Source organism: Myripristis murdjan, chromosome 12 (genome assembly GCF_902150065.1).
Source record: "Myripristis murdjan chromosome 12, fMyrMur1.1, whole genome shotgun sequence".
NCBI lineage: Eukaryota > Metazoa > Chordata > Actinopteri > Holocentriformes > Holocentridae > Myripristis > Myripristis murdjan.
In genome coordinates, this window is record NC_043991.1 from 13,266,997 (window position 1) to 13,392,077 (window position 125,081).

A 125,081-nucleotide genomic window follows, 5' to 3' on the forward strand; every position below is an offset into this window, starting at 1 on the left:
TCAGCACTAACTGGAGAGTGACAACAAAAAGATCACAGCTGCGGTTTTGTGGTTAAGTTGTGTTATAAGTTAGTGCAGCATCCTCTTCATATGGCTGTCATCTCTCCACAGGTTTGCTGCTGTAACTCCACAACTTCCCCCACAGACGCTCTTTATCCCAAATATCAAACTGATCTTCATTAAAAAAAAGAAAAGAAAAAGAATAAAAGAAAAAACTGTGGCCGTATTTTCAAAAACCATGCCAGCACTAAGATTATCCTCATGAGATTATATCTCCGTCAGACAATAGTCATATTAATACTAACATTCTTTGAGGAAATCATGTTCAGCGCCTCACCACTGAAGGCCAGATGACTGTAGCAACAGATTTAGCAGCAACATGAAGTGGAACAGGAACTTGGCGTTGGTGTTGGTGCAGTTCGTTACCAACTTAACCACATATTGCGCTCTGTTTCATAAGAAATTCTGTTTTTTTTGTATCTTACAGATCTTGAGCAACAGTATGAGTGAGGGATGTAAACATGGGTGTGACTCTGAACAAGATCTTGTAAGTGGAGTTGAAGGGCAGTCGTACAAATCCATATCAAATTAGCTGAATGCCTAATAATTAGCACACACACTTAACACACACACAAAAATCAGCCTAATCATGTTCATCAGCTTTAACTACCAACAGGTGTGCCTGTTATCAACTCATGTAAACAGGAGAGCCTCAACACATTGTCAAAGGAATGTATGATGCTGTCACCTTCTAATACTTAAAAATCATCATCATCATTATTTGATTTATTTAAAACCTCAGAAAACACAAGTCATTTTCAGTGGTGTGAGGTACATACAATAAATGCAGACACATATAAAAACAAAAAGCAATAAAAAAAAAAAAATGTGGCTATATTACTTAAAAACAAGGTCAAATAAAGGATGCCAAAAGTAAAAGTGCAGGAACTAACAATGAGATAAATAAATAAATAAAACAACTTAAGGTGAAGCTGACAGATTTTTGTTCCTCCTGTTACAATACTGAGCACATCTGCTAACTAGTACTAACTTTTTAGGTTGACTACAGCACCCAGTATTAGTTCAGCTTCACATATCAGGGAATGTTCATAGCTGAGGGAGCATCTGCCAGTTTATTATAACAGGTATATGACAGTCATCTTGTCCATGTTTTCTATAGTCTTGCACCATTTTCACTTCTCACATAGTGAACATATGAATCTGGAGTATTTCATACACTCTGCCATACACTGTGTGTCTTACACTGACCCTCAGGACTGTATCCCATTGTCTTTGACAGCATGGACAGCTTAATTTGCGAATAAAGTCGCTGATTTTGACTGAATTCCACTCTCTAGCTCTCTGGACTTCGTACATTTCGATCATCAACAGACCATCTCTGTTCTCACTGTCTTTACAAAAAATCCTTCCCAAGCACCTTGTGCTGTCTGAGTGACTAGATAGGCGATTCTCTGCACAGGCCAGACCAAGACAAGCAAGGCAGGCTAAGGCACATGAAGAACCTATTAGGGGGCCTAGCGGCCAGCAGCAACCCTGGGAGGCCAGCCAACTGAGTCTGGGAACAATGGGAACCCAGCTCAACAAAAACATCCTGCAGAAGTGAGAGACTGGGAGGGAGGGAGGGAGTAGGAAGGAAAGGACAAGCGAGCAGCAAGCCAGATAGCTCTTTGGGCTGCCACGGTATCAAAACACAGAGGGGTTGGTGTTTAGAGGAATTAGCTTTCCCAATGTTGAGTTTGTATTTGAGAAATACAACAGAGAAATGCATCAGTGCATTTGATTGTGGTCAGCACAGAAAGTCTGCACTTTGCAAGGTCATTGATGGTTCAGTTTCACCTGAGAAAGCAAGTTTAGCGGCCTCTCTAACATTAGAATGAACTCTTATTTCAATAAGCAGAGATATACGATGCTATACCAATACGCTCTCCAATCTTTTTCTTAAATGAAATTCCAGATTGTAATGAAATGAAAACACCAACCCAGATATGTTATCTCTCTTTTTGCTGTTTTCACCTCCTTTGCAACCCATTTGACCCGGACATTAGCAGTCAACTGTAGATCAGTTATGAAAGAGTAAACACCCAGCGAATGTTGCAACATGAACAGGTCTAACATGCAGCAAGACATTATCATGTCTCTTTTCCCACGGCCCTCCCACAGCTTTGCAATATCACTTACAACTCAGCATTTCCACATGTTGAGGAACACATGATTCAATCAAAGGTTTCACTTTAAATCAACACAATCTGAAACTCAGAGGCAATCTGTGAATGGCCACAATGTAGCACACAGTGGCTTACTTTTCAAATAAACATGAACAAGCAACAGAAACTTGGATTGAACTGTCAATCTAGATTTCACTGTAATTAATCTCTTGAAATGCATTACCATACAAAAACTTTCAGATTTGTGAGATTTTGAAGAGGAGCAATGTAGTTTAGATGCTCAGTAAAATGGAAATAGGTAAAATGGAAAGAGAAAGAGATTATAATCAGTGAAAAAATAAAGGTATGTGCAAAAAGGAAAGAGTGGGAGAGAGAAATATTTGGCAGGCAAAGATGAATTGTAGCGCAAGGCCTTCACCATGAGAAAGAAAACACAAAAAAGTGTGTGTTAGAGTTTAGAGTGTGTGAGGGTAACATAAAACCAGCTCTCCCACAACACACATAGGGGAGGGGACCCTTCTTTAAACTGAGCCTACCCACAATGCACTGGGCTCTTTTATCCCGGCAGTGAAAGGATGAGGCCAGATGAATGACAAAAGAGGAGAATGGGGATCTGGGTTGGGCCCGGCTTGGAAGACAGAGAGAGGGAGAGAGAGAGAGAGAGAGGGAGAGGGAGGGAGGGAAAAGAGAGAGGGGGGGGGGGGGTTCCCTAACCATCCTTTTCTATGGAAAATAAGAGAGGGAGGGGGGTTGACTGACTTGCTTGGGAGATGAGGAAGAAATGTATGCATACACAGAGAATTTGAGTTTAATGATTTCTTTACTGGCTTGTACACAAACGTACAAAAATAATACAGCACTCATCTCCACATCGCACGTCATCATCACAGTGTTACAAACGTTCAAAAACAAAACAAAAGAATATAAAACAAAAAAATAAAAATAAAAAAAATAAAAGGAAACCCAAAAAATCAAACATGATGGAACATCTGCATCACTCATGAAAATCAACTGTTTCCTCTTGCTTGAAATGAAGCAAGACCAGAAACACAACTTGGTCCAAAGAAGTCAGCACTTAAAAAAAAAAAAAAAAAAAAAATCATCTCACTCATGTACACCAATCCGGCGGCCAGCTCCTTACGTCATAAATGTTATGACCCTGGTGAGCCGAACAACCACACAACCGTGCAATTTTTAATCATGTTACAATGATCTTACCATCAAATGTATTATTCCCCTTTCAAAAAACAGGAAGACAGCACTTCAGAAAAGAAAGTGCCCCAAGATATCATCATCACCATCATCATCAGCGTCGATATATATATCCATATGTATATATACATACACCCAATCACAGAGATACACGCATCTTTGTTAAAAAACAGCACGTTTTTCCACAAAGTAACACACACATTAGGACATTATCACCTGGAGCATATCTTTATACAATAGTATTTTGTTGTGTTTGTTTTTTTTTCTATTCAGAAAAAAATTAAAATGTTGACATATAAAAGCCAACTTTTCAACAACAGTCATCAGTGCAATATTCAAACAAAAAAAAAAGAAAATAAAAAAACATCAAGTTTAAGACAAGCGATGCATATTTCATTTGTTGCTTGATACCAATCTATACCTTGATGTATGTGGATCTATCGCTTTAGTTACTCGTGGTTGTTCCAGGTTTAAAGTGGGAAGATCTCAGTCGTTGGTGTCTATGACTGATAAACACAGCAACATGGGACATCATAAGAAGACAACAAATACATGCACGCACACATACACACCAATATAAAAACAACAACAACAACAACAAAAAAACACACCCACACACACATCCCAACAGCTTCCCATGAAATGACCCAGTGATGCTGTGAAGCTTCTATCTCTAACTGTTGGCCATTGAGCAGTAGGCTTTAAAAAAATAACATCAACAAAAACAAAAGAAACATACAAGCAGCATTGATACAAATGTTAGGGTGCCATGACTTTCAAAATGCAGCAGGCAAGTTTTTGAAACCAAATTCTTTTTTTTTTTCCTTTCCTTTCCTTTCCTTTTTCTCTGTGATATCCTGCAATAGTCATGTGTTGTTATTAAGTCTTCATCATCCAACAGTAATAGGGTCCTGCTCAGTAGTAGTAACTATTCCAAAGCCTTGGCTCCTGCAGTTACCCCGTAGAAACACTGGGGGCGCACAAGGCTCCGCATTTTGTGCAATAAAACTCCCTGCGTTTATAAGTCATGCGATAAAAAGTCCATTTTGTATGAATGAAAATAGAAACTTTAAAACAAAAACGACCATAGGCATACGGCTGATGTAGAGAGAGAAAGAGCAAAGTAGATTTATAGGGAAAACATGCAACAATTGCAGTGTGTGTGTGTGTGTGTGTGTGTGTGTGTGTGTGTGTGTGTGTGTGTGTGTGTGTGTGTGTGTGTGTGTGTGTGAAAATCATAGGCTACCTTATAGAAAGGCAAATTGATGCTTTGCTTGTCAGAATTGGTTTGGTTGTAGTGTAAAATAAACTGTCCCGACTGAGGATTCAGGAATGGGTGTGATGAGTACATTGCATGGATGAAGCCATCTTCTGCAGGCTGTGAAGTCCATCTGTTAGAATACATAGCAAAAACATACTGGCATGCTGATGATCACAGGCAGAGTGGGAATCTCTTCAGACTCCAAACAACTTGGCAGAGTGGTGAGAGACTTGAATAACTTGAGAATACTTTATAGTCGAGGTAGTTGGCAAAAGGCAACCAAACAAAGTCCTTGGGAGGGGGAGAAAAGTTCTCTTGTGGGTCAACAGGCTAACTGAGGGGTTTTTGGGATGACTGGGGGGGAGTGTCAGGTCTACCTCCACGCGGGACAGTTTATACTACGAGTCTGAAGCAGCTTGAGTCACCCAAGATATTCTTAAACTTATAGATTTTTTTTTTTTTTAAGAAGAACCACAATATATTCAAAAATGCATCTTCTCAATGTACCTTCATAAATAAAAAACCCAGCCTGCTTTCACAGTGATGACTAGGATGTTAATAAAATACTGAAAGGAGATTATAAAGTGAATTCCAAATGCGACTTTTTTTTTGATACAAAGCGAAAGCAGCGGTTTTAGTAACACAATGACCATTGGCAAAGTGGTCGCACTGGCCTGAAAAAGTTGGACGCCAGCATGGCAAAATCTGCTTGCAGGAGGCAGAGCGTATTCAGCTACTGTCTTTTCTTTTCTTTTTCTTTTCTTTCTTTTTTTTTTTTTTAAACAGAAACAAAGTAAAGCTATTGTGTACAGTACTTCACAACATCGTTGAAGTCAATTGTTGTTACATAATGATTACACATCTGAAAAGCGAGTTGGATATAATGCCGCTCTTTGAGGAAAAAAAAAAAATCAAATCAATTAATTTATAAAAAGAAAATAGACCTCTAGTAGCCAACAGAGGGCAACCCTTCTTCTCTTGTTCATGTGTCTTCCCTTTCAGATATTCCAGCATGCAGCCATAGCATCAAGTGCCGTATTTTACATAAAATAACTTAAAAAGGGTCTTACAGGTGAACAATGAGGAGCAACTGGTCAAATCTGAGCTCCTGTAGGGAAACTACTCAACTGCACTGAGGATGGGAGGCCATCCGCGCTCAGGAGTCCAAACACACACACACACATAATACACAGCGATTGGCTTCTATTATACTGGACGAAACAATCTAGTATACACATTCAAGAGGAAAGCTTTAGTACCAACAAACTCACCAAAGTGGTGTTTCTTTTGTTAAAGATTCGTGTTGAAGCCGATGCGCGCTGTGTATCAACCGTGCTGTGTTGCACTCATGAGGCAAAGACAGGGCCCCATTAGTCTTTGAATGACTGTTTATTGTGTAAGCCTGGTTTAATTTTATTTATTATATAATTTGGCACAACTATGTACTTAAATGGCAGTTTTTTTTTCTTTTACAAGAGCCTGGCTTTCCCGTGTGTTGTATTTTTTTTATGGAGTTTCTCTTTTTGTTGTAGTTGTTGAATTGTTTTTTGTTGTTGTTTTCTTTTCTTTTCTTTTCTTTTTACCTGACAGCAGAGACAGATCACCGGGCGCCAGAGGAGTACTTGGCCTTGGTGATGAGGTATAGCACAATGTCTTGGTGGCCCCCGAAGGCGGCGATGTGTAAAGCACTCCACCCTTCCCTGTTGGCCAGCCGGATATCTGCACCAAACTTCACCAGCAGTTTTACCAGCTCCAGGTTCCCGTCAATGACCGACTGGTGGAGCGCAGTCTGGCCCTCTGGCCCGAAGGAGTTGACGTTGAACTCGCAGTTTGTCATGTTTTGCAGCAAAGAGTGCAGCTCCTTGGTGTTGCCTTTCTTGACCGCCTCCTGGAAAACCCTCTGCGGCGCGGAGCAAGTCGACACATCCGCCTGGCTCATGGTTGCAGCTCGCTGGAGGGTGTGGGGAAACAGTAATCCTGCCTGGGCTCTAAAGCTGATAATAATCGTCTTCTCCCTGTTGAGTGTCTCTGGTCTGGTAACAATGCCACAGTTACACTGGATTATAACCAGTTATTAAGGCACTTTAAATGCTAAACAGGTAAGATCACTGTGTATGTATATCCCAAAAAGGACAAGAGACGAAATAACACACTTGGTGTGCAAAATGTCAATAGTTGAGAGATCCTAAAATCCCTAAATCATATGGGGTGTTTTCAAGCGATCCAGGGGGTCTCTAGGTGTTACGCTTCCCCCGGACTCTCTCTCCTTAGCAGCAGCAGGTAGCCTGTAGCAGAGGATGGAGAAAAGAGACAACTCCGACTTCACTTGGGGAAACTGGAACTATGACCACTATCTCCACGGGATAGTCTTGCTGTTGGATCCCCACAGGTTTTCCTTGAACGTTCCGACCTGTTTCCTGGCTACACGTCCATGGAAATTCCGCTGCTCGCGTGGCCAGGGTGTCTGAGAAAGACAAAAAGACATGAGCCCCGATTCCTCACAAACAGATCGCGAAAGCGAGACCCAACATTCCGCCACATCCGAGGAGTCACACAAGAGAACCTCCAAGCACCCATTTACGCACGGCTATCCCGTTTCATTTCATCACTAAAATGTAGGGAATGTAATCCGCTCAGATTTTTGTGACTTACCTGTGATAGATGGACGGGTCGCTAGCGACGAAAACGATAGAAATCCACCGTGTGGCCTGGTCTGTGTCCTCCGAGCGGTCCGTGTGAGTCTCTGCCCTGCACTGCGCTCCGGGGGAATATTTTACGCGTTCTTTATTTGCATGACAATGCCTCTCCAAAGAATCAACTGTGGAGGAATGGGCGGAAACCCGGAGAGGTTATAGGCTGCCGGCTTGGTTAGGGGGAGGGATCAAGACCCAGTGAAACTGCAGGGAGAAGGCGTGGTCTTCCAAGGGGGAGCCAAATGTTACTGCAGAAATATTAAACAAGCCGCCCGCAGCAATATTATACCGAGCGCCACATCCGATCTCCTGTAGCCCAGGAAGCACGGACTGGAAGCCAGGAGCAAAGTGTTGCCAGAGCCATAAACTGCTGAGAAAGCGGGTATAGAGTTGTAGAGGATCATCCACTGGATTATCAGCAGGAACAGATGAAATCGAAAAAATCAATCAGTCTCAGCTTTCTTTTCCTTAAGTCTCATTGGCAAGGATGAGGCGAGCCTACTTACCGCAGAGCTGAGGAGTGTCAGCGGGATTTCACGAATGCAAACTGCACACTGTAGAGCCATATGGAAAAACTCTCAGAGTAGGCCTAGTGTTTCTTACCAAAAATGATTTTCTTTGAATGAAAAATTTGAAATATAGAATTGTTTCATAGGTGCACCATATTGCAATGGAAATCAACTTTCTTTCAGACGTGTTTTTAATCAAAACATTCTTTTTTGCAGTGACACCTCTTATTCTAAAATATTGTGAAGTGTTGTGATGTGTGTTGATTCTCACAACATAAATAAGTGCATTCCAAACAAGTTAGAAAACAACAACAATAATAATGATGATAATAATGATGACAATAATAATAACAATAATAATAATAATAATCGCTTATAAAATCTCAGTAGTAGCCTACACTTGATTTTAGAAAAAATGTCATGTTGAAATGAATATGTCTTTGAGTGAAACAGCACAGGGCTCATCGCTCTTTCATGTTAATTCGGGGCTGAAAGGGTGCTGAAAATGACATACTTGCCAGGAGAGGGTGTGGTTCACAACTATGTGCTGTTGAAATTATATGGCACAACTTTCTCTCTGTGGCACTGGAGTGAATGACAGCGAAGCAGCAGCACATGACTGCCAGTGAACATCTCAATTAATGCAGGCACACTGCTGGGATGTAGTTTAAAACAGCACTGTATAGCCAAGTATAATGACACCTCTGTTGGACTGGATGAAATACAAATCGAACCCATGACATGTCGGGTTTTTATAGATTTTTTGTTTATTTTTTCTTATAAAACACAAGACCTTTAAGGCTACATAGCCTACTACATCCATTTCGGAGGAAAAAAATAATACCTGAAGTTCATCATTCAGTGTCTCCTCAATACATGGATCTATCATTTTTGTCAAGCAACTTGTCCTTAAAAACAGCTCTGAGACCTTTTTTCAAATGGTGGATAGGTCAAGCTGGACTGCAACTTCTCTTTCACTACACTTTCATCCAATAAAAAATTGAGTCAAAGACACAGAGATCCGAGTGTGCAAGGTGATCTAGTTAGACAGCGATGGCCTGTAAACCAAAAGGCAGATTTAACGACAGCAAAATAAAATCCCACATGGGGCGGGGGGGTCTTCACCTCTGCCGCTCAGTAAAAACACCTCTCTGGTTGATAGGTGGCTGTTTAAATCATAAACTGCGGATATATTCCAGTTGTTTTAAATGACTAGACTATGGGACTTTGAAATAACAAAAGCCCTGCGCTACTTCCTTTTTGCAAGTGAAAAGAGGTGACGCTGTGCGCAGATTGACACGCCGCTCAGCTGCCCCCACCACCGTGGGAACTGGGCGTCTGTGCGTGTGTGTGTGTGTGTGTGTGTGTGTGTGTGTGTGCATGCGCGTGCTTACTTGTATTGTGAGAGTGAGAAAGAGATTGCATGAGCGAGCGAGCGCGTACATGGACGTGCGTGTGCGCGCGCGTTGGGGAAAGAGGGAGACAGTGAGAAAACGAGACTAAGTGTGGGAGTTTTATACATGTGAAAGAAAGGGAGACAGGGGATATCGGTTGATGTGTGTGTGTGTGTGTGTGTGTGTGTGTGTGTGTGTGCGTGAGAGAGAGAGAGAGAGAGAGAGAGAGAGAGAGGAGAGAGAGAGAGAGAGAGAGAGAGAGAGAGAGAGAGAGAGAGAGAGAGAGAGAATATCCTGAGTGCTTTTCCGCATCGCTGACGTGCTCCTCGGCGTGGAAACCACACCAGGTAGCTCAGCCTCCGCCGAGCCGTTTGTTCCGTTTGGCGGCCCGTTGCTCGTCTCATCTGGAGGCCGAGAACCGCTCTCCTCTTTCATGGTTAGGCGGCTTTCACACTGTCCTCTCTTTCCCACACTCTGATCGCTACATTTGGCGCACGTATGTGGCTGCATCTGCCTGCGTGTGAGCCAGACAGCAAAAGGGACCACACGGTGACAACCTACTTTATGTAACTGCGGGGAAAAAAAATAAACTCGTTTCACAATATAGATCACAGCCTATATTAATTTGATCCAAATCACCATATTACTCCTATATTGACGTAAGATAATAGTGAGATTATAGCAGGTGTCATTCTTTAATGATTAGGTATTTTATCTATTGCGGCATCAGTGATATCCCCTTTAATAACCTATTCCTTATGATTATTATAGTTTTGCTGCGATGTTTCATTTTTAGCTGTAAGATTAATTAAAGTGCGAAATGATCATCTTTCATTTAGGCCAAATACCTACTGTCTGGTTAACTTTGTCAGACACGTGTTTTGTGTGAGTGCGTGTGCAGGTGAGTGTTTTTTTTTGTTGTTGTTGTTTGTTCCTCTGCTTCAAGCACAGCTGCAAGATATCTCGCATCTGAATGCTCCAAAACAAGGACTGCGGTTCTGACTCATTCATGAATCTCTAACGGGGGCTTTATTGCATAGGCTACAGTAACAATGTCTCGGATGTGAATAGGTCTCGTTGCGTTATGACGTGGCAACCAAAAGCACCGGGCCATTGTACAGTAAAAAACCCTTACTGTATAGTCATAATCTCACTTAACGTCTGGGTATTTGGTTAGATCTCTCCCTCCCTCCCTCCCTCCCTCCCTCCCTCCCTCACACACACACACACACACACACACACACACACACACACACACACACACACACACACACACACACACACACACACACACACACACACACATTCTGGCCAAAGTCCCAGTATCATACTTTAGTGCTCATACTGATGATATTGTTACCTTGTCGTACTTTGTTGTTGTTTCTAATCTATAATGGAATCACTATAACACTGCTGTCACGGTCATGGTTTGTTGTCATTTTTGCACAGTATCCTCACTCCAAATTCACTATAGTTATTGTTCGCAAATGGGGTTCCCAGAACGGCGCTGAACATCTTCTAGAAAAGCAGGAACATCTGTCCGCTATCAGAGCTTTGGCTTCAGTGCGCCTGGACACTTGGAAAACATTTTCACAGACCGCAGGAGCCAAACCTTCTCCGATTGGACGGGTTTCTCCCCCAAACTCTGTGGCATTTGCTCCCCTCTCACTGCCCCCTTCGCTCCTGACTCTTTCTTGGTAATGTGTGTCTGGGAAGCAGCCGAAATCAGATAGCTGCAACTACTGAGACTGGTGTGAAGGTAACGTTACACCATAGGTGGAAACAGTTGAGATATTTTGTCTTTATGTATTTATCTATTGTTTTATCAATAGTCTCTGCGGTGCTCTCGGAAAGGCATATATTAGTCATCAACTCCTACGATTGTCACATTTCCCATATAAAGACAGAAACTGTTGATCCCAATATACTGCTTTTATTGACAGTCAAAAATATAACATATTCTGCATGTGTGATGGCCATTTTAGGCATTCCAGTGTAGCCCAGCGCTGTGCGTAAAAGCGCACATTAGTAATATCTTTCTTTATTCTGGACAACCGGTCGTTTAATCACCGTTAGGACAGAATAGATAGGTTCCGTAAAATTGGCCTGTGGTTTTCCTGTGCAGAGGCTGTGCCCAGGCCACTGATTTCCCTCCAAACTACTGAATGGAAACTAGTCACACGCACAAAGATAATAGAAGTCTATATTGGCTCTATTTATGCAGTCGTATCTGTTTTACTGCTGTGTGTTGATAAACAGTACTTTTTTTTCTGCAGCGACAGAGAAAGAGCCCAGAGCCATGCGTGCCGTGTTGTGTGGCTGCTCTGTAAACGGAGGGCCAGTCTGCTCGTTGCCCGTGGGCCGAGTTTTGGCGCCGAAGCCCGGGGCTTCTGGGGCCAGACAAGACGGGAGGAGCCTCCCGGGATGCGCGCGCGTGTGTGCGTCGCGGACCGAGAGAGAGAGAGAGAGAGAGAGAGAGAGAGAGAGAGAGAGAGAGAGAGAGAGAGTAAGTGTGAGGTGGTGGAGCCCAGATCCTCAGCTGTTCAGGTACTAAATGTATTGGGTCTTGTACGAACTTCTGATCTTCTGTCTTTACGCTTTGCCAAAGTTCTTTATATGTCCGTGCCAAAAGAGCACGTTAAACCGCACTGCACTGCGTATGTGTGTGTGTGCGTGTGTGTGTGTGAGCAGGAGGAGGAGGAGGAGGAGGGAGGGGGGGTGACGTTTCAATATAAGGGAGGGCCTTCTGAATCCAATTCATTACGGGCACCACGTGTCCTCAGAGCGTGGGAAAGAGGCGAGCTTTTCTTCCCAGCAAAGAAAGAGCAAGGATCAAATAACATGGTGCAGCAGAAAGCTCGGCGCTCTGCAGAGGCAGGGGCTGCGACCACCCGGACAAGGACGGGACAAGGCAGACAAGCAGAGGGACTTATTTAGAGGCTAGAGTGTCGACTTCATTCATAGCAAGAAAAATACTCCAGAGAAACTTCATGTTTTAACAGTTAAATGGTCTACCTTAAAAAAAAAAAAAAAAAAAGCGCTCGGCAGTGTGCCAGTATTTTCTAGTCCATGATGTATTTGGAGTGCATTAAAGACGAAATGGGTCATTACAGATTAGAAGCGACTATAATTATTAAAAGTATGTTTAAAAAAAATAATAATAAAAATAAAAAAAAAAAAAACATGCCCATAGTTTAATCCCGGCTTGAGAACTGGTATGACCTACATTGTGCGGATGAAGGGATCTTATTTTTCCCAGGGTCAAGTCAGATGCCAAAGTCAAGAGGAAGCCTCTCTTTCGCTCTATGACTTTAATGGGCCTTAAGTGAAAATATAGCAGGCACGCTCCGTTTTGCAGTGCTTGTAATTCAGCTGTTTTATGATTACATTTTCCGACTGTCCAAGGAGAGACGATTCATAAAGTATTTTTATTTCCCTGACTAAAAAAAGAATGATCAGTGTATTTCCTCTGCTTTATCACTATTATTGGCCTGTGATATTTCCAATTTTGTTGTGAAATTTGTAGTGTCGTACAACTTAGCAGTTTACATAATTTAACTGAAGTTTTAACCTACATTAAAATTTACAATTATTTCCTGAAAAAACAAAAGTGAACTGAAATTAAAACACAGAGTTATATTGAATTTAGAGTAGGAATTTCTCCTTGTCAGACTTTAAAAGTCCAACTGTTTTAGAATCAGCAAAAGCCAGAAAATAAATAACAACAACAGTAATAGTTGTAGTAATAATAATATTAATAACAATAATCACCATCATAATCATAATCAGAATAATAATATCACACACAAGTTGCAGAAAATTGCTGATATTTTTTTAAGTCATGTCTGTTGCAGACAGTAATCCTCATTTGTCTCCTTCATCCAAAAAAAACTTCATTTTGGATAGCGGACCTTAGATTTCCCACACTGGAGAAATGGATAATGAAGTTCGTAGTCACAGCCATCAACTTTAACTTTTGTAACATTATTCTACACAAATAACAATGCCTCCAAAATCTTGGCAAATAGCTGTATTATGGGTGGTGTAACATTACTCACCACAACAAAAGCTTTAAGCCTACATATTTCCATGCCTTATGGTTACACAATCGTTGAGCTGAGTGTGTTGTGTGATTTCAGCTGGTGATTTACATGAACGGATCCCAAACCTGTCATTTACACACGCGATGCTTTGAAACTTACACTGACATAAGTTGCAGTTGCCTTTCCCTCTTTTTAAGATCTCAAGTGCTGACAGTGAGGGAGGACTGAGATGGACCCATACAAGGGAAACAGTAAACACGATGTCATCGCATAGTAAAGATGCAGAGTACTGGGCCAGTGGGTAGAAAATATAGGCTATAACTTCAGTTTTCTCAACTGTATGTAGAACGGAAAGAGGAAGGGTCGGCGCCATTCACTGGCTTCGAAGATTCAGTGCTTGACTTATGACAATTAAAGGATGTGATGCAGCGTGAGTACCTTGAAATGGCAATGAGATGCATCATTCTCTTAAAGGACACCCGATTACACAGTTATCACACTGTTGGATGAACATTATCAGTCATAATCATTCCTACCTTTGAGTGGGTCAGAAGGCAGTTATCACCTTTTTCTAACATCAGTCTGTCTTAATCAGTCAAATGGGACCCTGGAGCCAGACGTACTGTGATGTAGTATAAAGACCAACCAGGCCAGTCATGGAAGGAGGAGGTTGGGGTGGATGAGACTCAATCACATTGACCTTCACTCCAGATAACCAAGACTCAGTCCTGATTCAAGCAAGTTAAGTGTTCACTTCTAGTTTGCTCTAGATGGCTACCTAACCTTTACCATCGATGTTAGTGAACTTTATATGAAGATTCCTAAAGTTAACCATGACCATGATCCCATTCATAACCTTAACCATGACCTTTTCCTAACCTTAACCAAGAAAAGGGACATTATCATTATCAGTATTTGACGACATTAGAAGAAAAATGATAAATCATCAATAAATCTCATAAATGAACCAAACACCGCACAGGGCGCAATATAGCTATAGCTACAGGAATGAAGCAAGGGCCCAGGAATAAAACGTATGTAATTAAACATGAAAATACAAATCGGTCTTAATGCTAAAAAAAGAGGGACATTTTCAGGCAGGATTCTCCAGTTATTACTTGCCTTCATGACCCCGATTACATATTCTGCTACAAAACTGCAATTTTTTCCCATGTCCATAGAAAACACAGTACCATTTAGTCACATATGTGTTTTAACGACCTGAAATTGGGGGAGTGAAACAGTCCCTCTGCTGCAAAATAGTCCCAGGGAAACTTTTGCTTTACACCACCAATAATGAGCTGTGTGGTTTACAAATGGTGACGCCTTTTTTAGCCACAGAAGAAGAACATTATAGAGTGAGTGTTTAAAAAAAAAATGTAAATCTGGAAATCGAGGGAGTTTAAGTGTATGTTATGAAGTCTTGAGTATCTTTGCATGATTTGGAAAATGATTTGTTGCAATGTAAAATGTGGTTAAATTGTAGTAAATGGGCCAAACGTTCAAAATCACTGGTGTGGTTCTTTAAGTTTCATCAACATCCAATCAGCCAACACTCTGCGATTTTGAATAATTAAGGAAAAGACCAATTGCTGCAGAATTTTCCTTGTTGTATCTCTTTGAAAAATGTAATTTTCTCCTAAAGAGACAAACCATTGTGGGATTTGTGAGGAGGAAAAAAATTTTAGAAAGGCAGGACGGAGAAAACAAAGGATGGAGATTCTGACAGTATATGTTGGGTTAGTTGGGGAACCTGCCTGCTCCTGAACCTGCGGGCTGGAAACCCCACACTGTTAGTGTTACACCCGATAGACAGACTCTGTAAAGCTTAGGTCATCTCATGAACCTGTCCAGCATTAGTCCTGCACCCGCTGCTTTGGGAATGAGAATCCTGAAACTGTGCTGTTGCTGTTTTATTTAAAGGGCTATTTAGGTAGTCAAGAAGACACATAAAATACCTGATGCATAAACTTGGTTAACACTTTTTATTAAAATCATGTTTTGGAGGTTTACATTTTTGGGATTAAACTGACCACAACTGATTAAAAAATGTTAGACAATTGGAAATTAACCGGAGGGTTAATTTTTTTTTTAACACCTAGGAGTTTTCGCTGACTTATATCTTACCAAAAAGGTGAGAAGAGGAAAATTTCCCCCAAAATGTACATGTTTAAGTCTGCAATACATTTCAACATGTTAACTGAAAACAAGGTGAATTCATTTACATTCTACTCATTCAGGTAGACAAACACACACTCAATGTATGCATGTTATACCATAATGTGTGTATATTTCTGTGTGGGTATAGCTTTCAGCACAATTAAGGCAATGCTGTCGCCATGGCAACAGAAATCGCTAGGCATAGCCTAAACACAACCCCTGTCCATATCAAATACTGAAAGATTCAGTCAGTGATTGTGGTCTCAGGAGCGTTCAGGAGAAAATCTCCATGGATGCAGCAGAGAACCTCTGATGGTGGTAAATCCACAGTGTCCATCAGATCAGTCTGGGCGATACAAAAATGACATGGTAACCCATTAACTGTTGTCACGAAGGACATCAGGACTCAAACTTAAACCCCACATTTATAGTCTTTATGCGTCCCTCATTGTTTCATCACATAAATGACCCTGAAACAAGCAAATTGTAATTAGTGTGCAACATAAGGCAATGTGAAAACAATCACTGACAGGCTTTTTGAGGGTTTGATGAAACGTGGCAGCTCTCGTTCAGCACTGCTGAGCTCCTTTGATGGCCGCCGTGTCTGAAGAAGAGTCCTCATCATTTATATGCAACACTTCTTGAAACTGTGTGAGGACACGGTCAAAATGGGTGCCTTCCCAGAACACCTTGCCACAGCTGGTGCAGATGTAGAAGACGGATATCCTTGGCAGGAGGCCGGGTGGCACAGTGTGGAGCTGTATGGACGCCCCGCCAGGAAAGGTGAGAGTGTCAAGGTCCAGCACTGACAGGGGAGCCCAGCGACATTTAGGGGCGTACCTGGGGGCTTCAGAGGCCACACTAGAGGTCAGAAAGTCACCAGGATCCTCCTCTTCCTCCTGATGAGACGTAAACTCTGTGTTTTCAGTGTCTTGGTCCTTAATAAAGCCTAGAGACACAACAGGACACTGATAAGACTGAGCAGTGAGAATAAACTGTTACTACCGATACAGTATTTTGTGTGTGTGTGTGTGTATGTCTGTGTGTCCGTGTGTATTTATATTTATCTGACCTCTCTGCCTAAGCATCCTGGTCATGTCCTCTCTGGGCAGCGCCATGTACTGATCATTGTTACAAGCCTGGAAAAACAAAAACAATAAACAAGAGATTAACATCAGAGTTAGAAAGGAATAATTGCTTTGGGGAGGGGGTGTTATACCACATCATTACATCATCATAATTACATTACAGCGGCTATAAATTTAGTATACGCTGCACCTTTTGTATTTGGGTGAAATATGCATCTCTGCCAGAAAGCGAATGACATAACTACTTATCAAAGGCAGTGAGGAGAGGGAAATGCAAAAACGAAGCAAAAGCTGTAGCCACATCATAAAGGGCATTTCGTGTGTTTTTGTGCAGACACTTTGGTTGTTCCTTATCACTACCCTGACATAGGTAGTTTCCAAAACCCCCCACACACACCCACACACCACCACCACCACCACCACCTCCCCTTCACCCCCACTTGTGCAGACCAGAGTGTGTTTGTGTGTGAGTGTGTGAGTGTGTGTGTAAAGATAGTGTTTAAGCAACGTTCACATGTCCATGCTGCTTGCCATGGTAAAGGCTTCCCTGTTAGGACATTAGGAACCTCTTATTTGCCAGCCCCCAACATGCATGGAGACACACACACACACACACACACACACACACACACACACACACACAGAGTCGTCTGTAAGCCATCCTGACAGCACGTCGGTGCTAAAAGCCTTGTCAACACACCTGAGCTCCACCCAGCAAACAGCATTCCACTTAGAGGTGGGCAGTAAATCAACCCACACTCACAGACCTCACTAAGAGTAAGACAGTCATCCCTGATTATTTAATGTTTACCCAGAAATAAAAAAATGCAATAAAGACTGCAGATCAGGATCATGCACCTCATGCAAACGTTGGTGTGCATGATCTCTGAGTGCATATGCAGAGCTGTGCTTGCCTCTGCGGTAACTGAGGCCAAGAAAGGAGAGCAGCTAGACAGTGGAGGTGTGGGAATAGCAGAGGTGTCATCTCCTGTCTTGTCTGTGGGAATGCAGAATCTCTCCCTCAGCACACTCTGTTTTCTGTGCTTTGTATTCAGCCTTACACACAAACGGACAAGGTGCGAACACACAGAGAACAACTTACCACGCAGACAAAACACCTCACCACGTGCACAGGTTACACGGCAGTGTGCATAAACCGCACAGATGTAAATGATCACAACACATACACATGGCTCACACATACCGCGAGTGTGGCTTCAGCCAGAAAAACAGACCCAGCTATTTGCTCAGCTCAAAGTTTCCCAGAGTCGATCAAGTCAGAACCTGTTCTGAACTCTCAAGACTAAGCCATGGACAGGCAAGCGCACGCACACACACACACACACACACACACACACACACACACACACACACACACACACACACACACGCCATTGTCACTGAAATACTTTTAACTGAAAAAAATTCTGAAAATCTGAACTAAATTCACATGTCCTACAAACTTAGACAGACGTCTAAGACGTAATTTTCTTAGACAGAAAATTACGTAACAGACTGGGCAGACGTGGAAAAGAGGCAGATAAATGGACAAATCAAAGAATTGATTAACTAATTTGAGAAACAATGTTAATAAGGCAATAAATAAAATAAGAAAGATTCTAGGAACTGAAGATCTTGCTGGGCCTCTTGTTTTTTTTTTTGTTTTTTTGCCCCTAGCATACCACAGACTCACTAATTCGCCCCTTCTGTCGTTATCTTTGGTCTTTGTCTTATTTTGTATAACCCCCACTATCTGTTTATGTGTCCCTGTGCTTGTCTTCACTTGGTTTTGTAATCTTGTTAATGCACAGTAAAACGGAGCTTAAGATACTGACACGCGATGACAGATTTGCAGATAAATGGATTTGTGGACAGAACTGAACCAAGCTGGGTCATGATTCACATGGAATTGGAAGCATGTGGTCAAATTATGTATTTGAGTTTGAGACGAGTGTCTGTATTTGAAACTCTGTGCAAAGTCATGCAGCACCTGAACTTTGAGGACTGCTTGAACAAAGAAAATCTTCCAGAACAGGTCGACTCTGGCGGGTATTTTCCTTTCTCTTCCTAAATTTTCCTGCAACGGCACTGAAGTCCTGCAGTTTTCAGGTGAGCACACCTCATGAGAAGCCTGAGAACCACGAGTGCCAAGGTACACAGATGGCTCGTCTGTGGCTCCTGCGTGTCTAGCCACACAGGAAGAACGGACAGAGCAAGAGCCTCCTCTTTGCTGAGGAGACTGAGGACGGCCCCTAAGGTCATAATGCCTCCAGAAATGACAACGGATGACATTAATACAGCATTCTTGATTTTCACTGAGCTCAAAAAGTGTGGGACGCTTGCTACTTCTCCAAATTTTTCTCACTCTCTTTGTCTTTTGTTCCTTCACTCTTTCTCAGAGCACCTCCTGCATTCTCACACTCCGTGTGGCCATGCCAGAGAAAGAATGCTCCTTGCCGTGACAACAAAGGCTATCTAATTGTGATACTGTGTTTCAAAGGATGGGAGGTGGTGGAAAAAAAAAAAGAAAGGGGGATAGTGGAGAGGAGGTAGGAAAGGGTGGTGGGGGGGTTGTGAGGGAGAGAGGGGAGTGGGAGACTTTTCCCCAACGTGCTCACACGCACACACACACACACACACACACACACACACGGTGCCTCAGCAACAGCTCCGTAGGCCGCTCCCATGGGAAAATCCTAGACCAATCCAAAAAGTCGGGGCTTTCAGGCCTGCTTTAGGTCACATGGTCAGAGCAACCAGCCAATTGTGCACCAGTGATTTGATTCAAAATGTGGTGCAGTCAGGTAAGGAGCAGCGTGGGAACTGGGGAACTGCAGGGAGGAAGAGCGAGGAGCAAGAGGAACAAGAACTGCACTATGCCATAATTTTCTATACATGGGCTGCCTGTGAAAATGCAATCGTTTTCAATGTTAAAATTTCATGTAATTTCATGCAAAAATATATTATGTTGCTATTGAAGCCTTAAAATGAACAGTATCTATACACATCCAAAAAGTATAGTATATGCTCAAGTATCCCCTAAGAAAAAAAACTCTACCAATCAGTAAATACGACATATAGAGATATATAGAGATACATATACACCACAGATACCTTGTTAACCTGTTTCTGAAATATTCCACCATCTCTGGTTCATGTTCATTCTGTTTTTATAGGGCATATATACGTTTGTATTGTCACGGTGAAATGATACGGGTCAAATTAAAATAGTTTGTAAAAGTCGGCTTCTAATGATACCATAGAAGAGAGCTAGGAGGTTCACCCTTTGTCTCTGCTTTTGCACACAGTCCTGAGGTGAAGTAAGGTGATGTGAATGCTTGCCAACTGCGGCAGTCACACCACGTTTTCACTAACAGAACGCAACCTGCAGAAAAATTACCACATTCCACTCTCTGTCAATTCCTGTTTCAGCAGAAACAGGAATTTGAAAATGACAAATACAAATAGGTGGTGGTCTGTAAGAAAAGTCATGACCACTACGGCGGGTTCAAGCTTTAAGTGGAAATACACACGGCCAGTTGTGTGCCATCAAAATGCTGCAAATGTGGCCAAAGCAATGCAACTGTGGCAAAAATGACCGGGCACACTGGAGTTGTGTGCGATGTCATGAATCACCTTACATTTGAAATAACAGGGATGGTACTGCAGCAAATCCATTCAGGACTGGAAGGAACACAGAGGAACTGGAACTACTGGCCAAATCCAGGGGGGTTCCTGTTCTTGTTGTGGGATGCAGAGACCTGAATTTTCCTACAGCGACACTTAACTACTGGATTTTTCAGATATTTTGGTCATCATGAGAAACACAACGTTACACAGACTGCACATCTGTGGCGCCGCACATTTAACCACACATGAAGCATGAGCCCAAGTTAAACAAAGTGATAGTGAGACGGGTTCACTGGGAGTAACATAGTGATGTAATCATTTTGTAGTTTTTAAGTAAAAAAAGTCATTATCTAATGCTGATCATTCAAAATAGTGGATTCAGTCTGTAAACGCATTTGCATTTTCAGGTTATTATAAAACGTAATGGTAATGTAATTTGTTTCAATTATGTGCTATCAATCATTTTGACACCTCTTTTAATTTTTGATTGTTGATGCCTCCTTTTGGAGCGTACATATGCTATATGAATATACCTGTGGGGCAACTTTTGTGCTGCAGTGAGAACACGAGTCAAACACTGGTTGAGACTGCATACTCTCTCTTCTTTCCCACAGTATCCTGAGGGTATCTGGCCAGTGTCTCAGCCCCATTCAGTCTGAGGTAATTACCAGCTCTGTTAACTAACCATTACCACCTGACAGCAACCTGAACTTGGACCACAGCAAAGCCTGTCTGGGCTTGACATCACACACACCTTCTTCTGACTCACTTTATACACACATGCACACACACACCGGCATGCACAGATGCACATACTCACATGCAATCATACACGCGCACACACACACACACACACACCCTTGACTGAGTCACCGCACACCCACTCATTTCACCTGAATGACACACAAAGCATGGAAGTCATATTATTTCCTTCCTAATTTTCCCATGGATGTCAACCATATAGCTGTGTTTTTTTAGACTGTGGAATAGAACAAAGCTCAGTGTTAAGGTTTTGACTGCGTATGTGGGTGTACAGGCGCACTAATATGTATGCAAGCTACATGAATAATGTTACTGTTCCTTGCCAATTCTCAGTAGACCGGGAATGCATGTCCTTGTCAATCCATCATATTAAGTTGGCTTTAATGTCTGAAAAGAAAGCGCTTAACATTTACAGTACAGTCCCTGCTGAAGTAAACTTTTTAGTAAGAACAAAACAAGAAAACACACACTTCTAGCTGGCGATGGTTTAAAAAACTAAAGGTCAGCTTGTTAACTACGCACACTGTCAACCAATCACAGCAGTTATTAACACAGCATTCAATAACATCTTCTCTGGCCAGTAGATAGAATATCCTTATGGGACAACAAGTGGGAGAGTTTCACAAGGGCATCAGTCAAATTTTGACAACATGAACAGTTAAAATATTTGTCTGATGATACACTGAGAAATGCTGAACAGCATGGGATTTGCAATGTAGAGTACCTCTTCCAAAATGTATCAAGTGTCCTAGGATACTACAAAAGCTAAAACACTTCAGTATAAAAAATTAAGCCTGTCAGAGTACTTCTCTAAACTTATTTCAAAGATTTATGACTCATGAATTATCATAGGCCTTCACTTGTTTTTTTTTTTTTTCACCAGAATGTTGTTATACAACCACAGTGTAGTGTATGTAACCAAAGAAACTGCCTTTGTTGGCCTATATTGCTACAAGGGTTTTAAGGAAATGGAGAAGTTTTGACATGTTAAAAAATTAGTAATGTTTTCCTCTTTTTTTTTTTTTATTACCACTGCCAACAGAGTTGAACAGCGGTTATGTTGTCGCCCCATTTAGTCTGTTAGTTTGTCTGTTGGCAGGATCTGTCAAAGAGGAATGAATGGATTTGCACAAAACTTTGTGGAAAGGTTAGTCATGGGCCAAGAATCGGCTGATAAATCTTTCATGCTGATTGGTCAAAATGGGGCGTGGCCAATGAGCATTGGCCTATGATCAAAAGGTGCATAGCTTCCAAATGGATTCAGATAACATGGCATAACTTTGTTCTTGGTCATGGGGCAAGCAAGAGCTGATCAAGCTTTCACACCAACTGGCCAAAAGGGAGTGGTATCACAAAAAGGTGCATAACTCCAGTAACAGAAATACTTCCTACATGACGCCCCTAAATCAATCGGTTTTGAAAGTTTTCTACAATCTGTTGGCTTATAAATCTTAGCCTAAAACAAGATGGCCAAATCTGAAGTAAAGTAAAGTTGTGCTAAAACATCACGGGTCCTTCAGCAAGGTCTTTCTCATGCACATCAAGCAAGAGTCACTTGAAAGACACAGGTTATCTCTTTGGCTTCCCATCACTCCCTCTCTCTGGTGAGATCTAGCAGCTCCCATCTGGTTCAGCTTTCCCAAGAGCGAGATCAGAGGGTACAGGAAATCTTTTGTCCAGGCAGCAAATGAATTTTTCAACGAATGTCGATAAGACGCTATACTTATCCATCTTGGCCAGTGGGATCAAGGCTTGCTACGGGTTTGTCCTCTTTAGCTGATGCTGTGGCTATGTGCATTTTTTCTGTTGAAGTACCGGCTGCAAAGAAAACTACCCCACGGGGACATTTAAGATTTATGTTTATTTGATACAAGTCTTGAACAGTTTCACCTTTAATTAGGTACTTTGTCTGCCAATGAAAAGCGTGTAGCAAGATAAATCAATTCTTGAGAAAAAAAGTTTCTATGTAAGTAAGTAAATCCATTAAGTGGAAAGTGGAGTTAACAGGAATTTATTACATTAACATACCAACAGGAGCTAAACGAGATAGGGAACAACCAAGAACTCATATCTATTTGTTGCTCCTCAGAGTACGTATTGAAGCTTTCTGTCTCTATGTCGCCTCCTCGACCTCTCTTTCTCCTGCATTCTCTCCAGCCTCTGCTCACCCTCCTTCTTTCAACCTCTTTTCCTTGTTAACCATTTGCTTTCTACGTTCAACCATTTCTCTTACCCTTCAAATGGCCTCATCGTTTCTCAATTTTCTTCCCTCCCTCCCTCGCTCCCTTAGTTCCTCCTTAGTGGAGCTCAGTAAAAGGGGTAAGAAAGAAGATAATAGTCTGGAGTCTAGCAGATAACGGTCTAGCAGTTGCACAAATAGTACTAAGGCTTTCCCTCAGCTTGGCACAGTCACCTCATTCTGCATTTTAGCCACTCAACCTTCAACCCCAACCTCTATCTCTCCCTCTTTCCAACTGAACCTATGCCTTGCTTCTAACTCTCTTTACCCTTTCCAATGTTGTTCCCTCCCCCTTCAATCTCTCTCTCTTTCTCTCTCATAGTCCCTCACCTCTAACCTCGTTCTTTCTCTCCTTCTCGAAGTCCTCTCTTTTTTCTCTCTTCAGATGCCAGATAGCTGGGGCCTGCCTAAGCCAAACAGCTCGGGAAAACAACGTGCTGAAAAGGTCCGTTGACAATGCTGCTCACTGGGTAATGGGTTTTGAAGAGGGATAAAAACAGCTCATCTCAAAAACATAAAGAGCTGGATTAAACCTCAAGCCAGACTCCATTGATGGGTTGCTTTATATTCTGAGTTAAAATGAAAATAACTAAACTAAACCTCATAAAATGCAAGATTAACGCCATGGGCAGCACATGAAAGCAACATGCAGCACTTACCTCCTCGCCCTCCGTATTTTTTAACTGTATTCACTTTATTCATTCCAGTTTCAGCGCTGTGTTAATCGCCACTGCAAGTTGCGGTGTTGATCTCCTCCAGCGACTGGTCCACTAGCAGCTGACAAACGCTACTATCACTTGCAAAGTTGCAAACTTGTACTGTTTTTACTCCGACTTATCATCCCACAAACATCCGGGATGTGAGTGAAGTGTGAATGTGCTAATCTGGGATTTTAGTCCATTCACACCGCGCGCCTTAGTCCTAGATGTAAAAATGGTACTGAAAGAACCATATTGGTGATTTTGCATGTTTAGCCTAATATTTACAAAAATTCAATTTTGAAAATATGTTGTGAAATCTTTAGTACTCCCAAATGACTTGCAAAATGGTTTATTGCAATGTAAAGTGTGGGTAAATTGTGGTTAATGGGCCAAACATTTAAAATCATTGGTGTGGTGCCTTAAGGATCCTATACATACAGATACAGATACAGGATTCTCTCATTGGTACATTAATATGAAATTATAACAGCAATTTGACCGCTATCACTACAAGAGGGCTGTAGCTCAAATATGTTTCACTCTTTCTGTTGGAAAGGCAAACTCATCAAGTGGATCAAAAGTTAAGTGAGGGACTGGGGGTTGGCAGGGGTATACTGACATGCAGTTTGCAGCAGCGAGAGAACATAGTCTTCTGGATGGCTGACAAATGTGACAAGAGAAAACTCCTTTTCGTGTAACTTGAAGGTTGCGGAAAACCCAGGGAGCCCCACCAATTGTTGGAGGGGCAAATGGCTGGATCATGCAACTGTCAGATGTCCAGCGGAGACACCTGGGTCTCTCAAATGTAGAGGATCTTCTAGGCAAGTGGCATTTAACATTTGTCTTGTTTTGGAAGCAGACCTGATGCTCCAAATGTCACTTCGGCACTCTGCAACTTTCTCTGACATGCACAGACAGACTCAAACTGTCACTACACCCACACACCAAATTGACATTCCATCCAGTCTACCTGAGTGCAACTCACACAACTATACACAAGCACATACACACACACTGACAGCCCCGTCATGGGAGAGGCACTAACAGATTCTTTTACCTAACGTTTATTGCTGCTGGCGCATATTTCACCCTTCAACCCCCCCACCCCCCACCTCCCTCCCCCATCCCTACCCATTCTCTCACTTCTCATTTCCCCTTTTCTCATCTCTCCCAGATTCGCACAGTCAGGCAGGCACGCAGGGAATGTTATTGTAATGCAGAGTGATTCATCCAGGACTGTAAATATTGACAGTGGTGGTGGCTGTTGCTGCTGCTGCTGCTGCTGCTACTGCTGCTGTTCTGGTCTAGTCTGAAGAACTGGTAAAGAGGGGAGAGGAAGCGACTCTCCCACAAAAAACCTGCGGGTTGAGCTATGCACTACAAGGCAAGGCAAGGCAAATTTATTTGTAGAGCACAATTCAACACAAGATTCAAAAGTGCTTTACAGAGACATTAAAAGCAGCAAAACACAATTTAAAACAATAAAAACAGTCAATAAAAAGGGAAATAGAATTGGGAATGATAGCGAAAATAAAATATAGTAACATAAAATAAAAAGGGAAATAGAATTGGGAATGATAGCGAAAATAAAATACAGTAACATAAAATATCAACAGGCTCAGTACATTGCCTGAGCTATACGGACTTCCGATCACCCCCTGCAGGGATGCCGACAGCCCAACCTCTTGATTCCTTAGACTCTGAAACCTCTCCTATTGGAGATTTCAGTCCGGACTCAGTCCTCAGCCCTGGAATCTCTGACATTTGACATCAGAACCTTTTCCCGACGTCAGACTTTTCCTGACATCAGAACTTTTCCCGACATCAGAACCTTTTCCCGACATCAGAACCTTTTCCTGACATCAGAATTTTTCATCAGAACTTTTCCTGACATCAGAACCTTTTCCCGACATCAGAACCTTTTCCTGACATCAGAACCTTTTCCCGACATCAGAACCTTTTCCTGACATCAGAACCTTTTCCTGACATCAGAACTTTTCCGGCATCAGAACTTTTTCTGACACTAGACCCATTCTGACATCGCCCGCAGCGACATCAGGTCCTCTCCCAGCATCGGACTATTTGGCAATAATCCAGGCATGACTTACATGGGCAGGGGCTGCATGCTTGTTCATATATTTATACGAGTATTAATTTTTATTTGTAACTAATGGGTTTTATTAATTCAGCACAGCCCATGCAAGCAGTTCTTAAACAAAAGTAGTGTTTTCTCTGGGTCTCCAGCTCATTAAAATTTTTCTACTACTCCTATGTGACCAAAACTTAACCACACAATTGCACAAACCAGTTTATGTTCCAACCTACAGTTTGAGAGAGGATGATCATACATTATTGGTCATCTGTACTGGTTCACTTGGCACTTATTTAGCTTGTTTTTTCGTGCAAGGCACCGAGTTCAAATCCTAAATCACCACAGGAACACTACTGTCAAATGTCCAACACTCTCACTACTCGCTCTCACCCAGACCCATGACAATTACACCACATTCGAGCAAGCGGGTTTCACGTTTTACATTATTTACATTAGCAGAAGTCCAAGAACGGATATTTCATCTCCATCTTTTCCTTTGGGCTAACTGGTATCGTAATCTTCCAACCCAACCGAAACCGTGTTTTCTCTGACGCTCCACCCCGGCCAACTCTCATTACAGCTACACCATGAGCATAAATCAGTCCGGCCCAAAAGAAGATGAATTGCTGGTAATTTATCATATTACACAGATTGAAGTTACTCGGAGTGCCTAGCTGAAAAAAAACAAAACAAAACAAAACAAAAAAACTAATAGGTCAAAATTATCGGCAGACCCATTTACACCTCTGCTGATCAGAGCCAAAGCTAACGACTACCCGGGATTGTTGCAGGGTTTGAAGCCTGTGACTAAAATGTTGGGATAATCTGCTGACACTGTGATGAAAGTGGGATTTTAGGCCAGTGTAAAAGTGGTATTATTTTTGATCAGTGAGTACGTTTACATGCACACCATATTCCGGTTCGGCTCAATATTCCGGCTAAGGTAACTGCGCCGCGGCAACTGGAATATTCCGTTTACATGTTACTTGGCATGCCCCCGTGTTTCGGCGTATTCCACTCTCTTACGTAATGCGACACTCAGCCGCGGGGGGCAGCAGTACGCGTATAGGCATCTGGTCTGCCAGAAAAACAGACGAAGAAGTCTTCTTGCTCGTCTTCTTCTTCTTTTTCTTCTTCTTCTGTCGCTAGTTCTATGTTTTCTCCCATCGATATCCTCCATGATATTTAAGTCTTTCATTAGCTGAAGGTGGACTGCAGTCTCCTGGCTCTTGCAGCTGTTCGCCATACTGTTCGCCATGCCGTTTTCCCCGCTTGCAGGTAACCATAGCAACAAAGACGCCACAGAATTCCTTGCGAGTCGAGCATGCACAGTCGTGACTGAATATTCCGGTTCGATGAGTTTTCCGACTAAGGTGTTTACATGCCCCAATATTCCGGTTGGAACAGGAATATTCCAGGGGGCTTATTCGGAATTCTCTCCAACCGGAATATGACCTTAATCGGGTTCGGTGCGTGTTTACATGACACGTGCGCAACCGGAATATTGTGAATATTCCGGTTAATACAGGAATAAGGTGTGCATGTAAACGTGCTCACTGCCTCAGCTGACCGGTGAATTTGGTCAAAAACACAACGCATGTGCACTCCAAGCTGTCTTATCTTGAAACAAAGGATAGTAAAGGGTGCTAAGATGCCTGCTGGTTGTGTTTTCATCGGGACAACAAGTGGCCAACTAGTCCCGGATACAATGGAGCACAAGATTCACTGAGCTAGACAGCAGCCTCATGATGACCACTGACTGTTATCAGACATAGACTACTGCTGCACTGGAGTACTGATAATATGTGCGGTTACCCTGAGAGAAACACACAAATGTGAATGAGCATGCATGTTTCTCTCAGGGTAATCACATACATTATCAGTTCACACACACATACACACACACACATGCACACACAGAGCCCACAGCGGACAGGCAGAGGAGGGCGAGATAAAGGCAAATAAAAGAGGGCGAGGGCTCAGGGTTAAGTGGCAATAATGATGCAGGATAAGAAATCAGTGCGTGTCTGTGTGTGTGTGTGCTGATGCACTTGCAAGTGTCTCTGGGAGCGTCCATGTCAACAAGAGACACAGGAGTGGAAGACAACAACAGAAAAGCAGAGAGGTAGAGGTGAGAGAGAGAGAGACAAAAAAAATGGGTGGAGGGGTGTAAAAAGGAAGCAGTACAAGATGGTGAACAAAGGCTCAAGGGAAAGAGAAGATGGAGGTGGAGGAGGGTAAGGGAGGGTTAAGGAGATGTGGGTCGGAGGTGAGAGGTGGGGGTGTTCGGGCAGAGGAGGGAGGGGACTTGCGGTGAAGGGGTTCACCTCTGGTGTGAATGCAATGAGGTAAAACCAAAAGAAAGAACGATGGAGAGTTCCTGTGTCATAGACCCTCTTTAATTCCACCCCTCCTTCCCTTCCCTTCCCTCCTGCTCTCCTCTGCGGCCCCCACCCCCCCCCTTGCTCCCTCGCTCTTTCTCTGCGACTGGCCCCGGCAAATTCCCTAGGGCCAGGGGCAGTCCCCTTTCAGTCTCCAGTGACACAGTAATTAGAAGTGTGGGAACTGAATCCGTCCCTCTTTCTGAGCCCCCCCACTCCGACCCGCACCCCTCCCTCATTCCCTCCTTTCGTCGGCCCTCACCCCCTAACCAGCTCCCGGCTCTACCCTTCCCTCCATCTCTGCACCCCACCTCAGGTCTCTATCTCAGGAAGCAGTATCTACCCCCAGCAGAGGTTTCATATTGGCTTAGACACACATATGTCAGTATATCAGGGTGATATATTAGCCTTTTAAAAATCAAATATCAGCCAGCCAGCACCATTCACCTTCAAAATGATGGATGTGATGTTATGTCTCTCTCTTTCTTTCTCTATTATACACACACACACATACACACATATATATGTATATGTAAATATAGATAGATAGATAGATAGATAGATAGATATGTAAATAAATATTTACACACACACAAACACACACACACACACAAACACACATTACAGGGACCCCACAGGGCCGCATTTTGAATTAAACACAAGTATGCATGAAAATGGTTATCAGTTAATGGAGAGTTTGTGTTTGGTGATATCACCGCTGTTCCAGGGGACTGTCACTTAATAAAACTGTCAAATTTAATAAACGACAATATCTTTGAATCGTGACAGCATCTTTGAGTCACGACATTCACACACACTGAGGCGGTAACATCACAGAAGGTGCTGTCAGTTTCAATCTAAAACGCGATCTCTATCAAACTTCAAAACTCCACCGTGACTCGACTCTGGCCTCACAGGTCACCAGTGATGTTCATGGGAGCAACGCAACTCACGCGCACACACACTCAGCCCTACAGTCTTCGCCCCCCTCCCCTTCTCTACAGCCACAGAGTCCCCTATCTCCTAGAACAGAGCAACGCTGTCTCTCCCGCTCTCCGTCAAGCCCCCCAGCCCCCCACCCCCTCTCGCTATCTCTGTGGCGATAACCATGGGAACAGCAGCACTGTGGGAACGGGCCACCAGTTGACCAAAATAGACAACAGGAAAATGGAGGGAAAGAAAGAAAGAATGAAAGAAAGAAAGGGCTCCCTGCATCCAAGGAGGCCAATGTGTGTGTGTGTGTGTGTGTGTGTGTGAGAGGTTGATGGGGGCATCCAGACAGACAGGTACCCAGGCACCTCTGGTTGCCAGCAGCAACAAAGCGGCAGATGTTTTATTTGTAAAATCAAGGTATGGATACGCTGCTTTGGTTTGAGTAGGTGGGACAGGCCAAAGCTGGTGTTCTCTCGCTTTCTCACACACACACACACACACACACACACACACACACACACACACACACACGCTTCAACGGTCCCATGGTTACTGGATAGAAGTGGCCCAGTAAAAAAAGCTACACCCATAACCACAAACACACACACCCAAACAGCACACTAATACTACGCTATCACACCCAGACACACCCACAGCCATCCGCCTTCACAAACACACGTGCAAACACAAACATGCAGTCCAGAAGTTCACAGAGTTGCCTGAGCTCAGAGCCCAGAAGACTGAAGTGGTCAGCGCTCAGAAATTCAACAAAGCAGCGCACAGATAATGAGACCAGCCGATACCAGGCTCAAGAACTTGTGTCGATGCAGAGGATTAAGCCCCTCAGTGCTGTGCAAGGGTAATACAACAAATGGAATTATATGACCCTATCATTAATTTACAAAAACAATCTTAAAGTTATACTCCATAGACCAAAATCCATATAAAACAGAGAAGGAAAAACAGGTTATATGTGGGAATACAATTATCTTTATAAAATATTATATATTATATTATATTATAAAAAAAAAAAAAAACACAACACTATCTGGCCAATATACCTGAAGGCCAACCTGCTGCCACAACAGCTAATATCAAAATTATTCATATTTGGCACCAGCTTGTGATTGTATTTGCTGTTGGTGTCCTGACAGCTCACAGAAGAACATAAAAGGCACATATGAAGGTATGAAACTTCATGACACAAGTTAAAATCCTATCATACAGTTCCTGTGAGAAAAAGTGGTTTTGCTTGGACTACAAGAGGAGGAGGAGGAGGAGAGGAAGAGGAGGAGGGATGCAACCGGTGCATCATCATCATCATCGTCTTTTATTTTTTTTACCTACTGTGGGTCTAATTTTCCATTCCATTTATATCCTGCGTGTCTCTCAGTAGCCATTAAGTCTAAGAAATCCATGGCCCTGGTTTCCACTCTTGTTTTATCTCTCTCTCTCTTCCCTATTTGTTTCTCTCTATAATTCTGTCTCTAACCCCATGTTCTTTCACTTCATCAAAATTTCTCTCATTACTGCTTTCACATTATGTGCTTTCTTTCTATCCATCCCTTACACCCTCTGTTGCACCCCCTCTTGCTTTCTCTATGTCTCTCCCTCTGTATGTATCTCCCTCTCTCTGGTCTTTTCTCTCTTCCTACTGCTATCTCTCTCTCTATCTCTCTCTCAATCTCTCTCTCTCAATCTCTCTCATTCTCTCTCTCTATCTATGCACCCTGCCCTCCCTTTGCTCTCTCAGGCCTTTCCCAGGCCAAGCAGCCTGACCTCTTCAGCCTTCTACCTCTCTGGTCCCTGGAGGGGGGCAGGCGGGTGGGTGGGGGTGGTCTGCCTGTGACTATTCTCTGACTTTCACTTTAATCTGAGTATGTGAGTGAGAGAGGAGAGAGAGGGACACAGAGAGAAAAACTGAGAGAATGTGTGTGTGTGTGTGTGTGTGTGTGTGTGTGTGTGTGTGTGTGTGTGTGTGTGTGTGTGTGTGCCCGCCAAGCCTAGGGCTCCCAAAGCAAACAGACTCCTAACCTCCTGATAGCATCACATCACGCAAACTGCAGGCTTTGGGAAGAACCACGACAAGACTTAGTTTTCAGGCTGGGCTGGCCTCCCATTCCCAGCAACGCACACACACACACACACACATACACACACACACATACACACACACACACACACACACACACACACACAAATGCAGATCAGACACTTAAAGAATGTTCTCGGGAACGCATAGGCCTACATTCAAAACACAAACTACGAAAACACACACTGTCTCACGGTGATGGATGACATACACCAAGTTACACACATGAGCGAGTGAAGTCAAATACTCTGCAAAAACAGCAATACATCACAGGCACATTGACTCTGACACACTCACACACACAGTACAGTGGTTGAGTTCACAAACCTCAGACCATGTGGGGGGTTACCAGCTATTCTCTGTGTCTCCATGAGGTTTGAGTTTGCATGTTGACACAACTCATTCTAAGGAACTTCACACGCACCCTTGCACAAATGCATGCACAGCATGCACACACACAGGTATGCAGAAAAATATCGCGCGTCACAGAGGATGAGTAGAGGGTTAGGGAAATTCAAATCAGTACTTCTCAATTTCTGTTTTCAAGACTGACTCAGAGTACTGCTGGTTTTCTATCCTGCCTGTTGCACCTCACATGTTAATCAATCTGTGATTAGATGGCTAGAATGAAAACCGACCAGGACTGAACACCACTGCTGTACGTGTCTCTTTACACTGCAAACAAATCTCCACCTGAAGAAGTCATTTAGTCTCATATTCAGTCTTAAACTCTGTTTTTCTTCAAACAAGTGACAAATCTGCCAGAGGTATGAGATAATCCCACTTGTTTCCAGTGCTATTTAACTTTTTACATTTTTTTTTTCAGGGAATGAATATAAATATTTTGAAATAAGGCAAAAGAAGGCAGACCAGCCCATTGGTGTCAAGAAAATGACAACTGATTCAAGGAAACAATTGGAATTATTTCAACCCACTGGCAGCTTTTTAAAATATTGCATAAGATTTTTAGACTGGATACGAGACCAAATTTCTTGTTAAGATGGAGCTCTCTGCAGCGTTCATGCTATGTGCACAAGTACATATCTTGTGTCAAGCATGGATAATATATGACCACGGTATGGCAGGAGCCCAGAACGCTCACCCTCACTTTAAATCATGGGAACCTCGCATGACCCCAAACATAACTGAAACACCCAACACGGGATATCGTGAGATTAAAAATGAGGGTTTTTTTGTATTTAATCTTTGTGTTGTGTTTAGTGGAGACTGAGGGGCACTATATTTTGATGGGCAAATAGCCAGGTCACTGAATCAGCGATATAATTGTTTAAGATTTAAAGTAGTTACTGACCACATGCAACAGCATACGGGTCCAAATTTTACAGCCTCTGAACCTAGAGCTTTGGATTATTCTGCACTCACGTTAAGGAAAATAACCAAAACAAAACTATATTCTCTGAAGGGCGGATCAGCTGGTCAAGATACAGTACGGGGGGTAAGGTTTGACTGACCCTTCAATTAACTAAAATATTTTCATGTGTGCACTGGTTGTTTGGGTTACAATTTATTTGAACAAGTAACGTCTTTTGATTTAGTTTCACTAGGATGCACTGATCAGCAAGAGAAAGGGGAGAAGCATTTCACATATGCTCATCTAAACAGCGCCATCTCATAGTTTAAATATGTAAGGAATTGATGCTCTCAATAAACCATTTTAATTTAAGGCAGATGGCCAAAGTTTGGGAGGCTCTGCTTGTGTTTCCTGCGGCTGTTACTGTTACTCGCTGCCAACGGGATAAGAAATCCGATGGACAGTCAGCCTTGGCAGCTGGGTCTTTAACTCAGTGATGCTCCCAAAAGCCACCACAACGAGGCTGCATAATTAAAGGTAACATGTGCATGTAAGACCCAGCATGTTCTCTAATCATTCACTTAAGTGGAAGCATGACTATTTGCTTCACTACAGTGATGTCATTCAGCACTTTGGGCCACTGACTTGTTTGCGGACCCTAAGCTTGATATTTCAAAACCTTCCACACAGATGCAAAACACTGACAGAAAGGCACCAGTTGCTGCCGTCTTGCATTTGCCATGGCCATTTGTTTGCCTTCACTGTTCAGTTTCAGTTTGGTGAGGCCAGTGAATATGATGAGCAGTTATACAATGGTCTTATTCAGGAGCCAATAAGGGCAGTTGGATTTACAAAAGAAACTGTGTCAGAGGTATCAGCAGTGGTTTGAAAAGGGAACAAAGTACAGCAAACTGCTATGTCTTTGGAAAACTCCCAATGATTCTCACACACAAGTGCACTTTGTTGTAGACGTACATTAGTCAGAGCTTTTGAATTCTGAGAAAAGCTGTGTGTGTCAGTGCCAACAGTTTGTGTGATGACTATCCACTGCCGATACATGGAGTGTCAGGCCTCCACACTGTTTCCCTGCATCACTCACTATGCTCTTGTTAAATCGTTAGAGATATGGACATTGACAGCTTGAAACATGAAATAACTAAGGCATTACACGAATGGAAAGAGATGCCTTTCTGGGCACGTAAAAGATGTCATCGGTGGTGGTTCTGAGTCAGCAGAATCATATCAGATCGCAATCAAGTTGCTACAAATGCAGAGTTGAGTGCAGTTGTGCAAGAAGCATGGGATAATATAGATGTCCAGTACAAGGATGAGTTCATGATGAGACTTTCTGTCGCCTGTGCGAATGCTGAAGGGTGGCACACGGGCTACTAAGCTCAGGGGAAGTCTTTAGATTAAGAAACCAAACCTTTAGGATGATATCAAGCTAATCCAGGCATAAGCTGCTTCTTGATTTGCTAGAGCATCTCAAAATTATAGATGCTGCAACAGTCAGTGTGTAAAAAATGTAACCGCTGTAAACTGGTACACCATATCAAACAAGCTGAACTGGAAACTAACTCAGCCCTGACACGTGTCTCTTCTTATGAGCAAGCCTGGGACTTTTTGGCTTTTCAGAACTTCTCTCTCAACTTCTCCTCTCTGACTACACCATTGCTTGTGAACATGATCAAAATATACCTCAAACACATGAGCTGTACTGGTCTTACATCATGTAACCGAATCAGATCTGCCACTGACCCCCAAGTTCTGTTGTCCCTCCATGGCTCCCACTTTGGTAACCACTGCATTAAGTGACATATGCATTAGCTACAGGTTGTCCATGAAAAACCGTCACCTGTGCAATGGCTTGAACTTCAGTGGGTGTATTAAAAAGTGATATGTGCTGAAGTTGAAGCGAATCATCGTCCTTGAATCATCTTTCTTTTACCATTTTTAGGGCATTTGAATCTGTAGCAGATCTTTGCCTGGTTATTTTGAATATTTAAATTGATAACTATACACTGAAATGACCTGGGGAAGTCCTCATGCCTTACACATAGCTTCTAGATTCACAGTCAGTGAATACATGTTTTTTCCCTTATACCTGCTTAAGACCAAGCCCTTTCACTCTCTCAGTGAGGCTGCTGCTTACTAGGTATTTCGTCTTTATCATAGCAATCTTTGTAATCTCTAACAATAGTGCTCAAAAAATGGCTGTTTCTGACATGCTGGAACTGGCACATCTGGCATCGGACTATTACAGTGCAAGCTTAAATGTACTGACATTCTGACATTCATTCAAACTTAACCAATTCCCTTGATGCTGTGTGTAAGTTTTAGATAGCTCTCTGCCCTTTTTATGCTCTAAAAATGACTGACACCTTTACATTTTCCTTTTCCAAATGTTCATAAATGTGCATTGTCCCGCTTCACATAACCAAATAAATGAATTAATGGGTAGCTTTGTGTCGCTTTGGTACATGCACTAGTTCATAAAAGTGTTTTTCGATTTAAACATAAAATAGGCTAGCCACTGACCTTGAAAATGGAAAGCTTGTGGATTTAAGGAAAATAAAAGATGGCCTTTTCTGACGTTTACGATAAAAAGGCTAAAAAATACAACCTTACCAATGGCTCTAATTATCAAATCATCAAATCATGGTCCTCTAAAGTGTGTGCTGGGTGCCTCAATATGTGAAAGAGGTGCAGCCACATGTCTAACCACTGAACCATTAATTAATAATCCAGTCCTCTGGAGCATAGCACTGTGATGTACAACATCCTATACTTTGCGGTAATGTGGTGGTATCATGACAACCACAGGGAATTAAGCTTGAGTCAGTGGATCGACATAGAGGCCCGGGAGGAGGGATCTACAGGGGAAAATACAGAAAGCATGACACCAAGTGAAGTAGTGTCCTGGCTCCACGTCAGCCTGTTAAGTTGTTTGCTTCCACAGAAATTGCTGTAACCCTCCAATTCTTGGCTTAAACCTACAATCAAGTTGTTCTTGGAGGTTCCGTCTCCTGAAGTCACAGGAATGAGCTCCAAGTGCAAAAACACATAAAAAAAAAAAGGAGCTAGAAAAAGTTGCGTCTCATTTGAAATATTAGCCACATGTGAGCTACTGTACCACAAGAAAGCTGTAAGGATGGGGTTATTAAAGTTACTGGTAGCATCCAGTGACCAACAGTAATTATTAGCATTGTTGACCCAATTCTTGATCATTCTGGCTCTGTGCAGTATAGGCAGGACAAGCTAGGATATCTTGCTACTTTGGACTGAGCTGAGTGTGGGAGAATGATCTATGAGCTGCACAGACTGCAGATCACATTTCACTATCGCAAGGGAAACCATTATACCATGACCACAGACAAAAAGACAGTCATACCAGCAGTACCAGGGAGATGTAAATACAATTATTAGGGCTGGTTCACACACACACACACACACACACACACACACACACACACACACACACACACACACACACACACACACACACACACCAGTTTCCCAAGTTGCACATTTGTTTTTCCTATTTATCAGCTCATTGGCTGCGTATTTATTTTTCTTTTTTATTAATTCATTGGAGAGAAATTTAACAAATCACCACATGTTGAGGGCACAACTACACCATAATAGTGATAATGAATAGGAAATATATGTTATAAATGCTACTACAATTTTGGCTCATAAGCAAACAAACTTTTGACCTACTTTTGTATGGTTTGTGTATGGTGAGGGTCAGTCTACTCTGTATCCTTTCATTTTCTTAGTCTGATTTGAGATTGTTAAAAAATACATTTGATACAGATCTTCATTTCCCAACTTGGCATAGCTTATTATCCGTTTTCCATGTCATAGTGCTGTCACTAGCTGTTTGTAAGCTTTATTTTTACACTGCAAAGAATGCCAGCTCCCATAGGAGACTATTTAGAAGCAAGGGGCAATCACTCACAGCAGCCTCGTCTGGCTGTGCCGCTACTGTGCTCTGCAAAACATGAGAAACTTCCTCTCTCTGTGTGTATGTTTGAGAGGAAGGCATCAGTAAGTGGTTCCCTCTCCCTGAGCGGCAGGGGAAAGTAGACCCCCTCGAGTGCCTCTCGGCTTCCCCACCTCCCCCATGAGCCAATAACATAGGCAGACAGACAAAAAGACACACACACACACACACACACACACACAGTGTGGTTTCTCCTCTGGAGGGGAACATAAACAGGGCTGTCTGTCTGCGAGTGGAGAGCTAGTTCTCATGACATCACCACCCAGCAGGAATGCTGGGCTCTGCCCCGTCAAAACCCCTCCAGCAGTCAGCAACATGCACACATACAGACACACATGCACACACACACATACACACAAAACACATGTTGAATGATTTATACACGTCCATATTTTCACAAGGAAATGTAACGCGCGCACACACACACAAACTTTTCTCTTTTCATTAAGCTATTTTCACTTCTCTGGCATTTTCTTCATCTGCAATTGTTTTTCATTTCTCACTCCTCACCAACATTCTCTCCGTGTCTGCTCCGCCCCTTATTTTTGCTCTCTGCTTCTCCTCTTTCTTCCCCATAATTTCTCATTCTTGCATTTATCTGTCTTGTCTGTGCTGTCTTAAACGTCAGACCACACACACAGATTACAGGCACAGAGAGAGAGAGAGAGAGAGAGAGACTTGATTTCTTAAAGGTGGAGAACAAAGTATAACCAGCTGAATACAGTGGATATAGCTTGCTCTATCACCTTTTGTATGAGAAACATTATGTGTGTATGTGTGTATGTGGACGGGTTGGGGTGGAATACAGGGGAAATTACGCACTACTTCATTGTATTGGTGTTTGGAGGAAAAGCCCTATTGAAGGCTCTCCCTCCTTCCCTCTCACCTCTCTTCCTTTCTCCCTAACTCTCTCCTCCCCTCTCCATCCCTCTATCTCTCCCTGCCCATTCCTGCTTGTCTAGCCATCACATGCTTTCTCCCTCACCTTGTCGTCCCTCTTACTACCTGTTTTTGCCCTGCTCACTCCATCTCAACCTGCCAGTGACATGTGGTTTCTAACTTTTCCTCCTTCTCTCTCTCTCTCCCTCGCTCTCTCTCTCTCTCTCTCTCTCTCTCTCTCTCTCTCTCTCTCTCTCTCTCTCTCTCTCTCTCAGGCTGTTGGGGAGAGCAGGGGCAGGAAGCAGCTTGGCTCTCAGACAATGGAACACATCAAACAGCAGCACCAGCCTCACCAACTTCACACACACATACACACAAAAACAGAGCAAGACAAACAGGACATTCCAGCTGCCGGCTGCACCGGATTCCTCGCCATGGCTAATCTGAAACGGAGAGCAAGACTGGGAGTGGTGCGGAGCAGGGAGGCAGGGTGAGAGAGGAGGGTGAGGGAGAGTAAGAAAGATGGGCAGAGCAACGGGCGAGAAGGAGAAACAGATAGGAGAAACAGAGAAGGAGGTTGAGAGGCTGACAGTGGAGGGGCAAAAGATAGGAATGGAGAAAGAGGGACTGAGAAAGTGAGGGAAAGTGAGAGGGTATTTGTAAAGGTGATAAAATTAGTCTTTCAGCGTTGCATGTGTTTGCATACAATTGTTTAAGTCCTTATGTAGACTTAGGAATGGACCCTACAGTATATTTATGCATGCATGAGGAATAAAACAAGTATATTTCACTGGCCTATATGGCTGCACAGTTCATGTCATTTTTAATTTGTCATTTCAGAATATCAAAACATTCAACTGTCTCTGCTGTTAGAAAAAAAAACATTTTTCAGTTTAATTTATTAATTTGTTAAAATTCAGGAAAGGACTGAATGGAAACCTGCAAGCAGGGAATGATTCCCATATTCTGATAGTGTATTATTTTCTGTTTTTTGCTCCTTCTTGACCATACTTCTTCATGCACATGCATGGATGAGTAAATGTGAGTAAGCATGCATGATTATATGTATTGTATGTAGATAAAGAAAAAGGAAAGGGAGGGGAAAAAGAGACAATAGCAAGATGAGGGGGACTGAGGGTGAGAAGTAATGGAAAGACAAGCAGAAATAAAGGGGATGAAGAGAGAGAGAGAGAGAGAGAGAGAGAGAGAGAGATGGGAGGAAAGAGGGAGCAGGGTAATGGGCAAGCATCCAACACGGGGCTGGGATGTAGAGAGGAAGTAGCACAGATTATTAACTCTAGAATGATTCCTGGATCCCTAATTAAATGTCCTTGAACACACACAAACTACACACACAGATCAATCTTTCCCCTTGCAGTGTAAGACAAACCTCAGAGGCTCCTGAGTGAGTATTAAATTCCCTCTCTCACACATGCACGCACATACATGCAGACACACACACACACACACACACACACGCACACGCACACGCACGCACAGACACATGCACACAGGTGTCATTGGGTTGCTATGTTATCCTGGGGCCAATTCGACTGTGGGAAAAGAAAGCAGACATGATTTCTTAAGGACCAGATGCGTGGTGACTGATGGCTCATCTTCTTGCTTATCTTTCTGTGTGTGTGTGTGTGTGTGTGTGTGTATCTGCTATTGTGTCTGCCAACAGAGCCATGAGAACCATCTTCAGCACGAGGCAGGGACGCTGAAGACAATTTTCACAGGTGAACAGCGAACAGTTTTTCCTGTGGGATTTTCACACGGCTCTAAAGCTGAGCCTAGCGCTTGCCAGTGCAGTGTTTTGACTCAAATCCCACTAGACTAAGTACTTTTTCAAAAAAAAAAAAACAACATTCAAGACTATGAACCACTGAAAAAAAAAGGGTAATATAGGTGACCCTGTGGCTCAACCATCCCTGACAGGATCGAACTGTTCCTGTCCAGTCGGGATGAGTTTGGACAAGACAGAAATTTAAGGTATACAGACCAGGCCAGGTGGGGTTGGATTTTTACTCTTCAGTGTTAGATTTTATTTTGGGTACTGGGTATATGCCGCTTTAAGCATAGATTAATGAACAAATTTCTCAAAGTGGCATTTAAACGTAATTTTGGATAGAGTTTTGGATGGATTTGACAGACACTGTTTAATGTTGAATATTGAATTTAGATGCTGAATTTAGATTTTAATTCAGTTTAACTTAATTTATTTAATCAAGCAGTTCCTAACCCTCATCTTAACCACAGACTGGGAGGCAGTGCTGCCAGTCAGTCAACAAAATGATTCTTTCATCCCCCTTGTCCTCTTCCACCACTCAGAACTTAAGTCCAATGTTATTTCTGGAAACATGTCAATCTTTGCGCCCTCATGGTGTGATTTTTGTTACAGTGTAGATCACAACCATTAATGCAATTAACAGTAGGCAATGAGCACTAGCAAAGCTGAGTGATATATATGAGTAACATGTCAGTGCTGTTATACTGTTATACTGTCCAATCAAATCGTGCAAAGCAAAACTGCTGTATAATGTTAAATTTTAATTTTTCACCTATCCATCCGTTTCAATCTGAAAGCAGCAGACGCTAAGCTATTGTTTAGGAGCACCCTAATGATATAGTCCAACAATATAAATGTCAGGTATTAATTTTACCGAGATTCGGTTATCTTGCGTTCAGCATTTTGTTTCTGTTTGACCGGTTGAGTTCAGGTTTGGACACGATTTCCACATCCAGAGTCGCGACAAGTTCAGTCCACCCCTGTCTCTCTGCCCTGTCTTATCTGCCTCTCTCTTAAGAAAATATATCAAAACACAATCTTATCAGATAAAGTATAATTCATTCATATGTCTAGCATTTCACATTCTTAAATGCATCTTCTCAAATATCTGACATGACAGAAAGTTTCACATCTTAGAACCAGTATTTATTTTTCTTTCTAGGTGATTAAGCAGCATAAATGCATTTGTGCTCTACCTATCGCATTAAATGTACTATTTTCCCTAGCAGAAAGCGTGTGAATGACTTTGACCTACTTCAGTTTCTTCAGCTTGCTCATCCTCATGAAAAAACCTTCCTCACAGCCAGTGTTACTACTTTTTTATTCACTGTCTCGTGGTCATGTTTTACTCATTTGCTCACAGACCCATTGATAAATTCACACACAGCAGTCACACACAGCCATCATGACGGGTTTTCCTGATTTGGCACGCAAACAGAGCGCCCTGGAGACACAAAGACAACAGACACGGACGTACAGCCGTCAGTCACTCATAACTCGGAGTCAGCCCATCTGCTCTGTGCACTCAGTGACTCTCCGCGCGTGTGTATACAAGAGAAAGTGATCGTGAGAGTGAACTGTGTGTCTCGTATGTTCTCTAAGAGTGTGTGTGCGTGCGTGCCTGTGTGTGTGTGTGTGCGTGCGTGCACTTGTAGCACTTTCTCAAAGTATGTGCATGTGTGTAACAGGAGACGCAGAGCCTTCGCCACACACAGTGGGAAATATTTGGGATGGTTTCCCTCGGAATGTCTTGGAGTGTCTATGGAATGCCCCCCTCCCTCCTCCTCCTCCTCCTCCTCTCCTTTCTCGTCCTCTCTCCCTCTCTCGTCTCCTCAGAACGGAGAGAGCAGGGGAGTGAGTGGGACACACAAATTGTACCCCAATTTTTCCAGGCTCACACTACATGCAGAATGACACACACCCACACACACTCACAGACACTAAACCTCATCTTAGTGGCGAGAAAATGAAATGTGTTTTGGCGTAAGGTGTGCATGTGGATTTGAAAATATGTTGCAAATATGAATTAAAACACGTGAATATTCAAGTTTCTAAGATCACGCTTAGTGTCTGCCGGGTGTAAAAACAACAGCTGTCAGCGAATCTAATATTTTAACACCGATAAACATATTCTGACATGGATTTAATCTGGGTGGATTCCTGCACAGGGTTGGGTAAGAGGGCAGAGCTGGTGACAGTCCATCACAGTTTCTCTGTTCAGCCATAACCTATCTCTACCCCTCTGGCAAGCTACGTCTATACTTTGAAAGCACGCACGCACGCACGCACACACACACACACACACACACACACACACACACTTCCGTTGGGTTCCACACTTCCATCTGATGTCCAGTACTGGCCTTTTATAGACATGTTTAGATAGCACAGATTGCATGACAGATAGACATCAAACCAGTCACACACATGTGCACGCGCGCACACACACACACATCCAACGACAAAAACAGTAGAAGAACGCAGACGTGCACATGCATAAATACCCACAAACACTTTTATGCAAAGACACACACGTGCACACGCACGGCAGCTGAGAAGACAGTCTCGGTCACAGATGCGTGCACACACAGACACAGTGGTAGACGGTGCTGCAGCGGTAATGCTGGTTCCCACGCACCAGACGACTGGGGAAGTGAAAACAAGAGCAACAGGAACCGCCACACCGTGAGAGGGAGGGAGCGATGGGGAGAGGGGGGGAGGAAGGAAGGGAGAGCAAGGAGAAGAAAAGGGGAGGGAGTGAGAGAGAGAGAGAGAGAGAGAGAAGTGAGAACAAGGGTGATGGGAGGGGGGGAGAGAGAGAGAGAGAGAGAGAGGCGAGGAGGAGAGGGGAGGTGGCAGTGAAAGTGAACAAGGGGGCGAGTCCGTCCGAGATGGGGAGAAGGACACGAGGAAAAACACACAGCGAGCTTGAGAAGGTATTATGGAAGGCTCCAGCGGGAAATTCAAAGGAAGAATTAGCTTGTATGAAAGTGAGACGGTTCATTGGGGATGTGAAGGGAGGGAGAGGAAGAGAGAGTGTCTGAGAAAGGTGGCATTGAAGGAAGAGGAGGGGGAAGGGGAGGGGGGGGGGTTAGGCGATAGAAAGACTTGTTGTCTGTCCTTTGATCTACAAAGAGAGCCGCGGGCTGAGAAACAGGAGGAATGTGAGAGGTTGAGACACGTTTAAAGTTACCCCTCACTGGCTGTGCACGTATGTGTGTGTGTGCGTGTGTGTGTAAGTGAAAGAGGTTAAATAGAAACACTGAGGTGGATATGTAAAGTGGTATATGTGGCAACTCGGCCAGCAGAGTCTACATCCTGCTCTTACCGCATTATCACGCAGTGAAACTTCAAATTACAGCCCTATCCATGCTCGCTGAGTCTTTAGCGCTACTGTGTAACTTTCCAATCGCCGGTTAGGTTTGACACTATTTCCCAAGATCCCCTTTGGCTCTTGGTCGGCTGGTTTTGGAGTCAGACACATTTTAGGGACTTTGGCATAGTGACTCAGACACGGGCAAGGCTCCTGCGCAAAGATGAGGAGTGGGAAAGACATGTATTCCACCTGCGAGACACTGGTCCAGCCCGACCGGTTCAGTTTCTACAGCTTTTAAAATCGTAAACCTGGGTCAATCGAAACGGGCAAAGATGAATTTTACACTCAACTTCATTTTTTATTGGTGAGATGAAGCTTTTTTTAATCTTTCAAAAGTACTCAGGTTTCTTTTAAAGTGAATGTGAATGTGATTCCGCCAGTGTTGCCTCCTTTTTACCGCCTAATAGATGTTTATGTACATGCATGGAGACTTGTCGCACACACACACACAAACACACACACACAGACACACACGGCCCTTCCACAGCTCCCTGTTCCCTGTTAGGGTCTCCAAAACTCCAGGGTGGACACTCTGACACATTCCTACCCCTCTAAAACCTCCTAAAACCTCTGTGTGGCCCATTGATACGCAGACACAAACATTAACCCTTTCCCTGCCCACACAGGCATCCGCGTGTACACACACACACACACACACAAGGCAGTTGTTAATCCCCTCTCCTCTGTGCTCTTTACTTCTCTTTCCTCATGCTATTCATCACCGGTGTATGTGCATGAGGGGAAAACAGCGAGAGAGAGAGACAAAGAGGGAGAAACTAACCCATCCATTGCTAATCAGAGAGCTTTTACAATCAGATAACAAAAGGGGTTAACTTCGCCTGGGTGGGCCATGCAGATTCTCCCCAGGGTGAAACTCACTCTCCCTCTCACACACATGCACGCGCAAAGCATGGCCATGTTAATTCATTTTTAATATGCATTTCTGGAAACTACGTAGCAACTATATAGCAGCAAACTAAATTTAAATAGGCTGTGTATATTTTTATGACCAGAGATAATCTGTTCTTGCACCTGCCCTGCATTTCTTAGAAAATTTGAAATTTGCCTCTGTGGTAAAAGAAAAGCTTTTACATGAAGGGAGTCTTGCCTTGGTGTACCTTTTTTTCCCATTCGCTGCCTGCATTTTTTTTTTTTTTTTAATACAGAGGTAAGATTTTGCAAGATTTTTTTTCTAAACTTCATCTACCTGTCCTACCAAAGGACACCTGCTGGCAGTAGCGGAACCAATCTGTGCTTCTTTCATTTATTGATTTCTGCATTTGAAAATGCTGTTGGGCTGTACTTGAGTTCACTTCAGCAGTTTCTTGGTGGTCTAATTTCATATCTGAACAAAGCAATGCACATGCATTTTATTATTTACAATGCATTTTCAACTGGAATATTCCTTAATGTGCTTTGTACCCCGGACACATGAAATGTACACATCCTGCATAATTCATACGCCATTTGTTGTTGAAAGCAATTAGCTTGGCCTTCTTAGCTGGCAGTCATCTGAATATATTCTCCCTGAAAAACAGGCAATGGACAGAAAATTATGCCCTAGCTGAGTCTGCAAAATATTAGCCACACACAAGAGCATTAGCTTTATGAGGTGTACTGTCAGAGGAGCGTGGGCTGATGGGAAAGATTTGAGGAAGTGTTCCAATCTATGGCTACGACTAACAGCTGAGTGACATGGAACAGTAAATGCACCGAAGGGCCCATTTGGCTCTCTGATGGCCGTAAGTGACTTCCACTAAACGCTGACCAACAAACAGAGCGGCTGGCTGGATGACCATTTGACCACTTGTCCTTCAGGCAGATTGTGTGTGTGTGTGTGTGTGTGTGTGCGTGTGTGTGTGCGTGTGTGTATCTAACCAGCACAGCAAGAGATCATCATGACTCAAGCCTCAAGGTGGTCCAGCTTTTTCACATTTTGGATCATGTGCAAACACACCCAGTGGTGTATCTTGACACTTTTGGGACCCCCTACCGGGAGCAGGCTAGAACACCCAAGTTAAGAAGCAGGTCTGCAGCGATACCCCTCCCCATCACCACTGCCACCACACACACACACACAAACACAGCGGTCCAAGCTCACCCAGGTTTCCATAAACAACCACCCATGGAGAGACCTACAGGTCAGGTACCTGAAATCTGACAGAAGCATCTGCCCGACAACCATCTTTTCCAGACTTTGCAAACATTGACAAAGAAGACTTAGAACAATGCAGCTAATGGCAATTTACAAGGTTTGCTGAGTTTATTTCACACGAGAAAAGGGGAGTATAATAATGACATATATTTTAGGTGAGCTACAATTTTAAAACCAAAGTAAAATAAAATATTTATATGGCTCTAAACAAGCTCCAATCTTCTTCCTCCAAACTTTTCATTGGTGAAATGACTACTCTTCCCAGAACAACATGTCAGGTATTACATGGTAGGGCTGAAAAATGTGTTCAAGAAATACCTTACGTATCCCTCTTCCCACTAAATGAGTATTCAGTGGGAAAAAGGGATTCATTTTATTTTTGTCCTCAACCCTCGGTCTGAATCAATCTTGCTATGGTTACTGGAACATTCTATGGAAATGCCCTGAGTTTACATTTTTTTAGATTGCGCTCTCTGAAAGATACTCTGGACAAGAGCTTTAGCTAAATATCTAAACGTAAACGTAGTTTTGTTAATAAAAGAAAGACAAAGAAAAAACCTTAACCACTTCACTTTTGATTCACATTTTCTCCAGCCATCACTACCCCTTTCACTCCCTTTTCTCTGTATGCTGTTGTCCTCTCTGTTTAGGAGCAATGGAAAGAAAAATGAGACACGCGAACCAGTTCTGAAAGTTAAAATGCATTCCTGTCTCAGTGAAGTTTCACCGACATCCCAGTGACATGCAGTTTCATCAATAACACAAGGTGGCATTTGCTGATTGGTCAACTGTATGGAGAAAGTTTTCTTGTGCCCTTATAAGTTTGAGGACTAAACTGACTGAGCATGTGGGTGGATGAGAACATGCGGGCGATGACCCTGGGATCATGGGATTGAACCCGCATGGCACTCGCCCTTCCACAATTTTGTCCTTTTGGCCATATGTCACTCATAACGATGGAATCATCTGTAAGATAGTAGTGGAAACATGCTCTCGGATGTGGTCACAGAATTTCCCATAAATGTGCTTTACTAGTGGGGATCTCAATTTATTATGGTCTGCACTATATATATACACATGCATTATAATCTTCAAACCTTCAGCTAATTGTGGTTTCCTTAGTGGTAGGGACATTGATAACACTGAGCTTCCATCAAGAATGCAATGCACCGGTGGATGCATTGTGGGGGTATCTATGATTGGATAAACTTTGGCCCCTTTTCCACTGACAGTTCCAGGGCTCAACTTCCTGGGTCTTGCTCTTGGAAGAGGGACCAACAGCAAAATGAGCACTCTGAGGTCACGTGCATTTGCGTTACCACTGCATCCCGAGAACAACAAATTTAATGCAATTAAGTAGGAGGTGTCTATTCATTCTGCTCGCGACTCACAACAGTAAACATGCGACTGCAAAAAAAATATGCCTGGAAGATGCCAAAGCTGTTGTTATGTTCATTATTATTTATTACTGTGCTGCTGTGATGCTGCATTTGGTTTTGGAAAAAAGATGTACTGAGGTCGAAAATGAGATTAAGGACACTGGGAAAGCAAGGGCTGAACAGAGGATACCGCTTTTATGCAGAATTATGGAGATCACTGTGGCACGGTGTGTAGTGTGATCGCTTGGTCCTGTTTTTAAAAAGTGGCTGGTGTGATGCTTTTGCACTGCTCGTATCATACTTTTAACCAATCAAGGATGATCAGTGCTTAAGAGTTTAGATCGTGTTGAAACAGGGGCATTTCTGCAAAGGACAGTTCCTAGTCACTGGGGAAAGTTCCTGCAGTCAATATTTAAATTATGCATTCACTCTGCCACGACAGTAAGAAAATCACTAAGCTACTTCCTTAATTCACGGCTCATGAGGCTCTGTGCTCACTAAACAGTGTGTGCCCTAATTCCCCTAAGCAGCGTGTACTGCAACAAGTGTGGTAAACAAACAAACGAATGAAGCAACGCTCCTACAGCGGTGCTCCACCTGAATACGTCATAAATCAAATACCAGGAAACACACCCTAGACGAAGAACCATTCGATGAATCATTTCATCATTTTTTGCCCTTTAAGGATAGCTTACCTACTCTCATGCAACCAAGATGCTATCCTATGGCCCTAATGTACTGAAACTTTATGCACCATTGTCACAGAGAGACTCAGATTCACATGAGAAAAAAGGAAGTGAGAGTGACTGTTTTAAAATAAACACAATGACATCATGTTGTAAACATCAGCATTTCCCCAGTGAAACACGCCACCCTATATTAATTTGTTTGTTAAACAAATAAATACAGGGGAAGCTTTAAGTGTCCAGAGCAAACGAAATCAAACAGCCATATGCGACATTGTGGTGACAAAATAAAAACGATGTGAACAATATCTACGTGTAAGACACCGTTTAATGTGACACAATACGACAAACATAACTTCAGTTTTTCACACTCCTCTCTCTCACGGAGTTTAGAGGTCATATGGTTTCCCTGGTGCCGAGAGATTTATCACCATTCATTTGCAGAACACCGCAGTAACCACAGGCTGAGTTCTGCATAATTTCAGGCACTTAACCAGTCCAAGCAATGCAAACGGTAAAATGGTGTGCAACTGTAACCAGGAACTGAAAATGGTAAAACAGTGCAGACATTTGTTTTACCATTTTTGCAAGTTTCACATTGTAATTACCCTCTATTGCACCAGTTGCGTGGCCTGAAAATTACAACTGAAACAACTTGGTGACAAAAACAATGACGTCAACCACAAAATATCACTGACACACACTTTTGTTGTCAACCTGCACAAACAAAAAACAGCACACACACACTCTGCAATGTATAATATGAAAAAAAAATCCATTCCTTGATCCCTTCAGCCATGTCTGTAACCCTGTAGCCAAACACTACGTTTGTTAGCAATTACAAGAATATGATATTCTAAACCAATCAGATGTAATCTTCGAGGCTCAGCCCTGTGTCTTGCAAGATTATGAACAAGGAAGATGAAAAGTGTTGAACCTGATGAGAAACAACAAAGAAAGAAAGACCCTCAAAGGTCTGGGAATACTTTAACAGAAAATCAAACCAATCTGCAAAACCAGTCTTTCACACCAGCACTACTGGGATGCACAAACATCTAAAACATAAGCATTCTGCAGGAGCCACCAGGCGGGTTTGAGCTAAGTCACGTAGTTAACATATGCCCACTTGCAGCAGAGAAATGAAACAAGTTGATAAGTCGTGTGGTTTTAGACCTTGAAAGCTAATTTCATGATTACCAAAATAACACCACACGTTTACCAAAACAATCATTAGTAGCGGCCCGACTGATATATGCTAATAGCGATTTAATATGTGTATTCACTGGAAACCCACCATACACATGCATACACACAAAACACACGTGGTGATACCTGACAGCGGCTGAATATGTCGTGGAGGGTCGGCTGGACGTTGAAATATCTGAGGACACGGGTTGCTTGGTCCCTCGCCTTTTCGGAACAGTCTAGGGACAGACAGCGACCCTCACCCACCTGGGACCGCAACTACAGGAGCAGACACACAGGCACAGCACGTAAAACACTGCAAAACATGGACACACACAAGGCATGCCCACACACTCACACACAACAGGTTTGTAGAATTAAAACTGACTCATGAGATCGAACTAACATTTATCCTGAGTAATTGCTTACACTCTGGTATGGCTGTCCACATGTGAGAATGATGCGTCCTTCGATTTGGGCTAACTGGGGAGGAGAAAACAAAAACAAAAACATATTCACATCAATATCAAAGCCCACACTTATGGCTAGCACCTTATATATACGGTGTGCAAAAGTGATGTGATCAGAGCCATATGCATGTGTGTTATACTTCAAAAGATCACTCATTAATTCTACCATGACATTCCCATGCACTGGCTTTTAATGCGGTGTTTAGCTACATATCCAGCCTATACCCACTTTTTTCTAGTATAATTAATAACAAGCTGCAACAACAGCACACAAACTTTCTAAGAAAAAAAATGTATTATCAACCTATAGCTAATATTTAAATGTTTATTTAGGGCATGTGACACAAAGTAATTGAGACATATGAATGACAGAAGTGTTGTCACCTGTTGCACTGTGTATAATGTAGCCCGATAAATTTGTGGAGAAACCAATTTACATGCTTCCAAGTGGGCAAACTTATGAGTGATTCCTACTCATATTGGCACTTTGGAAGGTACGCACTGCTTTGCATGGAGTGAACAGAGTGGCTCTATACTCACTTATCAATGTTTATGATGCTGAGGAATTAAGAGTTGTGAGATGTCCTGGCACTAGTAGGTAATGTTAGTAGTGGACACAAATTTTCTGTCAAAGTATTACCTTTTCTGCCTTAGTGGATAACTGCATGTGAATATTATCTTAATTATAACATGGCCCTATTTTTCAGCCCTATTTGAGAGTGAATCTTTATGAAGAATATCTCAAGAAAGTATGGAAGCAGACACAAAGACCTCACAGACCACCCCACCCCATTCTCCTCAGGATGCACTTAGAAATGGTTAAGTTTAAGCGTTAGACTGGAGAGGGTTAAGGTTAGCCAATGGATTGGTGTGATTGAGGTTACGCTAAGGATGAGGAGGGTGTTCCTTAAGGTTTTTGAGGTAATCAGGCTGCCAGTGGACCCCTCTCGCATAATCAATCAATCAGACTTTATTTATATGGCACTTTTCATACAAACTGATGTAAAACACAATAAAACAACTACCTTTATACTGCAGATCCCACATAAATGACCTTTTTGAGTAATTGTGTGTCAATTATTATAACTACCGTGTTTTCTATTAATAAACTGATTGACAAAGTGAATGTGCAAAACTGCAAACTGTTCCACGGACTCATTTTTAATGTTTTACATGTTTTTAGCTACATTTTTTTCTTAAATGGCCCTGGATGGCCCAGATTTACAATGCATGCATTTTATCTCTTAGGACTACACCACTGGTGTGTAGTACATTTGGCTGTTTGCTTCTTGAGTGTTCACTGTGTGTGTGTGTATTAAAATGTACACGTTCATGTACACAGACCCCTTTTCTCACCTTTGCTGCCTCTCTGTGATCGTCGGTATTCTTCAGCATGACCACATCCACTCCCAAACAGCGCAGGTACCTCCCCAGGCCCTGTAGCATATTGTCACACACAACCCGGAATTGCTGGGGGGTTAGAGCGGGTCCCACTGAGGCCTTCTCGCCACATAGGAGGTCTTTCTCCACACCACAGGGAGAGGGACTAATTGCCTGAGCCCCCTGACATTCCTAAATGGACAGAGAAAACAATTTGATACTTAATTCCCACGGGGAGGTTTTCTGTGCTCTGACCTCCCCTGCACAGGAAGCCGGAGCACAGGAACAGCACCCCTGGAGTTCGCAGCGATTCAGGGTCTTGCTAGAGGAAATTCTGGCGAGGCAGACAGACTTTCCAGATGGAGGGTTTCCTCACACTGGACCCTTAAAGTAGTGAGATGGTTTATGCCTTCATTCTTTCATCTCATTACTGGAATCCCCCTTTCCTACATTTCTGTCTCAAAGGAAAACATGAGAGAAAAAGAGCCGATTTTCCTGATTTTGTTATATTTTTGTGAGTTTATTTAAAAGAAAATTGGTAACTTTCATTCCTTCATCTCTGCATTCTTGATTTCAAAGTATTTATTGCTCATGACAGCTGTGTTCATATAAACAAAAACCCCATCAAAAACAGATTTTGTGATGGATACACTGAAGACTGACCGCTTTGCCATGGGTCTGTTTGGTCGGTTTTTCCTTCTGCTTCCTTTCTCTGCTGTTTTCTGATTGGCTAGCAGAGATGGAGAGCAGGTCAGCTGGCAGACCAAAGTGAGCTGGGTCTCTGGAGAGGGCCAAGTATACATCTAGCAAACAATAGGCATCTGCCGCTAAAGGGAAGTAAGGAGAGAAGCCGCACAGAGAGGAGGGGGGTTTGAAATTATTTAATGGCTTGGAGTTTCTCTGGGAACAAACAAGTGATCTAAAGTTTTCCTCAGAGAAAGAATATAAAACCTACATCTCTCTCCCTGTCCAGCACATTTAATATCATACCTGCATATCTAATTTGGCTGGTGCGTAGAGGTCGCCTCTCCCAGTTGGACAGCTGTTCAGTCTTATTCAGGGGCTTTCCCAGGACCTGTTGCACTAACAGGCTGAGGCCTTTCTCTGCAGAGCCCTCTCCTACCAACACCTCTTTGGGACCAGTAGCAGTGCCTCTGACACCACTTCGTTGCATCTGTATAAGAAAATGATATAATGACACAATTCTGATTTCCTTGTATTTTTATATTCAAAATCCTGTTACTGTATGTTCTTGCATGGCTGCCTGCGTGATCAGTGTGTCAGTGTGGGTGAATGTGAGCCATATTTTGTGAGGTGTCTTGAGTAGTTAGAAGACTAGAGCTACATAAAGGCTGTCCATTTCCATTACTTACTGCTTCCCAGAAATTGGTACATGGTTACTTCTAGGTACTCTTTAGAATTTCAACCAATGCTCCTATTGTATTTTTTTTTTTAAAGCTTCTGTGAGTAACTCTATAGAGTGGGCAGTGCTGCTTCCTTGAGATGACTGGTTGTTTCGTTTTGCACTAAAATGGATTTTATCCTTTTATTTTTGATTTTGAATGAGATGGCAGCCCAAGGAGCAGCCCAGAAGCGTACATTTAGTTAAGCTTGGAGCCTCTATGCGTAATGATTTGTCAAAATTGTGCAGAAAAAAAGTTACCTACAGAGGCTTTAACAATCATCGTCTTTTAAAATACACTATTTTGGGTAAACTACCATTAGCAACAAGCAGATTTCAAGATATGACAGTAAGAAATCCTTACCACAGAGTTCCAGGAAGACATTTAGTTATCTGTCTGTCCTGACTTGCTGATTTTGATTGAGGCAAAAACGATGTCTTTAAAACAGTTTTTACATTACTTGAGCTGAACTTGAGTTGTTTTATTTACATCTCTTCTATTTCATGTGATTATCTTATTGTTCCAACTGGTTCATCAAATATTAACTGACCTGACTGGTTTCAGACTTTCCTTGCTTTCAGTTATGTGGGAAGGGGGATGCTGTTACCTTTTGGTGTATATTGAGGAGATCTACCACCCCCTTCATGATCAGTGGGTCGTCTGCAAACTCAGGCCATGTGGCCATGAGGCATTTACAGTCATTTGTCATACCATAACCTGGATGAGTAGGTGTGATGGGGGGTGGGGGGGTCGGGGTAGAGAGGCACAGAAAGATTGAGAAATGTAAAGAAAAATATATCACATATATTCACTTCAGACTGTTTTGCCAAATCTGCTGCTCACCCAGTTTGAGAACATTTTGGTCACCAAAAAGCTTCCTGATAAAGCAAGAGGTGCCTGGGTGCTTCCAGAGGTTCAGGTCACACAGATCCAATAAAAAAACTTGGTCCAAAACTGCCAGCTGTATCACTGCAATGTTCTGGCTGGATATGCAGCCGAACTTGGGCTGCCACTCCATATCCACACCCACAATGCTGCCTTTCTAGGGGGAAAAAGACAAAGAAATACATTTGTTTTTATTTTATTGCAAAAAGAATTCTGTATTATTTTCTCCAATATTAACTCCAAGTGCCCCAGCAGGCACTTAGAGTTAATCTTTCTTTTTTTCTTTTCTGCACCTTGAACACAGCATCTTGGCATCTCCAAAGATCTTCTGGTTTATCAATGAAGAGCACGCTCTCCCTGGTGAGAGGGAACTGGTAAAACTTGTGAGGCTTGGGTGGCACCCACTCTTCCGTATTGTTCCCATCATTTTGCCTTAAAAGAGGGAAAACAGTGTATGTATGTGCATTTGGAAAAATGGGCAGACACAGACAGGCAGAGAGAGAAATCAAGAGAGAGACTTTTGCATTTGTGTGAAGCAACATCCAGGCTACAGAACTAAACTGGAGCTGAGCCCTTATATCATTGCTTAATACTCTGACAGTAATTTTTGAGGTTAAATTCAACAGCAGCCACAGCAAAATAGCTATCCCCCACTACAGATTTGAAATAAACATTCACAAATGGATAGTCACTTGGATTTTTTCCCTCGAAAATATCCTATTAGAAACAATCTTCTCTCCTACTACCCAGGTTACTTCAAAGGCAATATCGATTTAATTTAATATATAATGAAATACACATTAGAGATTGTATCCCACAAGCACCTGGATGGGATAAGTTCAGAAGATCACAACCAACTCACCTGCCATCGGCCTGTAGTGCTTGCTGTGTTTCCCATACCCCAAAGGGAAGTTTGTCTCTTGGTATACAATATCTCAGTGACCACCGGGAGGCTTCAACGAAATTGCCATGTTTGGTGAGCATGAACACCAGCTGGACGTGCAGTTCTGGGTCATCTGCAACTATGAGCTACACATACAACATACACATGTAAATTTGAGTGTATACACACATATTCAACCTTAATGAAAGGACTAATACACTGGGGGTATAAACCAAAATATTTTTCACCTCCACATGTTCCTCCCAGATTTCCTCAGATATGCTTTTCTGAAAGAGAGCATGGTGGGTTATATAAGATATCGAAAAAGGGTACCCTAATGAGGATCTTCTTTTAGTACTGTATATGCGTGCTTTCCCTTCACAATGTATTAACACCCACTGATGTTTTCCAAATGTTGTGGTGTTGCAGCTTTAATTCAAAACGGAAAACTCTGCCATCAGTCTGTGCAAAATAACCCACAATGAGAAAGTACACTATTTTGTCATTTCTTGGTCAATTTGTGTATTGAAACTGAAAACCAGAAACATCTAATTAAACTCGGAATCAGCAGTGTGGGGGGAAAAAAACAACAAAACAAACAGCACTTTCACAGTAACTAAATCCCTTTGGATATGTCTGTATTAGCCCAGAAAAACAGGATTCTACAATTTTCTCCTTTCCTTCTTGTACACTAGCTCAAGAGTGATCGAGCTGACATCAACAGCTGCCTTCCCATCATCCCACAGATTTTCAATAAGATTAAAGTCTAGGATTTAAAATTTAACAATCTTGATCTGAAACCATTCAAGGTAGCATGGTGGCTCAGTGGTGGCACTGTAATCTAACAGCAACAAGGTCCTGAGTTTGAACCCAAGCCGGTCAGTTGTGTGGACTTTGCATGTTCTCCCTGTATTTGGATGTGTTTCCGCCCTGGTGCTCTGGTTTCTTCACACAGTGAGATGGACTGAATTAGATCCTCTAAATGTGTGTGTGGGTGTGTTTGTCTGTCTGAGTGTTGGCCCTGTGACGGACTGGCAACCTGTCATTTTGACTGGTACTGTACATACATAAGTAATATCCATGTTTATTGCACTGAAGGCCTGCCGAGCTGCTCACCTCTTCAAACCTCTTGAACATGAGGAAACTCAGAGTCTGTCGTCTCCTCTTGTTCAGCGTATTGGGGCACAAAGCTGGAACCAAAAGCGGAGAGAATATATTCCCTACTGTCTGAGACATGTACACATACACCTTAACATCCACACAATGTACAGAAAACACACCTTCATCAATGTTGAATTTCTCCTTAAGTCTGGTGACATGCTTTGCAATGATCTTCGGATGGATCTTGTCTAGCTGCTGTTTCGATGTGCAAAGGTGAGGATACTGCCTGCGGACACACACACACGCACGCACACAAACACACGCATGCACGCACACCTATGAGCAGAGAGAGGAGATTTTCCACATCTTGATATACAGAAACACGTTTGTGCAAACGTCCATACATGCTAAAGTCTTCTGCTGAGAACAGGGGATGGCACCAGGAGTCCAGCAGCTTCACCAGTTGTTCTTGCAGTTGTGGGTGGCCGGTGACAAACGACTCAACCAGTCCCAGGTTATCTTGTAGTATGAGTGGTGTACATATCTGCAGAGAAAAAAAAATGTAATGGCAATTTAGTGATTTAATTGAGGTTGGACATGGGCTTAAAAAGGGCATTTGGAATTTGAAACTCATCTGGTATTAGTGAGATAATATGCTTGATTTCAGACACTGCACACAAAAATGGGAAAAAAAGCAAAAACTTAAGAAAATATAAAGATGAAGCCCAGTGCAATCTGCAAACATTTATTGTTGCCTTAAAATACACTATCAGGACAAAAGTACTGGGCCACCTACACGTTACACCTACAGGAGCTTTTATGACACCCCATTCTAAATCCATTAAAAATTAATATGGAGTTGGTCCCCGCTTTGCAGCTATATATTCCACTCCTCCAGGAAGGCTTTCTACAAGATTTTGGAGTGTGTCTGTGGGAATTTTTCATCCAGAAGAGCATTTGTGAGGTCAGACACTGATGTTGAACTAGAGGAATCTCCAAATCTGCAATCTCCATTCTAGTTCATGCCAAAGGTGTTGGATGGGGTTGAGGTCAGGGCTCTGTGCGGGCCGGTCAAGTTCTTCCAAGTCTATGGAGCTTGCTTTGTGCACTGGGGCACAGTCATGCTGGAACAGAAAAGGGCCTTCCCCAAACTGTTCCCACAAAGTTGGAAGCATAGAATTGCCCAAAATGTCTTGGTAAGCTGAAGTATTAAGATTTCCCTTCAGTGGAACTAAGGGGCCGAGGCCAACCCCAGAAAAACAAGGCCAAACTGTACACCAAACTTTACAGTTGGCACAATAAAGTCAGGCAGGGCACATTTTCCTGGCATTCACCAAACCCAGACTCGTCCATCAGACCGCCAGATAGAGAAGCGTGTTTGGTCACTCCACAGAACAGGTTTCCACCAAGTCCAGTGGCGGCATGCTTTACACCACTCCATCTGATGCTCGGCATTGTGCTTGGTGATGTAAGGCTTGCATGCAGCTGCCTCAGCACTATTTTTTGCAGACTGCGCCTTCCCTCCCAATCAGTTTGATGATTTCAGACACACGGTAGACAGAGATAGACAGACAGATATGGACATATAGATGGATAGATCTCTCACCTCCTCTACATTCAGCTCATTCTGTAGTTTTAGTTTTGTGGCAAGCACTGCGGCCTGTTAAAGACAGAGAGAAAGACATTAAGTGTTCTTCATCAGTTCAAAACAAAGAAGAAATTCTATGTGCCAGAATTGCTGGCGAGTCACTTTACCAATTTTTATATTCAGCAAATGAACTGTTTTAGTCCCACAAAAAAGGTGCTAAGAAAGGACAGACACTCACTTCTTTATAATATTTAAGGGCCTGTAATCTGTTTATGTGAGAAAGCACTACGGTTGCATCCACAGATCCAAGCTGGTAAATGTTCACTAGATTTTCCATGACGTTGGGCGGGATGTCAGAAATCATGTTCAGTGCCTGATCTTGCAGTGCCAGTGCATGTTCTGCAGGGAGCGAAGCAAGGGTCACCTGGTGGAGAGGCACAAGAGATAGGAAACTGAAATACACAAACAAAAACTTTTCAGGAAAGAATAAACAAACAAACAAAAAGACAACTAGAAGCATGCTGTCAGATCTCCACCAGCCGTGTCTTCCCTCCTGTGCTCGGACTTAGAGGGAAAACCAGCTGAGGAGTTAACACTCATTGCTTTATAAAACAGGCTTTCAAAGGTTTGAATCACTGCAACCACGAGAGGTCCTTGATCATAACTATGCACAAAAAAATATAGGCTGAGAGGCAGAGTATTTTGCAAGATTAGCTATGGACAGATACACGCATCCATTAACAGACGCACTTGACAAAATGCATAATCCCCTCCTGGCTACCTCCTGACAGAGAAAACAATTAATTAAATTAAAACAAAAACAGGAGAAATGAGAGCATCACCATTTAATGAGATAATTGAAACATTATGGATACTGAAAAAGAAGAGCCAGCACCGTGAAGCAATCATAGCAGATATAGCATCTCAAAACAGATGTTCAGATAACAATGTTCCAGCTGTGGGAGTGTGAGTGTGAGTGTGTGTGTGTGTGTGTAAGCATGACTGCCCACAATTTGCAGGCGTGTACATAGATTGATACATGTGTGTGTTTGTGGCAATAAGGAGTTGGTAGGGGCTCACCAGGAAGCAGAAAACTTTTTCAAAATGTGTCACATAAAAGGTCTCATGTGTCACGGATGAGATTTTGACCAAACCTGACAAAATTACACGTGTCCCCACCGCAGTCTGACATTTTCATACAACAATACAGAGGAAACACTCAGTAGGGTGTCCCTGACAACAGGCAGGCATAAAGGCCATCATCATGTTCAGAGATAAGACAGAGGCCACAGGAAACAAGCGTGTAAACTGTGATACAGATGCCCCGCTGGTGGCGCTAGAGGAAAGGTCCTGTGGTTACTCAGATTGCCAGGCTTTGTCCTCTAGTCAACACGTCAACTGTTAACAACCACCACTACCACTGTTACATCATTTTGGTCTGCTGGTGGCGCTAGAGAAAAGCTCATGGGGTCATCAAAGTTGGTATCATCATCTACCCAACATGGCACTGCATAACATAGTTTTGGAGACATTCATGCACACTATATAAAATTTCACTTCCTGGTGATGCTATGGGGAAGGTCATGGGGTCACCAAAATTGGCAGGTTTCATCCTCTAGGCAACATGGATGTGGTCAGCAAATTTCATGATTATCTACCTAACAGATTTGGAGATAAGCCCCTTGTCACCTACCAAAGCAACCATTTTTGACAGATTCAGGGGTAAGACTGACAGTTAGATGTGGAGTGTAACAAGTGGGGTTGGATGTCCATTTCCTCCTAAAGGCCCTTGGGTATCATGATATCTGAGGTGTTTATCTAAAACACAACTCAAAAGAAGTATGCTGATGTTTCCCGCCCTCCACAGAGGCTGAACACGCTCAGTGTTTAAATAACTAAGCAGTGAATTGACAGAAACTGGGAGAGAACAAAACCAAACTGACTAAATGCTTTGAGAAAGAGTAGCAAAGATCAGCTGAGAAATGGCAGACCTCAATCAGGAGTGAGTAAAAACCTGAAAAATTGAAAAAGGGACATGAAGGCAGAATTGACTGATAACAGATAGATCAAGAAGATCAAGAAAATAATTTCAGAGCAAACTCTACATACAAACTAAACAGGCACTCAATGAGACCCAGACCCCTATAGCACAGATGGAGACAGGGAATATAGACATAGCCATTACGCTGCTTACTCATTTAAAGCCACAGATAAATACAGGATAAACTGACAGACCTAATAAATAACAATCATTTTTGAGCTGCTGTCAACCACACACGGCATCACAGTCACTAAGTGTGCACATGAGCTGCTCAAATCTTAATTTTCTCCACAGTAAGGATCCATCCTCCAAATCTAATGCACGCACAGAGCCCTGAAGGAGAAGCCAACCCCCAAACAAACCGAGGCCCATTGTGGTAAACTTCCTTCAGTTTACCATTAAAAAGGCGGTTCCAAAAATAAACCTGACAAAGGAAGATTCAGCTGGAAGGTTAACAGTTGGTTTTTCCATCGTGATTATGCCGGAGGTGATTAAGAAACTCTAGGAATGTGTGGGAATTGAGAAGGCACATGAGGACCTACCTCATCATAATGTGTATTCATTGGGGCACTGACCCTTTGGTCCTGAAACAGAACCCAAAAACTGGCACAGGAGTTGAATAGGATAGGGTTAACAGTATAGAAACACCTGAAGAAATACACTGCTCCAGCAAGAGAAAACACTTAGAGTAAACCTTCCCATGACAACTCCGAAAAAAGCAATACACAGGGGATGCTACCAGTTTTGTCTTTTAATTTGTTTTATTGAGCAAGCAACTCCTTTCATTGTGTTTAAATGATTAGATTTAATGGTATCGGACATATGTGCAAATCTGACATTTTGGCCAAAGGGTAGCGCTGGGGGAAAAGTCATGGCGTCATAGGAATGAACAGGATTCATCGTCTGGGGTGTAGGGATATGCTTCGCGAATGTCATGGTAATCTGCACAGTTGTTTGTGAGGTATCAAATTTGACAGTTTGATAGAGCTATGTTGCCGTGGAATAATGGACCAACCAACACGGCCATCATTGGGCCCTGCCTGCCTGTGACCGGGGCAGCACAATAATCATACTTAAAGCTAAAATTGACTGCATGAGAACTCTTATCTCTCTCGCTCACTCATATCCGCTGCGCCAGCTGGCACACAGGGCAGCGACAATGTCCCTTCACCTCTGTCTCTCTGCAGCCAACAAAAACAAAGGGAATCTTACAGCATCTACCTGTGGGTTATCCTTCATCCACTGATGGAATTCCTTGATGATCCAAAGGCCAAAAGCATGGCGCAAACCCTTCTGTTTGACGGGACATTTCTCCAGGATTGTAAGTAATGCCTCCAGGGGATCAGCCAGATTTGAGAAACCTTTGTAAGCTTCCAAATGCAGCTGGAGAGAGAAGGTGAGAGTAAGGAAAATGGCAGATGTTATGATGAAAAAGGTTGCAAAAAAGAGACAGATGGATACAGGATGATAGTATCTCTATCTCTTAAGCCCTCTTTCACTTTCATAGGTACGTTCATCTAAAAGAACAAATTTTAATAACATGACTCATGTACTGTGTGTGTGTTTATCATTTCATGAACTCCTTTTTAAGTCCGGGTGTAACACATCTTGAACACCTTTGTGGTTGGACAGAAGGAATGCCACCGATAATGCCACTTAACAATTTTGCTGAACACTAATTCCTCTAGTTGAGAGGAGCAACAATCGTGTGGATGAGTCAGGGCTGGCATTAAAAACAGGCACGAAGAAAGCACTCTGCCAATAAGATCTCACACCATGGTTTTCTCACTCATATCTTTCACGTCTCGATTACAGCTCTAATGAGGTGTGTCGCAGTTTTGGGAAGCAATCCAAAAACTCGTCAAGGCGTAATTCTAGCCTGCATGTAATCTCATATTTATATGCAGTTGTTTTTGCCGCCAAATTGAATTTTTTTCTCAACTCAAGATGCGTGTCCACACGGCGCTCAAAAGTAATCAACACAGGCTTATTGAAACAACTGACTTAACTAGTAGCAAGTAGCAGGACTGAGGAAATTAACACCCAAGTTTTACCAGCCAGACTCTAGTGTCTCCAAAAGTTTACTTGTAAGTAGCATAGTAGGTGTCTGTCCTACCATCTGCTTCGGCAACTTATAAACTATCATCTGGAGACTTAATCTGCACATCGAAGTGGCCAATAACATTGGAGAAATTCATAGTGAATTCTAGAAAACAGTGTGTGTGCAGGTGAACAAGAGCAGTTCATTTCCTTCCCAGGCATCTGTGGACCGGTGGCACATGTTGGCTTCAAAGCCATAGTTTAGAAAGTGCAAACTCTGGCCTAAACAACTGCCTGCTGGAGAAAATTATCCATGTGAGAAGTCCTCGCACTGTGCGTTAATTTACAAAACAGATGTCATCCACTCAATATCCTCCTTACACAAATCTCAAGTTCATTCAGTGCACACGCAAATTCCTTCCTTCCTACTGACAGACACTCTGGTTTCCTCATTAACAGATACACACACACACACACACACACACACAGTCACACACACTTGCTACCTTCCTCTAAACATACCAACTTCCTTGCTTTCTCACCCTGTTGTGCCTGCGGTTATTCCTCTAAGAGATACACAAAGACTCAATCTCACTTCATTTAGACACACACAAAATGGATTTTCTGATACACATTTTCTGACACACATTGTAGAAATAAATTTCTTACCGTCTCTAATTGTTTGGCAGTCCATAGTTCATGCAGTTGGTGTCTAAGGAGGCCTGGATCGATACCTGTGAGTCACACACACACACGAGATGTGGAGTTATGCTCTGACCTTTCACTCCATAAGTCTGTCAATGCACCAAATCTACTGACCTGTTCCTCTGTTTTATTTTATTGTATCTAGTTATTCATTTATTTATCTTAATTTTCCTCAGGATGGTTGGGTGGTGGATTGATTCCCTTCCTCCATGTTTGTACTAGTCTAACACATCCTTAGCGCCCTAATAAAAACACCAAAAAGACAGAGAGAGATGTTAGACTTGTACTTTCCTTTGTGATCAATAAGTCCCAGCCAAAAGGCCAAAATGTACCGAGGAACATTGCTTTGCAAAAATCCTACACCTATGCTTTTCAACTTCAAGGTCTTCTTCAGGGCCCCAAAGAACATTGTGAAGTTTAAATGCATAAACACTACTCTTATTTAATTAAAGGCTGTTTAATTTTTGCAAAGCATTGTGCTTTGGCATTTTTGGTGTTAAAAGTTATTTATCACAAAGCGAAGTACAAGTCTAATCATCCTCTCGTTTTTGGTCTTATGATACTATGTCCTTGAATCCAAAGAGCATGTTTTGGTACCAGCATTAGTGAGGCAAAGGAATTGGTGTATGGCTTCTTCTAATAAAAAGAATTTGATCAGGGACATAAATTTAACCTAGCCACCGGCCCATGATAGCCTGTTGAGTCCTTTAATCTATCATGAACCAATTTTGAGCCCTTACAAGAATTATTTCACTCATTCACTCTGGATCCAAATATCAAGACTCAAATTGGATAAAGAAATGGATATAGAAAAAAATGGATATAGAAAAAAAATGTACATTTCCTTGAAATGTACTTTTTTTTCTATAGCCTACGACACACATATTTTGTTGTTCTTTATACATCTGTAGTGAAAACAATATTGGTCATCTACATTGTCAGGCTATCGTGGCCTTTCTCTGTGTATGTTCAATATCAGCTGGCTACATGTAAAACCAATTCTGACACTATAAGGGATGATAAGCCCATTGTATTACTATACTGAGAAGCCAATTTGTTGCACAACAGCCTCAACATATCTTGTTGTCTGTCCAACCTAAATCTTGGCTTGTAAGTAACATGATACATTAGAAATATTGTTTTGTTAAAACAGGCATAGCTGAGTAGCCATAACGTAAAATATTATTTCTTAAACAGGCATAGCAGAGCAGCCATAACATAGGATTAACAGCTGAGGCTGGTTGGATGGTTTGGAGGAACCCGGCATTAGCTTTGCATTCCAGTCGAATCTGCAGCCAAAATACTCTGGGGAAGACTCTCAGGGCACATTTTTGGAAGGCCACTGTGGGTAAAAGGTCCTAGAAACAAGAGGAGGTGTGTGCACGCATGTGTGTTTCACATTTTGTGTCTCTCTGCCTTTGTGTGTGTTCCACTGAGCATTCCCGAAAGCCCCGGCTACTCGCTCACTCATGCTGTGTGGGCTCCACCATACCTGCCCCCCCCTTCTCCCTCCCTCCCTCCCTCCTTCCCAGGGCTACTTTTCCTGTTCTCCTCTCCCTCCTTCCCCAGCCTCACTCAGTTTTGTCTCGGATTTCCCCAGGAAAGGGCAACGTGGTGGTCACGGTGTAAAAAATACAGCCTTCCTGATGCTTAGCCTGGGAAAGCGGACCAAAAGGCCTCTCCCTCTCTTGCTGTTGGTGTCTTTCTTTAACCATCTTTCCCTTTGCCTTCCTGACACTTTGATGACACTTTACTCCAAGCATACTATAACGTTCAAATCGCTGCACTGTTCACAACTACACAACTTGCTGTCTTGGAATTGGGACTCTTGAAGTTTACCTGTATCAGAATATATTTTAAAACATCCAAATTCCTGCCACCACCTTTTTGTTCAGACAACAATTCTTGGATTTCTTCAGTAGCCTCCCGCCATCTCACCTGAATTATTTATATTTAAACCTGCACTACCTCCCTCACAGGGTCATCCCTTTTTTTCTCCCACTCCCATATACACTCTTTCTCACTCAACTTTCTCTTCATGCCTTCTCGGGAGAGGAGAGGAGACTGTTAGGAATGTGGAGCATGTAGCTTCGCTCTTCAGAGGCTTGGCTGGTGGGAGAATGACAGGGATAGAGGCTCCCCATTCATTACTACATAACCACCATCACCACATGCACACATATATTTCACCAGAGAGAGTCATTTTATTACTTAAATTGTGAAGAAAACTCACTTCCTCACGCAGATGAGATTAAAGTGATTTAACCCTATACCAAGTCACTATAGTTATATTTTCATCTCAACAATGCATGATGTACATGATGTTAGATCAAAACGCAGATACAACACCCTGTTGCTAGGACGCTGCCAAAATAAAAGGAAACACAAAGATCAAGTGTCTAGATGTGGCATTCAGTGTCACTACCGCCACCAGAGCAGTTTCAGTGTGTCTTGGCAGCGATTCTGCAAGTGGCTGAACTCCAGTGAAGGGATGCCACAGCATTCTTCCACGAGAACATCTCTCCCTTTGTGTTTTGTTGCAGGTGCTATGTTTTTAACAGGCGCCATTACAGAACCTCCAAGTGGATCGGAATACCAGCTACTGCAGAAAATTTCATGTTTAATTCATTCATTGTACTTATTAGTGCAGTGTTTGCATGCCTCATTGCTAACAGGGCACTTGTGAAATATCCAGTATACATGTCATCCATATATATGCTTTCATTTCTATGCCAAAGTGGACTTGTACTCACAGGCTATGGCCTATGTCCTACATTAAGCTGTACTGCTGATATCACCATCGACCCCTGCAGCTCCTTGTGCAATGTACAGAAAGCTATTGTTGATGAGGAATAAATGCAAACAAAGCTACTGAGCACAGTTTAATCTGTCATGGCCAGTGCTGAAGTGGCAACGTGGTTAGCTAAATTAAAGCGCTAAAATATTAGAAAGTGGACCCTCAATACAGCTGCTATAAAAGACAGGACCGTGTCTACAGCTATGTACATAAATTTGGGTAATGGTAGTAGGTTACAGATGCTATGAGTATTATCAGTCAATCATCATCATCATCATTATCTGTCAAAACACATAAGATGTAAAGGGCGTATCCACTTGAATTTAACAAATTCCACCAACTAAATGGTAGTTTTTTGTTACTTCGCAACAGACACAGTCCAACCAGGCTGATAATGCCTATAAAAGATGGCTTTATTAGTTGTTAAGTCTTCTGGTGACCTGGGAAACTTTGTGTCCTGTTGTTTGTTTTTCCTCTTAGGTATGTACTTGTTTGAAGAAAATGTCTCCATTAACAACTAGGTATTATAACCACAGTCTGAGAAGCAACGATACCCTCAGGAACTGTCTGTTTTGTGGTGATGGGTATTTTGCTGCTGCTGATTGCACGGCTGCATGTTGTACATGTTGAGTCACCATCAAATTCATCACTGCAGTGAATCAAACCCTTTCAGGAGTTGTTATAGTAAACCCTGAAACCAAACTGTGTTGAAAATCTGTGCTACGAACCCACTGCCTCTGGAGCAAAACTGGCCATTCTTCAAAGGACGGTGGAGACGGTGGAATGAGACACTGAAAGTGGAGAGAAAGAACCACAAGGAGAACACATTAGTATTTCACAAGATTTGGAGATCTATGCATCAACATTTGCTACATTTGTATGAATACAAGCAAACTATAACGAAAACAACCATCAACGTGCGCCAACCATAACCACTCCTGTGCCGTGATTAAAAACTTATTTTGCTGATATCATTCCTGCAGAGGTGGAAGGGGGGCAAGAGAGAGAGAGAGAGAGAGAGAGAGAGAGAGAGAGAGAGAGAAACCTGTGGGAACAGCAGCCTGAGAAGCGGCAAGATGCCAGCTGGCTCTGAGACCAGATTTGAGGCTGAGGATGTGTTTTTTTCGGTCTGTAGTCTGGACTGTTTGTTTCTGCTTGTCTGTGTGTCTGCGAGCCCTAGAGGCAGACTTTGGCATTCAGAAGCAACACTATCCTGGAAACTGCACTCTCTCAGGTGGCAGTGGAGGAGGGATACAGTGCCGTGCTACAGACTTCCTACTGTTGTCTTCTACCTCCACCTACTGGTGATAAAGTAACCCACAGCCTTTGTGCTGCCTCTTGAACTCCACTATCTCTGTCAAGTCTTAGCCTACACTTTTTGTAAGAGCACATTTCTTTTTATTTATGAATCAACATCAGCAATAGTTAAATATGTCCACAGTGATTAATCTGGTCAGCTGGTGTTCGCTGACAAACTCAGCGATGTCGACTTGACAGTTTGCATTTCCATCTTCATATATATATATATATATATATATATATATATATATATATATATGTATGTAAGTATGTATGTGTGTGTGTGTGTGTGTGTGTGTGTGTGTGTGCGTGCGCTTTTTTGTCTGAATCAGTGTAATCCACCATTCAAACAAAATCAAATTAGAAGATGCCATATCTTTTTGTTTTGGCTGAAGTGGGTAGCACATAAAAGAGAACTTTTCCAAAGGTTGACGGGGGTGCATTTCACAACCTTGCCATGTAGAAGAAAGCTTCTGCTATTTGCATTTTTATGCAGAAAGCTTGAGGCTTCAGCATGAATCAGAACTTGCAAAAATAAAACCCCAAAAGTACCCCCTTGATCAACTGTAACAACACAACAATATATAATTATTTGTGTGACTCAACATACAACACACACATTTTACTGTCATTTCAACAGCACTAGTCTTATAAAACAAAAGTTATGGAGGTACAAACGCAAGTGTTTATTTGTTTTACATTTTTACGCGGCAGGAATATCAAATCTAACGTTTCATGCTGCATTATTAATAACTGTATTAACAGTTTTCTCCCCCTAGGATGGGGAAGTCATGACAATGTTGATTCATTCTCTACAGCCTTTTCCTAATCTTAGCTACAACCAGTTCATGACTAATAATAAGCTTTAACAAATTAGCCAAAATGACCACTAAAATTTCTTGGACAAAAAAAAAAAACATGGTAAATTACAGATTTGCATGATTCATGTGGGTCACACTTAAGCTTAAAAAAGAAATTATTGATTACTCGTGGGGGGGGGGGGGGGGGGGGGGGAATCACATCCCTGAAGCTTTACCAACTTTATCTGAATGACACAGCATTTAGTGTATCTTAATCAAAAACGTGATTTGTCATCTGAACACCAACTCCGATGAGCGTCTTGGATGAGGCAAATACCGTTTCCGGTGACATTATTTAGGACGATTTGACAGATTTTAAGTGAAAGTCGGCAACCAGAGTGACAGAGAGAAGAAACTATACATCTACAAAAAACTATATCTGAGGCAAAAATGATCCGTGGTCGGACTATGGCTGTTAGATCCTGACAATATTTGTAAAGCGACTTTTGGCTAGCATGCTAAGCTACGGTAGCTAGGCTAGCGCCGTGTTGTCAGCGCAAAAGCCGGAGAGAGAAAGGTGGCAGGCCGGCGCAGCACCACAAGCAACACCGAAAGACCCAGGGAGAGACACACACCGGCCAAATTTTGTCGCTCGTATATCTCCATAAAGCGTTTAAAGTCCAGTATCAATGCACGCTGATCTCAGCTAACTTACATCACGTATTTGGGTTCTGTGGGCGGAACTGCGTGCGGCTGTCCAATCACGGTGCCGGAACAACCCCGCAGCAGCGAATCGTCACTGACTGACAGCTGACTTAGCCAATCAAACAACCGAATGGGGGGAAAAAATCAAAACACACACGTCATTTTCTACAGAACTGTATTACACTAGTTTTTAGAGTACCACGTTGTTAGATCTAACTATTTGTTTTGTGTTATTATTTCTCATTGAAGTTGCTGTATATTTAATGAATTTTCAACATTAAAGTAAATTTGTCAACAGGTAAATAGCATTAAACAAATGCACGCTGAAGCGAACAGACTCACCATGTAGCACTTAGCTGTTCGTGACAGCTAACAAGTAGAGAATTTTTTCCGGAGGATTGAGGCTCTCCTGCGAACTGTTATGGTGCGTCTTCATTTTCTGCTTCGCCGGCAGTTTACATCCGCTTTTTTTGGAGTTACTGCCATCTTCTGGGTGGTTTCATAAATTACTAACGGTATAATTAAAGTCTCCTCTACTTACTTATGACCTTTCATTTTCACGTCTTCCGGAAAAACCTCATCTCAGAGAGTGATGTATGATTTTCTCCACTAATAATAATATCAGTCTCACCTGTAATCTATCAGTCAAATGATTACCTTCGCACATCCACATACAGTGAAAAAAAAAAAAACATTAGCTCCAACAACAGATCAATAATCTGTTGCAATTGTAAATATGACGTTTGTTAAGATCTAGCAACACAAAGTAGCAATAGTCACACTGCGCATGTGCACGGCATGGATACCCCCCCCTCTCCCACCCCCTCCCCTCACCAGGCAAAGTTAGAACCACATACTTAGGGTGGGATTTAGCCATATTTAACCTATGTAATTGGATAAAATTGGTTAAAATGTCCAGGTGCACCAGGGCAGTTTACAGCCTGATGGAAGGTTTGCCTCACTTTGCCAAGTTACGGCTTACAAAAACACAAAAACAAACAAACAAACAAAACAAAACAAAAAACAACTGTATTCCTTTGTGCTTTAACATAGCAGGATTTAAATAACTACTAAGCACAGACTGAATAAAAGAGATAACCATAGAGGAATAACATGGGGGTTGAGGGTTATGACCTATACTGCAGGCAGCCACCAGGGGGCGATCGAGGTGTTTTTGCTTTCACTTTTGCGGCGCTGTCAAGTCATCCGTCTTTAATAAGTCTTCTATACAGATTGCTTGGAGTTGCCGCTGAATTCGACTAAATTTACCTTACCTTAAATTAAAAGATCGATGTCAACCCAATGGTACTTTATCGTGTATCTTAATGGCACTTTTTGGTTGTAACCAAAATTGTTAGAAAAATTAATGTCTGATTAAGAGTATGGGCCACACTGTATTTGTAAATTAGGTAAAAATTTCCAAGGTAAAAGATAGACCAATAAATCATAATCTGCATGGGCCAGGAACATCTTAACATACAAAACAGTAAATTGATGTAACATAGGCTGGACTACAATGATGAGCAGATTATAGATTTCCAGAAGTAAATCAAAGTGGATCCGCATGCCCAGCATTTGCACATTGTAGCATTTCCATTGCGGTCCAGTCGAAGACAAGTAAAAGTTCAAACTAAATAAAAAACTGATTTAATTTGATTAACCAAGTGTTGCCATAAACGTGGTTTAGGCCTATTATGTATATAAGTGATATGTCAGTGATATGTCACATTTTATTCTCAGGTATGACATGCATTGGATTTAAAGACATGCATTTTTTTTTTTTTATCACACCGGCCTCCGTGATTTATTGATTATTTATAGCTAACCTCACACATTTACACACTTTTTATGTATTTTTATATGTTCTTTGCTTGCTACTGAAACACTTTGAACTTGGTTTGATAAATGCTTTATAAATCAAGCTATTACTGTTATTCGTATTCTTATTATAATTCTTATTATTAGTAGTATTATCACCACTACTATTACTACTACTACTACCAATAATAGTAGTAATAGTATTAGTAGTATTACAGCGTCGACCGACTTTTATAGTGAAGTCCGACAGTAAAATGTGACCGGAAGTGTGCTTTGTTATTTTAGACGACGTTCACGGCGCTCCGACGTGACTCAAACGTGTAACACAAGTTAGTTTTTAGCCATTACTCTCCCGGTAGCTCGATTTGACCCTCTATTTTGCTGTGTAACGGGGTCGGACGGGTACTTAAAGTCGACTTGAAGGCTATCTCGACGCTGAATGTTGAAGACAAGTGTTTGAAAGCTGCTGCTGCTGCCGGAAACTCCTGCCCTCCTCTAAGTGACTTGAATGGTGAGCAGACCGTGCCGCCTAGCTTCACTATCAGCGTCCGGACACTTGTTTTCCACACTCTGTGTGCTTTAGAGTGGGTGTGCAATCTCTGTGGATGTGACCTTTGACCAGACTGGATAGAAGTCAGAGTTCGGCTTGACTTGAGTGTGACTAATAGTTTGTTTTTTTCCGCATGTACAGATGACTTTTGTTGCGAGAAGCAGCTGTTAGGAGCCCAAGATGAACCTGAGAGCCGTGTCGCTGAGAGCCCTGCTGATCCTGGGGCTCTGCCACACTGGGAGGAGAAGTCTAGCCTCATCTCCAGGGCTAAGAGACCAGCCCAAGAAGATAGGTGAGCAGGTGTTATGTCCCCCCCCCTCCAAAAAAATCACTCCTCTTTTCATATCCACCAGTTTCTTATTTTCTCCATGACCCAGAAAGTGATGCTGGTTGTGGCTTGGTGTGTGGAGGAGATAACAAGCTGCACTTGAATGCTCCGGCGTACACGCCACATGAAATCTTCCCAAGTGTAGGGATAACCAGCAAAGGACGACCTTGACAAAACTTTTTTTTTTTTTTTTTTTTTTTTAAGAAAGCATACCCTAAACATACATCTGAGGGATTATGATGTGTAGCTCGGGCCTATTTTGATTTAATTGTAAAAGCAATGTTGCAAAAGTCATTTTATTGCATTTGGATCCACAGAAAAAAATGTTTTCACCATTGTAGGAATTCATGAAGTCTGTTAAAGGCTACATAAAACCTGCTGGGTAGTAATTATCCAGCAAACATCAGCAGGATAGATTCTCGGGTAAAGTATAAATGTGGCATTATCAATCCTAACTTTGGCTGCAAATAATGAATATTTTCATTGTCAGTTATTTTTTCGACTAATCAATCATTCTATAAAAAGTTAAACCTCATGAAAACTGCCTATCATAAGTTCCCAGAGCCCAAAATGATGTCTTCAAATTATGTAGTCTGACCAGCAGCGGAAAATAAAATTATGTTATAATGATATGTAAAATGGCAGGACTACTTTTTTCTAAGTTTCATGTATTTTTGTACTGACATTTTGAAATTATATGAAAATAAGAGAAATACACGATTCCCAGCAATTGTGAAGACATAACCAGCAAATGCTTGGCATTTCTACTTGATAGATGATTAAAAAGATTCATCAGTTATCAAAATTCTAATTTATTTGTTTTCTGTCAATGGATTAGTCATTAGATCAGCTAGTTGTTTCACCTCTAATCATGACATTACAAATTTCCTACATCCCTCTCTGTATATAAATAAAGTTGAATATCCTCTACGGTCTCTTGCTCCCTCCTCTCCTTCACTCGATTCCTCTCCTTGTCTCCTCCAAGTTGTTTCTTGCGAGTAGAGGAGGGATGGTTTATGTGACATGTTCCTGAACCAGTCTTGAAGTTGTTTTCTTTTGTTGTTGGTGTCTGATGTGCGTCTTTACAGCTGTGGTTGGAGCAGGCATTGGCGGCACAGCGGCGGCATACTTCCTGAGGCAGGAGTTTGGAAAAGCAGTGAAGATTGACGTGTTTGAACCGGGGACTATCGGTGGGCGACTTGCCACTGTTAAAATAGGCGATTACGAGTATGAGACGGGAGGCTCTGTCATCCATCCTCTAAACCTCCACATGAAGCACTTCATTGATAAATTGGGTAAACAACCTCTCTATCATTTATATACACAGAGGCTATAGGGGCACAAAAACATGGAATATCAAAATCATTGTTTTTACAACAAATAACTTGTGTTTAGAGCGCATATTATATTTTTTTGTTGTATTTGCCAGGTATACCTCAGAGGAAGGATGTCCCATCTAAAATGGCCATCTTTGATGGAAAGGAGATCACCTTTGAAGAGAGTGACTGGTTTATTGTGAATTTCTTGCGCTTACTCTGGCGATATGGGTTCAACTTTCTCCGAATGCACATGTGGGTGGAAAGTGTTTTAGACAAATTCATGAGGTGAGAACAGACTTCATTTTCTTACACACAATAAATTCAAAAACTGAAATCTGACTATCGAAATTGGGGACAGCAGCTGTCATCCTGGCACCCAAATCTCACTCTTTCAACATGAAATTCAAGAATGTTTAGATGGTCTTGTAATTTTTGTTCTTCACAGGATCTACCAGTACCAGCAGTTTGGTTACTCCTTCTCCAGTGTGGAGAGGCTCTTGCACGCCATGGGCGGTGATAGTTTCCTTACCCTTGCAAATCAGACGCTGGAGGAAGCGATGCTGGCGGATGGATTTTCTCAGGTCTTTCTCAACGACATCGTGGCGCCCATCACTCGCGTCAACTATGGCCAAAGTGTCCGCATCAATGGCTTTGTGGGTATGTTTACAATATTAACACCAGAACTGGGGAAAAGTTAATCTCAGATTAAATGTGGATAAGCTTCTTGTTGAAAGTAAAATAGTGTTGCGTGTTTGTCTTGTCTGCAGGGGCGGTGTCATTAGCAGGGGCAGATTCAGGGCTGTGGGCAGTGGACGGAGGTAATAAAAGAGTGTGCTCAGGACTGCTGTACCACTGCAAAGCTGAACTCATCCCTGCCCGAGTGACCTCCATTTCAGTCAAGGTTCGGCCGTCCAAGTCAGGTATGATATACAATAAATACCCTCATTTGCTAAAGGGCTGGTCGTTTTCTTTGTACATGTTCACACCATAGAGATTGAACGGGTTAGAACTGGTGTGGGTTGTTGTGGGCCTTCGGCTCACAGCCAATCAGAACAAATCAGGGTGTTTCACATTGCCATGGCAACATAGCATTCACTGATGTCATTGCATCGGCAGAAGAGTTTGTGTGAATAATTTTATTGAAACTTCCATCGTGACAAAGCGGGAACCTGGCCAATCAGTGGATCTCATATCATTGTGTGTGCAGCTCACAGTAACAACAAAAGAAGTTAAAGTCAACACAGAAAATTAATCAAAATCATCAGAGGGCTGTGAAAGTTATCTTAAAAATATTGGAAGCTAATTCATAGCCTATCTCAGGATAATGTTTAGATGAGCTAATTAGATGTGTTAAATTAATCCTAATTAGGGCCTGAGCCCTACCAGGGAGAAGGGCCCTATTGTTATTGTAGTGTTTTTTTTTTCTCCTTTCTTTTCATTATTATTATTACGTCTAATTAGCTCAGTTGTTACTGAATAATGTACTGGCAAATACACCAACAACCTACCAGGTAAGATGCAACTCCACAATGCCACAAAGTTATCTGCACAGTTCTTTTATTCATTTTTTTTTATAAGAACAGAACATTTTTCTCTTATCCCTGCAGCTGTTCTCCCGACATAAACAAAGTCTTCTGTCGATGGCGTGATGCTAGTTTAACACTATAAATGTTGTCAGTGGAACCACCTAGAAATACTCAGATTTGAACTACAAACCCACATCTACACATTCAATTTCCATGGTTCACATTTTCAGGCTTTGTGAATCTCATCCTATCTGCTTTGTCCCTCCCGTTCTCAGGTACCACAGCCAGTTTCTACGAACTCAATTATGTTGGGGAATCTGGCTCAGCACACTCGCTGTATGACATAGTGGTAATAGCCACACCGCTTCACCTGGGTAAGTCTGACATCACCTTCTCAGGCTTCTCCCCGCCAATCCCATCTCATTACCCCGGCCGATACCACCAGACAGTGTCTACTTTGGTCCGTGGCCTGCTGAACGTGTCCTACCTCGGGACCACTGAGCAGCCGTCAGAGTTCATGGTGTCTGATGTGCTCACCACAGACTCAAAGGGCTCCATTATCAACAGCCTGAGCTCCATCGACCCCGTGCACATCCCTGCAGGTTACAAGCGACTTCCTGCCAGCCAGGTCAAAGTCTGGAAGGTGTTCTCTCCCCAGCCGCTGTCCCAGGAGCAGCTGAAGCATATGTTCCTTTCTTGGGATTCAGTTTCTGCAACACCATGGCTGGCTTACCCCGCCTATCGCCCTCCCCACCGCAGGACCCCTCCCTTCATCCTGCATGACCGGCTGTACTACCTCAACGCTGTGGAGTGGGCAGCAAGTGCCATGGAGATGAGCGCGATCTCAGCCCGGAACGTGGCCCTGTTGGCCCACCACCGCTGGAACAGCCAGGGGGCAAAGATTGACCAGGAGGACCTGCACACCCGCCTGAGAGGGGAACTCTGACAAGTGTCAAGTAGGGATGTGACTACTTATGCAAAAGCAGCAACAATTCCAATCAAACATCTGTCACACAAATACACTCAAGCACACATGTACACACCTAGCAGCTACCACACCACACTGTAATAACACTCCAGTTTGGGCAATGTCAACCCTCTTATCAGGTATCTGGGGTGTTCAGCCCTCTTAATCAGCTTAACACTATTCAGTTCATCCTTCTCAGTTTATATTAAAAAAAAAATAAGGCATCAGCGGCAACAATAGCACAAATCTCACTACGAAGTGGAACTTTGTACTGCGTTGAATCTTGTTATCACTGTGAACTATGCATAGTGAACCATGCTGCACTGCAGGGCAGACATCAAAATGATCTGTTTCCATGTCCTGTACAAAGTTTATTTTTGGATAGAGCTTTATGTGCATTGCTGTTGTTGTAAACACGGTACAGCTAACATCTTGGAAATCCACTAGTCTTGGCCCGGTGGCTAACCTGTTCTGCAGTGTTCACTAATACATTTTTGTCCCTATGCTGATGGATTGGTGTCTTCCAGTTGTTTGTGTCTCTCTACCTCTTCAGCACACTACTGTATATCTTGTTGATAACTACAGGCAGCTTCCATCATGAGAGTTTTGCCAACATCGTTTCTGTTCCCGGTATATTGTGATATGCAGTTATCAACAAAATTAACAAATCCATGTCTTTTCTTATTGTTTAATTGTACTAATAATATAAAGACAGCCATCAGAAAGAACCTAATCGCACTGACCAGTTGATGTCATCAGTGTTAATTTTTTATCTTTTTGAAATCGTTGTGGTGCCTTAAAAGATATCATGGCAGTTGGCTTATGTCTTTACCAGATGCAAGTCTTCTTATAACTTAAGAAGTGATTTGTCTATTGGGTCTTTTAATGTCCTTACAAAGCAGAAGGAAAATTGTGCCATCAAAGAGAGTCTGACCACCAGGACCAAAGTATTATGAGAATGATGTGTTTCTGTATATTCTTGTAACATACATGGGAGACCTAGTTTTTAAACGGTCTGTAGTAGTGATGTATCAGTCACCATCCTGGAGATTGTCAGATGCCATTTTGTTGAAATATGCCTACCTAGTCAACTTTGATGTTCTTTAACTACTTTGGGAAAAAGTGTAGCTTACTCATTCTTTTTAAAGCACTTTTAGAGGTTTTTTTTTTATTTTTTAGATTTTCTAAGAGGTTTTCAGGTTGTTTGTGTGTGTGTGTATGTGTGTCAAGACATACTGTAGCAAAAACTGTAATCAATAGTGCACTTTAAAATATCGAATATGGTCGGCCCCTTATAGATACCCAAACATCACTAAAAGAAAAACAAGGTAATTTGTAGACCAACTGCTTCAGCACAATTAAAATGAGAACTTTTGTGTAAAAAAAAAAAAAAAAGCATTATACATATTTCAAGGTTTAATGTCTTTAGCTCTATTTGACATGATTTTATTTGATTCCCATCTATATTGAAACCTCCCAACCTGCACTGTCTGATCTGAAAATGTTTACAATCACAATAAAGTGATGAGAGCTTGTCTACATTGTTGCCTCATTTTACTCCAAAGCCTTCACTTTCCATTTATAGACAGTCTTTGTCACCTTTCCACTAGTAATTACAGAAGTTTATTATAGCCACATAAGCAGCATATAAATGGAACTAGATGTCATATCAATAAAATAGCAGCAGCATCGACTACTCTTTGTTTATTATACGCAGACACATACTTGATCCCCTGAATGTTAATCAGTCATCACCAATTTGCCTTCATGGAAGTGTAGCCTCTGCATGTGACCTCTGTGAAGGAGAGTAAACCATATCGGATTGCAGTGCTAAGACATTATCTAGCTGTAATCAGCAGACCTCCATCATAACAACCCCGTCTTCAATCTGACAAACTCTTAGAAACATGGTTACTGAAAAAAATGTTTCCGTCTTTATCAAACTGTGTCTTCTGAGTATAGCACCACCTGTCACAGGACGCACCTCAGAAGCAGCCTCTGCAGCCATCACACTGTCATGCCATACTATTTCCCTTTTTCTTGATTGGTGACATGAATGTTCCAGACCTGTCCTCTCTATTGTTATTTTCTGTTGTCCCTCAGTAAAGTATTTTCTAAACTCTATTTTTGGAAAAGTGCTATGCAAACAAAGTTGATCATTCCTAGTCCTGTTTTGGTGGTAGAACCCCTTCAGTGGTGCAGAGCTATTTGCTGCAAAGTTAGCCAACTTAGGATCCCGGCAATGTTGAATGATTCGATTTCTTTCTTGCTGTCTCCTCTGTGCTGTTTTATTTTGCTGCCAAGAAATCACTTTTCATTTCACACACAATCGAATAAAATAAATTTTAAAAAAGTGAGGGCTGAGGAGAAATCTGGTCCAGATTATTCAGGTTTGAGCAAACAGACTAAAACGTACAGGTGGGTTTATCCTTTACCCTCACCCTTTACCCTCTTTTTTTCTATTTGTTTTTACCCTTTGTTTTTCTTTCTTTCTTTCATTCATTCATTCATTCATTCATTTTCTTTCTTTCTTTCTTTCTTTCTTTCTTTCTTTCTTTCTTTCTTTCTTTCTTTCTTTCTCCCTATTCTCAGCTATTCTCTGACCCTCCATTCATGTCCCAGAGATATTCCGTAAAATCACCATTTTCATTCCTAAAAGGAAATGATCATTGTTTTCAACTGCATGGACTGCCAGTTTTTTCCATGTTTTTTTGTCAGACACACACAGTAACATCCCAAATAAAGGGGCATGTGATGGGAGATCCAACAATGGGTGCCATTGACAGGCTGAATAATGATGCGTCTGTGCGGTGACGACCCGGGATGTGCCACCCAGCTGCCCTCTCAGGTAGGGTCGGACAATGGTACCACAGCCGCCTGTCCAGGCCGAGCATGTGATGTGAGTGAAGATATAAGAGGCCGCACTCTGACAAAAACACAGCACAAAGTTTGGACTGACACCTAGCACCTTCCATAACTACAAACGGAGTCAAGATGAGATTTCCAGTGCCTTTATGTCTTTTCGTTGCTGTGGCAGTATTCCACACTGGTAAGAAGAGTGAATGAGAGGATTTATGATTTTTTATAGGACTTTAATATACAAATATGCCCTGAATCTACAGAAATCTATGGCTTCCAATTTCAAACTATCTGATGGAGGCAGGGAAGTGGAATGACTGTCTTGAGGATGTCTTAGTCATCTCTATTGATTTTGAACAGAGAGTCTGGCATGTTTTGTTTGTCTGGCATAAATGTTTGCTTGCTAAGGTCTTTGTCAAATGCATCATTTGCAAGGCTTTTATGGTTGATTTTTTAGATATTTGTCGATATAAAACCTGACTGATGTACTTGTGGCGTCCTCTAGCTCTCTCTGCATCTCTGGAATCTGCAGAGAAAGAGGAAACAATTGTTAAGGAAGGTGAGGGAGGCCAATAATCAATAATAGTAATAATTATGATAAAGATTACAGTGGTTGCATCTCTGAAAACTCATGCAATTCAAAACCAATAACTTGTTTGTGTTCCAGCTGATGGATTGACTGAACTGCAGAAAAGAGGTAGGGAGCATTGGTCTAACTGGTTGCCAATCAAGAACCAACTGGCTTTCATGTTGAAATTAAGATTTATGTATTTAGAGTGACAGCATTCTTAGCATTGCTGTATAATGACACAGAATGTTAGGTAAAATAAAGAAAACTGAATTCACTGGTGTGTCTCAAAGCCACCTCTCACTCAGAGGCACCACAGTTTGTTTTTGTTGTCCTGCTTTAGTGGTGGAGCCAGTTAGAATTTAATTTCCCCCACAACCGCGGCTTTCTTCACCTCCAGTATTCCACAGCCCGTGCATTGTTTTCTGTGGCCCTTGCTTTGCATAATTGCGCCTTTTTGTCTCCTCAGACCAAATGGAGTTTGAGGCCGCTCAGATGAACGGTAAGTTTCCAGGGCAGTGGCTAAAGTCCAAGGCAACAGGCCCCAAAGTCTAGTGGCATCAAGAGCAAACATGTCCCTTAGCCTGAATGTGTAAACCTCATCAAATCATTTTCAGTTTAATCACTAATTTTTCCATCAATTTACAGAGAAAAAGAGCGAGGACTCCTGCTATCTGGGTGAGGGAATTACATATTATTTTATATAAAATTACGCGTTTGAATCTGAATTTTAAAGATTGATGGGTGCACGTATTACATCAAATCTTTCAAATCTTTCATTCACAGAGGCTGTTCGAGAGGAAACTGGTAAGATACTGTCAGTGTGGCGGTAACTGCATTGTAATAATTGATTGTATATTTGATTTTTCGAGTTTTGAGGCAACATCACCCATTAAAATGTTTTGCACAGTGGAGGAGCAAGTCGAAGCCGAGGATGACAACAGAGGTGTGTAAAGATTTTATACCAAACAAAAAAGACTGAATTAGATTTAAACGGACCACATGTGCAACCACATGTCACTGTGGGGCTCAAGGTTGTGTAACTTTGTCAATGTCCTCCTCCAGCAGAGGGAGATAGGAACTCTGACAGCGCTGCCCACGAGGGTAAGGGAAAGGTTGCTGTATGTTACAAAGACATGCCTATAGATGGCAATAAAGCTCTGTTTAGTAAAGGCCTGCATGGGACCACACTGCAGGTGCAACCATAGAAATCCTGGGTGCAACCGTGCAAAATGCTTCTCAAAGGAAAACTAGCAATTAAAATATCGGCTAAACAATCTTGTGATTTATTGTCGTCTGTTTTTCCACAGAATCAGAGTCAGAGTCCACTGAGGACACAGGAGGTGAGTCCATTATGCCTCCTGTGTAAACACAGTTTCTCCATTATATTTCAGCTTCTGCAACTCTGTCTGACCTCTGCCATTCTCATTTTTGACAGGCATGAGACACAAGAGGCGTAAGTGGGACCTTACATCTTGTAAATCTGCACCAAATCTGTTTTTTTTTTTATTATTATTATTATTTATTATTACCAAATGAAAATTGATTTATCAACATATTAGTGAGGTTTGAATGTTTCTTTATGCTTGTGCAGTGTTGCTATTATTCTTTTAAAGAAACTTTTGGTGTCAAATACTTAAAGATATAGATACAGAGCAGCCTATATAACAGGTTGGCACATTTTTATGTCAAATCCGTAGTGCTCTATATCCTAGTGCTGCACTCCTCCCAGACAGTAGGCCTACAGTGTGCCTGCTGCATCAACCTAATTTACATTCTGGTGTCTTTGTAGAGCACAATGGAGCTCAGAGAGAGAACATGAGCAATTTGGGTAAGATAATGGCACATAATCTCAAATAACTAGGGTTATTATTATGATATAATCTATAATCTGCTATTTCCTTACTTTCCTGCCACAGAGGAAGTCAGTGTGGATGTAGCCAAGGAACAAGGTAATCAAATAACTTGTAATTGAGCAATTTACCATGCAGGTAGATCATACAGCTCAGTAGTATGGGAACACAGTCAGTGAGAGCAACTCAGTGAAAGTGAGGGCCTCTTTCATGGCAGCCACACATGGTCTGCCATGGTTTACAGAGTTGAGTAGTGTCAACTGTTTTTAGTGATCCAGTGGATGTTTAACAGTTGGTTATGTAATGAACCAGACTGCGGTTAGGCTTGCCAAACAGGCTCCATGTGTTGAGTTCAGAGGAACTAAATGAGGGAAAAACACCCCAAGAACAAGCACAAAGGGAATCCGGGCACGAGAGAATGCAGGAACTCCTCATATTTATCTAGATAAATGTATACTACAAGTCAAGAATGCATTGCACTGGAACAATATACGTATGGCCTCAAAAGTAAGGCACCATGATTGTTTATTTGAATGTGGTCCTCCATGCATTTGAGGGAATCTAGGACAAAAATCCAGGGCACTCCAAGATGTCTGTCCCCAGGTGCTTATTGTGCTTGATTTATACTGTATCTTCCACTTCATCTTGAGTTATTTTAGGATCCAGGATGCACTGTTCCTGCCCTAAAACATGCTGAAAGGGGTAAAAAAAAAAAAAAAACATTGCTCATTCCTAAGTCCAAGATTGTTGATATTTGTCAAGCATGTTTTCACACTCTGTGTTCATAATTCACATTATTGGAACTGGTATAAAAGAAGTTAAACATGTTGAAGTAAATCATAACCCCTTGAGGATAACTGACATAAGGGTAATAATCTGCAATACAGCCATAAAACCCACTTGCTCTCAACTTGTTCTCTCATCATTTGTCACAACATGCTCATGGGTGAATCATGTCAAAAGAAGCTGCAAAAGATGTGATTCATGTGCTGCCCTGGAAGCGCCCTGGAAAAATACTGAATTTTGATGTGCCTGCAATGTAAAGCTAGCGTAAAGGAATCCATTCTCTTGTTCCTGCGTCACAGATGTGGTGGAGTGAGGCGGCTCGGACCCCTGTGCCACGGAGGAGCAGCGCTATGTGAATCCCTTGACTCCTCACCCAGTGCCTGAGGCGCACCATGCACTGAGCTTACTGTCAATAAAAGGGAACTGTTCCACCTTATCTGTAAAACCGGTGTGGCTTCCTTTTACTAGAAATACATAGTTATTAAACAGGAAAGTACTCAGACACAACTCATCTGTTGGGAATTTTTTTTTAGAACCATTACTTGGAATATTCAGTCATCTCAGCCTGTTTCTATAAAAAAACAATTGGCAATTTATGGTTTGAAATTCAAATACTTTGTATATACAGTAACAAATATATCCTTTTCAGTTAAAATCACAACAAAGACACTGCATTGTCAGTTTTTATTTCATTTTATTTTTTTTACTTATTTTTTTCCTCCATAAGTGAGGTTGAGACAGTGTTATGTTGATGTGCATTAAAAAAAGAAATCCACAAACAAACAAAAAAGTCTTTTCTTTGGTACCTAAGGGAAAAAAAGACAATTAAGGCAACTACAGCATCTATAGGTCTATGCATTTAGTACTGCAGCCAAATGACCACACAGCAGTGGCATGCTATGTATGTCCCCCTCTTTCAAACAATATCCAGATCAGCTCCACACCACGCCATCCAGTTATAATCTCCAGGTTTAGGGCCCTATTCTTCCTCGCTGACAACCTCATGAATCAACTATGCAAGTCCGAAGGCTGAGAAAAAAAAAACAGGATAGTGAGAGCAGCCCAAGGTCCAGGTGTACATTCCACAAAAACAAAACAAAAATCTGGGAAGAAGCCGATACAAATTGAATTGCAATACATTGGACTAGCAAAGGCTTTTAGCAGGACTAAAGCATTTTAACCATCTAGCTGGATGTAATCAAGTTTTAACAGGAAATTTAAGGTCTTGTTTGAGGACACATTTTTGCAACGGATTAACATTCTATCGTTACGCGTCTCAGACTCAAGCAGCCAAGTCGTTTCAGGCAGAAGTCTACAGTCGGCAAGAATGCACAGCCGCAGGAGATTCTGATGCAAGAACTGGATATAGCCGCGCGCTCAACTTCTGACAATAATCCCTTTTATAAATCACTGAATCAATGTGCTGACTGGTTATTAGTGGTGCAGGGTTTCCATTCTGCAGGTACACAACCAGTGTCTAAAATTAGTGCTTTTCAGGTTATTATTCCAATGATACTTGTTACAGTGTAGACACACTGCAATGCTAGGAGGCTGATGCACTTATCTGTAAACAGGGCTGGGCAATATTGATATGATACAGATATTTTGATACAAGATTAGATATCATGTTTGACTTTGGCTATCATTATACCTTGATATGGTATAAGTGTTGCTTCTATTTTCAAAGGCTGCAATATCGTAAAAAAAAAGATTTGATTTTCTGATCAGCTGTTCTTTTATTTGTCTCTATCTGCTTGGTCATCATATTCAAGTTACTAATATTTGTTTGTCAAAAATTTCACTGTAAATATTTTGTGAAAGCACCAATAGTCATACCTGCAACATCACAATACTGAGATTGAGGTATTGAGTCAAAAATATTGACAATAAATGTTGTCCATATCACCCAGCCCTATTTATGTCAGAACCCCCAAAGAGAAAATTATTAAAATGTGAGCCTTATTACATTACAGTTTCAACAATGTGGACTGTTCCAATTCCATTCTGTTGCAAGGGGAAAAAACAAAACAAAAACAAAAAAACAACTAATTTTACACTTCAGGGGACACAGGGAGACAAAAACCAAACGATTAAATCATTATTAACAAAGACATTGTGACATTGGCAATGACATTTTTAAAAACCACACACCAATAACCTTGTTTTGCACCTAAAAATACTGCTTTTGCTTCTAGGTTACTTTCAGCATGTGTTATGACTGCAGATATACATCTGTTAAAGGCTAATACTGCATTTTAATTGTTCATTTGTCTAACTTGTAAAATAAGATTAACAAAAAAGAACATGGTTGTCTATACACAGTTGTAAAAAAAAAAAAATGGAAGCAATGAGTATAAGAAAAAAAGGTGATGTTTTTGATAAGCTCTTTACAGAATGATGAGAACTGTCTAGCTCTTTTGATTAGCTCTTCTGAATTGATAAAGCAAAAAGTAAGAGCAAAGAAATGCAGTCTTCCCATTGGAAGTCATCTGGCCCAACACAACCACTGATTCAAGGTTGAGAATGATGCAGCCAAGAACCAAAGGCCCATATCACAAGACCTTCAAAACATCTTTTTTTTTTTTGCTGCTTTTTCTTCTGAGTTGTTGGCTTGAGGTAAGCGATATATTTTTGCCTCCCAGCTAGTCTTCTCTCCTGTTGTGCACTGGAGCGTGCTCTCTCTCCTCCCCTGCGTGGGGTCCAGCCTCAGAGTCAGAGGATGACATAGGTGAAGATTGCCATAATAGCAGCACTGATCAGGCCGGAAATGGGTACAGTCACAAACCACGCCATGAAGATGTTTCGGAAAAGACGCCAGTCCACTGCCTTCCGAGAGCGCAGCCAACCTACTGCCACCACTGAGCCCACCTGGAAATGCGCACGCAAATACACATACATTGTTTCAACAGCTCATTACTTTTATAATAACCTTCTTCATCAATTATTAAAATATGAACTAAACTGCACTGGGTATCTTAATGCAAAATTTTATGAAGGGGAAAAACTGCCCCACGTTTAGACTGGCCACCAAATTTGGATTGTGTTTACTTTAGCTTCCCACACATTTAACAGTCTAGTCCATGTCTCAGAGTCTAGGTTCTAGACCACAGTGTTTGAACAGCTTACCTTGCAGTGGGTGGTGGAAACAGGCAGGCCAATGTTGGAGGCAACCACGACAGTGACGGCTGAGGCCAGTTCAATGCTGAAACCACTGCAGGATAGAAGAAAAAAAAAAAAAAAATAAGACTAATGTCTCAAGTGGATCTGTCTCAGCATGAGTGCTAATTTGAAAGACTGGTAATGTCTGAAAGAGATGTGGTGTTCTGACTGTGGTTTTATGACTGAGGGGAAAAGCTCTGTATGGTCTGTAGAGTCTATACCTGGAAGGGGTAATGGGCGTAAGGTCTCTGCCCATAGTCTGGATCACTCTTCGACCCCACACCCAGAGCCCTGCGCAGATTCCCACTCCACCGTACAGCAGCAGCCAAACAGGTGTTTGTTCATTGGAAGACACGCTGCCAGTTGTGTACACAAGCCACAGAGCTACCAAGGGTCCAATGGCATTACTGCAGATAAAAGAATGGCGTCATTTTAATAGTGAAGACTTGAATGGCAGTTTACGTCACTAAGAGGGCTCCTGACATATTCACCGTTTAGTTACATAAATAACTGACATCATATCGACCAGGCACTGATAAGGTAACCTTGGGATAATGCACGAGAAAATTGCCCCATAATTAAGAAGAGATGTCTAGGTTAATATCCTTTGTTTTTGCTTCTATTGTCAGATAAACCAGATTAAACTAAAATTTGAATTCTTCAACCCACCTCAATGTGCGACGTTCAGTCTGATAATTAATGGTAACAGTTACACATCTACATACCTTACGTCGTTGCCTCCGTGGGCAAAGGATCCGAAGCAGGCGGTGAGGATTTGGAGGAACTGGAAGAGAGTTGATACTTCAGGCTTGTCTGCTTCAGGGCCATCGTCATCCAGAGAGCTTCGGCTGCTACCCGCATCCTCCTTCCCCATTTCAAGGGTCACGTCGGCCTCCCCCAGACCCTCAGGAGTCATATGCTCTGCCACAGCGTTGCAGTAGCTGGTGTAGCTGTCCATACGCACACGCTTCCTGTCCTGACAGCCTGACCCTGGGCCCTTGTCACCATCTTCGTTTCCACGGAGCTCTGCTTCTTTATGCTTGAAGTCTCCATGCATACCGATGATGGCCATGGTGTAGGAAGTGTAGCTGTTGTTTCGACGGATAGGTCGGTCACCCCCCTCACCCATGCAGTCACCAACCTTGGCCAGGTGCAGCTTGTGCAGCAGGTCCTTGTAGAGGCCAGAATCCTTGTGGACCGTGTGGTACTGGCTGTAACCGTTACTTGGCATGTGAGCTGGCCTGTTATTGAACTGAACCTGGTTGTTGAACTGGACTTGACTGGGAGCGTTTGCAGAGCTACTGCTGTGCTGGACTTGCGGATTGTTGATCTGGACCTGAGTGTTGGACTGAACCTGTTTGGGGGCTACAAGAAGACATACAGCTTAGTGCCACAGAGTGGCAAAAAAAAACTATTTAGCAGCACCTAAGATCATGCACAAATATAACGTTCAAGTCCCCTAAGTAAAATCAGACACATCATTGCCTCAGATAACACGTACCACCATTTGCACTGCTATACTCCGAGTCATCAGAATCTCCGATGTCAAAGGCCACTTTGCGTTCTTTGTTGTCGACATCGTCAGAATCTCCAATGTCAAATGCCACCCGGCGCTCCTCAGTAGCGGGCTGTGGCTGTGCAGGTGGGTTCTGATTGGCAGCTGGGGGGGTGGGTGTGGAAGTATCCTTGGGAGTCTGCTTCAGGATTGGACAGTGGGGCTCTCTCAACTCCCTCTTCTCCATCAGGGGGCTCTCTGAAGGGCTGGAAGATTTGATATCTCCTAGTGGAAGAGAGGGAGGAGTGAGAGACTGCTTGGGTCATGTCCAAACATGTACAGTAGAGGAATATGAGCACAGCACACGTTTCCTTTTAACCCCAGCTCTAGGGAGTTACAAGAATTACATAACCAGAGACTTAAAAAAGAAAAAAAAGTTTGTCCTACTAAATGTAATGTTAGTGTTCCAAATGTAGTCCCTCTGTTCACAGGATCAGATAAATGGGATTACGACCTTAAAAAGACCATGTTTACACTACCACTAACAGCTTAACTTATGAAAGAAGATAATACCCAGAACCTGTGCCTTACATGACACTTGTTTGTGTGTGTGTGTGTGTGTGTGTGTGTGTGTGTGTGTGTTTTTTTAAATGAAAACAGACATTCAGTGCCAGTATGTTCTATGCAATAATGAGTTGCGAGTTGGCCTCATTGCATAATTGGAACTGGTTAAAGCTGGAGTTGAAGTTATTTGAGAGGAGCCAAGGCTGCAGCCACTCCCAGCCTTCACCCTGCACATGTAGTGCAAATTCCTTGTCAACACCTTGAGTCCACCTAAGGCTATTTCAGTCAAGGAGGTAAAGACCAATTAGTGGATCACTATGACCCAATTAGGCTGCTTCTGTCTACTGGACAGGTTGGATCTAGACAGATCAAGCGTAACCAGATAAACATGCAATCTCTCATTTAACACAAGAGACACCACCAGTGAATAAAAAGCAAACATCACTGGCAGTGCACATGAATTATTCCTGTGGCTAGGCGGGGTCAGATCTGTGTTTGTGCAAGTAAAAACATCTAAAATCACAGCTACAAAGAAAACCAAAAGAACTCAAGATTCAAATTCAGAGCAGGTTCCAATGAAAATTAACAGGAAACCCACTATGTTGATTCAAGCATGAGTACTATCAGACACTAACATTGTTAACAGACAAATAGATAGAGATTAACAGTGTTACAGATATAATACGATTAATGGTCTTATATCTATAAATCAAAGAGGACAAGACAAAATTATGTCTAGCTATAGAGGAGACCACTAAATGTACTAACTGTTTGGGGAACTGGGACATATTCATGAAGGTTGAGATTAAGTGGTATTCCCCTTTAACACCCAATCACACTCAAATGCTGGGTCTTGGGTGTTTATTTAATCCAGGATTATAGTACAAAAAAAACCTAGTGCCAATATTTTCACACAGATGACACGTCATTAGAAAAACACAATTATGACAAAATACCTCTGAGTTCCATTTTCTGCATTAGATTAAGCTCATTGCATGTATGGTTTGAGGCTACATGTGCAATCACAAATCTCCCACTTGTTCAGTGGTTTCATTAATGTAATGATCATTTCAGTGAGTTGAGAAAATTAAGTCATATGGTCAACCTTAATCAAAACTTTGAAATGTGACTTACGTTCAATCCTCTTCTTGAGGCGTGGGCAGACGATGAACCAGACCACAATTGCGGTCAACGCAGCGGAAGCCAGAGAGATGAGCAGAATGCCCCACCAAGGGATTTTGTCAAATCCCAACACTGAAGGAGCACCAGGTGCCACAGACAGATGAACGGACAGACAGACACAAAGGAGGATAGAGAAAGACAAAGGCAGTTTTAAAAAACAAGGCAGCAGCCACTACCTTTTCAACAGGACAATATAGACTATTATCTTGTATATAGACTTACATAAAGTCAAGTTACAATTTAAACAGTTTACTTACAAAACTATGGAATACAGTGCCTGGCAAGACAATATTTATGAATTTATTAAAATAATATAGAGTGAGAATGAACTTGCATTCTCTTTTGAAACATAAATGACATCACTGGAAAAAAAACTGACAAACTGTAACAGTGTCATCTTCAATTTCATCTGACTATGTGTGTCATCCTTTGGCACTGGTGGTCAACATCAAAAGCAAAATTGTATTGCCATGTGTGCCATGTCCTGGTTAAATGTGGCAAGCATGTGTACCCTGTAGATGTGAACAGTTATGTAACCCTCAAGGTGAAAGAGCAAATATGTCGCAGTGACCCCCAAGTGCCCAGCTAACAACTGCTTACAGACAATGTGCTCCTTAAAAAGGCTCCAAACTTCAGAACAAAAAAGAAAAAAGGGGGTTTTGGGGGGTAAGGGGAGGGGGAGTTCACTGGAGCTGTTTGAGGTAGCATAAAGGACACCCTCTTGCCAAGACTGCAGTAAAGTGTGTGTATGAGGGGTTGATGTAAACGCAGTGCAGTGCATACTGGCACACAGCATCTATTGCAAATTTCCCTGGGGAAGCAGCCATCATTGTCATAAAGAGAGGACGCCAGTCAGCCTTGTGGTTGGAAGGTGAAAAAAAAAGAACTGTTGAGAATTCCAACTGTCTCTGGTGAGGTGACCTTCGCCATGCACAACAATAATAATAAAAAAAAAGCCACTAAGTTGAGACTGTTTGAGATTTGAAAGACAAACAAGGGGAAATGAAGGTAAAGGCTCAGAGATAAGTGTCTCGGTCGCGGTGTTCATTTGAGGCCAGAGTCCACAACGCACTCTCTCTACTGACTCATTCTCACATGCTGCAGCAGGAGACTGCAGGGCATGGCACAGCACCTCAGTGATGTGTATTTAGTTACGCAAGTGCAAACTCATTCCCTTCAGGAGGGGAGAAACACACACAAAAAAAAAAAACACGAAAAAAAAAAAAAAAAGAGTAAACCGGAAGGGGGCAGAGAAAAGTCCCTCCACTCCAGAACAGCTGAGCCTTCTGCCTTTCACAAGAATGTTTCAGATGGAGTGGGACATCCAAAAACAGGTGTGGGTCACGACAGACAGAGTGTGGATAAAAATAAGCAACCCTGAAAAAGGAAAAGAGTGGGGTCTGAATGATCTGATGAGATTTGAGTGGATACAAATTATGTCATTGTGACTCTTTATAGGCCATGTCTTAAAAAAAATCTCCCCCCCAAAAAAGGAGGGGGGAAAAAAACAACATGCTGGTCTTGCGATCCGAAAAACACTCCTACACAAAAGCGGTGAGTCTATACCACAGCCATGCAGTGGGATGAATGGGACTGCACAGGAAGTGGAATTTAACCACGGCTGCGTTCCAAACCCCTCCCTGTAACCTCTGTATCCCATGGCCTACATTACACAATAAGTTGGTTTGTTGTTTTTTTCCTCTACTCTAAGTGCAGCTCTTCACAAACCCTAATTATGGTGATAGTTAAAATGACATTTTATGACTCACTTGGCAAGGAACCTTAGGCTAATTGTCCTCACTTTTGTCCAAGGTGCCGCATGAAACTTACCAAGAGTAACAGGATTAAGTAATAGTTGCTTAAGAGCGATCGTGGAGAAAATTGTAAAGCTCCACATTTAGCCCCAACAATAAGTATCTATCCTTAATAACATAACTGACAAAACCAGCCTTTGAGGAAGCTTATTTTCTTTCAGAATTGTGGCTCAGTTTAAAATAAGGTATTCACCTCTGCCGTGGTGCGATTAGACGTTTTTATGTCGCTGATTGTTTAGTGACCCCAAAGCAACCAACGTCACTGGGTGTTTGTTTTTCAGAAGTGAACCCAAGCAGAAAATTAGCCTTCCAGCCAAACAGTATTGAGGTTCATCGATGGAGAGTGGTGTGAGGGAGTCAACATGCATTTTCACGACAATACTTTGTAATATAAAGCAAAAACGTGCTATACAGATGAAGTTACTATACTCTGAACAAGGGTGCACCTATGTAGAGCTACAAATGAAGCAGACCTTGTCTTTATAAAATTGTGTATGCAGTTGACGCACTAAATGACCAAATTTGTAAATAATCTGTGCTTCAAGAGAAATTCACTAAAGCAGGACTGGCCAATTATGTGTCCGCCAAGGAAACTTCCTTGAAAATTGGCAGTTTAAATACAAATATACTAATACATAAAAAGCTTTTTTGATTCTGATTCTGAGTAATACAGAATAAGAAGCCACTTTTGTTAAAAGACAAAAACAAAATCTTGGGTCGAGGTGAATTTATAAGATGTATGGCCCTTGTGAAATAGACACTGTTCTGCTAAACCTCTCTCACATTCACTGTCAACTTAAAACAGTGATGAATAAATGGTTTAAAAAAAAAAAACATAAGTAGAAGGTTGTTTATGAATTCAGTTTGTGAGGTTTTCTTTGGTGGATTTTCATTTCACAATGACTGGACTGTAGTAGAGTGATTTACAAGGTGTTGAGAACCCAGCTCCCACAATCCTCATCTGTAAACGAGCCACTTTTGACCTCTAAACTCTTTGGCCTGAGCTGCATTCATTTTTTGCACATGCTGACTTGAGGTCTCTGGCACTAGTGTATATATTGAGTATAGGAATGTGCTGTGGGATGCGTGGTGTCCTGTCACACCACTGTTCACTGAGGTAGATCCGGGCAACATGGAGCTCTATCACAGGAAACCAAACATACTGTACCCAGTGCAGATAAGCCAGCTGCATAAGCATGCATCCATAAGCAATGGCTTGCTGTTGTAGTGCTTTATAACCAAAACAGGGCTGGCAAGAAGCATGTATTCTCCCCTTTGAGAATGTTTTTAATGCTAATATGCTTTCAATATCCAATGCTATTATGACATTGGGGAACTGATTGTGTGGGGAAAAATTGGGATTATCCCATTCTAAACTGGCTCAGCTAGGGTCCAACAATCAGCTTGTGTGAGATGGTAAACTCTCCTCATGTATTTGAGTGGATAAAGTGATCATGCAATTGTAAAAGCTGTTGTAATTTTAAAGTAACACTAAAGTCTACCGTCAACTTAACAGAGGGTAGAACGGGTTTGTTAGGGTGTCTGGAAAACAATCTTCCATTGGTTTAAGTGAGGCACCCAAGTACAGGACCTCAGGTAAAGTGTGTTACAGTGTGAATGACTTCACACAACAGTGACTAAGCAAGGCTATGGGCTATGATGGTACTGTGTGTGATCTCCTCTCTGTGAGTGTGCCGATGTGCATGCACACATACACGAGTGCACATTATCTGGTCATATTCTGGCCTGTAGCCGTCAATTAATGGCCCAGGCCAGCTAACGTCTCGAACTGTTAGGCCCTGTAGAGAGAAACAAAAACAAAGGAGCAAAAGTTGCTCATTTAATAAGGTTTCTTAAAAAGGAAAAGCCAACAACAGAGCATTACTTAACAAATGCAGAGCAGCAATACAACTACTGGCAGTAGTCAATTATGGTCGTTTCAAACACCCTCTTTACTTCTGTTTTCCTCCTCCATGTCTGAAGGGCACAGACACTGACGTCAAGAATTAAGTGAAATCTTATTTCCGTCTCCCTGTTGTGCTCTGCTCTAAAATTTCATTCCAGCCATGACCCACATATAACCACAGGCAAGAGAGCCCCAAAAAACAACATGTTAAAATAAACACGGCTTCTGTGAAAATGGTAAACACAGTCTGGTTCGGTCTGGAGTAAGTGTGGCCATCCGGCTGTCTGAGGGAGCAGTTTATTTTAAGCTGTGGCTGTGGGCAGGCATGCAGAGCAAAAGGAGTGGAACAATGATACTCACTCGGAGCTCCAGTGAACATGATGGAGAACAAGTTGATTCCCATAGTGATGGCATAGAAGACAGGCAGGGCCCTCAATCCATTAGGCACAGGGTCTTTCTATAGGAACATAACAGGAGGGCAAAGTCAGAAATATCAGTTGCACTGCATGAAAAATTGTTCCATTTTAAAGTCAGGTTACCACTGATGGCAGAAAATGTTTCAAATGACCATCATTTCAAACTGCCTGTATGCAAATAGCAAACTACTCCAGATAACAGAAGCTTTGTTCTTTGTACAAACATTTCCTCTATTTGACTTTGAGCATTGACTGCTACAGTGCTAAAACAGATCACCTGAAAACTCCCCTCCGGAAGTTCTTACTCACACACAAACACACTTGAAAGAAACTAGCATTTGATAACAGAAAGCTTACCTTGCGTAAAATGAACATGCGCACAAAGTAGAAAACAACGCCTGACATTATACCAGACAAAAGTGGACTCAGGAACCAGGAACCAACTGCAGACACAAAAAAGAATTTTTTGTTCCAGTAATGCATTTAGTCGACACACAGTTTTAGTCCAATGTTATAATCTGTCTTCTCAATCTTTGATGACCAAGTTTAAAAAGTAAATTGTAATTCAGGCTGTTATTCTAAAAAACGAACCAATCATAAGCTTGTGAAGTTTGTTTCCTGTTCTCCCAGTTGTGGGAAAAGTAATCTTATCATGTCAATGGTTACTTTTATTAAGAATCTGAAACTATGAGGGGAAAATACAGTACCAGTAAAAAGTTTGGACAATCTAATTCAATGGTTTTTCTTGATTTATTATTTTCTGCATTGCACTTTACATGAATACTGAAGACATCAAAACTCTGAACGAACACATATGGGATTATGTTGAAAAGAAAAAAGTGTTTAGCAAACCAGAATATGTTTTAATAATAAAAATGAAGAAAAACCATTAAATCAAAAGGTGTGTCCAAACTTTTGACTGGTGCTGTATATACATTTAATTATCTGTTTTGGAGTACAAGTCAACCAGCAACCATAATATGACTAAAAATTCTTAGCACTAGAATCTCAACTTGAAACACAACTTAGACCTAGCATGGTCTAACAACACTGAAAATTGTGCCAATACAATTTCAGATTGTCAAAACTCTACAAATTAAAAATGAATTAAAAAAAAAGCGAATAGCTTGCTCATTGTATTGAATGGCTGAATCTAATTACAGTGAGGAGATTGAGTAAGTTACAGCCCGACTAACTTAACTTTTTCTTTTCCTTGGTCAAATGCATTACAATAATACATTGTTGGTAACACACTGCCATTCCATTAATATTGTCAGTGATGCAATTCCACCAAACACTGAAGATGTTTCTAGGTCAGCTGAGTTTCTGACTCACCAATACGGAGGAGTACGAACCACCTAACCCCTTGTTGGCCTCTGGCAACCAGGGAGAAGCCAATAGTAGCACCAACAATGCAGTGTGTTCCAGAGATGGGTAGTTTAAGAAAGGAGGCAGCCAGCTGCCACACAGCAGAACCTAATGAGAATGAATAAATTGATCCGATTAAACTCAACATGTTAACGTCAGGTTGCCCTTACAAAACCCTTTAAGACAGCCTGTGGAATCAGGAAGATAGCAAAACAATTATAAATCAGATGTCTATTGTCAGAGCTGTGATTCTTAGTTAAAGTAAGATAAAGAAGAGTAAAGCATGCACATCCTAAAAGGTTAACAGTCTGGTGAAGAGCAGTACATTCTGCAAACTGATTAAATATTTCAATGGGAGCTCATTTTCCAACAACCACCTGATGAAGGTCTGCCTGGCCGACATGTCGGTTGTTTGATTAAATATTTCAGTGGGAGCTCATGTTCAGTATGCGGATTCTACTCTTGTCTCTCTAAGACAAGATGAGACATGAGATTAAAGTAATAACATGTACATCAGCTTCTTTCTTTCAGGATAACACTGTAAATCAATTGTATTTTTATAAGAAACAGTTTCTACACACAAAAAATCTATTAGTTTTCGTTGATACTCAGACATGATCATAGTTCAACAGATCATACAAAGATTTGTATTAAAAGGTTAATGCCCCAAGTCTTTGCTTGATAGCTACAGCTGCGACGTGCTACCTTAAAGCGCTTGCTTGGGACAATCAGGAAATTTGGGTCAACGTTTCTTCAAACATTATCAGGATCTACCCGCTGCCAAGCCTGATGTTAACAGGGTTCAATGACCTGAAGAACAAGGTGTAAAGTAATCTGCACACACTCACCGACCATGGCACTGACGGATCCAGCCATCAATATGTGCTCAGTGCCGTTGTACATGCCCACGTCAATAATGCCCTCGCGGATGGTTTTACTCACTTCAGCCCCAAGGAGCACAGAGCCCACAGTCTCAAAAATAGTGGCCAGGATGCAGGCCTGTCTCAAGGTGACCACTCCAGAGCCTACAGCTGTGCCAAATGAGTTGGCAACATCATTGGCACCGACAGAAAAGGCTAGGATGAAGGCGATGATAAAGCCAACAATCAGCAGCCACAAGTAGTTGACCACTGGGGCTTGGGTTGCTGCTACCGCGCTGGCCAGTATTACTGCAGCCGTCGTTGTTGAAACCATTTTGTATGTGTTATTGTAGGCTATATACAATGACTAATTTCACAATCTTAAAGGGAAAAATGCCTTTCAAAATAGATATGTAATTCTACACAGCAGCAAATCAAATAAGAGGTACAAAAAGTAATAAATAACTGACTTCCTATAGGTCCAACCGTCTAAAAGCTATTCTGAAATTAAGTCGTGCAAACTTGGTAGGAAGTCTGTCTGGGATTGACCAGAAATAAATTAAAGGTAAGGAGAGGTATAGTGTGGGCTTATTGCTATCCTAAAATTATACTGGTTCTGTTGCTGATCCTTTGGTTCAGGTATATCAAGCAGAGTGAGCAGACAGCCATTGTGGAACTGTGACTGCGGGTGAATATAGGTACATCCTGAAAGACAAAAAGAGAACAATAAATTACCATAATGCACATTTCTAACCATTCCACCTCTCAGGGCTGCTCATGAACACACACACCATCACCTGGGGGGTAACATGTTGAAGCAGCTTAAACACAAACTGAAATTCTTTCCTTGATCAGTGTTGCGTTTTAACCCTTCAAATTTACTCACATTTTCCATCAACAGGCAATTTGACCCAAGTAACTTAACCCTCCAGAAAATGATTATTATAAAAACTGTTACCCAGGTTTGTGTGTCAGGTACTTTGTTTCTTGTTGACCACATAAAATGGCCATTTCAACAAAACATAACCTCCCTCACTCATTCCCCTTACACATTAGTTATTTGCACAGCAAAAAAAAACAATACAAAACAAACAAACAAAACAAAACACCCTGGGGTCAAACTGGCCCCAAAGAAACACCAGTGTGTACAGGACATTGAAAAAATATGATCGTGTTAATTTTATGTCTACCGACTTGTTACATTAATTAAACATGAAACAAGAAAACAATGTCAATCGTGTATTTAGGAAGCTTACACATCATATGGAGTCTAACTGAACCCAAAGATAACAGGAGAGTTAATAACACAGTACACCGCATTGTGCATTGATAGCTCTACGCGCTTGGGCTGAACGAGGACCTCTAGCTGCCTCTCCTGCATACTATGGGAGGCCATTTTTGGGAAATGTCGCAGGAAGGAAAAGGCGATAGTACACTATTATCTAATATAACCTGCATGGCCTACATGCTTTACGTCCTTCATCTAATCGGTGATTCAGCCTCTCTGCCACATGGAGACCACTGGCACTTAAAATAAGACATTAGAGGCCGAGCTACTAAGCGTCTGCAGCGCCATTAACACATTTTATCCCCCTACGTGCACGTGTCGTCACCCATTCATAGCAGACGGTCCGTCCAGCCCATAACACGAGCGCGGTGCGTGCAGCCTCGAGCGGCTGCCAAACACGCAGCCTGGCCGCTTCAGCTAAGCACCAGACTGACGTAAGGGTTTTAATTATCGTTATTGCCGTGTTAGGGTTAACCGTGTGCGAAGCCCAACGTTAAATACAGTAGAAACAGTGTTTTGACTTGACGTAGTTTTCCTGTAATGGGGACGCCACCGGATGTGACTCAATACCGAGAACACTGAGTACAATCACACCGGGCAGCCTCCCTCTTGGGTATTCACACTAATTTTGTGTCAAGCGCCAGCTGAGACACTCGCCAAGTGTGAGCTGTCACTCCGACAGACGGCCAGCAGCCACCTTACCAGCTTAAAGCCGCCCCAATGTTACTCGCCGCCATGGCAGCTCTTCGTACGTTACTATAACGAGCCAACACGGAGCGGAGCTAATGTTAGCATTAACCATTACAGCGAACCAGCCATTGATTCAGCGACAGCCCATTTCACTACAGCAATATAATGTAGTGAAAGGTCTTTGTTGACCTGTGATCCGACTGGGATTCGTCAGTTACAATTAGTAAGTCATTCAAGCCGTTTGTATGGGCTGAGGACACACAATCAATGATATCGTGTTACCCAACACCATCATCATCATTAGCTTAGGAAGCGAATAATAGTTGAGGTGTGCAGCGAATAAACTACAGCTGGCTCTAAAGGTTATAAACGGATTTTAAAAAACATTAAAATTCAAACTTACCACACGTTGCAGTTGTCAATCCTATGAAGAATAGCGCTTGCTAGCGATGGAGCTAATTAGCCCGCGCACGTATTATAGCGCGCGCGCGGGATAAAGAATTTAAATGAATAAAATGTTTTTTTTAAAAAAGGAGAGAAAATCCTGCTTGACAGATAAACGACGACTAACTCGTTACTTCCACTGAGCTCTGTACGACGGACTACTCCGATGTTGAATTAATTTTTTGCGAGAGCCAAAAATATCTTGAATGAGTCACGAGCTTGCCGACCGCGTGTGTGGAATTTGCCGGTAGAGGGACGAGGCTTTTCTTTTTAATTGGATACACCCCTAGCACCGCCCACTGCCGGGCTGTCAGCCCCGTCGGTGTGGGCTTGGCCGGAGACCCTGTGGCTCCTCCACGCTCCCACTTCCACGAGGAGTTATATTTCAGCTCTCCTCCGGTTCTCCGACCTCACACACTGAAATGAAGTCTGATTAAAAAAAAAAAAAAAAAAAAAAAAAAAAAAAAGAACCATCTCCCAGGCTTTACAAGGCGAATCCACGTCTTTAAACTACCTTATTTAATTATGCATCGATGTTGATTCTACATATAAGCCGAACTATGTATTAAATAAAATGTTTTTATAAGGTTGCACCGAGTGCTAGGGCTGACCGATATATAGTTATCTTATCCTTATCTAGATATGAACATGACATCAATTTCTCAAAAGGAAATAATATGAACGATATCAAGTTTAGGGTTAGGGGTTAGTCTGCTACAGTGATTGGTACGCTCTCTTTAAACAAATAGTGACTGCGTTCTCTATGTCCACTATTATGCTGTTTTTTGTTTTTTGCTTTTTTTTTTCCGAGGAATGCTTAATTTTCATATCTTTCATATCTTTCACAAAATATCCATTTCATGCAGCCTTACCTAGTTCCGAGCATCAGGGACATTATACTTCAAATTACATTTTATGAATATACATCTATATATTCAGTTCTGTAGATATTTCGCAGATATATTTCATTAAACATATAGTCTATGCGAAGGTTCAAAGCTGAAAGGTCTATAGATATTCTACAGATATATATTTTAATATAGGCTAATTTATTTTTATTACTCAGGGTATGCGAATTTTTTTTACTTTTTTCTTATATTCTTTGTATTGATCCACTTTATTTATTGCGTACTTGTGTTTTATTTTTCTAAAGATATACATTTCTCTCTCCTAGTACTGAGAGGTATATTTTGTGTAGTCTACTATTGTTCCTGTGCAGTGACTCAATAAAATACACGCATATGTCTGTCTATCTAAATTGTAACACCTGTTACACATGTCAAGAGAGAAAGCAGAGACCAAACTATGAGCAGATTAGAAACCCAGTCTGAATTCAGCCTCAGTCAGAGCCGAGGTGAAAACAGAGCAGAGGAGCAGCCAGTCGTGCGGATCTGAGCTGCAGTCACAGACGACTTGTAGCTCATTCAAGTGCATCTGGCCGGAATGATGGACTCACACCCTTCAGACTCCAACAAAGGCCGTTTTCATTTGTGACTGGTCTCCTCTTTTCTCCTGCGAGCCGAGCGACACAAGGCGAAATTGATTAATTAGCCAGAAGTTGCTGTATTTGTACAGGGTCGAGTGAATACTTACGTAGAATAACACAATAACATTAAACAGTGACTCTCACCTCTTATAGGGAACAAAGAAAGCACAAAGAAATCCCCTATTTCCCAGTCCAATTTTGTGGGTCATTTATGATCTCTTATAATTGCAATATTTCCTGGAGCAGCTGAAATCAGTATTTCACAAGGAAAGAGACGGTAATTACCCTCCCTTGCAAACTTGCAATAATCAATCAGTGACACAAGGATGTGGAGATATGACCTTCTTGGGGTAAATGTGAATGATTGAGGTTGTATCCAATGTGCTTTGTTAAGCGGTGTTGACTATCATTATAGTTTATATGCCCTGTGCTTTGTAAATGATTAATCTTCGATTAAAAATGAAAGTAAAAAAAAAAAAAAAAAAAACATTTCTAATTATAATCAAAGGAGTTGTACTGTCTACTTTAACTTTCACATTGCAATTATTTACTTCTTGTTGGCAAAGGGTTAGAGTCCCAGTAAATGTTAGATCAAAAATGAGATTGTGGTGGAACAATGTCAAAAAGGTGCTCAGGAAGCATGTTAACCGACATTTTTCTTGACAGCATCTACAGTGTTTGTTTTTGTCATTTTTTGCATTTGAGATTACTTTACAATTGAGATGGAAGCAGGTCAGTCCATAAACTTGTTGGTCTGTTGGGTTGTAAAAGAAGTTTGGAGGAAACCCATAACACCATCTAACTGGATCAACAGCTCCGGATCTGCAGCATTACGTGGTGAAACATCGCCACCTGGTGTCTGTTGTGTCCAATAGCACTTTTATAATGAGCGATATTGTTACCGTAACGTTTCCTTTCCTCTCCTCTCCTCTCTCTTTTTATATTCAGAATCAGAAATTTAAACTCTCTCTCATTAAGATTTCTTAAAATGAAGTCTAGAGAATAATTTGCTCATACTATAATCCCTGCCAAGTGTACAGGCTCAATTTCACTTTGCGTTCATCTCTTTTGCCGCAGAGAAATGCAAAATAATAATACATAAATTATTCAGTACATGAACTCTAGCAGAAAAAAATTGACTGCAGGAAATAAAGGCCATAGACTACTATAATCTGCAGTAAAGGTCATGACCACTAAAAGAAATCTGTAAAAATAAATAAATAAATAAAATAAAATAAAATTCTACCTCCACCAGCAGCCTAAATTTAAGACTGTAGTATTTTGTCGAAGAAGCGTAATCTAATAGTTGTGTTATGCAGTAAACTGTTGTTTCAGCGCTTTTATTTATTTTTTTTTAACCAAATCCGTGACAAAGTCGCTGCTGTGAACGCCGTCGGAGGCGTGTTTGCGTTTCCTAGTACAGCGACGGAATATCTGATTTACTTGCATTCATTCTCCACAGCCTTTTGTTAATGCAAACCATAACCACTTTATGCATAATCCTAATATTACCGCTAATCTTAACACAATCCTAACACTAACCTTAACTAATAAACCAGACTGACCACCCGAAATGTAAAAAAAATCCGTTGCTATACTAGGAAACGCACATTAGCCCAGCGGAGGGCGACATGATGACTTTCCCTCCCCTGTGGGGTTGAGTGGACTGTAGACACTGATCTTGGACCAGATTTGTAATCGCACAAGACGGCTGACGTCGTAAGGATTTGGACCAAAAAACTGATCCCAGTTTAGTTGGCGTCCGTACCACGGCCCTATGGCGTAAACCAGACAGACGAACTTGCTACTACTTTATCCCCTAATTCCAAGATAGACCATCACAATGCTCCAATCAGAATCGACATAGAGCTATAAGCGTCCAATGGGCGTTCGTGTAGCAAATGAAGGCGGGTCTGCGGAGTGGGCGTGTTAGCTACAGCAGGAAGAGGAGGAGGTCAAGTGCTCTGCGAGAGTTTCGAAAACGTGAGGCTGCCGTCCAGAAGGCAAGACACACACAGATAAACAATCCTATCGGAGTTTCTGGTCAGTAAAAACAACTAACCGTGTCGCTATTTGACATTCAGTTGTAGAATTGCATGTTTTAACCGACTGCTGATGCGTTTGTCGGGTGTGTAGCTGTTTCCAAACAAGTCAGGTAACGTTAGCTAACCACAATGCCATGCAACGCGTGCTGTCACACAGCCAGTTAAAGTCATGGAAGTTGTGACGTTTGTCAGCTAAAGTGCCCGTTTATCAGCCTTTTCGTGGTTATGCACGTCAGTCGCACATGTTGGCAGGGCTTTAGGCAACATTAGCTGACTGTCGCTTGCATTTGTATGTCTTTGGGAACTCGTTTCACAGTGGCAGCCAAGATGTTTCAGTCTGCGCCCCGGCGGCCGCTGTGTGAGCTCGGTGTGCATGCAGCGAGGCTCCAGAGCACCAGTTCGTTCAGACGGGGCGTCAGGGAGGCTCAGCCCGGCAGAGACACATGGCTGGGCAGACGGGTAGGCCTCCTGCTGTCCTGGCTCCACCGAGCGGGGCTGGGTGCGGGTGAGGCCGCGGCGTCCGACAAGAAGAAGAAGCAGGGCTTGCTCTCCATATTTGCCAACCACTGCAGCTTCGTGACCGGCCAGAGGCTCCGACGTGCATACCAGATCGGCGAGCTTTACTCCAACCTGTACTCGGAGAGGACCAGGTGGACCTTAGTTGGGAACATATGGCGCAGACTTCAGAGCAAGCACGCCCCGACCGGGAAACTCGTCGCGGCCCTAGCTGGTGTCTTCATGTGGGAGAACGAGAAGATTCAAGATGAAGAAATTCGCAGGTATGGTTTCCGTGGCACACGCACTCTCACACTGGCTGTGACCATTAGGAATGAGAATCACCATGATATTATCACGATGCAATACTATTCCGAGTTTAAACATTTTGCAATATGCCGAGTACTGTGATAACATACATTCAGTGTCCACCTTATCAGCTCCACCTGTACAGTCTAATGCAGTTCAGTGCAACAGCTCGGCCATGAATTTGACCTTTTGAAGAAAGTTTATAATGTTCAGATTTTGTTGACATTATGGAGAATGTGTATATTTAATTCCATGTTTATTATTTAAGTTGTAGTTTGCAGAGTTCTTGCACTGGACTACATTGAGAGGTGTTTCTAATTTTTTGTCCTCCCTATGTATATACACGACGAGGACATAATATGAGAGACAACTCCATGAAATGCAGTCCAGTACAACAGCACCACTAACTATGATCTCAATGTCAAACATAGAGTTGAGTTAACACCTCTATGACTGTGTCAAAAAGAAAACCAGAGAAAAGGCATCATAAAAGTGAACTTTATGGCAGAACAGTTGCATTGGATTGTATTCGACTATGCAGGTGTACCTAATAAAGTTGCTACTAGTGTATACTGCGATATATTGGGATTTATGACCTTTCTTCAGCTGCACATTGCGTCCTCAAAGGAAAACTTTGTCTGCATCTGTTTTATCTGATAAGTTAAAGTTTAAATGCTGCTGATCTCACTTCAGTCACTTCTGTTGCAGTAAAATGGGATTGTCAAGCAGACAGACTGGCCAAGTCTGTCATAAATACTTGTGATAAATGTTGCATTGATTCTTGGCGATACTGTATACGTGCCATCTGTGTATCAATCTGTGTATCAGTATAATATAATATATCACAGTATATCACGATACTGTGCTGAATCGACCCCCCACCTACCTCTAATGACTCTGGTCTGTCTTGCCAAGTGGTAACTGCTCTAACAGCCAGAGATGGTATTTGCATCCTTGCCAAGGTGTGGACTTGAACTGCAAGCATTGGAGAGCGTGAGGCGTCTGAGCACATCGCCAGGGACCTTGGCAGCACAAGTGGAACCTGGCTGGGAAGTCGTGATGGATAAGAGGGACTTCAAAGTGTGGAAGCGGCCAATCCCTGGCAGTCACCTATATGAATACAGAGGTCAGACAACGGACACGCTCACATACGCACATACAGCACATATCTAATGTTTCCTGAGTTAATTCTTATGCTCAAGCTTTTGCTGATCCTAATCATTTGTTAACATTGACATGATTGCCCTCAATCTGTGTTAATCTCATTGCTTTTATCATTTTGCCCACAGTGTTGGGCTCCTACAACGACGTCACCCCAAGACAGTTCTTCAATGTTCAGGTATAGAGTGTTTTATTTCACATTATCATCAGTTCAATTCAAATCAAATTTATTTTTGTAGCACACACAAAACAACCAAAGTTTACCAAAGTGCTGTGCAGTCATAGTGAAGGGCACAACAATAGTGAGTAAAATCAGTAATAAGGAGCACAAAAGGTATTAAAAAGGCTTGAAAACAGCAATAAAAGGCAAAAAGAAGATACATGGCAACATCAAAATAGGTGCAGAGAATAAAACTTGTAAGAACCAAATTAGAGAAAAATAAAGGATTATAAAATACCAAAATACAAAAACTACAAAGAGCCACCGAAGGCCATTGAGTACATGTATGTCTTGACTGTTGTGACTGACAAGGGGGGAGCGTTTGATCAAAAGTTGGTGGCCAAAGCTTTGGGGCTGCCACCATGAAGGCACAATCTCCCTTACCCATGAGCCTCGGTTGTGGTTCATTTACAAACAGCTGTGCTGAGGCTCTGAGTGGCCTAGGGTTGGAGTATGGGCAGTTCTGAAATATGCTGGGGTGCCAGCCCATGCATGGCTTTAAAAACAAATAAAACAGATAAAAGCACCTTGAGTTCACCCCTGTATTTGACAGTAGACCAGTGCAGAGCTGCTCACTGCTAATGTGTTGTAATATTTTCTGTGCTAATATTTTCTGACACCAGATAGGAGTCTCGCTGCAGCATTCAGCTTAAGCTACACAGAGGACTGGCCGAGTTGCAGTAATCCAGCCTCAAGGAGATTAATGCATATTAGGCACATTTCAATCTGAATTTATGAACCATGAGACATCTCTTGATAATGTCCATCATATCACAACTATGCAAATGTGTCCAAACAAATAATCTCTCTGTAATTTGGTGTAGATGTAGTCTAATGTGCCAATGCTGCTCTCAACTTTTAACAAGTTTGTGTTCATCTATCTTTGCATGTCGACTAGTTAGCTCTTGCTCAACTAGAATGTTTGCTCCATATGTAACTTTGAAGTAATTATAGCAACAACACTCTGTGTACACACTGCTGTGCTATTTTAAGCCCCCTTTTTCTTAAGTCATGTTTTCCCTTTCCCCCAGTTGGATACAGAGTACAGGAAGAAGTGGGATTCTCTGGTTATCAAGCTTGAGGTGGTGGATCGAGATGCCAGTTCAGGCTCAGAGGTTGTGCACTGGGCCACACACTTTCCCGTGAGTTTTCTGCTGCTTGCTGTCAGTGCTCTGAGAGGAGGGGGGTTGTTCTGAGTCACATGGCTTGATAGGGGCACCACTGCCTGCCTGCCTGCCTGTCTGTCTGTTGTATAAGCAAACTGTGAATGACCTTGAGTCACTCTTTGACACAAAGCAACAATTTGCCACCTTTATGCATTAGTTTAATTTTAAACCGTGGTTCATAATATCATTTTCTGAACATTTCTCCTCACAGTATCCCATGTACTCAAGGGACTATGTGTATGTACGCCGCTATGATGTTGACTTGGAGAACAATCTGATGATCTTGGTTTCCAGGTGGGAGTTTTGATTCACAGAATTTCCTGACTTCATATATACTAGTCAGTTATATAATGTAGTTTAGTTTTCCTTACATTCATCAATGACCACCCTCTGTTTCTCATCCTTTGTCTATATTTGTTGTTATTCTGCTGTACAGAGCTGTTCAACATCCTCGAGTCCCAGAGTCTCAGGAATTTGTGAGAGTCCATTCGTACCAGTCAAAGATGGTTATTCGCCCCCACAAGTCCTTTGATGAGGTAGGACATGAATGTAATAATATTGTTATATTATTATTTGTTTTCGGTCCAGGTTCTGTGTGTTGTGTAGCCCTCGGGAGACCTTACTGTGTTTTTCTTGACAGAATGGATTTGATTACCTGCTGACGTACAGCGATGACCCTCAGACTGTCTTTCCCCGTTACTGTGTGAGCTGGATGGTGTCTAGTGGTGAGCTCTCTCCCTCTCCACCTGTTCAAACCAATCTTAGTGGATTATCCCTTGTACACAGGCTGGTTGTGGTCAGTTCCAATACAGATCATGGTTTAATTTTAAAACAAAGAAGTGCTAATATGAGTAATTCACATCTGAACATCCTTTATTCATGTATTGGCCACATGTGGATTGGCTAAAGTGAAGGGCACTGCAGACGTGATTTAATACAAAAGAGATCCCATTTCCAAACACAGTCTCATATTACCAGCCACTGAATTTGCAGAAAAGTTTTGTTGAATGCCTTCCAGAGAGAAAATATTATTTTTGCTGGTAGCGAGCTCAGATGCAACCTCGTATAGGTGCATGGGATGTTTTAACAAAAAACAAAAAACAAAAAAAGCAGTTGAGAATAAATAATCTAGCAACACCGGAACAAGAAAGACCAAACAATTTATTGATAAACCCAGAGGGCTTTGCTGAAATAGTTTGGTCTTTCTTACCCCAGTGTTGCTCGATAATTCCATTGTCATCATGTTTTTTGTCTTTTTGTCTGTTGGACTGTGTTATTTTAATAATTCATTCTGTTCGTTTAAATGTTGCCTGGTAATTTACAGGAATCAGACATTTTGATTCTACAGTTCCCCCAAAAACTGTTCAGGTCTAATGATGTTATTTCTTTTGAGATTTTCTTTGACTATTAGCTGTGGCATAATTCAGATTGGCCTCTTTTGGGGAGCATCTAACTTGTTCACATTGTGATATTTTTGTGCAACCAAGTAAAAATAGTGTTAAGTTCAACTATTGGAGCCAAGGCGAACATTCCTGTTGCTAACCAGTTGATGGAAAATCTAAAAATGCCCATTTCTGTTAATAACCACTGTTACTGTTTGGCAGCTGTATGTGTAACCTCTGTGTCACAGCAACAAATGTACTTCCCTGTTTATTCGGTTGGCCAGTATTCATAATGAAATGAAACACATCAGAGACCAGTGCAGTTAAAAATTTTCACACGTCGGTGTAGTTGTCTATAATGACAAAGAGGAACATCCTTTTTTTTTTTTTCTCGTTGTAGTTGCCTGAGGGGGTTGGAAGTCTTCAAGTTTCAAACATTTATTAATATATCTTCCTCTTCTCAGTTAATCTCTATCACTTTCAGTTGTGTATCTACTACTAATCTATTGATGACATTGGAATTGTACAAGCTGCTATTTGAAATTGAAGATAAGTGAGCGAGGTTGTGTACAGTTGTATGGGTCAGCTTTCTAGAGTATTCCAGTGAAATGGTAGGTGGGAGGATCTAATGACATTATACCCAGTGTTAATAATGCTTAAAATGACATTCACTCTTTTTCTAGTGACTAATAATGCATTTTCCTATTTGTGTAATACATTAATATTGGCTTGTTAAAACGTTATTGTCTTTGATTATTATTTAGCATATATATTATCATTGTATTATATTTGTTGATCAAATTTATAGGAAAAAATCCCATGCCATTTTGTGCAGACCACTACTGCTAATTTGTAAATAAATCACAGTCTCCGTATTCTTTACATAAATAACGGTGGCTTACTGTTTTAAAAACAGTGAGTAATAGCATTACATTTTAAAACAGTGACTGACAGCACAATTGCTACCAAAAGCCTTAGTGAAATGGTTTGTTTTAAAACTGGTAATATGAAAAGTATTTCTAATAAAGACTAAGGTTGTAATGTAACTAGTCACATATTAAGTTTATTAATGATATGAAGTTACTACAATTCAAAGTACCTTTTACCAATATTGGTTAAGCTTGTGCAATTTATTTTTTTTCCAGACTATAGCAACACATGGAGTTTTTAGTATTTTGTGCTTTTTTTCTTACGGTTTCCTATTTATTGTAGAAAAATAGGACTATTGTCTGTGGGATATTTTTTGTCCCAGCTCACAGGAATCACTCATACTTATGTCACACATTTAACGATTGTCCATCAAATACACTACCATCTGATAACTGTGCGTCTCTGCCGTGACACCTGCTAGGTATGCCTGATTTCCTGGACAAGTTGCATACTGCCGCCTTGAGGGCCAAGAACCTGGAGGTGGGGATCCAGGACTATGTAAGTGTCATAAAGCCCAGCGACAGCAACCGCCAGCCGAGCCAGGAGCGCCTCACGGGGGAAAACACACGCACAGGCGATCCTGGGCAGATCTATGCCTGAAATGGACATCATATTAAGGGAGAGTATGTTAGTGTTTTTTCACCTGCACTTGAACACAAATTAAATCCTCCAGCGCCACGCCAAGTTTATGGATACATCTCGGTAAGCGGGAACGTCAAATGGTTACAACCTATGCTGAAGATGTGCTCATGTCCATCCACTGACACGGAATTACTGCAGATGAGAAGTCATGAGAAAACAGACTGCATATGTGAGGGCATTTTCACCCTTTTTAATCCTTTTGCTAATATTACATGTAGTGGTATTTGCTATTTGAGCCAAACTACCCTTATTGTATAGATGCTGTTGCCAAAGCATTGTTTCTCTCATCATCATGTTCCTTCTCCTGCCTGACATCGTTCACACTACTGGTAACCACATCACTGTACTACCCTGTTTTCTGACTGGAGTTAGGTGATTGCCAGATGTCATTGATGGGACGTATAACAACATTTCTCACTGGCTTCTGACAGACAGTGTCATCCAGAAGTTATGTCGTGGCCTGGCAAATGAAGAAAAGAGGTGCCCATGCCTCTGGTGAACACATGCTAACATGCCTCTTCATTGCATGGACTTAGAGCTACTGGTGTCCTGATTTGCTTGCAGCATGAGAGACTGATCCTCATAAGATAGAACTGGATGGACAAAATAAAATGACTCTACACAACAAAGCATTTGGATTGAGTGGGAAAGGTTTTCCATAGGACTGGAGATGAATATTCTTGAGCCTCAGTGGCTTGTTCACGTGGGGATTGCAGTGTTTTGCTGTCAGCACAGCCCAGGTTTCACGCTGTCCGTCCCACTGCGTCTGAGTGACTGAAACTGCCAGCGTTGACAAAACAGCCTTCTAAAGATAACCAGTCCTTCACCATTAGGGGCGTAGTGTCTTATGACAACCACATAATCCTCAGATGCAAAGGTATTGACGTGCTAACTCAACAACACGCATTTTAACTAAACTGTTGCCCTTATCAGAGTAACTTATAGCACTTGTGCCACCCTCAGAGCATTTGCATTTCATTTGAGTTTAAATCATAGATGAAACTATCCCATTTCAACTCAGACACACCCTGCTGTTAACTGTTGTAGCAGACTGCACTATAGTGTGGACTAGTGGAGTAATGGGTGTTTGTGTTTCCCATCTGTTACTGTAGACCCTGCACATTCACACAGCCATAGTCTAACTTAAGTAGCGCATATACTCTTGCGCTTTGTAACATTTCCCTCTGGATCAATGTGATTCTAATATATATTTTTTTGTTTTGTTTTCTTCTCTCACAGTTAACTTTGTTAAACGTGTATGTCCTGCTGAAACATGTACGACCCTATCATCCTTTTTGCTGCAGGTGTTATGAATGTACACATACATGCTGTGGAATATAGCAGCCTAATTAACTACACTGTTTACAGCCTGACAATCTGGCGCAAATACCTTGACATCCATTTGTTCAAAAAATGTCTCATCTTGTACTAAACTCTGGCATCTAATTTGTTGTAGGTGTACATGAGAATGAATGGTACAGCTTCACAGTACTCCGTTATAGTTCGAAAGAAGGTCCACGTTTGTGAAGGAAATCCTACATGTACATGTTTTAAATATTAGATCATATATCCCCATGATGTCTAAAATATGAATAGTTTCTATCAGGTGTTTCATGGCTTGTTTAAACAAAAGCTGTCTGTGTACGATGGAAGACATGCACGATATGTTAAGTATGTGGGGGGAAAAAAAAGAAATTTCTCTCATTGTTTGACTTTTCTCTTGTCGTGGTCAAACAGAGCCATGAGATATATTGAAGTGAGCATAATTACATAATTGAACAATATGCAATGTTTGATGATGTTCAGCTTGCGAATGTAACATTCTGGTGTGCTCTCATTGTAGACACCTGTGTGCCACCTGCAGTAGTCCAAAAGTGTGTTGTCATATACTGTTTTTTTTGTTTTGTTTGTTTTGTTTGTTTGTTTTTTTCCTGCAAGCGGATTAACTTTTGTTGTAATTATCAAATGTTAACTAAGAAGCAGTATAGTAAATAGAAAAAGGAAAATTGTACAAGCCAGTGCACTTGTAACCCTGTGATTTACAAATGATGAAATGGAACAACTAATAAGTTCAAATAAAACGATTTTCAAGTGTACTTTACTGGCTTTTGAGTTTAATGTTCAGTCAGTGATCTTGGAGCGCTTTTGTTTTTCAGTGTGCTTACTGGCATATAGAGCCCTTAAAGAGAAGTGGAGGAGAAAAAAAATGAAGGGTTAAAAAAAAAAACAAAAAAAACAACCTCTTGGCACTCTCTTGCAAAACTTTGGGTTCAGCTGAGATTGTTTTGTATTCTCTGAGAAATGTTTGAGGGAGGTGGTGGGGTCAAATGCTAAAGCCCCAATGTCTTCATATGTTAGACTAACCTCTAAGTACAACCTTACAAGCCGCTCCAAATGACTTACATACAGTGACCCAGAAGTACTTTACCATTTCAAAAGTACCAATAAACCAAAAAAAAATCTCCTCTTCTAGATGAGATTGATACTTTATTCATCCCAAAGGAAATTCACATTTTCCAGCGGTATCCACAGATTAAAAAATGACATCAGAAGACTAAGTATACAGTGTGCAATGTGCATCTTTTTCTGCCTCATGTATTTTTTTCCCCTCCCCATGTCCCTTAAGGGGCTCCGTACCATCACCTTGACGGTTGGTCAGAATAAAAAGACTAAGATTAACATTTCTGCAATACCAGACAGCAGCTACAGTCCAGACTAAGGGGATAATCTGTAATCTATCCCTTGCTCGGACACATGGTCAACAACAGGCTGCTCAGTTTACTGAAAGCACTGTCACTCTTAACCAGCAAGGAACTTGACGAACTCTACTGGTTACCATTCATTTAAATAAAACGACTTGATGGCAAAATTGTTGGTGCAATTAATCCCTCACTGGTAATGGCATTTTGACATAAAACGTAAACACTGCTGTACAATAAATCAACAATTTTTCATAGAAAGCTCATTGGCAACTTAGTTGTGGAAAATAAGCACCTTGGGTTATTTCACAAGGTCGGATTGGAAAGTTAGCCAGATAACTGTGGAAAAGGTTATATCCTAGTAACAGTAACTTGAGTTGGTAAAACTAAATTTGAATGTTCAGTGTAGGAATTTGATTCAATTATGCATCTCAGTGATTGTTAATAATATATAAGTCTCATAAAAGACGGCACAAAGCTATCTAGGTAATTCGTTAATCCTGCTTTGTGACATATTGCTCAGTCCCATATTCTCAGTAACCATTCAGGACAACAAATGTCACCGTCACCTCAACTTTTAGGTGCTGTGGACTATCAAGCTTGTAGTTTCTTTGAGGAGATCAAACTGTTTGCCAGTTAGAGCCTCACTGAACATGGGCTTTTATTTCCTTCAAAGGGCCCTTGTGCCTCTAACTACTGCCCGATAGGAACATGTACCATGTCATCTGTGTGCAGATAGACGAGTTTCCATCCAGGTACCTGGAATTTTTTGTCCCAGACCTGCAAAGATTTGGCACATTAGCCTGCTGATGTATGAGGGTAAACGTGTAAAACATGAGTCTCTGCAGCTTGTAGTTCAGTCTGTCCAGCTATTTCATTTGAAAAACGTTGAAAAAAAATGTTGGGTTTTGTCTTACTGCAACATCATTAACACGATATCATTTTGTATGATCCATTTAGTCAACGCTTGCCTTACAAACACCCTGCACCACTAGCAGTTGGCATCAGCATGTAGCTGAGATTGCCTTTTGGCTAGGGTAACAATAACATGACATCAATAAGCAATGAAAAAAAAAAAAAAAAAAAAAAAAAAGTAGTTTGCAGCTGCAGAGAAATAGTGGCTGAAATAAAATGCTGTGATTATGACCGGTCAGAAATGCTCAGCGCTGCAAGCCCCACCCCCAAAGTTGATGTGCTTTTGGAAAGTCCTACCTCCCCAAGCAGGGACGTTCTGGGGGTAAAATAATGTCTCTCAAACTTTTATTTAGACCCTGGTCCCTGCAGTGGAAATGCAGTGGGTCCCTCAAAAAGTTCCTAGTCCCTGGGGAAAGTTCTTGCAGTGGAAACACGGCAAATGATTAATTGCTGTGATTTTAATGTAGACAACGTCAAACACACCCACAGAAACAGAGACAACTTTTGTCATACGCATATTTATGTGAGTGTGTGTGTGTGTGTGTGTGTGGATAATAGCTGCGTTTAAGATGATAGCTACAACTGATGCACTGTCCATTTGGAGAATGCATTTTTATATTACTTCAACTGCGGCACACGCCTGCGACACACTGCTGGCAAGGTTAAACTCTCCAGACAAAGAAAAGCTGTGTATGCAGGACAAATGCATGAATAAATATTTCTAGGCTTGGAAAGTTGTCAGTTCTTCAGGATAAAACCAATTTACCCAACATGACATATAAAAAGAGCTCTTGACTCATTAGTTGAGCCATTTGACAGAGATTCAGCTCTGAATATCTTGCAGTCATCTTTGAAAGTATATATTGTGTAAACTCTGAAACACTTGGGCCATTTGAGTTCATTCAAACAAGAAAAAAGCAGCCTTTTGTAAATTTACAGTTTATTTTTTTACAATATAGCCCGTGATAAAATTTATTGCATGAGACTGATTTGATTCAATGTAAGTGGCTTGTACTGCACAAGTCTAAGAGGGGTATCATTTTATTACCATTTCAAGCACATCATCTCTAAAACACATCAGCTTTATGTATTAAGCACTGCACCATGTCACCTTGTTTGATTTACAGATCCGTGATGTGTCCAAAGTCATAACTGAGTGCACCTTGTTTTAACATATGACCTCTAGTAGCTGAAATTACAAGACACAGTTAAAAGCCACTGAACACTTATTGTAATTGATCGCATCCACAAATCTTCCATGTCAAAACTACCCAGCTTGCAGAAAATGACCAAACTGCTTCGTCGATCAAATGTTATAAAGCCCCTGAGCCCCATCACTCCCCCACTCCTTTGTTTCATTCATGCCTACCGTTCAACATCAGTAAATGCATTGGCGACTGATAAAAACACAGGATGTTTAGATGCTGAGATATTTATTATGACCCAGAATCATGGCCATGGTGCCCTATTTTATAGCATGCATATCATGAGACAAAAAGAAGGCATGTAATTATCTCATCGACTGAATGACAAAATTAGAGCCTGGAAATGAGAAAAAAAAAAAAAATCTTCGGAAAATAATTCAAATTACCTAGTGGTTGTTGATCAGTTATAAGATCTCCATCACGCAGTTGTCACCCACATTCTCTACAATTTCGATTCTCTCAAGATTGTTTGGCATTTGATCGCTCTGCTTTATTTATTTTGTAAATTTTGCATTTGTTCTCTGACAGCTTAAGTAAGCAACAGACTTGGAAAGGGCGATTGAGGTTTTTAATCTGAGGGCAATGCTGACCTTGGGCTTGATAGCAGTAGAAGGCAGATAGTGCTCACAAGCCTCCAAGGTGCTTGGCACAACCATGGACAGAAGCAGCGCTGCATGGTTAGATCAAGCACAATGGGGTCCTGGGCAAAGACGCAAACCCCATCACAGATCCAGCTCAGTCTAAAGCTTCTGCAGAACCTAAAAACATATCCAGCTCGGTTTAGACGTCGATGAAAGGCAGAGGAGACTCTCTGTAAGGCTATAAAACAGATGATGTCCACTTTTCTAGTTGTAGTCAGACACTGTCAACCCATTTTTGGTGAGTATGAGCAAAGAGCCAAAAATCGTGCTGGGGAAAAAAAAAAAAAAAAAAAAAAAACTCCTGAAAAAGACTTTTTGTGATTTTAGAAAAAATTCAAAACCAAAATCTGATGCCGTTTATTGTTAATAAATCCAATGAACAGTCTAAGCACATTTTCAAAGTTTTGCGGCATCCATAGCCCAAAGTCGAGATAGAGGAGGTTCCATTGGTGTGAGGGAGTGCTTCCAGGCTTACGGAGTGATTGACAAAAATGAGACCACCTCTTTACACAACTATTAGATAAGGGGAAGTGTTTGTAATGCAGCGCGGTTGGGGAACATCTGCAAAATAGAAAGAAAAAAAAAGATTAGTCATAGGTCACACTCACTGCGGAAAAAATGGGCAACACCCTTCCTGCGCACAAACTGCGTCAAACCCCACCCTCCCAATCCTTCGCACCCTATCCCAGCAGATGCGTTTGTACGAAGAAAAAAAAAATCAGGAACACTTTACGATACGAATTTTAAAATATTCAAAATTTTTCATGAAATGATTTACAGCACGCCAGAAGGATGGGTTGGTTAATCAAATTACAACTCCATCAGTCTGTAAGGCATTTTTCAAGTGATCAATGGAAACAGAGTTTAGGTAATACGATGGCGATCTGGTTAAGGACCTCAGTATCTCATATAGTACAGCCACAGAGCTTTTCACTGTAATTGACTAAAAAAAGAGTCTTAGTGGACCAGGAGACCAGTGGACTGAAGAATGATAGTTATAGCTGTACCGCTCTTGTCCATCTGTAGACATTCACTGTCTCCTCAGAGCAAAAACACAACCATTCTTGACATTTTAGCTCTAACCATGTTAACGGTCACTGGGCACAATGTCAAGAGTCATGATACCATCAAGCTGAGAGAGCTCAGAGGAGAGTCTCCCCAAAAAGGTTTGGCAATCTTGTTACCTTTCTCAGTATCTCCCTCAGATCCCCAGAGACATTTTACTAAAATGAGAAGGCTTGGTGTGATAATCAACTTAGAGCTCTGGCAACTGAACCACTTTGTGTGATGAAATTAGATAAGCGTGCAGACCGTACACTGCATGTTTATCTAATTTTGGTAGTGTGTGCACCAAACACTCCACAAAAACCCTACATTTGTGGCGACAAAATGGGATTAATGGCACAATAATGGGGATGACTTGGGTTAGAAATGGTGGATGTTGGTGAAAACAGACTTTTGGAGAACGCTGAAGATGTTGCAAAGGGATGCGGTGTAGCTGATGGGATGGAATGATGGTTTTTATATATGGTTTCACAATAATGCTCTTACCTTCTTGCTGCTTTTCTTTCTTTCTTTGAAAACAGTCAGTTGTCGCACAGCTTGAGACTCAGGATCTTTCACAGTTGCATTTGAAACGTACAGAAAACCAGTCTTACTAACTCAGTTTCAAAGCATGATTGACAGCATGAATGATTTGGCATCCTCCACATTAAATCGAGGATGCACTTTACTTTCTAATGTAAAAAAAAAAAAAAAAAAAAAACAACAACTGAGAAGAAAAAAAATCTAACAAAAAAATTTCTTTAGACTAAGGGTCACAGAGACCATCCCAAGAACATATCAATACAACACGACAAACATGAGACTTGGTCATACCTCACACAGTATCTTACTGACAACACGCCAACTGGTGTCTTTGGAAAGTCACTTCCATGCATCTGCTCTTTCCAGGGAAACTCAAAGTTGAAGCTAGGTGGAGCGGATTGAAGAGAGGTGAAGGAGACGTGGGTGCTTTGAGCTGTGTCTTGGGGTCTTCCAGCTTGCTCTATTGGAGACAGACTGTCCTGACTGTGTCTTCAGCACCTTTCAAGTCCCTATCTCTTGCCCCTCCTTCAAGTTAGGAGGGGTTGGTGATTTTCTCTTGGGATAGGTGGACTAGCAAAAAGGACCTGGGCAGGGTTGGATTGGCTATGGGTTGGAGTTTGGGAGGGGGGTCTAGTTCCGCATTTCATAAATATTAATACAGAGTCCTCCCTCTCCAAACGGGCAGATTCTTTAATTTCGTTAGAGGGGGAAGTGCTTTATTCACTTAATGGCTTTTATTAGTGCCCGGTCTTCAACTCTTTCATTAGCTAAAGTGCTGCTATAATTTACAGGGGAAAAGGGGGTGGGGAAGAGGCGGTGACCGGGGAGTGTTGATCCTGCTGCTGCCGGACAGGAGCATGCTACTCCAAAAACCACTGCAGGTTTTCCTCAAAGAGGCCATTTCTGTCTGTAATATCAAATATACTCACTCTGGATAGCATCCTCTTTGGACCTTTACAGTGTTGTTGAAGTAAGTGTTGATGCCAATTGAGTTGCCTTTTCTCTTGCAAATTGGCACTTTATGTTATCTGTAAACTTAATAAAGGATCTTGTAGCAAATCCACATCTTTATTAATAAAATTCAAATTAAAAAAAAGTGATGAGAGCAAAATACACTGTTGTCAAGACACAATTCATCCTAGTACAATCAAAATAGCTATGCCAAAGAGTGAAAAATGTTTTAAGGAAACATGCCCCCCTACTTGTACTAACAATTAAAGTTATTCTAATATATAAAAGAAAATGTACATACTAAAACCATCACCCAACTTAGAAAGCTAATTTTCCTCTACCGTCATGACTGAGTCAGATAATTTTACGTTTTTTTTTTTTTTTTTTTTTTTTTTTAAACACAGCAGCTGTTCTGATAATCTGAAATTATGTGTGTTGTATTGCCCAAAATGTCACTTTATCTTTACAGGTATGCCATTTCCCATCCAATAGTGAGAGCTGCATTATCCGATATGAAGCTATACGATTGCCCCTTTAAAAGACCCAGCTCAAGCATGTATGACAGGACTGAATTGCCTCGGTTCGGCTTGAGTCTGTCTCTCTTCAAACTTCAAGACTGAATATATATTGTTCTTTATATTGTCTCCTGAGCCCGCTGGCACCGTCCTCCGTAATCACTGGCCGCTATCAAGTGCTCAGACACAAAATGGCTGATACATTTCATGTGGTAGGTTACCATATATTGAAATGAGATAAAGCAAGCATCCTGATGTGATCCAGTCTGATGAAATGTTCTTCATTTTGCTCTGTAGATTCTTGCTAGTTGTGAACAGATGGGGTACAATGTCCCCAGACTGTCTTGAGTGAATGAACTGATTAACCTGAGTGGCTGTCCCTACCAGGGAGAGGGGGGTGGGCGACCAGCCCGAGTAACTGCCTCCATCATCAATGTCACATAAATCACGGTGGTGGACAGGGCTTTCAGATGAAACCTTTTCTGTGAGCCAGTCTGAGATGGTCCTGGTTTTATTTTTATTTACTGCTGGAATATTTCCTAGAGAAGAGATACACTTCCCACGTAACTGAGGGACCATGTGATTCACACCAGGTTTGTAGCTGAGCCTCACACTTGTCCCTCACACATTACACCATGCTAATTTCTACATGTGTTCCTTTTGCTATAATTTACTATTGCTTTTGTTAAATTGTTTCACTTACTGTCCCAGGTTTGTGTTAGCATTACATTAAAGGTCACACCAACCCATTTGTGGTTAAAGCAAACACACAGCCATGAGCTCGTTTCAGGCTTTTTGTGTGTGTGTGTTTCAGGTTCGGAGATTGTTTAATTGCTTGCTCCTTTGTTCAGAGCCACCATGCAGGTTTAGTGTTTGGGAGGGGGACGCCCAGCATTTCCCACTTTTTATGGTATTCCTGATATCATGGCTGACATCACTGAGCCAAACCAAGTGGGGGGTTTTCTTTTTTGCAGGGACATCTCGTGTTTGTTTGATGCATTTATAAGAAATGTGTCAGGATTACTTACCTTTTATAGAGGCATTTAGGAATGTGAATGGGCTTGTAAATGAGTCGAGGAATCTTATTTGATTTCCTTGTGTTACGGTTACGGTGGAGATCAACCTATGTGGTGGTACTGGCTGAAGCCGGATAGGTGAGAACCGAACACCCTATATGGTCAGTCGGATTTTACATCCTGGGAAGAGGTGAGGCAGTGCTGCCGCAAACACCACGAGTTAAATTTCTGAGATATTTTCCTTGCACGTTTTATTTTGCCTGTTTACATGTGCAATGGAGAGTGCTGTAAATAAGTATTCACTTCTGGGAAATCAAGATGTTTGCTGGTTCTGCCTACCTACCACCTTCCTTGATATTTGATGAAATTGCCTTGATTAAAAAAAGCATAAATAAAACCTCTGTGCCTGGCTATGTTCAGCATTAAATACATATTGACATAACACAAGTTACTATTTTATATGGATGACTGAAACTTATCTATTTGGAATATTCAAATGAAAATATGTCGCTCTGTATGAATTAAAGGAAACACCGCAGGATTTCTTTAAAACATTTTTATTTTACAGCTTTTGAAAATTTAATCCAAGGCTCAGCTGATATTCAATGTGAACAACTTATAGTGCTAAGTACTGTGTGGGGTTTTGAACTGTGACAGACAATTTTCCTTTTTATTTTTCCTTTTCCAACTTAAAACAAAAAACTGGGAACCACAAGACACAGATGCTCTTATGGATATGGTTGATGATGCGTTGAGTAAATGTATAGTACACCCTGTGATAAAACAGGCCATGCAGTGAATTAATGCTCTTTTTACTTTTTCACCAGCTGGATAACATCTTCATCCTCCAAGATGTGGTCTTTGCCCACCTTTTGAGGATTGTGTTTCACTGATGAGCCCCACACTAGCGCGCTGAAAACACAGAAGAAGAGTTTGGAGTTTGAAACCATTGACATAATAAAAACAAAAACTCTCTTATTAAACAGAATCTACAGAATCTTGGTATCAACTGCAGGGATGTGATCATGACAAAATTATTTAAAAAAAAAGCTATATAAATAAGTAAATAAATAAATAAATAACTTATCTCTTGTGAAAGGGTATGGTACTCACTATTTGAATTCTTTTATGAGGTTTTTGTGAATCTTTAAGCAAAAATCTTCCACAGCAGTTCGTCCGTCGGGGAGTACAACTGGCGAGGTGTAATCAGGGAGCTGGCCTTTGGGTTTGGTGTAGCTGTAAAGGAACAAAACCACATTAGTCAAATTTCCACAGCTGAATCTATGACTACAGTCTTAACAAACAACATGAAATCAAAATATTACACTACTCACAAAAAGTTAGGGATATTCGGCTTTCGGGTGAAATTTCAGGATGAACCTAAAATGCATTATAACTTTTACAGGTGAACTTAATGTGACCTTCTGTAAACGTTTGAATGCACATGTCCAACTGTTCAATGTTTCAGTACTTTTTGCACAAATTGTTGTTCTCTAACAAGGAGTTTACGGCAAAATTCACATCAGGTGTTTGATGCTCGAGCTCATCGAGGTCGTATCATTAGGGAACGGCTGCTGGAGACTGGGGTACCTCAGATGGAGTGGCCTGCACTTTCTCCAGACCTGCATCCCATAGAAAACCTATGGGATCAGCTGAGTCGCCGTGTAGAGGCTCGGAGCTCTGTACCCCAGAACCTCAATGTCCTGAGGGCCGCCCTTCAAGAAGAGTGGGATGCCATGCCTCAGCAGACAATAAGTCGACTTGTGAACAGCATGAGACGTCGTTGTCAAGCTGTAATTGATGCTCAAGGGCACATGACAAGTTACTGACACTGACATTTTTTGTTGTGGTATATCCACCACTGTTGTTGGCTTTTGTTTCAAGAAATTGTTTGAGATGAGGAAATCACCAGTGTATGCTTCTACTTAAATGCCCTACTTTCATGATATAATATCACTGTAGCGTGAACTTTTTATATTTTCCATAAATTTCACCCAAAAGCCAAATATCCCTAACTTTTTGTGAGTAGTGTATATGGTTGAAATTCCTTTATGGAGCGTCTTGGGGTTATCAACTGAACTCTTCTTACATGCGCACAAGCTTCAGGTAGTCCCAGATCTTCTCCAGCAGGTCATCGAAGTTCCAGCGGTGGTGGGCTGAGATGGGTACGCAGTGTGGCACCTTGTAGATGATGTCGAGCTCCTCAATGGAGATCTGGTCGATCTTGTTCAGCACATAAATGCACGGGATGTAGACCCTGTTGTGACAAGAGGGTTGTGAGAGGGTGCAGGAAGGAAAATTACCCTGAATCTACTTTCACTCTTCCTTTCACAACTTGCATATGCTTTCATACAAAAAAAAGGTAGGCAGGTTGGTATTGTTTGTATTTTATTCATACTGGCATTGCAAATATAAAGCAAGCAATAATTTTCTATATTTTGTAAGAATGAATACATGTCAGATATTTTCCTAGTTAACCCTATAAAGCCTGAACTATGAAAGAATTGTTAGAAAATTCAAATTTTTTGAAACTGAACCCTTTATTTAGTCCCATAACAAAATGTAAAAAAAAAAAAAAAAGATTTTTCAAAAAATATGTTATTACATACTGGTTTTCTGTTGTATCATATATGACAGTACTTGAAGTGCCAATGGTATGGTCCAGGGTAAACAGGGGAAGTGTCCAAGGGTATACAACAGTATTTTGGTCAAGTATTGATTAAACTGAAAACGGAATGTGTTATTTGATAACGTGTATCATATATGATACAAATGGCTTATAGGGTAAATTTTGTAAATGAACAAGCAACATTGTGTTAAAGAGGATTTTGTAAATATGGTACAGGGTTTTCCACAGGCTGCTGTCGTCAAGGTGAACTGCCTTAACAAAACAATTTATCCAAACTGAGACCACAGCAATGTGGAACCAGTCCAGAGGCAGCCAGAAACTGCAAATTATTTTGAGAGCATCACATGGAGTAAACATATTTACACTTTTACTGTATCTTCTTTAGTTAACAATAAAGTTATAAAATCAGAGACACTTTCTCCCTGTCTCAAATACTGGCAGACACATATTAGCAAATTATTTCTTAGCAAACAAGGACCCTTTTTACTGATAGCGCCTCCATAATTTCAGAGTAAGCTGACTCCAGTTTGAGTCACCAGGAATGGCACAAAATAACCAAATTAAATGTATTTCTCTTCAATTTTAGACAGAAATGGCACAGAATGGGTTATGTATGTTATTAAATTAGAAAGGAGCATTCCTTATGTATCCGCTGACCATATCTCTGACTTGGCATAGTTGAATGTGTAAATTTAATTAAACTGATAATTTTGGATCTCATAGGCCCCTTATGTATGGACAATGTTGAAATCAATGTCCTGCCCCTTGTTAAAATGTGAAACATCACCAGGAATTTAGAGAAATCCAGAAGTGCTTTCACACCTACCTGAGCCCCCAAAACACAGGCTCATGCATGACCAAGAGGCCAGGATGTGTAGGAATGAACTGTAATGGATCTCAAGCCACATTCACAGGGAATGACTAAGGAAGGACTATCCCAGCCCCTTCGCTGCTTACCGGTTTCCTTCCACGACATCAATGAGGTCATCAGCAGTGGCGTCGCTGCGCAGAGTGATGTCAGCATTGTGGATCTTGTACTCTGCCAGGATACTCTTAACCGTGTCAGCATCCAGCTCACTTTGTGCACACTAGAGAGACAGAGCAAGGCGGACAAGTAGGAAAAAAAGGAGGAAAAAACATTATTAAGTGCTATATTTTCACCTGTTAAAGTTTTGTTCTTCTTACTCTAACAAAGAAATAAAAATTAATCAGTGGAATGAGACAGTCAAAATTAATATGATCAAATACAAATGAAATGATAAGAGGATTTGCAAGCAATGACTAACTAATTAAGGGGGTTAATTTAGGGGGTTATCTGGTAATGTGTGTTCTCACTTATGTCCATCAGAGGGCAGCATCACAAAGGAAATTTCAAATGTAATTGCAACACACATGATTCTGTCTTTAATTTGTAATGAAGCATTATTGAAACAGAATGATTTTTCCTCTACATTTGACACCTTTCTGTTTTCTCACTCAAAACAGACATTCAATTTCCTGATAAGCATGTCTAAAATCTAGCTTTTCATGACATGCACTCATTAAATGATATTCTGAAAAATATAATTATGTTACTACCTTGAATGCTTAATGGGGTTGTGAACTGCCTATAGGGCCAAGATCCACGGTTATGATTCTGAGGTTGTACAGCCAACTTGCGTTACTCAAGATCTAGCCGGTTTGTGGCACAACAGCCGTCACTTAATCCATCCTCACATTGTTAGATACGTCTTCTCAGGAATACACAGGCAGTAATATTTCTTCAGTAGCTAAATGGGTTTGTCAGCTGCCTGTTGAGGCAAGCCTCATGAGGTCACATGTCAAGGTGGTCAACCACCACATGTTAACATCACCAATATATAACACAACTCATTTGATAAATCGTTATCATTCCTATGGTGCTAGGACCCCATGGATATTTTTCTTATTTACAATAATTTATTATTTATGATACCACCCACATGATGATCTTTTTTGGACTCAACTTGTTGAATAGAAGCTAAGCCTTTTACGGTAACAACTCATAATTCTAATCTGCCCCCTACCCAAACGCTGCAACACCACACACAAGAAAAAAAAAAATTCATCAAAACTTCCTGAATCTTTTTTTTTTTTTTTTTTTGGTGTCAACATGGTAAATATCACTAATGGGGAAAAGTTTGAAAATTTGAAAGAGTTTGAAATGCAGCAATGCTGGACGTACTGTGGCTGTGAAGTTGATGCCTCCTTTGTCCTTCTTTTTGAAGCCGATGTTAGGCGGCTGCTTATTCAGTCGGATGCCAAAGCCCTCCAGCTCATGCTCTATTAGCTTCTTATGGCCAAGAGGCTTCAAGACATCGAGCACAATCAGGATTAGGTTGCAGGTCCGAGCCACTGAAAAAGAAAGACAACAGTGGTTGGAGCAAAGTGGCCACACTTCACGTCAGTCTGTAGTTGCATGTGCTATTCCTACCATTGTGTTTTAAGACTATTTCTTTGGCATTTTACGTCCTATTTGATAGTGATAGAGACAGGAAAGTAAGGGGAGAGAGACAGACACGTGGCACACACTACACCAGCTGAACCACCGTGGCATCCTCATTCCTACCAATTTTAAACTTTTGGACATCACTTTGCAAATGCACAAACTACTCTGGTCAACCTTACCTGCAATGACCTGTCTGCCTCTGCCTTTTCCATCCTTGGCACCTTCAATGATTCCTGGGAGATCCAGCAGCTTAAAAAGAAGCAGGTATGGTAAGAAATCCACTTAAACATTATAAAACGGCGAATCTTCACTTCAAACTTTGTGCAAGTTGTGTACAGTATTGTGCAGACTGCTGTACCTGAATTTTGGCACCTTTGTAACGGATCACTCCAGGTACTGTCGTAAGAGTGGTGAACTCATAGGCCGCTACCTCAGAGTAAACTCCTGCAAGGTTGCTCAGCAGGGTAGACTTGCCCACTGAGGGAAACCCGACAAACCCAATACGAGCATCCCCAGTTTTTGCTACATCAAAACCTAAAGGAGAGAGAAAAGACTGTCAATAAATCGCTCAATTTTTATCTGCATGGCACATTGCATGTACAGAAAGCATTTCAATAGCTTTCTTTGCACCTTCTTTGCACAGAGCATTTGTACTAGGTTACTGACAGATCTGACTGGGGTTTGAATGTTAAGCCGAGGAATACTGGGTAAAAATAACCCTGTTGTAGCTCCTATGGATCCCCCTCCAGCAGGGCAAAGATGATTTTAACAGATGAAAAGACAATAAGCAACACGTATGGAAACTGATCATGATTAAGTCTTTCCTGGCTGTGCAGTGGCCTTTTTAGCTGGGCCAGCTGTTTAAAAACAGCTTTAGTTAAAGTAATAAGTGGACTAAATATGCAGAATTTAAAAGCCATGGTCTGACCTTCCCCTGTTCCTCCACCACTGCCTCCTTTTGGTGTGATGAGCTCTCTCCTCAGCTTGGCAAGGCGTGCTTTGAGCAGGCCCAAGTGGTGAGCCGTGGCCTTGTTCTTCTGCGTCCTGGCCATCTGCAATTATGAACACGTGCAAACACAAATGTTACCATCCATGAAGTATGAATCTCACTCCACACAGCTGACAGAAGTTGGAAACACTGTTGGTTGGACTGAGAGACTACAGACTCTTGGCCCTCCATGGCACACTGTCACCCACTCCTGAACTAGCTGGCATGAAAGAAAACCAGCAGCACTCTGGTTCCTATGGCAACCAACTCAGGAGTTACCACTGACCCAACAAGGTTCATCTTACGCTGCCTCCCTGGTCCCATCTCTGCTCAAGCCTTTCCTTACTTTCCTTGGACTTTGTCTGGCGTTAGACTATCTGGTGATACGAGTGATCATGAGCATGTGGTTACCATGGAGATCATGATGCTCATGCTCAATTCTTACACAACTGATTCCAGCTAATAAACTACATATGCTGTGTTTACTCATTTACACCTCAAATGTGTGTGTGTTTTGTGATCATGCCTAGGTCTTCTCTGAATTTACCTGTATGAGCATCAGGACCAGGTGACTGATTGATTGTGCCTGTGTTATGGCCCTGCTTGTATGCTGTCAAACTGTGAGTGTGTAAGAGCACTGATTAAAGTCCTGAGAGATTGAAACCTTTGCTGACTTTGGTGGCAGGGTGGGCAATATCTCAAAATTATATCGCTATTTTGACATAAAACTAGATATCATTTGGAATTTCAGATATTGTAGTATCATCATATGACATAAGTGTTGTCTTTTCAGGTATTAAAGGCGGCATTACAGAGAAGTGATGCAATTTTCTGAACTTACTAGACTGTTGTAGTTGCTCTATTGTTTGCCTCTACCTGCTTGGTTATCATATCCACATTACTAATGACTGTTTATCAAAAAGTCTGTTGTGTAAATATTTTGTGGAAACACTAAACATCATCCCAACAATATTATCAAGGTATTTAGTCAATAATATAATATTAAAAGCCCTAATTCTGTAGACAGGAGCACCATCTCAATGCAAAGGCCCTCTGAGGCCCTCGGCTCTTTTATTTTGTGTGTGTGTTGCTAATTGTAAATGCTTCCTCCTTTTACCTATACACCAAATCTTTTGGCTTGAGTTGGAGCAGTACTAGAATATTGCATATTGCATATAATATTTAGGTCTGAAATATTAAAAGGTAAGATTGTGTATCAGTGAGGCAGTGACACTGTGAGCTTGTGAGCTTGTCGCACACAACTCCAAGGTGAGCATCAGCTGTTTCCTGCACGTCCAGCTCACCTGTAACGATACACCTTTACTGAACTCAGCTGCTGTCAAACCTTAGACTAATTAACCCAAACCACCACTGTCGCTGCTAGCATGTTTGAGCTGGGCTTCACACCAACAAGTCACAGAGCTGCACTGACACGCAGGCGTCGACAACATCCTGCCACTTCCACTGTAAGGCTACATGCTTTTGCTAACAGGTCGGTCACACAACAAGACGCTTCACTGCGATTCATTTTGGTGTATTTCTTAAAATATACCCAGCTGACAAGTGACTGTTACCAGGTGAGAAATAGTGTGATGCTAGGTGATACAGGCCCAGCTGTAAGGGCTAGGCTAATACCGACTAGCGCTAACAGCTAAAACGTGACTGACTGACTGGGCTAGCAAGATGTCCACCTTTACCTTACCTCATTTTCAATCTCTGCTATTTTGGCGAGTAAACTCATGTTGCCGCAGGTCCACGGATGTACTCAGCGTTACCGGTGAAAGCTGGAAAGATTTTGACATGGAAGTTGGCAAAGTTAACAGCTTGTGTTGAGCAGGCACACACACACAGGTCTACGACAGTGCTGCTGTACACTGTTTCTCGGTAAATCTCGCGAGAACACATGCGTCGTTGATTTAAAGAAAAAGTTATCGTTGCCCGCCCTTAGAGCAGCAGCCAGCTTTTTTCTTTTCTTTTCTTTACTTTTTTTTCAGTCTTTAGCAGCCAAATACACAGTGCAGGTGCAAAACATATGGTCCAGTCTATCTATCTATCTATCTATCTATCTATCTATCTATCTATCTATCTATCTATCTATCTATCTATCTATCTATCTATCTGTCTGTCTATCTATCTATCTATCTATCTATCTATCCCGTTTTAAAATTACAAGCTCTACAATAAACATATAATTAAATTTACACATTCTCCACAATGTCAACAAAAACGGAACATTATAAACTTTCTTAAAAGGTAGACTTAATGGCAGAGCTGTTGCATTGAACTGCATTGGATTGTACAGGTGGACCTGATAAAGTGGCTACTGAGTATATTTAACAATAGCAACTCTGCAGGCAATTTATATACAAAGGAGGTACCTGAAAGACCTCCACCATCTGCAAAATGCATCACAAAATAGCAAGTTACTGGCAACAAAATTAGTTGGGCATGGAGCATTAGCTGGGATTTGATCACCCCAGCTGGCCACCACAGATGAGCGTGTCTAGTGTGTAAATGAGCGAAACGTGGTGATATGAGACTACTGATGAAATGGTTCTCAAAACTGAAAGTATAAGATATGAGCAACGCAAAACCAAAGAAGCAAAACAAGCCAGTAACCACTAAAACTAACTTACATGCATGCAAAGGTGATTTACAAAACACCATTGTTTGATTTTCCCTGTTAGACCCGTCAATTTATGTTTTGCTTAAGCCACAATTTTTTGGCCCAAACCCTGACCCTGACCCTTTTAGAGTAGGATTTTAATCTCTTTTAGACCTTAACTGAACTTAAACCTTTAAGCCCAATTTAACCCCTTCCTAACAATCCCATAGCAACTACTGACAACACATGTAGCTTATCCGGCATGACTTAGGGCCCCAGTTTGCTGCAACACAAAAAGACTTAAGGGATGAGGTGATTGCATGAGGCTGGACAAAGTCAGAGAGCGCCTGCCACCCCATCCTGGGCATCAGGGGCTGCCACATGGTTTCACATTAACTTGGAACTGTTAACGTGTTGTTCTTCCGGGTTGTGGCAGATAAGTCACAGACGTGGGCCAGTGCCTTTTCTCTCGAAAACTCACCTTATTACCAAAAGATGGGGAAAATGTGAGATATCGAGTGTATCGTCTCTTAACCAATAACCCAGAATAACCACCCATAATGTAAAAAAAATCCCATGCCCTTCTAGGATATTAAAAAAATTGGCACGATATATAGCTAATTGACAAGAAAAGTCTAACTGATGTAGCATAATTTAGTCTGATGTAAGGGGTGTTGGATACACAGAGTTTGTTGCTAGGGCATAAAGACTCTGCATGCACAGTGGAGTGCGGCTCAGGATGGGTATTTCTGTCTGAACCCTATCCCAGTCCAAGATAAAGGTAACCAACCCTGACCAGAACCCGACAGGCAGTCTGTTTTTTGTGTCTGAACCCCACCTGAGCCTGACACAGTGTGGAGGCTGAAGCACTGAGTTTGTGTTACCCTGTCAGCAATTATCATAACCATGGTTACAGCTTGCCTGTTTATGTTGAGTACACATGAGTGAACACCTTATAAATGACAGTCAAAGGCATTGTTTTAGATTGTTTTAACACACACACATTACACAATGTAGCTGACATGAACAAACCCAACCCGAACTCCAAAATTTTTGCCAGAAAATGCCCCGACTTGGGTCCCATCCTGCTTGGGTCCTCATGCACAGCAATCAGCTCTCTATGTTCTCTGCTGAGTACAGATAAATCACTTTGTTGCTTGTGTTCAAGAGTTTTGCCATCCTCAGCTGCACCAAGAGGCCTGTTTATCTTCCACCACGCAGATGAAGTAAAGTTTTCCTTTATTAATCCCCGTACAGAAATCCACCCACTGTATTTGACCCATCCTACTTATTAGGAGCAGTGGGGAGTACAGGCCCACATCTCAACTCAAGGCAAGGCAGGAGACTATACCTTTCTGATGGCAGGAAAACATGCAAACTCCACACACAATGGCCCTTTGAACCCAGGACCTTCTTGCTTTGAGGCGACAATGCTGCCCAAGTATACATTTGAACATTGTTAGAAATGGTAGATTACATGTAAATACCTCATGTAAGACACATACGTCCATTTTGTTTAAGTTTACTTTACTAAGAGACATATGCTGTTTTCCCCAAATGCCTCTCCACCTGTTCTCTCTCCACCATGCCGGTGTCAGAGTCACATCAGTGAAACCAAAGTGGATGCTGATTTATGGAGGGATGGCGGAGTGCTGAGCCAAGTGTGGTTCAGGTGGGTTTTATTTTGTTAGAGTAGGAAAAAGATCTGAAGTATCCAAATGATGAAGATAATGATTACAAAATGTATATCTGTACATGAGTAACACACTGCATCTGGTGTAATTTCCTGTATATTTTTTTCCATGTTCCAATATCCTACATTTCACAGGAAAAAAAAAAAAAAAAAAAAGATATTGCAATACCAGTTTTTACCATTAGTGTGCAGTATTGTGCAGCCCTTGGTTATCCTGGTGAAGCTGGTCCCATTCACAGTGACTATAGTAGCTGCATGGTGAAAGACCTGTGCACAATTCACTTAAAAAATGACAGTAATGGACAATTGCCATGCAGCATCCTGAACCACACACATCTAAAAGTGTCTTCATATTTTGTTTTTATTAAACTTTATATGTGCACTCAGTTTAAATGTTGTGAAACTGATGATTTGGCTAGTACTATTATCTGTGCATATGGCTCTCTGCATGGTAAGTCCATCTAAGACAGTTTGACTACAAGAAAATCTCTTGGGTGCATTTTACATGATGTGCAGGCTGAGTGAGACTGCCCAACACCTGGCCACACTTTTTTTTTTTTTTTTTTTTTTTAAATATGCTGATGAAGATTTCATTTTTGCTCTTATGTAAGCAGAGAGACACAGGGACGCAAGAGTACACCCAAATGCAAAAGAGAGAGAGACCGCAAAATAAATAACTACATCCTGACCCTTTTCGATAGCAAACATATTCTGGCACACAACAAAAAAGGACGCAGGCCTGTCAAATAGTATAGTTTTATTGTTTAATTTTTTTTTTTTTTCGCATACAGTTCTCATTGGTTTCTATGTTGCTGAAATTTCTGGATCAAACATCCATAATTTTTGATGCTAGTGACCTTCTGATTGACTGGTTGGTTGGTTATTTGGTTGGCTCGTTGTACATGGTCAGGGCAGCTGGGTTCATATGCCCTATGTACCTTGCAAAGGGGAATCAACAATTAATGTGCATATGGTGGATATTTATGCCATCAGTATATTAATCTCACACTGTACACTTTATTCCATTCACATGGGGATGATGTGTGATGCAGGAGGATTTGAGATATTTACTTCGATATTTAATTTATTTAGTTTTTTTTTTGTCCCTTTTTTTCTCCATTTTCACCATTAATCTGCAAATTCAAATGAAGGCCACACACTACCTGTAGATTCAGCATATTTGTTTTTCAGTAACTGCTATTCAGCACAACTCTGCTTTAAATTTTCAAATGAGGAATTTCCTCAAATTTCCTCAAATTTTCAACCAGCAATGTCATCCAATGCATTTGATGTCAATAATAATTGCAATATGAAGTATTCTGCACCGGTCAGAT

General features: G+C 41.6%; 6 protein-coding genes across 11 annotated transcripts; 2 read left to right on the forward strand and 4 right to left on the reverse strand.

Moving 5' to 3' along the window:
• Window positions 1-2,987: 2,987 nt before the first annotated feature.
• On the reverse strand, window positions 2,988-7,462 carry nrarpa (NOTCH regulated ankyrin repeat protein a). The gene is made up of 2 exons (XM_030065783.1): window positions 7,312-7,462; window positions 2,988-7,123 (listed from the first exon to the last, which is right to left on the reverse strand). The coding sequence occupies exon 2, from the start codon at window positions 6,596-6,598 to the stop codon at window positions 6,260-6,262; it is 339 nt and encodes a 112-aa protein (XP_029921643.1). The 5' UTR covers window positions 6,599-7,123; window positions 7,312-7,462; the 3' UTR covers window positions 2,988-6,259.
• A 7,919-nt stretch (window positions 7,463-15,381) lies between these two features.
• Window positions 15,382-66,862, reverse strand: exd3 (exonuclease 3'-5' domain containing 3). Of its 4 annotated transcripts, none has more exons than XM_030065905.1 (21): window positions 66,583-66,862; window positions 64,165-64,227; window positions 60,604-60,668; window positions 59,107-59,277; window positions 56,092-56,277; window positions 55,872-55,925; window positions 54,670-54,809; window positions 54,445-54,551; window positions 54,281-54,354; window positions 53,413-53,451; window positions 53,144-53,310; window positions 52,575-52,713; window positions 52,240-52,438; window positions 52,004-52,113; window positions 50,984-51,167; window positions 50,657-50,820; window positions 49,970-50,185; window positions 48,573-48,626; window positions 48,291-48,422; window positions 16,531-16,597; window positions 15,382-16,407 (listed from the first exon to the last, which is right to left on the reverse strand). In XM_030065905.1, exons 2-21 carry the CDS (start codon window positions 64,190-64,192, stop codon window positions 16,028-16,030), a joined length of 2,676 nt encoding a protein of 891 aa, XP_029921765.1. In that variant the 5' UTR covers window positions 64,193-64,227; window positions 66,583-66,862; the 3' UTR covers window positions 15,382-16,027. The 4 variants fall into 4 exon arrangements, with proteins under 4 accessions (XP_029921765.1, XP_029921768.1, XP_029921767.1 ...); XM_030065908.1 differs by having other exon boundaries at window positions 59,116-59,277; window positions 66,583-66,860; XM_030065907.1 differs by lacking the exon at window positions 66,583-66,862 and adding an exon at window positions 66,251-66,302.
• A 1,469-nt stretch (window positions 66,863-68,331) lies between these two features.
• pcyox1 (prenylcysteine oxidase 1) lies at window positions 68,332-74,216 on the forward strand. The gene is made up of 7 exons (XM_030066025.1): window positions 68,332-68,569; window positions 68,750-68,900; window positions 70,025-70,231; window positions 70,366-70,540; window positions 70,701-70,912; window positions 71,023-71,175; window positions 72,057-74,216. The coding sequence occupies exons 2-7, from the start codon at window positions 68,789-68,791 to the stop codon at window positions 72,725-72,727; spliced, it is 1,530 nt and encodes a 509-aa protein (XP_029921885.1). The 5' UTR covers window positions 68,332-68,569; window positions 68,750-68,788; the 3' UTR covers window positions 72,728-74,216.
• Window positions 74,217-79,492: 5,276 nt separating this feature from the next.
• On the reverse strand, window positions 79,493-94,250 carry slc20a1b (solute carrier family 20 member 1b). Its single transcript, XM_030066036.1, has 11 exons — window positions 93,960-94,250; window positions 91,567-92,283; window positions 90,686-90,826; window positions 89,708-89,793; window positions 89,295-89,391; window positions 85,167-85,286; window positions 83,475-83,753; window positions 82,699-83,338; window positions 82,195-82,380; window positions 81,941-82,025; window positions 79,493-81,682 (listed from the first exon to the last, which is right to left on the reverse strand). The coding sequence occupies exons 2-11, from the start codon at window positions 91,910-91,912 to the stop codon at window positions 81,527-81,529; spliced, it is 2,136 nt and encodes a 711-aa protein (XP_029921896.1). The 5' UTR covers window positions 91,913-92,283; window positions 93,960-94,250; the 3' UTR covers window positions 79,493-81,526.
• A 3,157-nt stretch (window positions 94,251-97,407) lies between these two features.
• stard7 (StAR related lipid transfer domain containing 7) lies at window positions 97,408-105,932 on the forward strand. 3 transcript variants are annotated; one of them, XM_030066037.1, is made up of 9 exons: window positions 97,408-97,529; window positions 97,848-98,310; window positions 99,298-99,461; window positions 99,625-99,674; window positions 100,748-100,858; window positions 101,094-101,176; window positions 101,319-101,418; window positions 101,523-101,607; window positions 103,616-105,932. In XM_030066037.1, the coding sequence occupies exons 2-9, from the start codon at window positions 97,859-97,861 to the stop codon at window positions 103,792-103,794; spliced, it is 1,224 nt and encodes a 407-aa protein (XP_029921897.1). In that variant the 5' UTR covers window positions 97,408-97,529; window positions 97,848-97,858; the 3' UTR covers window positions 103,795-105,932. The 3 variants fall into 3 exon arrangements, with proteins under 3 accessions (XP_029921897.1, XP_029921898.1, XP_029921899.1); XM_030066038.1 differs by having other exon boundaries at window positions 97,408-97,489; XM_030066039.1 differs by lacking the exon at window positions 97,408-97,529 and adding an exon at window positions 97,599-97,641.
• Window positions 105,933-113,906: 7,974 nt separating this feature from the next.
• Window positions 113,907-121,332, reverse strand: drg1 (developmentally regulated GTP binding protein 1). Its single transcript, XM_030065902.1, has 9 exons — window positions 121,152-121,332; window positions 119,390-119,513; window positions 118,820-118,995; window positions 118,641-118,710; window positions 118,198-118,367; window positions 116,952-117,082; window positions 115,455-115,622; window positions 114,479-114,601; window positions 113,907-114,277 (listed from the first exon to the last, which is right to left on the reverse strand). Exons 1-9 carry the CDS (start codon window positions 121,188-121,190, stop codon window positions 114,178-114,180), a joined length of 1,101 nt encoding a protein of 366 aa, XP_029921762.1. The 5' UTR covers window positions 121,191-121,332; the 3' UTR covers window positions 113,907-114,177.
• Between the last annotated feature and the right edge of the window lie 3,749 nt (window positions 121,333-125,081).

Excerpts from the sequence above, each read along its gene's own strand:
- nrarpa (XM_030065783.1), bottom strand. The coding sequence starts at position 6,598 with ATGAGCCAGGCGGATGTGTCGACTTGCTCCGCGCCGCAGAGGGTTTTC.
- pcyox1 (XM_030066025.1), top strand. The coding sequence starts at position 68,789 with ATGAACCTGAGAGCCGTGTCGCTGAGAGCCCTGCTGATCCTGGGGCTC. Across the intron at positions 68,901-70,024 it reads AGACCAGCCCAAGAAGATAG|CTGTGGTTGGAGCAGGCATT; the intron begins GTGAGCAGGTGT and ends GCGTCTTTACAG. Across the intron at positions 70,232-70,365 it reads GCACTTCATTGATAAATTGG|GTATACCTCAGAGGAAGGAT; the intron begins GTAAACAACCTC and ends TGTATTTGCCAG.
- drg1 (XM_030065902.1), bottom strand. The coding sequence starts at position 121,190 with ATGAGTTTACTCGCCAAAATAGCAGAGATTGAAAATGAG. Across the intron at positions 118,996-119,389 it reads TGGTGGAGGAACAGGGGAAG|GTTTTGATGTAGCAAAAACT; the intron begins GTCAGACCATGG and ends TCTCTCCTTTAG. Across the intron at positions 114,602-115,454 it reads TACCTGAAGCTTGTGCGCAT|CTACACCAAACCCAAAGGCC; the intron begins GTAAGAAGAGTT and ends GTTCCTTTACAG.
- slc20a1b (XM_030066036.1), bottom strand. The coding sequence starts at position 91,912 with ATGGTTTCAACAACGACGGCTGCAGTAATACTGGCCAGCGCGGTAGCA. Across the intron at positions 89,794-90,685 it reads GTTCGTACTCCTCCGTATTG|TTGGTTCCTGGTTCCTGAGT; the intron begins GTGAGTCAGAAA and ends TTGTGTCTGCAG. Across the intron at positions 89,392-89,707 it reads GCATGTTCATTTTACGCAAG|AAAGACCCTGTGCCTAATGG; the intron begins GTAAGCTTTCTG and ends ATGTTCCTATAG.
- stard7 (XM_030066037.1), top strand. The coding sequence starts at position 97,859 with ATGTTTCAGTCTGCGCCCCGGCGGCCGCTGTGTGAGCTCGGTGTGCAT. Across the intron at positions 98,311-99,297 it reads CAAGATGAAGAAATTCGCAG|GTGTGGACTTGAACTGCAAG; the intron begins GTATGGTTTCCG and ends ATCCTTGCCAAG. Across the intron at positions 100,859-101,093 it reads ACTGGGCCACACACTTTCCC|TATCCCATGTACTCAAGGGA; the intron begins GTGAGTTTTCTG and ends TTCTCCTCACAG.
- exd3 (XM_030065905.1), bottom strand. The coding sequence starts at position 64,192 with ATGGCCAGTTTTGCTCCAGAGGCAGTGG. Across the intron at positions 53,452-54,280 it reads TGTTCAAGAGGTTTGAAGAG|AAAAGCATATCTGAGGAAAT; the intron begins GTGAGCAGCTCG and ends GCTCTCTTTCAG. Across the intron at positions 52,439-52,574 it reads GCCAAGATGCTGTGTTCAAG|AAAGGCAGCATTGTGGGTGT; the intron begins GTGCAGAAAAGA and ends TTTTCCCCCTAG.